Source organism: Aotus nancymaae, unplaced genomic scaffold (assembly GCF_030222135.1).
Source record: "Aotus nancymaae isolate 86718 unplaced genomic scaffold, 86718_ANA_hifiasm-v0.15.2.pri h1tg000011l, whole genome shotgun sequence".
Classification (NCBI taxonomy): domain Eukaryota; kingdom Metazoa; phylum Chordata; class Mammalia; order Primates; family Aotidae; genus Aotus; species Aotus nancymaae.
This window is the reverse complement of record NW_026988422.1, coordinates 30,317,270-30,428,045: the sequence shown is the minus strand read 5'-3', so window position 1 is coordinate 30,428,045 and position 110,776 is coordinate 30,317,270. Positions and strand designations below refer to the sequence as shown.

General features: G+C 49.8%; 7 protein-coding genes and 1 pseudogene across 15 annotated transcripts; 3 read left to right on the top strand and 5 right to left on the bottom strand.

Moving 5' to 3' along the window:
- Positions 1-680: 680 nt before the first annotated feature.
- On the bottom strand, positions 681-7,537 carry PPP1R3E (protein phosphatase 1 regulatory subunit 3E). The gene is made up of 4 exons (XM_064374750.1): positions 7,121-7,537; positions 5,760-6,822; positions 4,155-4,375; positions 681-3,049 (listed from the first exon to the last, which is right to left on the bottom strand). Exons 1-2 carry the CDS (start codon positions 7,535-7,537, stop codon positions 6,400-6,402), a joined length of 840 nt encoding a protein of 279 aa, XP_064230820.1. The 3' UTR covers positions 681-3,049; positions 4,155-4,375; positions 5,760-6,399.
- Positions 7,538-11,107: 3,570 nt separating this feature from the next.
- On the top strand, positions 11,108-30,450 carry LOC105727279 (bcl-2-like protein 2). 7 transcript variants are annotated; one of them, XM_064374749.1, is made up of 8 exons: positions 12,788-13,241; positions 24,000-24,088; positions 26,432-26,546; positions 27,265-27,332; positions 27,647-27,753; positions 28,245-28,332; positions 28,418-28,569; positions 29,536-30,450. In XM_064374749.1, exons 1-8 carry the CDS (start codon positions 12,803-12,805, stop codon positions 29,573-29,575), a joined length of 1,098 nt encoding a protein of 365 aa, XP_064230819.1. In that variant the 5' UTR covers positions 12,788-12,802; the 3' UTR covers positions 29,576-30,450. The 7 variants fall into 7 exon arrangements, with proteins under 7 accessions (XP_012322515.1, XP_012322526.1, XP_012322536.1 ...); XM_012467081.2 differs by lacking the exons at positions 12,788-13,241; positions 24,000-24,088 and adding an exon at positions 25,704-26,069; XM_012467092.3 differs by lacking the exons at positions 24,000-24,088; positions 26,432-26,546; positions 27,265-27,332; ... (2 more) ...; positions 28,418-28,569; positions 29,536-30,450 and adding exons at positions 11,108-11,905; positions 12,202-12,289; positions 13,843-16,775 and having other exon boundaries at positions 12,795-13,234.
- A 10,593-nt stretch (positions 30,451-41,043) lies between these two features.
- Positions 41,044-41,175, bottom strand: LOC135274328 (U4 spliceosomal RNA; annotated as a pseudogene).
- A 7,923-nt stretch (positions 41,176-49,098) lies between these two features.
- SLC22A17 (solute carrier family 22 member 17) lies at positions 49,099-55,588 on the bottom strand. The gene is made up of 10 exons (XM_012467129.3): positions 55,347-55,588; positions 54,649-55,152; positions 54,453-54,556; positions 52,001-52,155; positions 51,238-51,403; positions 50,894-51,039; positions 50,625-50,730; positions 50,255-50,472; positions 49,854-49,965; positions 49,099-49,712 (listed from the first exon to the last, which is right to left on the bottom strand). The coding sequence occupies exons 2-10, from the start codon at positions 54,913-54,915 to the stop codon at positions 49,424-49,426; spliced, it is 1,563 nt and encodes a 520-aa protein (XP_012322552.1). The 5' UTR covers positions 54,916-55,152; positions 55,347-55,588; the 3' UTR covers positions 49,099-49,423.
- A 3,373-nt stretch (positions 55,589-58,961) lies between these two features.
- EFS (embryonal Fyn-associated substrate) lies at positions 58,962-67,366 on the bottom strand. Of its 2 annotated transcripts, XM_012467140.2 has the most exons (6): positions 67,190-67,366; positions 63,159-63,437; positions 62,746-62,886; positions 61,922-62,644; positions 61,473-61,565; positions 58,962-59,959 (listed from the first exon to the last, which is right to left on the bottom strand). In XM_012467140.2, exons 1-6 carry the CDS (start codon positions 67,205-67,207, stop codon positions 59,525-59,527), a joined length of 1,689 nt encoding a protein of 562 aa, XP_012322563.2. In that variant the 5' UTR covers positions 67,208-67,366; the 3' UTR covers positions 58,962-59,524. The 2 variants fall into 2 exon arrangements, with proteins under 2 accessions (XP_012322563.2, XP_012322571.2); XM_012467148.2 differs by lacking the exon at positions 63,159-63,437.
- A 1,553-nt stretch (positions 67,367-68,919) lies between these two features.
- IL25 (interleukin 25) lies at positions 68,920-79,086 on the top strand. 2 transcript variants are annotated; one of them, XM_012467155.2, is made up of 3 exons: positions 68,920-69,141; positions 75,423-75,667; positions 77,988-79,086. In XM_012467155.2, the coding sequence occupies exons 2-3, from the start codon at positions 75,441-75,443 to the stop codon at positions 78,241-78,243; spliced, it is 483 nt and encodes a 160-aa protein (XP_012322578.2). In that variant the 5' UTR covers positions 68,920-69,141; positions 75,423-75,440; the 3' UTR covers positions 78,244-79,086. The 2 variants fall into 2 exon arrangements, with proteins under 2 accessions (XP_012322578.2, XP_064230817.1); XM_064374747.1 differs by lacking the exon at positions 68,920-69,141 and having other exon boundaries at positions 75,383-75,667.
- A 38-nt stretch (positions 79,087-79,124) lies between these two features.
- Positions 79,125-82,222, top strand: CMTM5 (CKLF like MARVEL transmembrane domain containing 5). The gene is made up of 6 exons (XM_064374748.1): positions 79,125-79,424; positions 79,555-79,741; positions 80,721-80,873; positions 81,446-81,538; positions 81,714-81,798; positions 81,887-82,222. Exons 2-6 carry the CDS (start codon positions 79,616-79,618, stop codon positions 81,898-81,900), a joined length of 471 nt encoding a protein of 156 aa, XP_064230818.1. The 5' UTR covers positions 79,125-79,424; positions 79,555-79,615; the 3' UTR covers positions 81,901-82,222.
- Positions 82,223-84,357: 2,135 nt separating this feature from the next.
- LOC105727355 (myosin-6) lies at positions 84,358-109,499 on the bottom strand. The gene is made up of 38 exons (XM_012467169.3): positions 108,961-109,499; positions 108,416-108,628; positions 107,039-107,182; positions 106,647-106,803; positions 106,524-106,551; positions 106,135-106,246; positions 105,742-105,834; positions 105,162-105,225; positions 104,803-104,901; positions 104,172-104,275; positions 103,939-104,077; positions 102,164-102,432; positions 101,711-101,881; positions 100,220-100,529; positions 99,472-99,542; positions 99,100-99,187; positions 98,894-99,011; positions 98,623-98,746; positions 98,205-98,341; positions 96,336-96,591; positions 95,936-96,178; positions 95,612-95,788; positions 95,193-95,338; positions 94,843-94,933; positions 92,321-92,710; positions 91,856-91,982; positions 91,654-91,772; positions 91,127-91,323; positions 90,425-90,608; positions 90,028-90,193; positions 89,797-89,921; positions 88,581-88,889; positions 88,186-88,389; positions 87,215-87,340; positions 86,743-87,018; positions 85,558-85,653; positions 84,797-84,931; positions 84,358-84,439 (listed from the first exon to the last, which is right to left on the bottom strand). The coding sequence occupies exons 2-38, from the start codon at positions 108,614-108,616 to the stop codon at positions 84,416-84,418; spliced, it is 5,820 nt and encodes a 1,939-aa protein (XP_012322592.3). The 5' UTR covers positions 108,617-108,628; positions 108,961-109,499; the 3' UTR covers positions 84,358-84,415.
- Between the last annotated feature and the right edge of the window lie 1,277 nt (positions 109,500-110,776).

Below are 110,776 nucleotides of genomic sequence, written 5' to 3'. Positions count from 1 at the left end.
TTAGACATTATCAGACATCTACTGAACTGATTCGCAAACTTCCCTTCCAGCATCTGGTGTGAGAAATTGCTCAGGACTTTAAAACAGATCTGTTCTTCCAGAGTGCAGCTATTGATGCTTTGCAGGAGGCAAGCAAGGCCTATCTGGTTGGCCTTTTTGAAGACACCAACCTGTGTGTTGTCCATCCCAAACGTAATACCTACGTCAAAAGACGTCCAGCTAACACTCTGCATGCATGGAGAACATGCTTGAGAATCCACTATAAAGGGGGAAACATTCATTCTCAAAAGAGAAAAAAAGTCTCTGCTTCCTGTCATTGGTAGTTCTTTCCCCATGGGGCTCAAAAGACCTAAGTATATGGCTGTGAGCAGAAAAGTAGGAGACAGAAGTCTGGTGTTGTCAGTTTTTCAATTTTCATTTGTGTGTGAATTCTCAATATGAACGTGGGTGGGGATGTAAAGTTCATTACATTAAAAACATCAATGCAAGTCAAAATGTTTCAGTGAATCAGTGGTTCAACTTTATAACAATTATAAGCAAACCTATTAAATTTTTCTGGACACACACACAAAAAAGAAACAAGATGACCAAGAGATTGAGAGTCAAGGAGGGAATCTTGCCTCTGAGTCTCTTGCTACCCTTAGCCCCAAACAAACAATACTTCCAAAGGTCTAATGACATACTTTCTTTTCATATTTCAACTTTATTTAAAATATGAGGTTTTATGTCCAGGAGGGAGGGCAGTTGCCCACGGAAGGTGAAGTGAGGCACAATACTATTGGGTTGAGGGCCAAGTGCACAGGGTTGCACTGGAAGGAACTGGGGAGGTTCTGGGAGGGCCTGGTGACAATGATTTTGGGGAGATTCACATAGGAAATTTTCATTTCCTCCCCAGGTTAGCTATTCAGTGGGCGGATTATTCAGTCTTTCTAGCAAAGTCACTGCTCTATAGTAACATCAACAAAAGTGCCAAAGCTGGGGACACAGAGAATACTGTCATTGCCTTTTGTTTCTCTTTACACCTAGGTGGGGAAAGGAATGGAAACTAACAGCAGAAAATGAAACATTTCTGATGATATCCCTTACCGTGAAAAATCACGGGTTTGTGTAGAGACCTCTTTCTCTCTCTCTCTTTTTTTTGATTGAGAGAGAGCCTGTCACCCAGGCTGGAGTGTAGCGATGCGATCATAGCTCAGTAGCCTCCAACTCCTGGGCTCAAGCGATCCTCCTGCCTCAGCTTCCTGAGTAGCTGGGACTACAGACCCGTGCCACCATGTCCAGCTAATTTTTAAAATTTTTGTAGAGACAAGGTCTCACTGTGTCGCTCAGGCTAGTCTTAAACTCCCAGGCTCAAGCAATGCTCCTGCCTCAGCCAGCCTCTCAAAGTGTTGTGATTACAAGTGTGAACCACCACAGCCAGCAGAGACCCGTTTCTTAGCCTGGGAATGGGATGTGATGAGAAGGCCCAGGTTTAAGCCCCATTTTGAGCTGTACTAACAAATTCTATGACCCTACTAGAGTCATTTCTCACCTTTGGGCCTGTGTTCTCATCTGTAAAGGATCCTGGACCCAATGATCTCTAAAAAGAAGCCTTTTCAGGTCTGATTCTATGACCTGCAAACTGCAAAGATCCAAACAGGTTCCAGAAAAACACAGGAGTTAGAAACAAGGGAATGTGGGTGTTAGATGGAAAATTGAGGAGTTGGGGCTCATAATGAAATGTTTTTCTACATTCACAAAGAAAAACAAAGGAACACAAAGGAGGCTATGGGACAGGTAGGTGTAGGAAGGTATCTGCAGTCTGGATGAGAGGAATGGGCCACAGTATTTCTGCTGGGCTGCCTCAAAGACCCAAGCCTCTAACCATGGTAGTGTTTTCTCTTACAGCACTTCCCAGTCCATGGCTGATACATTCCAAATTGCTCCTGTTCATTAGTCATGAGCTGTCAGAGGAGTTTCTACCACAATGCCTAATGTATAACACACTAATAGGGTGGCTGAAGATTCCACTAAACTCCTAGTGTCCCGGTGTCAGATGAGACTGTACCTGCTGGCAGACAGCAGGGGATGCTGCTGTGTCCAGACACACTCTGCTTTGCTTACTGGGGCTGTGGGAAATACAGATGGAAGTTTTGGAAAGAGTAGTGCAAGATGGAAAGGGCACACCACCTAATCTTGGTTGATTTGCAGATGGTGGGTTTTGTGGTAATGCTGCACTGGCTCAACCCAAGGTGAGGAAAAGTCAGGGGGTTGGGAGAATCTCAGTGCTGAAGTCCTGGGAGAGGAGTACACACCAATGGTGTCAGGGCAGGGAATCTCTCCAGACAGCCTTGAAAGAACCAGGCACTCAGAAGTCACTTAAGAAATACTAGTTTCTTTCCTATTTTACAAGGCTTGGTGGCACCGATAGTTATGTAAGTCAGGTTCCAAGGAGACACCTGTTATTTGTGTGCACAGGAAGGTAGCTCAGCCAGACCCAGCCTTGAGGCAGTTGGGGAAACTAACAGCTTACCCAAGCCCAGGGTCAGCTTGATATGGGAAGAATCAAGACCAAAATGTTGTTCTATAAAGCGAGATTGGGGGAGTGAGCCAGGGTACTTCTGAGAAAGAGCTTAGGGAACAGGATTATCATTAGCTTTCTGCCCACAGTCAGAGCTGGCACATACCCAGTAACATCAGGATTCCCAGAAAAGGCCCAAGCACAGACCATCTAGCAGGTGTTCTAGTCATGGACCCAACCTAGTGGAAACATTAGAGGGGTTTGTCTGTTCAACGCCAGTGGGGGAAGAGGGAGGGAGGTGGCACACCAACAGGTGTGGAGTGTTGGCTCGGGCCAGGAGAGAATTCCAATGTATGGCAAGGCTGGAGTGTAAGCAGGCAGGCGAGGGGCGTCCTGTGCTGATCCTGCAGAGATGGGACACTGGCACAGGAGACAGCAGCAAACTCCTTCGAGCCACAGATGAAGCTTGGGACCCCTGTCTTCTCCAAGCCAGTCCAGGAGACTGGCAGGACGGGAAGGCAGAGCACAATCAGAAACTATGGTCTTTTCCTAATAAGAAATAATATATAGCAAGGTTTTTAATATTGTTTTTAAAGAGGAAAAAATATAACATCATGGTTACAAAGAAGCTCTGGAGATTTCCTGGGTTCACAATCCTACTTCTGCCATTTACTAGCTGTGCAATCTTGAACAAATTACTGAGCTTCTCTGAGCCTGTTTCCTCATCTCTAAATCAGAGATAATGATAATGTTCTACTCATAGGGTGGTTTTGGGCATGCATACAAACAAAACAGATTTTATGATCGAGTCATGGTTCTGGAAAGAAAAAACCCCAGATTTAGGCACACAAGTGTTAAGTAAATGTGAGCTCTCGTTATTAATACAACATGGCAGTGACACACATACATTAGACAAGAGATTATTCCACACTGAGCCTCCACCCAGTCTCCCTCTCTATTATCCTCCTGTGGGCTCCTAATTGATGACTCAACAGTGCATTGCTTGGTGGCTTCCAGTAGTTTCTTCATTTTGCTGCAACTTTGAACTGAAGGTGATTCACATGGTGCATGAAATTCTTCTTGTTTTCGTCACAAGATAAAGATGATGTTTAGATGGGCATTTGTTTGAGGAATGACCTGGGGACTCCTCTCTTTCAGCCACCTTTTCTCAAAGACTAAGGCTGTGGACAGGGGGGGCATGGTAACAAGCCCCATACTCTATTCTTTTTTTTTTTTTTTGAGACAGAGACTCACACTCTGTTACCCAGGCTGGAGTGCGGCGCAATCTTGGCTCATTGCAACCTCAGCCTTCCGGGTTCAAGCGATTCTCCTGCCTCAGCCTCCTGAGTAGCTGGGATTATAGGCATGAGTCACCACACTTGGCTAATTTTTGTATTTTTAGTAAAGACGGGGTCTCACTATGTTGGCCAGGCTGGTCTTGAATCCTGACCTCAAATGATCTGCCTGCCTTGGACTCCCAAAGTGCTGGGATTACAGATGTGAGCCAGCACAGACTGCCCCACACTCTATTCTGAATGCATGTATGGGCACATGAGCATGCCCATCCCCTTTCACTCAGTGATAAGGAAGAGGGGGAACTAGAAATTTCTCTTTGAGAAATCAATAACAGAAATGGGTGTGGGGAGCTGGTTACCTGGGAGATCCTTGTTCATTTTTAACATCAGGAACTGCTTCTTTTCCTTCTTCTCTCTTCTAGAAGACTGTCAAGGAGCCTGAGTGAGGAAAGTAGACCAACCATGGTCTTGGAGAAAAGCAAATAGGGTTTCCATCCCTTCTGGCGGGAGAAGGAATAGCAGAGATGAACAAGAATGAAGACGGAAACAAATGGAAATAGACAAAAGTAAGGTAAATGCCCTATAAGTTAAAAGAAAAAAGTGATGAGAAGGGAGAGAGACAAGGAAAGAAAGAGAAAAGCAAAGAGGTTAGGAATAGGGTAAGAGAAAAGGAAAAACAGCAACCAGGAGAGGAATCACTCCCCTGTTAAGGTTAACCAGGAGGAGAGGCATAAGGCATGAATGTGAGTGGGTATGAGAGTCTAGCTTTCCCACTACACTTGCTCTGGTTATGGAGCAGACCATCTTCTGGTACCATTTACTATTCAAGTTACTTTGATGCTTTTTTGTTTTGAGACAGAGTTTCACTTTTGTTGCCCAGTCTGGAATGCAATGGCACAATCTTGGCTCACCACAACCTCCGCCTCCTGGGTTCAAGCGATTCTCCTGTCTCAGCCTCCCAAGTAGCTGGGATTACAGGCATGTGCCACTGCGCCTGGCTAATTTTTTTGTATTTTTAATAGAGACTGGGTTTCTCCATGTTGATCAGGCTGGTCTGGAACTCCCAACCTCAGGTGATCTGCCTGCCTCAGTCTCCCAAAGTGCTGGGATTACACGTGTGAGCCACTGTGCCTGGCCTTTTTTTTTTTTTTTTAAACAACCAAGTGGATTAATTAAAACGCTTTGATTCTTCATTTGAAATGTTTCTATTCCATATATCCATTATCTTTTATCCCCACAAAAGCCCTGAACATTGTTTCCTTTAATCTTTGGGGTTCTCAAGCATCATTTTCACCAACAGAGATATACCTATATATAGTTGTCTCAGACCATGGAGGCTAGAAGTCTGTGAGGGCAAGAGCAAAATGGAGCAGAGGATGAGCTGTGGTTTAGAAGGGGCTCTGGAATATGCTGGGGTGAGGTGAGGCTGCAGGTTGGTTATGGGATGCTTCCTGGACTCTCGAACATCTGTGCCAAAAACCAGAGGACCCATTCCTCGGCTTCAACCAAACGCTTGGGGTGCTCTGTGTTCTGAACCATAGCACTAGTTTGGAAAATGTGGCTTCTAATCTATACTCTGCCATGTACAGATCACAACATATCATACAAGGGACCTTCAAAGGTCATCTAACCTAAATCCAATTTCCCAAGGAAAAAACTGGGGCAGAAAGAGATGAAGTAACTTGCCCAAAGTTATATAGCTAGTCAGGGACTTCCTCTTCGGAGGCAAAAGAAATCGGAATAATGATTCTCCTGATTCACCGTCCCTCCACAAACAGTCCATAAAGTGCTTGGAGGTTATTAAAAGGCACCCCAGAAAAGTAAGGCTGGCATTTTCCTGGAAGCCCCTGAGTGTACCAACCCCTTAGGCACCTCAGTATTTGGCTATAAGAACAGATCTGGAGTTGCTTTGGCCTCCATTTTAATCCCTAAAGCTGCCTGGAGGCTGGAGCTCTGACGGCTACCTGTCATCACTCTCCAGCCAGTCCACGGACACCGCAGCCAGGAACTGTCAGAGGTGACAAGGGAATCCCGTCATAATGCCAAGGACCAAGGAACAATGGCCAGGTTCCTGGGATTAAGCAAGGCAATTATGGCTGAGTTAAAGCGAGGATGGGCAGGACAAGGGAACCTGAGGTGGAAAAGGCGGGTAAGAAGAGGGAATGCACCAGCAATCTAAATGACTTCAACTGGGTGGTCTACTTTACATCATACCTCCTCCGTTCCCAAAAGGTTCTTAACCTTCTTCAACTGCCTAGGCCTGATGGACCTCCTCCCTTTCTCCCAGTGCCCACTCACTGAGGGGAAAGCCACCATCATCCCCATTCTTTTCCTTTTGCCTAATCCCTTCGGTGCCGTGTAGGGTCTCCTTCCTCCTATACCCTGGGTTCCTTCTGCCCACATTCGACCAACTTTTAACAACCCGATCTCCCTCCCCGAGCTTCGTTGATTCGGCCCACCCCCCCACGCCTCCACGCCCCTGATTTCCCCACCCTCCTCGTCCTCCCCGCCAATGCTGGTCTCTCCTATTCCTCCCCGCCACATCGGTCCCCCCGCCCCCGGGTGCCTTTGGGGTTTTCCGCCGTCGGCCGCAGGTGCCTCGTCTCAGATAAAGTGGATCCAGCCCTGGGGCTCCGGGGCTCCGCCACTGCCTGGGTGCTCGGGCCCTCGTAGAGCATAGTCACGGCCGCCGTTGTTGTCCCAGAACTCGTGACCTGTCACACGGTAGCGCAAGGCGAAGAGCAGAGCGCCCCCAATCGGCGGCGCGGGCAGGCGGAAGGCGAAGCGGTCGGCGCGCGGCGGGGGCGGGGCCGGGCCGGCGTAGGCGGCGCGGGCCTCGCGTTGGCTCCGCCAGCCGTCGGCGCTCCAGCGCACGCTCACGCGCTTCTCGTAGGCCAGGTCCAGCACGCGCGCGCTCCCGGCCACGCCCAGCGGGCCCGCCTCGGCGCGTTCCAGGCAGATGCGCTGCGCCTGCAAGCGGGCGGCGAAGCCGGGCTCGCTGGCCGGCTCCAGGGCGGCGCGCGCCTCCTGGGGGAAAGAAGCGGGAGGAGGGAGCCCGGGGCGAAGAGAGGGGAGAGACAGGGGCGGTGTCAGAGCGAAGCACTGGGCCAATCAGAGGCCGACTCCGGCGTCCGGGCCGGCACAGTGCGGCCCAGCTGCCAGGGTGGCCTAGAGCCACTCGCGTATGGGGAACCCAAAAAGGGATGGGCAGACGCAAGCCCAGGGATGGGATGGAGATGGGTGCTCCTTGGCAAATCCACTCCCACATGCCCACTGCGGCCGACTTGGGGAGGTCCCCAGGAGGGGAGGTGCCCCCGCCGCCTACCTGGAGGCCGCGGGCGCGGGGCTGGCAGGGCGTGAAGTGGCGGAGGGCGTCCCTCTGCAGTTGGATCTGCACGTGGCGGGGCACCCGGGGGAGCTCCCCGGGACGGAAGCGGCGCACGGCGGCCAGCTCCAACCCCAGTGCGTCGGCGAAACGCACTCTCTTGCGGGTGTTTGGGCTGCGGCTGCGGGGCGCCCGAGCCCCGCCGCCTCCGGCTGGTGCAGAGCGGGCCCGGCGGCCCCGACTCAGTGCGTGAGCGCGGGATCGGGCCCCGAACCGGGTCCCTCCCTCGCCTGGCTCCTCCTCCGACTCCTCCTCGAGGCTGGGCCGCTGGCTACGGTAGTAGGCGCGCTCCGTTAGCGCGGCAATAAAGCTCAGGTTGCGGGGGATGTCGGTGCCGGGGGGTCGCTCACGGGACATGGCAGCCCCCTCCCCGACTGCGCCAGCCCGCAGCGCCAGCGCGCTGCCCTCTCCTCCTCTCTCCCGCCCGCCCCGCGTCGGCGCAGAAGTCGCCGGGTCCGCTTCTGCAGCCCCTCGCCGCTGCGTACTCTCCTTGCAGTCACCTCCAGGATCCTCTACCTCCGGTTGCTTTGCCTCTCCTCTGTGACCACCTTTCCCTCCCTCTGGCCGTCAGCTTCCAGGGTCTTAAGACTATCACATCCTGCCTCCTGCGAGCGGTCTGCTCTGAGCGTGCGCTCAACGGCGCTCACCCTCCGGTTCCAAGGCCCTCACGGCCCCGGCCCCCCGCCCACAGCCCTCTGACAGGTGGCTCCGCTTGTCTTCGCTGCTGCACCAGGGGGCGGGGACTTCACCTTTTCGGTCCCAAGTGAGGCCGCTCAGCCTTTTTAAAAAACATCCACGGGCCGGACGCGGTAGCTCATTCCTCGAATCCCAGCACTTTGGGAGGCCGAGGTGGGAGGATCGCTTGAAGCCAGGAGTTAAAGACCAGCCTGCGCGACATAGTGTGATCCCCCATCTCAACAACAACAACAACAATAATAATGTTAAAATTTAAAAAAGTCCTCAACCTTTCCCGGACAGCACAGGAAAGATTAACACCGGGAAGAAAAAATAACCTTTCATTTTCTTGCAGCGAAAGGTTAAAAATGCCCAGCATGTGACTTTGTCTTCAGGGTTCACCGTTTTCTTTTCTGAAACCTAGGCTCCTGGTTTGGGCAGGGGTGGCGGTGGGTGCAAAGAAGGAAAGGTCACGAAAGCTAGGTAGAGTCTTTCAAATAGGAGGTGAGAATGTGGCACCCTAAGAACTGTCCAAGGTCTGGTGCTATTTAGCTGTATAACCTTGAGCAAGCAAGGCATAAATTCTCTGGATTCAGTGTTCCTAATTTCTTTCTCTCTTTCTCTCTCTCCCTCTGTGTGTGTGTGTGTGTGTGTGTGTGTGTGTCAGAGTCTCGCTCTGTCACCAAGGCTGGAGTGCAGTAGCGTGATCTTGGCTCACTGCAACCTCCGCCTCCTGGGTTCAAGTGATTCTCCTTCTTCAACCTCCGGAGTAGCTGGGATTACAGGTGCCCGCCACCATGCCTGGCTAATTTTTGTATTTTTAGTAGACACGGGGTTTCACCATGTTGGCCAGGCTGGTCTCGAACTCCTGATATCAGGTGATATGCCTGCCTCAGCCTCTCAAAGTGCTGGGGTTACAGATGTGAGCCATCATGCCATACTCTGAATTCAGTGTTCTCTTCGGTAAAAAAGTGGTAGAGTTCTGATTTCTAACCCAACGTAAGCCCTTTGAGGGCAGGGGCTTTGTCTGATTAATGGTGAGTTTTAGTATATGGTAGGCACTCAAATTATTGAATGAACGAGCACTCAACAACTCTCTTGGAGTTGAGAATGTGGAGTTCTAGGTCCAGTGGGCGCTTCCAAGAAGGGCAGAGCTGGCTTTTTCCCCTTTCATTTTTTTTTTTTTTTACATTAGTGAAAAAAAAAGTGAAGTGTTTTAGTTTTTTTCTAACTTTCCTACTGATCTTATATAGCACTTAAAATGTGCTAGATACTATTGTAAGGGTTTTACAAATACTAACTCATGTAATACAACCCTCAGAGGAATAAAGACTATTATGCCTAGTTTAAAGATGAGAAAAGTGAGGGAGAGAGAGGAGAGGACTCTTGCCCAGGGTCATAAAGTTAATAACTGGAGAGGTGGGATTAGGACCTAAACAGTTCAGCTCTAGAGTCCACGCTCTTATCCACTTGGTTATATACGATTAAAACATTTAACAATAATAGTTAACATCCTAGGAGTGTTAAAAGGGGGAATCTTAGAGTAGAAATGAAGTCTCTACATTTAAAGCAGCAGGATAGTTTAACTGTAAAACCACAAGTGACTAAGTTGAAAATAAACCATGAGACACATGCTGTCTTGTTATTGTACAATTAATTCCTGTTTGCATGCATTCATACTAGTATTGACTGTAGCAATACTATTTAGCTAGGACTCATTTTTAAAGCAATATTGACTTTTTAAAATTTTATACATATATAGAATGCATGGATGTATTCTTTTCATATTTTAGGGTATAAAATAATCATACATTAATTTATATTACAATCAAGCTGGCTCAGGAGATCGAGATCAGCCTGGGCAACATAGTGAGATCCCCATCTCTATAAAAAATGAAAAATTAGCCAAGCGTGGTGGAGCACATCTCTAGTCCCAGCTACTGGGGAGGCTGAGATGGGAAGATTGCTCGAGCCCAGACAGTGGAAGCGGAAGTGAGCTGTGATTGTACCACTGCACTCCAGTTTAGGCCATAGAGTGAGACCCTTATCTCACAAACAAACCAGCCAACAAATCAGGAGTGCACATGAAGACTTGGACTAGGTTACTCTCTAAAGAAGGGGGCAACCTTGCTGGTGGCAGCCAGAATGATCAGGCTAAGAGCAAAAAAGAAATGAGGATGGTTGAAAGGATACAGCCATAAAGGAGTGTAATAGGCTGTGTGTTTAGAATAGAGGAGAGAATTGAGTGTGGACTTGTAAATGGTGTGGATTCAGACTATGAGAACAATATTGACTATGTGAAGGGAAGAGGTGATCTTGAAGCAATAGTGTCAAAGTTACAGAATGAGATGGGAGTCCTAGCTTCTTTACATATCAGTATATGGCTTTGGGTAAATCACTTAATCTCTCCAAACCTCAATTTTCTCATTCATAGTAGGAGGATAAAACAGCATAAGAATTGGTGAGAAGATAAAGTATAATTGCTTGAGCCCAGACGGTGGAGGTTACCATCCTCAGAGTGTTAAAAGGGGGAATCTCAGAGTAGAAAAAAAGCACTTTGCACCTAATAACTCTTCAAAATATGTTAGTTTTTACCTTTTTTTTTTTTTTTTTTAAAGACAGAGTCTCCTTCTGTCACCCAGTCTGGAGTGCAATGGCATGACCTCAGCCGATTGCCACCTCTGCCTCCTGGGTTCAAGTGATTCTCGTGCCTCAGCCTCCTGAGCAGCTGGGATTACAGGCGTGCACCACCACAGCTGGCTAATTTTTGTATTTTTAGTAGAGACGGGGTTTTGCCATGTTGGTCAGGCTGGTATGGAACTCATGGCCTCAAGTGATCTGCCTGCCTCAGCCTCCCAAAGTGTTGGGATTACAGGAATGAGCCACCAAACCCAGCTAGTTGTTACTATTATTGCTACAGAAAAGACCTTGCTTCTCTAGTGACCATAAGGGCAGTTGGCAATACCAAGGCTTGGATTGGAGGTAGAAGCAAAGGTAACTAGCAGAAAAGGAGAATTGGATTGCCTCTTTCTGGCCTTTGGTTGGGGTGCTGTTTAAATGGAGGAAATGCCAGATCCAAGAGCGCAGGGGGCTGGCTGTGAGTGCCCTCATGTGGATCAGCTGTGGTTAGACTGCTTAACGCCTTGTGATCTGCCCCATATAAATATACTGCCATGTATAAATAATGGCCGCATATATATGTAATCTGGAAAGATAAACATGAAGCTTAACACTGGCAACCTGCAGGGAAGGAAGTGGAATGGGCTGTGTGTGTGTGTGTGTGTGTGTGTGTGTGTATATGTTTGAGAACTTGTATTTTATTACTCCGTACCTCTTTATTTGATTTTTTTCCATGAGAATTAGTTCATGTGTTAGGTAAAATAAATAAATAAAATAAAATAAAATAAATCTATTACAAAAGAATAAGAAGAATTAAAGAAAAGTACCGGCAGAAACTGCTAGTGATCCAAGTCCTGGCTCCCTGATGCCTGGCTGAAGCCCAGCCCACAAACAGAACACTGGGTTAAAGGTCCTGGAGAAAAGAGGATGGGAAAGGTTTGGTGTCTGTGTGCTGTCTGCTAGAAGGGTAAGGCACCTGGCAGACGGTTTTCAGCTTAATGGGAACTGCTCCTGTTTTCCAGGCACACACAATCCTGGACTGGAGAAGTTCAACAAGTGCATGGAACATCGGAAACCTCCTGGAAATGCTGAATTTGCCTCGAGATGTCCTGAAGTCCAGCATACTTCTCTGGGCAGCCTCGAGGCTCAGGAGCCCAGCCCAGCCCAGCCCACCGTGCCCTCTCAGCCAGCCCTTCTTAGCCTTCAGCAGCCCTCCCTCCCTCTTCCTGAGTAGTGGCCCTTCGCAGGCCTGCGTCCCAGCCCCGCCCCTCTCTCTGGACGCATCTCTGGGCCCCATCATCACCCGGCGCCGGGCCCTCCCTCTGCCCCCCCCTTTCTCCTCCCTCCTTCCCTCCCTCCCTCCCTCCCTTTCTCCCTCCCTCCCAGCTCCTGCACCAGGAAACGGCCCGGATCCCGGCAGCGGCCTGACCCGTGAGATCCCTAACCTGGCAGGCGGGCGGGGTTGGAGACTGGCTGAGGTGGGGGTAAGGGAGGAGCTGGGCCTTTGGGCTGCACTAGGGGGAACCGGGAATAGAGATGGTGTCGGCAGGAAGCCCTTGGCCCTGGGTTTCCCGGGAGGACAGTCATTAAACATGGATTCGGCCACACAGCTGGTAGAGCGTTGGGGGCAGGGTCCCAGGCCCAGAGCTGCAACCCCAGCCCTCCCAGGCCAGACCCTGATCCCTGGCCTTCCCCTCCTGGTTCTGATCTCCCCCTCCCCTTTCCAGGGCTCCACGCTGGCCGGGAGGATGAAAGGCCCCAGCTGGGGGCTCCTTGCCACCAGTGCTGTGTCTTAAGAGCTGCCATCCCGGCTGGGTGAGTGTCTCCTTCCTTTCTCTGTCTGGAGTAACCCATTGCGTCTCCCACCTTTCTCTTCAGCCCATCTGCTCCCCTTCATCTTGTGCCTCTGCCAACATCTTTACATCTTGCATTTGGGGAGTCCTAAGCCCCTTCCTCTAGCCAAGAAGGTGTGGACTGAGCAGGGGGAGGTGTGTAGGGGTGTCACAGAGCTGGCGTTGTCCTATTATGAAAAGAATCTAAAGTATTCTAAACATAAAATTTACTTGTTTTGCATTTAATTTTGCATATTAGGATGCAATGGCCAGCCTCTTGAACCCTGGTCCTGCATCATGACTTAATTCCCTTGTTCTTGCCTCTCCCTGTCTAGTGAGCTCTGAGCATTTCTTCCCTCCTCCCCGTCTAGTGAGCTCTGAGCATTTCTTCCCTCCTCCCCATCTCACTGGGTAGGCCAAACCAGAAATGCCCCTTCTGGTTCTCTGTCCATATATTCATGCCAGTCTTTCATCCTTGCCTCTTATAGCCGCCCGGATGGCGACCCCAGCCTCGGCCCCAGACACACGGGCTCTGGTGGCAGACTTTGTAGGTTATAAGCTGAGGCAGAAGGGTTATGTCTGTGGAGCTGGCCCCGGGGAGGGCCCAGCAGCTGACCCGCTGCACCAAGCAATGCGGGCAGCTGGAGATGAGTTCGAGACCCGCTTCCGGCGCACCTTCTCTGATCTGGCGGCTCAGCTGCATGTGACCCCAGGCTCAGCCCAACAACGCTTCACCCAGGTCTCCGATGAACTTTTCCAAGGGGGCCCTAACTGGGGCCGCCTTGTAGCCTTCTTTGTCTTTGGGGCTGCACTGTGTGCTGAGAGTGTCAACAAGGAGATGGAACCACTGGTGGGACAAGTGCAGGAGTGGATGGTGGCCTACCTGGAGACGCGGCTGGCCGACTGGATCCACAGCAGTGGGGGCTGGGTAAGAAGCTTCTCAATTGCCGCTCTGCACATCCCTCCGCAAAGCTGGTCTCCAGGGGGAAGATGGGGGCTCTGATTGGAGGCTGAGGCAGCTATGTTGGGAATGAGGTATGGGGTTGAGGCTTCCCGGCTGGGTGGAATCAGACTGAGAGATGCCTGGACTCTGCACTCCAGGGCTGCCATGCAGTCAACACTGGATGGGCTCATGGTCCCAAGCAGAGGACATAATATGCACCCAAGGAGTGCCTGCAGGGGAATGGTGTCAGGGACTTTTTGCATCTGAGTCATGGCGTGGGAGGTGGGGAGGATCAGGGATGGGTGGTGGTCAGGCAAGCCTTGGCAAAGGATGCTAGTTCTGAGCAGAATTTTTCGCCAAGGAAAGGATGGCGTTCACTGGAGGCAGAGTGGGCAAATGAACCAGTCTCTCAGGGTGGGGGTACACCTGGGGGGATCAGAGGGGCTTGAGTAGAGCTTTGGCCAGAGAGGAGCTGGGAATGGGGTAGTGCTCGCAGTGGTTGGAACTGGAACTCTTCCTCTCCTCTTCTCTCCACTCTTTCCTCTCCTGATATCCCTTTCTCCTTTCTCTCCTACTTCCCTTCTCTCCCACAGGCGGAGTTCACAGCTCTATACGGGGACGGGGCCCTGGAGGAGGCGCGGCGTCTGCGGGAGGGGAACTGGGCATCAGTGAGGACAGTGCTGACAGGGGCCGTGGCACTGGGGGCCCTGGTAACTGTAGGGGCCTTTTTTGCTAGCAAGTGAAAGTCCAGGGCCAGGTGGGGCTAGGTGTGGCTGGGGGTCGGGAGAGCAGGAACAGAACAGAGAAATGCCCTTGGAAGAAGTGGAATTGGTGGATGGGTGGGCATGGAACAGGGATGGGCAGGGGAAGGGTAGTGTGTAAGGGAGTTGAGTAGGCCAGGTAGGCGATTAGAAGAGTGAGCAGGACACATAGGGGAGGGGAATGTTTTGGCAAGTTTAGTGGGGCAGGAGGTGGAGTCGTTCCAGGGCTGGGGGAGGTGGGAGGGATCATGCCTATAGGTGTGGGCACATGAAACGACCTGGAACTTGGTTTGCAGCCCTGAGGAAGGTGGACTTGCATAAGCAGTTGTGTTTCCATTGGATGAATGGGATTTGGGGAACATAGAAGGCACATCCCTTTGGAATGGAAGCTTGAGGGTTCTCGGGTGATAGGGAGAGGTGGCTGTAACCATGGGCTGCTTGGACACACGTGTGCATGTGCACGCATGCTGCTGTGCATGCTGGGCTGCCTGGCAAATCTGGTGGTGGTGGAATTCCCCAAGGAGAAAACATTCCCTCTTGCAATGGCAAGAACTAGGAGCAGTTCTCTGCCCCACCCCCCACAACCCCTCCTTTCCCTTGCCCTTGTCCTGATGCCTCAAGGCTTAGAGAGAAACATTGTATCCAGACATAGGGCTCTGCTGCTTCTCTCCAGAAAGTAATTGGCAAGGCTTTGGCCAGAAGAGCAGTGACCTTGTTCCTTCATCATCCCCCTTCTTTGTGCATCATGCACTTGCTGCTGCCTCCCGGGCTCTGACAGAAGGGCAGGGCTGTTGAGCCTGGATGGGTGGAGGCTTAGGTAGCTGGACCTGCCTGCCACCCTCCTCTCCCACTCAGGCACAATGGTGCCTAAAGTGTTTCCAGTCTCTGGGACCTCTGTACTCAAACTGAAACTCTTAAGTTGGGGCCCTAACTAATTTTCCTTTTGAGGTTGTGGACATAAGTGCTGATGTAGAATACAGTCTGGGTCCCACACGGTGTCTCAGTGAGACTGCTGATGCCTTGAGAGGACCATTTCAGCTCTGAATCCCATGGGTGTGAGGGTGGTGGATACTCCAGGACTGGCCTATGCTGTGTTGTGGGCTTTGGTTCGGCTTTATCAGGGACCACGCATATGGGTTTTAGAGTATCTACCATGACCTAGGAGCATTTATGATTTCTTTGAAGCCACGCTGTTTGCATGGGTGTTACTTGTCTGTACCTCAGAGTCTGAGGATGTTAACTTTGGAACTCGCAGTCCTCTAGAACAGCTTCAGATTATAGCTTTTTCTTTGGAGGAAGAAGTTACTCACTCCAGATGCATGCCCTGAGCCAGACCTCACTGCTGCACTTTCCAAGGTGCTAAGATTGCTGCTCTCCAATGCTGACTTTCTGACACAGTGCTCTAGAACCCTGCCTGTGGTCCTGAGCACTGATCAGCTTAGCTAGACCATGGTTGACTCTTCTTGGAGATTTTCACTTGGTCCTAGAATGTGGCAACGTAGTTGTGCTCGCCAGAATGTGGGACCAAATTGGCCTCAGGTGTTTAGTCCAGACTTCTGCTTTTGAGAGAGGGCTGCACTTTTTAATGGTTTTTCCAGGGGAGGTGGTAGGCTGCATGTGCCACTTGGTCTTGTTGTGAGTGTGCTGATGCCAGAAACTCAGAGCCAGCCTGTGGCAAGCAGTTGGGGTGGGGGGTCTCTGACTTGCTCAGGACAAACTAGGCCAGTGGTTTTCAAACTGCTTGGCAGAGCCCTGAAGTTTCCTAGGGGTTGCCTCAGGAGTCCTTGGGGAGATGAAGGGGGTGGGGAGCTGAGCAGGCTGGGCAATTTGCCCTCTAGCAGAACAGCTCCCCTTGTAGCTGTCTTACATATCGGGGTTCAGGGTAAGATTTTATTTGCATTAAGGGGTTTGCTGCTGAAAAAAAGTTGGAAAACCACTGACTAGACCATCGGCTCCAAATTGGAGCCTGTGCTTCCTTCCCCAGGTTTGGAGCACACTGTTCACCTTACCCTCTGCCACAGGACGCATATCCCTGTTAGCATTCCCAGGGACCTTTAGCCAAGAGGGGCTGCAGGGACCATGGCCAGGTTACTGAAATGCCCTGCTCTGAAGCCTTGACACCTGGGTGGAAAGGAGAGGCTGTTTTCTGACAGGGTGAAGGGCTTGGTCTGGACTCCCAGAAGCATAGCTTAGATGGGACCACAGTGGGCAATTTTGACCTGTCCTGCCCTTCTTAGCTTGAAGGGAAACCCCAGAGACTCTTCTGTCAGGGAAAACTAGGGACTCTCTTCTAGAGCCATATAGTTCCTTGGGATTAGCTCTTGGCCAAGAAGGCTGAGTATGGCTCCCAATTTTAAAATCCATTTCATTTTTTAAAAAGTAAGGGAAATAAATGTAATTGCCATTTTTCAAAGATTAAGTAGGAGGAGAGGGGTTTCTTGCTCTCCAGAGCCCAAAGGGACAAATAGAGACTTTGCTTAGGCCAAGGAAGGAGCGGAGGTAGGGCAACTCGGTCCTGCGATTATTAATCCTACTCCCCACTTATTCTAGGGCACACATACACTATTTTACTTTTTTAAAATCATAAAACGGCAGAAGAGATTTGGTTAGTTTAGAAGAAAAGAAAGCTCTATAAATATAAATCTATATTCCTGTATTTTTATTTAATAATTTATAAATACCAAGTTCATTTGACTTTTATTTTTGTGTAATATGTAATGGTCGTATTAAAAAAAAATAAATAAAGCCCAGAAGTTTAATGAGAAGGACTGAACAGGGTTTGTGACTTCTACACTGTATAGCCTGGGGTCAGGACATTTCATTGATCCAGTTATCTCTTCATGACCTTGTTAAAGGCAAGAATTAGAATAACAGAGATTTGGGAAAGTATTGGGATAATTAAAAAATCAGAGTCATTCCCCCATCCTCCTCACCCCACTCCTACACCAGCCAAATGGCCAAAGCCAAGAATTCCATCTATTCTAAAACCTTGGGAGGGTGTGTGTATATGGTACTTTGGGACTGCCACTAACAATAACCAAATGAAAAACAAAGAAAACCTACCAAAAATCTTTGTGTGATAGTAATCAAGTCCCCAGTTGTGGTTCAGGCTCTAATCAGAAGTGTGTGATAATAATAAACATTTCTCTGTGGTGCCTTGCTGCATACCTCAGACATAAAAATAGGTCTGGGTCTGGTGTGGTGGCTCACGCCTGTAATCCCAGCACTTTGGGAGCCCAAAGCAGGCAGATTATTTGAGGCTTGGCGTTCGAGACCAGCTGGCCAACATGGGGAAACGCTGTCTCTACTAAAAATACAAAAATTAGTCAGGCCTGGTGGCACGTGCCTGTAATCCCACCTTCTCGGGAGGCCACGGCACGAGGATCGCTTGAACCTAGGAGGTGGAGATTGCGGTGAGCCAAGATTGAGCCACTGCACTCCAGCCTGGGTGACACAGGGAGACTCTATCTCAAAAAAAAAAAAAAAAAAAAAAAAAGGTTGAGGTGTCCGGCAAAAATGGAGTCCCTGCTTCCTTTCCTGGTCCTGTAAGACATTTGGTTTCAGCCATTTCAATGCAGACTGATAAACTGGATGGGATCTCCAGGAATACTCAGCCCATCCTTCTCTACCTGTAGTCTTGAACCACATCAAAATCATGTCTCACAGAAATAGTGATCCTAATTTAAAATTTCAGGTGAGAATTTCTAGTCTTTCTGTAATCCAGTGCAATAGATTGGTACTTGGGTTTATGTGTTAAATTGCAAGAAATATAATTGTTTAGAGGAATCCAGCATTCCCTTTCTATTCTCTATACAAAAATCTACAGGGGAAGCCATATTAAAATCAGAGACTGGCTTAGTGAAATGGCACTATGGAAAAGGGAATTAGATGTTCTTAATAGTTAATATCATCAAGTCAAAGTTAAGTAAAACAAAAAATAAGTAGGGGTAATGGGAAAATTGAAATATTACAGTAAGATGTCAGCAAAAAGAAAATTAATACACAGAAAAACATTCTATAAGTAGTATTCCTAAATACTAAAGCTAGGCTGTGAATTCAGCTCTGAGTTTCTTGACAGCTAAAGAAAATTAAAATACAAAGTGAAATTCACATTCCTCTTATAATTTATAAAAACCTATCAGTTAAGAAGGGCAAAAAAAAATTGTTGATTTTTTGAGAAGACTGATAAAGTGGATGCCACCTTCTGTGACATCTAAAAGCAAATATGATGTTGAGTTTTGACCACTGTTTCTTCTAGAAACAATAAATGGAGATTCAGAAGGTCCTAAGTGTTTTCTATTAGGCTCATCACAATTAAGCCCAAATATGCCGTTCCATGATGGTTTGATTTAATATAGGACTAAATTTTGGGCTATCTAAAGGGACAGATGAATTGTATTTCCTCCATACAGTTCTCCACCAGGTTATTTATTCAAATGACACCTTGATAAAGTTGGGCAACCTTATAATTTCTAGCAAATGGATAGATTGTAAATATTCTATGTTGTTACTTAATAGCAGAACCTTTGAAGATTTTAAAAGCTACCTTAAATGTAGATACAGGAGAGATACAGAAATAAATCAACTATTTTGAAACCCAACCAGAAAACACACCATAATGAAATGCTGTGTAGTTTATTCATTCAGTCAACCATTTATGCAGCAAATATTCAAGCATCATCTGTGTGCTAAGCACACTTATGGGCCCTGAGGTAAAGTGAACAGACAGATGCAAATCTCTGTTCTCATGTTGCTTGTGTTCTAGTAAGAGAAACAGAAAAATTTTAAATTGTATAATATATGAGAAGGCGATGAATGCCATAAAGAAAAACAAATCATGAGGGGGAATGTCCGTGTACATATACACATATAGATTTCAATTTTAAATTGAGTGGTCAGAGGAGGCCTCATATCTGAGGTGACTTTTGGGTAAAACCATGACAAACAATGGAAAAATATGTTTATTGACATGGGAAGATGTCTTTTTTTTTTAAATTGGGTAAAAAAATAGATTAGAAAATAATATATACAGTATGACTCTATTTTGCTAAAATATTTATGTCTGTGTGCCTTGATATGTATTTACATATTGAAAGTTTCAGAAGTATATATGCCAAAATATCATTAGTAATTGTCTCTGGATAGTGGGCTTTATGAGTGCTTTTATTTTGTTCTTTTTGCTGTATTTTCTGATTCTTTGATAATGAACATATATTTTCAGTACAGTATATGAAAACAAGTTCTTTAGGCACAAAATTTCTAAAACATTAACCAAGCAGAATGGAAATTAAGCAACCCAACAGAAACTTCTTCACATTTAAATGACTATTCCACTTCCATGAAAAGGCAGACCTAGGGAGTTAAGGTAAGCAGGGCCAGACCACATTAGAAGATTATTGAGGTCTGCTCCAAGATAGAGGTCATTAAAGGAGAAAGGCTCCAAGGTTCTACATCAGCACTGTCCAACAGAAATATAATGCAAGCTATATGTAGTTTTACATTTTCTAGTAACCTCATTTAAAATGCAAAAAGAAATTATCAAACCAATTTTAATAATATTCTATTTAGCTCAGTATATAAAAATATTATTTCAATATGGAATTAATATTAAACAGTTAATGAATTATGTCACATTCTCTTTTTCATACTAATTTTTCAAAATTCAATGTGTATTCAATACTTTCAGCACATCTCAAATTGGAGTCTCATGTTTCAAGTGGTCAGTAGCCATGTGTGACTAGTGGCTATCATATTAAAGTGTAGCTCTAGATCATAGATCAGTATTGTAGTCTGTAAAAATTTCAAAGTAGTTTTAGATCATGGAGCATTATTGTAGTTTGTAAAAATTTCAAGAAAGGAGATAAAAATAGGGATGAAACTACCAAGTCAGCAAATATTTATGTTGTTTGGTGAGAAAACTTTTCTCTTCTGGGAAGAACTATGGAGGCCCTTACCCATTTTTACCACTTAATTCTCCTTTTCTCAACTCCACTCAGCCACTCCTTCCTCTCTTTTCTTTCTTTCTTCCCTTCCCCTTCTTTTTCTCTTTCTCCCTTCCTTCTTTCTTTCTTTCTTTCTCCCTCTCTTTCTTTCTCTTTCCCCCTTCCTTCTTTCCTTCTTTCTCTTTCTTTTCTTTTCTTGTTCTTTCCTTCCTTTCTGTAACAGAGTCTCGCTCTGTTGCCAGGCTGGAGTGCAGTGGTGCCATTTCGCTCACTGCAGCCTCTGCCTCCCAGGTTCAAGTGATTCCCCTGCCTCAGCCTCCTGAGTAGCTGGGACTACAGGTGTGTGCCACCATGCCCGGCTACTTTTTTGTATTTTAGTAGAGATGGGGTTTCACCATGTTTGCCAGGATAGTCTCGATCTCCTGACCTCATGATTTGCCTGCCTTGGCCTCCCAAAGTGCTGGGATTACAGGTGTAAGCCACCACACCTGGCCAATTCCCTTCTATTAATACATCTTCCCCTCTTCTGGGGCACAATATCATTGGAGTTTCACTTTTTCCAAAACTCCATGGTCCTCTGTGTATAGGTTATTACTTAAAGAGAATTATAATGGGCGAATCTCACACCATTACATACTAAATTAAAAAAAATTCATTCTCAGAGGAAAACTTAAATGATATTCTCTATGCTTTAACAACAAGTAAGATATTAAATAAGAGTATTAATTTATTTTATTTATTTTTTACTTTTTTTAAAAAAAGATTATTCATTACTGAAGATCACTTATTCAGTTATTTATTGAGCAGAGTGATAGGCAAAGGGAATACAAATATAAGATGGTTCCCTCTCTTTTACAGTTTATAGACTAATAGGGAAGGAACTTACTTTATAGGTCACCATTCAAAAAGCTTTTTTTTTTTTTTTTTTTTTGAGACAGTTTCACTGTGTCACCCAGACTGGAGTGCAGTGTTACCCAGACTGGAGTGCAGTGGCATGATCTCGGCTCACTGTAACCTCTGCCTCCCAAGTTCAAGTGATTCTCGTGCCTCAGCCTGCTGAGTAGCTAGGATTATAGGAACACACCACCATGCCCAGCTAATTTTTGTATTTTTAGTAGAGACGGGGTTTCTCCATGTTGGCCAGGCTGGTCATGAACTCCTAACCTCAGGTGATCCTCCTGCCTTGGCCTCCCAAAGTGCTGGGATTACAGGCATGAGCCACCACACCTGGCCCTCAAATAGCTTTTCAAATATGTTTGCTTTTTTTCTTTTTGAGACAGGGTCTCACTCTGTAGCTGAGGCTGGAGTACCATGATCATAGCTCACTACAGCCTGAAACTTGTGGGTTCAAGTGATCCTCCTGTCTCAGCCTCTGGATTAGCTGGGACTATAGGTGCATGTCACCATACTCGGCTAAATGTATTTGTTCCTTTCATAAGGTAATCATGCCTATTAGAAAAAGTTTCAAAGTTGCAGTGATTAAAAAAAAAAAAAAAAAGGTAATGGGCTGGGCGTGGTGTCTCATCCCTGTAATCCTAGCACTTTGGGAGGCTGAGTTTGGTGGATCACTTGAGCCCCAGGAGTTTGGGACCAGCCTAAGCAACACAGGGAGACCTTGTCTTTACAAAAAATAGAAAAAATTAGCCAGGCATAGTGGTGCATTCCTGTAGTCTCAGCCATTTTGGAGGCTGAGGAGGAAGGATTACTTGAGCCAGGAGGTTGAGGCTGCAGTCAGCTGTGATCATGCCACCATACTCTAGCCTGGGAGACAGAGACCCTGTCTCAAAATTAAGAGCAGCAAAATAAACAAGTAAATAAATGAATAGTGATTGTGGAAAATTTGTATAAAGAAAATGAATCATAATGCTATCACCCAGAGAGAACTACTATTTTGTCATACTTCTTTTCAGTATTTTTTGTCTGCTTTTATGATCTACAATTTTGTATACTGCAATTCTGCTTACCATTATATTGCAAGCATTTTTCCTTGATGTTAAAATGTTTCAAAATCATAATGACTATATAAAATTACATCTACTTTTGTACAATAATTTTAATGCCCAATTGGTCATTTGTCTGTATTTTTTCACTTTGATAAAAATATTTATTCTGATGGGGCATGATGGCTCACACCTGTAATCCCAGCACTTTGGAAGACCAAGGTGGGAGGATTACCTGAGCTCAGGAGTTCGAGACCACCCTGAGCAACATGGTAAACCCTATCTCTACTAAAATACAAAAAATTAGTTGGACATGGTGGTGGCACACCTGTAGTCCCAGCTGCTCAGGAGGCTGAGGCACAAGAATTGCTTGAGCCTCGGAGGTGGAGGTTGTAGTAAGCCGAGATTACACCTTCTCACTCCAGCTTGGGCTGTGGAGTGAGACTCAGTCTCAAAAAAAACCAAACAAAAAATATTTATTCACAAATTGGATTACATTTTTAGAGGAGATAAGAAAAAGAATCTCAACTTTTTTTTTTTTTTTTTGAGAGAGAGAGTCTCACTCCAATGGCCCAGGCAGGAATGTAGTGGCGTGATCTCTGCTCACTGCAACCTCCACCTCCCAGGTTCAAGCATTTCCCCTGCCTCAGCCTCCCGAGTAGCTGGGATTACAGGCGCTCACCACCACACCTAGCTAATTTTTGTATTTTTAGTAGATATGGGGTTTCACTATTTTGGCCAGGCTGGTCTTGAACTCCTGACCTTGGGTGATCTTCCCGCCTTGGTTTCCCAAAGTGCTGCGATTACAGGCGTGAGCCATCTCTCCCAGCTTTTCTTTTCTTTTTTTCTTTCTTTCTTTTTTTTTTGAGACAGGGTCTCACTCTGTTGCCCAGGCTGGAGTGCAGTGGCATCATTATGGCTCACTGCAGCCTCAGCCTCCCGAGTAGCTGGGAGTAGCAGGGACTGCAGGTGCGCACCACCATGCCCATCTAATTTTTGTATTTTTAGTGGAGAAGGGGTTTTGCCATGTTGCCCAGGTTGGTGTTGAACTCCTGTGCTCAAGCAATCCAGTTCCCAAAGTGTTGGGATTACAGGTGTGAGCCACTGCACCTGGCCTTAAGAATCTCAACAGTTTCAAAGCTTTTGGTACATATTGCCAAAGACTAGAAAGATTGTACTGGTTCTTGCTCCTCTTTTCCTCCCATGCCTAAGTGTTTTTAAAAATCAGATATAGTTGTAATTATATTTTATGTACAATTTTACATTCTACTTCCTTGGCTTAACAAAATTATTTTTGCATGTTTGTCACACTATGTAAACCTTTTCATAGATGCGTAATAATATTTTATTGGATATAATTGTAGTTTGCTTAAACTTTTATCTGTTGTTGGAATTTGTCTTTCCATTTTTCACACATAATTTTTTGTGCATTAAAGCAGGCCTTATCTGAACTTTGAAAGCTGGCTTTGAATTCCCTGCACACTGTTACATATATTATATAATATATATTATGTATAATATATATTTTTATATTTTTTCCTTTGAGACAGTGTCTTGCTGTTGCCCAGGAGATTCTCCTGATTCAGCCTCCCGAGCAGCTGAGTTTACAGGCATGTGCCACCACACCCAGCTAATTTTTGTATTTTTAGTAGAGATGGGATTTTGCCACGTTTGCCAGGCTGGTCTGAAACTCCTGGGCTCAGGTGATCCTCCTGCCTCAGCCCCCAAAGTGCTGGGATAACAGGCATGACCTACCATGCCCAGCCAGCCCTGCACACTTCTAATTAGTCCAATGACTTAGGCCTAAGTTTCTTCACTTCATTAAGCCTTTTTCTTTTTCTCTAAAAAAGGTTATAGATTTGGAAATATTTTCCTCACGGGGTTGTTGTGAGAGTCCAATGAGATAATATAATAAGGAGTGGTGCTTAACAAAAATAGGATTCAAACACATTTTTAAAAATCACATCTCCTTTTGTTGGCTTGATTAAATTGGGCACCAATAAGATAAACAAATCTTAATTAGGTTAAGATCAGTATAAAAGACCTTTCTTCCAGGGCATTCAATCATTTAGAGCTTGTCTTCGGTGCTTAGCATTAGTTATCCCAGATCACACTGAAGCTGAGGTGGCTGATGAAGTAATTTGCAGTGAAATTTTAAGCGACTGTGACTCTGCTCCAAGTTCCCCAGATCTTGAGGTAAGGAATTGTGAGGAAAAAGTGGGGGTGAGCGGAATAGTGGGGTATAATGAGTCACTTTTGATTTTTTTGTTTTGCTAATGAGGATCTTCTCTTGTCCAACTCCCTCCACCAACCATGTTTGTTTAACTTTTTGGTTGGGCTCATATGAATTTTTTGAACTGTAGGTTAGTGTGCCCACAAAAATTTATCTTGCAAACTTAGCACTGCCATTCCTTCCTTTTTAATAAATGTGTAGGATTGCTACCAAAATGTGGCAATCCTGCCTTCCAGAGCTAAGTGTCATTTCTAGTGCAGCGGTGTAGTGGGAACCTGCCAGGAGAAATTCCTCTGGAATCTTGAGGGCTTGAGGGCTGAAATGAAGGGTGGCACCCAGATCTCCAATCAATGCATCTTCAGTCAACAAACATTCAACAGGACATAATGTGGTAGGCATATTGCCAGGCCGTGGAGATGCAAATATAAATAAGATCCAGCCCTTCATCTGCAGGCGCTCACAACCTAGTTAGGCAACAGCACAAAACCATTTAGCGCACCGTGGAGGTAGGCCCACTTGTCCTGGGAAAGGAGCGGAAGCTGGGGTTTGCAGTGGTCTGGTTGAAGAAGGACTACATGTTAGAGGCACAGACTGGGTGCTTGTACACCCAACGGAACGAGAAGGGTGTAAAGTAATCACATGCTGGGGTGTCGAAGGCAGTGCTTTACAGTTTTGAGACTTTACCTCACCAGCAAAAGGGGCCAGTCTGTTAGTGGTGCAGATTGGAGGAGGGGTAACACTGGAAGCTGCCCAGTCAAGAGAAGAAAATGGAACTAGGGAGCAGAAGGCCTATGCTAGAGGCGGGTAAGACAGAACTCGTGACAAGTAGCTCTGGACTGAGCAATTCTCCCTGCTTTCTGGTGTGGGAGAGCTAGTGGATGATGGTGCCAATAACCTGGATGGGGAAAGTAAGCTCCCTCCTGGAATGCTCCATTCACAACCTCCATTTTCAGCAACATCCCATCTACTGATGCTTCCTGGTCAGGATACAAGTTTCCTGAAGCGGCCGCTCTGTTTCAGGCCTCGTCCGCCCAACACCTCACTAGCCGGCCAGCAGTAGTATCAAGATGGCGGCCCCCTGAGGACTGGCTAGTCATGTGACCTCGGGTTTCCCAAGTTTGAAGCCCAGCAGTCCTTTCGGGGGCAAGGTTCGCCTGTCACAAAATGATTGTCAGCCCTTCGAATCTCGCGAGCCAATCGGCATGTAAGACTGGGCCACGGCGGTGAGGCGATCGGAAGACTGGTCCTTTCCAGTCGCCTAGCTAGGGCCAATCACGGAGCGTCCTATACTTCGCGGGCCCCCTCGCAGGCCGGGGAGAAGCAGGAATGTCGTCACAGCGTGGCGGTATTGTTACCTAAGGCCTCGATAGGAGGTGGGACGCGTGTTGATTGACAGGCAGATTTCCCCTACCGGGATTTGAGAATTTGGCGCAGTACCCCCGCCTTAGAGGTGGGGTCTTATTTGATTGCCAAGTAATATTCCCCAATGGAGTACTAGCTCGTGGTGACTGGCAGGCAGCTTGACTAATGAGTCCTCGGCGTGGCCGGCGCAGCTCTCCAATCGCCGGGCGGCGGGCCCCAGTCTGAGCGGCGATGGCGGCGGCGGCGGCGGCGGCAGCAGCAGCGGGGGCTGCGGGCGGTCGGGGCTCCGGGCCGGGGCGGCGGCGCCATCTTGTGCCCGGGGCCGGTGGGGAGGCCGGGGAGGGGGCCCCGGGGGGCGCAGGGGACTACGGGAACGGCCTGGAGTCTGAGGAACTGGAGCCTGAGGAGCTGCTGCTGGAGCCCGAGCCGGAGCCCGAGCCTGAAGAGGAGCCGCCGCGGCCCCGCGCCCCCCCGGGAGCTCCGGGCCCTGGGCCTGGTTCGGGAGCCCCCGGCAGTCAAGAGGAGGAGGAGGAGCCGGGATTGGTCGAGGGTGACCCGGGGGACGGCGCCATTGAGGACCCGGTGAGGGAAGGAGGGCGAGCGATCAGGCCGGCGGCTGACTGGCCGGGTCACGGGAGGCCCAGAGCTCGGGCGAGCGGGAGGCAGGCGGGGGGTGGGGTTGGGCGGGGAATAACGTGGCTGGGGCCCAGTTGGGCCGGGGATGGGTCCGCGATCACTACAAGGGGCCCGACTGGCTTGATTCGGGCGTCACGGGTGCCTAGTGTTCTAGAGAGGGTAGCTTGCTTTTCTTTTCATCACGACCCTCGCGTGGGGCCAGGGAAATGGCCGAGTATGGCTGAGGCCGCGCTCCGGCCGAGACCAGGGCAGAGCCCCTGCGTTGGTTCCTCTTAAGCTCTTCTCCATACCCTTTCCACTTGTATTAGGAGCTGGAAGCTATCAAAGCTCGAGTCAGGGAGATGGAGGAAGAAGCTGAGAAGCTAAAAGAACTACAGAACGAGGTAGAGAAGCAGATGAATATGAGTCCACCTCCAGGCAATGGTGAGTAACTGGCGGTTGCACGCGGAGCCCGGGTTCTCTGGTTGGAAGGGTTGTAGGGAGGATGGGGAACGTGGGGTTAGATACTTGTCATCCTGGAGCTGCTTGTCTGAGCTATTATGGCTGTGCCGGGGTCATAGTCCGTTGTGTCTTCCTCTGACCTTTGTGAGGCAGAACCTATATTTTGGTGGTGGTAGCCTTGTGCCTGCCTCCCTTTGTCCTTGTTATAATTGTGTTGTTCTTTGTTCTTGGTCTACCTCTATCCTTCTTTTTAGAGGTTGCCAGCTCGCGTTTGACCTTCAAATCTAATAGTTTTTCCTCCAATTGGAGACGTTTCAGTTAGGATTCTAAGAGAAAACAAGCTGGAGGGGTTTCCCCTTTAATCTAGAAATGTGGAGTCTCAGCCCACTCAATTTTGTTCACTCTTAAAAGCATTTCAACCTAAACCATTCATTGGGGACTTGATTTGGAGGCAGGAGAGATTCCTATACTGTTTTAAGTGTGTATTAATTTATTCTTTAAATTTGTCGAATATTTAGCAAGTACCTGCTATGGATTAGGCACAATCCTATTCTAGGTTATGGGTACAGCAGGGAACAGAATAGACCAAAATCTTTGCTTTCACTGAGCTTATGGGATAGTGTTGGTGGTAGAAATGCATATATTGGTCAAGTAGAAAACACGTGTATGTTTTTTTAAAAAAATATATTTTTCCTCATAGCTGGCCCAGTGATCATGTCCATTGAGGAGAAGATGGAGGCTGATGCCCGTTCCATCTATGTTGGCAATGTATGTAACTAGGGCTCTCTCTGATTGGAGTTGGGGGCAAGTTATTTTGGGGAGTTATTTAATAGTCCTGAAAGGAACATCTCTGGGATAAGTGGTGGTTTTGGATGGACGGAGTGTGGGAAGGAGGTTAAAGGTAATGGAGTGATCAGTAAACAGCAAAGGCTCTGGGTTTGGAAGGAAAAGGGCCTAGTTCCCCAAATTACCAGATTTCATGTGCCTTGGTGTATGTAGATGGTGCAGACCAAAGGCTAGGCAGGGTGCCTGTTGAGACAGGAATTTGCCTGGTGCCTGTGAAATGTCTCTCCTCTCCTCAGGTGGACTATGGTGCAACAGCAGAAGAGCTGGAAGCTCACTTTCATGGCTGTGGTTCAGTCAACCGTGTTACCATACTCTGTGACAAATTTAGTGGCCATCCCAAAGGGTAAGTAGAGGGAAGTAAGTTGAGATAATTTAAATTATGGCGTAAAAATAGATATATAAATTATGTTTTATATTGAGCAGTAAGTGATTTGCTGTTAACACAGGTAATCTGTGTCGTTTAAGATAATGGCATTAATGTTGATATGTATCAGGAGTTGCACCTAAATGTCTTCTGAGGCCAGACAGAAATGAAGGCTAGATGTGGGTGGGATCACGAACTAGAAGGGGAGTGGGAGGGGCAGCTTTTACTTGGCCTATTATGGCCATATGGAAATTCAGACCCTGTGTGTCCTATTCTTACAAATTTCAAAGAATAGCTGGAAATTTTAAAATTATTAAATGATTTTGAATGATTTAAAATTTCCATTTAGAAGAATTTTGGCCAAAAAAAATGTAGTCACGTTGTACCCCAAAACAAAGCATGCCCGTAAGTTGAAGCTGACCTGTGAGGTATTTGTAACCTCAGAGAGATACAATGATAATTCTTTTCAGGTTTGCATATATAGAGTTCTCAGACAAAGAGTCAGTGAGGACTTCCTTGGCCTTAGATGAGTCCCTATTTAGAGGAAGGCAAATCAAGGTAAGCCTATGTCCATTGCTGTTCTGGTTCTGTATAAACTCTCCAGGTTGACTTTAAGGCTTTCATTTATTCATCTCTGACTCAGGTGATCCCGAAACGAACCAACAGACCAGGCATCAGCACAACAGACCGGGGTTTTCCACGAGCCCGCTACCGCGCACGGACCACCAACTACAACAGTTCCCGCTCTCGATTCTACAGTGGTTTTAACAGCAGGCCCCGGGGTCGCGTCTACAGGTCAGGATAGATGGGCTGCTCCTCTTCCCCGCGCCTCCCATGAGCCCTGTATGCTTCCTTCTCTCCTGGTCTGAGAAATCGCCCTTCCCCACCCCTCCCCCTTGGTCTTCAGGAACTTTGTCTCCTGCCTGTGCTGGGTGAGGAAGGTAGTTGCAGGCCAGGCCAGAAGGCCAGTCTCGTCATGTTTTCTGCAGCAGGAATTGGTGATAAGGGCTGCATCCCTCCCTTGGATGACCTTCCACCCCTAGCCTTTTTTTTCTTGGGAGTTGGTGGCTTTTGAAGGTGTTTATACACAAAGCCCGGAGGAATAGGACCTCCAGGCAGTGAAAGCACTGCTTGGGCATTTGTTACTTTTTTCGGAGTTAGGGAGGGGTTGAAGTCTGAACCTCCCTTGGAAGAATACCAGAGGCAGCTAGTTGATCCTCCCCAACAGGCTTGTGGGAGGATTTTGAGTTATTTACTCTTTACTTGAGCCAGTCTTGCAAGGTTAACATCTCACTGGGCCTAAGTGTGGTGCCCATGTTTTTGCCTTGCTTCCCTTCTGTCTCTTCACATTTAAATAGACAGGTTAGGTATATATATAAAAAAAAAAAAAACTTGGCTTTTTGTAAGCTCTACCTGCTTGCTCCCAGGAATTAGGGAGGATCTATTTGTGAAGGCCTGGGGTTTAAGAGCTGTGGAGGACTGAAAACTAGATAAACAGGGGGTCCTTTTCCTTGCCCCTGTCTTCAGATGCGCTTCTTTTTTGCCACTGTTTGTCAAAATTTTCTGTTAAGCCCCCCTCCCACTGCCCCAGTTCTCTGGGTGTGTTGCTATTTCTGGGATCGTGGGGTCAGTTTTAGGACACTTGAAAACTTCTTTTCCCCCCTTCCCTGCACAGTAACTGGGGCAAGGGCCCACGGGGAGGGGCTTGTACTGAACTATCTAGTGATCGCGTTAACACCTAACTCTCCTTCTTTCTTCCAGGGGCCGGGCTAGAGCGACATCATGGTATTCCCCTTACTAAAAAAAGTGTGTATTAGGAGGAGAGAGAGGAAAAAAAGAGGAAAGAAGGAAAAAAAAAAGAATTAAAAAAAAAAAAAGAAAAACAGAAGATGACCTTGATGGAAAAAAAATATTTTTTAAAAAAAGATATACTGTGGAAGGGGGGAGAATACCATAACTAACTGCTGAGGAGGGACCTGCTTTGGGGAGTAGGGGAAGGCCCAGGGAGTGGGGCAGGGGGCTGCTTACTCACTTTGGGGATTCGCCATGGACACGTCTCAACTGCGCAAGCTGCTCCCCATGTTTCCCTGCCACACTTCACCCCCTTGGGGGCTGCTCAAGGGTAGGTGGGCATGGGTGGTAGGAGGTTTTTTTTTTACCCAGGGCTCTGGAAGGACACCAAACTGTTCTGCTTGTTACCTTCCCTCCGTCTTCTCGCCTTTCACAGTCCCCTCCTGCCTGCTCCTGTCCAGCCAGGTCTACCACCCACCCCACTCCTCTTCTCCGGCTCCCTGCCCCTCCAGGTTGCCTGGTGATCTGTTTTGTTTCCTTTTGTGTTTCTTTTTCTGTTTTGAGTGTCTTTCTTTGCAGGTTTCTGTAGCCGGAAGATCTCCGTTCCGCTCCCAGCGGCTCCAGTGTAAATTCCCCTTCCCCCTGGGGAAATGCACTACCTTGTTTTGGGGGGTTTAGGGGTGTTTTTGTTTTTCAGTTTTTTTTTGTTTTGTTTTGTTTTCCTTTGCCTTTTTTCCCTTTTATTTGGAGGGAATGGGAGGAAGTGGGAACAGGGAGGTGGGAGGTGGATTTTGTTTATTTTTTTAGCTCATTTCCAGGGGTGGGAATTTTTTTTTAATATGTGTCATGAATAAAGTTGTTTTTGAAAATAAAAATTGTTTGGCCTTTTGGGTGTAAGGATTATTTATCTTCCTATTCTCTCTTAGATTGCAGATGGCTATTAATTGTACTTTGTGGAAGTACTGGTGTTATGGAAGGGGGGTTACCACTTGTGAATTAAGGTGTAGGAGTTAAATTACAACTAGCAAGAACGTTGTGTTTAGTTCAGAATGATGGGTTTTCTGGAGAACATGTAACCCTGATTGACATTTGAGAAATAAGCTTGGTAAACTAAAAGAATAGCCGAGTTATAGTGATCTAGTGGTGCTTCTGTGTGCTCCTGATACAACTTTTATGCAAATGAACTATCCATGCCAGCAGCTCTAGAACTTTGGATTGGGGTCTCGGTATGTTGACCAGGTTGGTCTCAAGTGATCCTCTCATCTTAGCCTCCCGAAGTGTTGGGGTTACAGATGTGAGCCACTGTGCCCAGCTACTTTGCCCAGCTACTTTTCTACCTCAAGGCGGGCCCAAGAAGTGCAAAAGACAATACACTTAGCTAAGAGACAACTGCTAAGCTTGTTTTTTCCAGTCATGCAGTAACCACTAAATGTGTTCAGCTAACTTATTGGATTGTTTTATTTTTTTGAGAATAAAACAATCTTGGCTCAATCTTGGCTCACTGCAGCCTCAACCTCCCAGGCTCAAGCGATCCTCCCACCTCGGCCTCCCACATAGCTGGAACTGTTGGCACCTGCTGCCACGCTTGGCTAAGTTTTTGTAGAGACAGAGATTGCAGGCATGAGCCACCATGCCTGGCCCACAGAGCCATTTCTTTTAACATTTTTGAAGAGCATCCAGGTCAGAGGCAATTTTGAACAAAACATCCTGAGAAGTCAATGAAAAAATTGGTTGAAATACTAAGAAATCCTATACGTAATGAAATCTGAAGGCTTGACCTGGGTAGTGATGCAATGTTCAAGTTTTAAAACCAATCTGACACTGGAATGAAAAATGGAGAAATTAAGATGGCCAAGTCAAAATTTAGATATGAAAAGTGAAAGCCAGCTGTGAAGTCCTAATAAAATGATCCTGGCCAGGCCCTGTGGCTCATGCCTATAGGGAGGCCAAGGCAGAAGGACTGCTTGAGCTCAGGAGTTCAAGACCAGCCTAGGCAACACACCAGGCTAATTTTCATATTTTTAGTGGAGACAGGGTTTCGCCATATTGGCCAGGCTGGTCTCGAACTCCTGACCTCAGGTGATCCACCCACCTTGGCATCCCAAAGTGCTGGGATTACAAGCATGAGCCACCGTGCCTAGTGCAACATAAACTTTTTACTGGAAGAATGAAATAGCTTAAGTAACTTGAGGCTGTTAATGCTGTGAAAGTTTCATCTGTCCACCAGGGGGCACTAAATGGCTGGCTCTAAAAGATCCCTATAAATTGTTGGGTCTTGGAGGGTGAATCACGTTTTGACCCTTCTCTGGTTTTAGTTTTCCATGTTCAGTCAATTCTACTCTATCTTGTCCATTCTCTCTATTCCTACTTTCACTGCTTGAGTAACTCCCCATCATCACTGCAGGGGTCCTGGCAGATATATCTGGCTTCAAACTTTTTGAAAAATAATTCTTTTAAAAATTATTTTAAAATAAAAGATGGGGTCTTGCTTTGTTGGCCAAGTTGGTCTTGAACTCTTGACCTCAAGCAATCCTCCTGCCTCGGCCTCCCAAAGTGCTAGGATTATAGGTGTAAGCCACTGTGTCCAGCCTCCAAATTTCTTATTGCCCAAAAAGCTATGATGCCACCAATAAGTACAAATGCAAGCATGGAACTACAACTTTTTCAATCTGATCCTGATCACATTTCCCTTCCACATCCTGCCCTACATCTGAGATACTATGCATTCTAGTTGTTTTACTTATTTCCATGTATCCCTCATGCGGTTTGCTCCAGCCTGCTATGCTCATTCCAACTCTTATATCAAAATCATGCATAACCTTCCAAGTGTAAGCCAGGTACAACAGACATGAAACCTTTATTGATTTCCTAGTTAGAAGTAATTAATCATCCCTGCAGTCAGGACAAACTGTTCCTATTCCTGTTTAATATTTACTTCGTGGTACATTTGTTTCCCCACTAGAAATGCAAGCTCTTTGAGGACATGGATTGTTCCTTTGTGTCTGCCTCACAGAGCCTGCCACTTAGTAGGTGCCCAAAAGATGTTCATTCACCATGGGCTTGCCTTTCCTGTCCTGGACAAAGCAGTAACAACAATAGTGTTCCTTTTATCCTGGCCCTGCTAATTTTATCCTTATAGGAGTCAGACTTCCTATTTTGCTTAAAAGAGACTAGGTTTAGAGGAAAAAGCATAGAAAAAAAAAGTTACTTTTCTTGGGCAAGCTCGGTCATTTTTGGTAGATGAGTTCTGTCCATCACTCCTGGTCAGCTCTCTGTTAACTGAGGGATAGAAACGAGCCCAATCTCACAGGAGTTCTATGGGAAGAAAGTGAGACTGGGAGAGCCTGTGTATAAAATCTCTCTGGGGCGAGGGTCTGTGAGTCAGCGATCCTTAGAGGGCCTTTGGATGATGCAAAATAAACTAAAACAACCCAGTGCTTTTTGAGGTAGGATTTGCCCAATCCAACATTGGCAATGGAGAAAAGAAACAGTTGGTGGGTTTTTACAATAATACTGCTGCTTTCCTTGTTTTTATTTATGGTTACAATGAGAAGCCTTTCTCAAATCATGATCACATTTTATATTTTAGTAGAGATAAGGTCTCTTTATTATATAATTATTAATATAATTGCATTATATTTCATTTTTTGTAAAGAGGGGATCTTGCTATGTTGCCCAAGCTGGCCTCAAACTCCTGGGCTCAAGTGATCCTCCCACCTCAGCCTCCCAAAGTGCTGGGATTACAGGGATGAGCCACTGTACCTGGCCCAGTATTCTTTTCTATGGCTGAGTAGTATTTCACTGGATATAAAATGTTTTGTTTCCATCATCAACTGATGGACATTTGGGTTGTTTTCATGTTTTTTTGGCTATTACAAATAGTCCTGCTACAAACAACTGTATACTTTTTTTTTTTTTTTTTTTTTTTTGAGATGGAGTCTCTGTCACCAGGCTGGAGTGCAATGGCGTGATCTTGGCTCACTGCAACCTCTGACTCCCTGGTTCAAGCGATTCTCCTGCCTCAGCCTCCTGAGTAGCTGGGATTACAGGCAAGTGCCACCACACCTAGATAATTTTTGTATTTTTAGTAGAGATAGAATTTCACCATGTTGGCCAAGATGGTCTTGATCTCCTGACCTCAGGTGATCTGCCTGCCTTAGCCTCCCAAAGTGCTGGGATTACAGGTGTGAGCCCCCACATCTGGCTACAACTGTATAAGTTTTTGTGTGAACATATGTTTTCATTTCTCTTGGGTATGGGTGTATACTTAAGAATGGAGTTGCTGGGTCATATTGTGCTATGATTTGAATGTTTGCACCCCCACCAAAATTCACATGCTGAAATCTTAACCCTCAAGGTTATGGTATTAGGAGTTGGGAAATTTTGGGAGTTAATTAGGTCATGAGGGCCAAGCCCCATGAGCTACCTTGACCTTTTATATCATGTGAGGATACAGCAAGAAAGTATCATCTATGCACCAGGAAATAGGACGTCACCAGACACCAAATCTGCCAGAACCATGATATTGGGCTTCCCAGTCTCCAGAACTGCAACAAGTAAACTTCTGTTGCTTGCAAGCCACCCAGTCTACCCTATTTTGTTATAGCAGTCCAAATGAATGGACTAAGACCCATCATAACTATCTTTAACATTTTGAGGAACTGCCAGACTGTTTTCCAAAGCAGCTGCAGCATTTTATATTTTCACCAGCAACGTATGAGGCTTCTGGTCTCTTTACATCTTTGCCAAACTTGTTATTGTCAATCTCTTTGATTATAGCCATCCTAGAGGGTATGAAGAGGTATTTCATTGTGGTTTTAATTTGCATTTGTCTGATGACTCAAAGATAATTAGCATCTTTTCATATGCTTGCTATTTGTATATATATATACACATATTTTGAATTGTCTATTCAGATTATTTGCCCTTTTTCTTTTTTTGAGACAGGGTCTCACTCTGCACCCCCAGGGTGGAGTGCAGTGGCATGATTATGGCTCACCACAGCCTCAACCTTTACAAGCTCAGGTGATCTTCCTACCTCAGCCGTTGGAGTAGCTGGGACTATAGGTGCATGCCACCATGCCCGACTAGTTTTTAATTTTTCTGGAAATAGGATTTCGCCATGTTGGCCAGGCTGCTCTTGAACTCCTGGGCTCAAGCAATCTGCCCACCTTAGCCTCCCAAAGTGCTGGGGTTACAGGCATGAAAGACCAAGCCTGGCCCCTATTTTTAAATTAGGTTGTCTTCTTGTAAGACTTCTTTTTAATTTTTAAAATTAAATTAATTTTTTTTTTAATTTTTAGAGACCAGGTGTTGCTATGTTGCTCAGGCTAGTGTATACAGGTGAGGTACTCCAGTGCATGCATAGTGCACTCCAGCCTTGAACTCCTGGCATTAAGCAAACCTCCTGCCTCAGCCTCCCCAACAGCTGGGACTACAGGTATGCACCAACATGCCCAGCCTTCCTTTACTGAATCCTGAATACCAAATACTAGACTTATCAGATATGTAATCTGCAAATATTTTCTTCCATTTTGTGGGTTGTTTCTTTGCTTTCTTGATAGCATCTTTTGAAGCACAAAGTCATGAAGATGGGTCTATGTTTTCTTCTGAGAGTTTTTTTTTTTTTTTTCATTTTTTGAGATGGGGTCTCATTCTGTTGCCCAGGCTGGAGTGCAGTCTCCCGGAGATTGTGGTGAGCTGAGATCATGCCACTGCACTCCAGCCTGGACAACAGATTCTCCTGCCTCAGCCTCCTGAGTAGCTGGGACTACAGGTATGCACCACCATGCCTGGCTAATTTTTGTATTTTTAGTAGAGGTGTGGGTCTCACTGTGTTGGCCAGGCTGGTCTCGAACTGCTGACCTTGTGATCTGCACACCTGGGCCTCTCAAAGGTCTGCTGAGAGTTTTATAGTTTTAGCTCTTATGTTTAGGTCTTAAATCCATTTTGAGTTTATTAATTTTTTAAATGTTTATTTATTTTTTGAGACAGAGTCTCACTCTGTCACCCAGGCTAGAGTGTAGTAGTGCAATCTCGGCTCACTGCAACCTCTGCTCGCTGGGTTCAAGCAATTTTCATGCCTCAGCCTCCCGAGAAGCTGGGATTATAGGCATGTGCCACCATGCCCAGCTAATTTTTGTATTTTTAGTAGAGACAAGGTTTCACCAAGTTGGCCAGGCTGGTGTTGAACTCCTGACAAGTGATCTACCTGCCTTGGCCTCCTGAAGTGCTGGATCACAGACGTGAGCCACTGCACCTGCCCTTGAATTTATTTTTGTGTATGGTATAAGCCAGGGGTCCGGTTTTCTTCTTTTGCATGTGGATATCCAGTTTTCCCTGTACCATTTGTTAAAAAGACTTCTTTCCCCATTAAATGGTCTTGGTCCCCTTTTTGTAAATCAATTAACCAGTCTCCAAACTCTCAATTCTATTCCATTGATTTTCGTGTTTGTCCTTATGGCAGTACCACACTGTCTATATTACTGTAGCTTTGTAATAAATTGTGAAATTGTAGAAGTGTGAGTCCTCCAATTTTCCTCTTTTTCAAGATTGTTTGGCTACTCTGGGTCTTTTGAATTTCCATATCAATTTTAGAATCAGCTTATCAATATCTGCAAAAAGACACCTGGGACTTTAATAGTAATTACATTAAATATGTAGATCAATTTAGGGAGTACTGTCATCTTAGTAATATATATATACATGTACATATTTTATTTATTTATTTTTAAGACAGAGTCTTACTCTGTCACCCAGGCTGGAGTGCAATGGCATTGTCTCAGCTCAGTGTAACCTCTGCCTCCTGGATTCAAGTGATTCTCCTGCCTCAGCCTCCAGAGTAGCTGGGATTACGGGCACCTGCCACCAAGCCTGGCTAATTTTTGTATTTTTAGAAGGAGTTTCACCATGTTGGCCATGATGGTCTTGAACTCCTGACCTCAAGTGGCCTGCCTTGGTATCCCAAAGTGCTGGTATTACAGGTGTGTGCCACCACACCTGGCCCATCTTAACAATATTAAGTCTTCCAATCCATGAACGCAGGATGTCTCTTTATTTTTTTAGGTCCTTCATTTCTTTCAATGGCGTTCCATAGTTTTCAGTGTACAAGTCTTGCACTTCTTTTGTTAAATTTATTCCTAAGTATTTTGGGATTTTTTTTTTTTTTTTTTTGCTATTGTAAATGAAATTGTTTTCTTAATTTCATTCTGATTTTTAAAATTGCTATTGTATAGAAGTACAATTGATATTTTATATTGATTTATTTTTTCTTAATTTGTTTTTAGAGACAGAGTCTCTCTCTGTCATGGAGATGGGAGTCTGGTGGTGCATTTATAGCTCACTGCAGCTTCTAACTCCTGGGTTCAGGTAATCCTGCTACCTCAGCATCCTGAGTAGCTGGGACTACAGGTGGTACATCCCCACACCTGGCTAATTTAAGATTTTTTTTTTTTTTTAATAGAGATTCGGTCTTGCCATCTTGCCCAGGCTGGGTTCAAACTCTTGGTCTCAAGTGATCCTCCCACCTCAGTTTCCCAAAGGGTTGTGATTACAGGCGTGAGCCACTTTGCTCAGCTATATTGATTTGTATCTTGCAAGTTCAAATCGGCAAGGTTGTATCTTGTAACCTTGCTGAACATACTTATTTTTAATATTTTTTTGTGAATTCCTTGGCATTTTCTCTACATAAGATCATGTCATCTGCAAAAATAAAAGGCTTTATTTCTTCCTTTCCATTCTGTGTGCCTTTTATTTCATTTTCCTTTTTTTTTAATTTCTTTCTTTTTTTTTTTTTTTTTGAGATGGAGTCTCACTCTGTCACCAGGCTGGAGGGCAGTGGCACAATCTCAGCTGCAACCTCCGCCTCCCGGGTTCAAGTGATTCTCCTGCCTCAGCCTCCCAAGTAGCTGGGATTACAAGTGCACACCACCATGCCCAGCTAATTTTTGTATTTTTAGTAGAGATGGTCTCGATCTATTGACCTCATGATCCGCCTGCCTTGGCCTCCCAGAGTGCTGGGATTACAGGCGTGAGCCACCGTACCTGGACCATTTTCTTTATTTATTTCCCTGGCTAGAACCTCCAGTACAGTGTTGAATAAAAGTGGCAAGAGCAGACATCCCTATCTTGTTCCTGATATTAGGGGAAAAGCTTTCAGTCTTTCACTGAATATGATGTTAGCTGTGGGCTTTTCATAGATGTCCTTTATTCATGGGTGTTTGAAATAAACACTTACTGTTCTCCAAGCACACCGTGTCATGTTATACCTCTAGGCTTTGCAAACATTTGCTGAAAGAATAAACAAACATTACTCAACTTTTGGAATATCTACCATGTGTCACACGTTGGTGTTTCTAAGTTGAATAAGACATAGTTCCTGTCCTCAAGGAGCTGTAAACCAAAAACAAAATTTGAAGACCCCCCCGTCATGTACATCTGAATGGACTTCTTCCTTGGCTAGGGCACTCCAAAATTTAACCTGAAGTACTGTTGCAGGCTGTGATGGGAAGTGGGGGTCCAACATGCCTCATTATACCCCTCTGGCATTAACATCAACACAAATCTTAAGTCTGATAAGAAACATTTACAATTTATTTTCTCTGAAGCCTTCTGGAGGCTTCATCTTCATGATAAAACCTAGGTATCCAAAAGTCTTTATCTTAATTCAAACATTCCTTTCTACTGATACTTTTTCAAGCAATTGCCAATCAGAATATGTTTAAATCTAACTATGGCCTGGGAAGCCCCTGACCCCAACTTTGAATTGTCCTGCCCTTTCAGATCCAACCATTGTAGATCCTACATGAACTTATTGGTGTATTATGTCTCCCTAAAATGTATAAAGCAAGATGTACTCTGACCACCTTAGGCACATGTCCTCAGGACCTCCTGAGGCTGTGTCATGGGTGTTTTCCTTAATCTTGGCAAGAAAAACTTTCTAAATTGATTGAGACTTGTCTCAGATCATTTTTGGTTTACAAATTGGTGACCACAAAGGGAGTCTGAGCCCTGACCTCTGAAAAATCTTTTATCAATGCTTGGTACCAACTTGAGCTATCTTTATGGCTCAAATCAATAGGACAATTTGCTGAGGCTTGGGAACTCCCCTTTCTCCAGAGAATCCCCAATCTCTCAAAATCTGGTTGAGACCTAAAATTTATTTTGCTGTACAACTCCTTTTCTGGAGTTTTACTTGCTTCCAACAAGGAAGGCAAGCTTTTCTGCTTCTATGATGTTGGAAGGCAGGTAACTCCTTTTTAGAGTTTTAGCTAATTTCTTTTTCTTTTTTTTTTTTTTTTTGAGACAGAGTTTTGCTCTTGTTGCCCTAGCTGGAGTGCAATGGTACAATCTCAGCTCACTTCAACCTCCGCCTCCTGGGTTCAAGCAATTCTCCTGCCTCAGCCTCCCGAGTAGCTGGAATTACAGGCACCTGCCACCACGTCCAGCTAATTTTTTTTGTATTTTTTTTTTAGTAGAGATGGGGTTTCACCTGTTGGTCAGGCTGGTCTTAAATTCCTGAGCTCAGGTGATCCACCCACTTCAGCCTCCGAAGCTGCTGGGATTACAGGCGTGAGCCACCGCGCCCAGCAAGTTTTAGCTAATTTCTAACAGAGAAGGCAAGTTTGAGTTTCTTTCTGCTTCTAGGATGGTGGAGAGTAGATTTCGACTTGAGACCCATTTTTAGGTAAGAAGCTGATTTGGTCTTTCTTTTTTTCTTTCTTTGTCTTGAAAATTGCCCGTAATGACGAAAGGTTAAAATTGACAACAGCTGGTTTTAATTTCGCCTTACCGTTACGGCGCTAACTGATCATATTGTTGATTTTCTTTGCTGTCATCCAGTCTTTCTCCCTTTGGATTTGACCAACTCTACCTGTCTTGGTCAAATCCTAATGAGAATTCCTAATTATGGAAACAAGGCCTCTGAATAAGCCAAAATTTCTCACAGCTATAAAAACAAACAAAAAAAACATGGGCTTAGTTTGTATTTGCTGTCTTAATTTTCTTCCACCCTATTCCTTCCCCTTTGCCATCTTCAGTACCAAGAAAAAAATCTAGAGAAGGCCTCTACTGACTGGAATTCCTCAAATAACTCAAAACAAAGGTGCCGCTCACCCTTTTGGAGTGTTCTGTTTTCTTTTTGGAGTTTCAAGAGTCATAGGCAGATTCTTCTTCGGTCTAAAGTTCTGCTTTTTTGTATTGCATTATCTGACCTCTTTGGCTTTCGGGGATACGAAAGATTATCTTGCACTGTGTGAAGATTTGAGCTTGGTGTGTGTAATGGCGGACGAGAACTACGGAGTTAGGGGTGACTGAGAACAGTTTACAGAAAGTGGTCTTAGATTTGTTTTTCCTTCTGGGAAGATGTTATTTAAGATTCGAATTCTAGTTTGGAAGTACACTTTTAAAACTGTCTTCTCCATTGCCTTTCCTCCTGGAATTAATCTTGATTGGCTGCTCTGTGCATATGTAGGAGGAAGTGAACTGTCCTTTTCCTAGATAAATGAGAGACTGAGTTTCCACAGCTTCAAAGAGAAAGGGCATTTTGCTTTTCCCAGTTGAAAGGTGCCCCTGAGTGACAGGGGGCTGAGTGGGAATGTCAGGGGGTTGACCCCCCATGATGTGCAGTGGCCCTACAGGGAACTTCAAACAAAATTAGTTAAAAAAGGCTCATCCAGGAGGTGCATATAGGAGCTGGTCACCCCATACTTTCAGCCCTCCTAGAGGTGCTAGAACTCCAGACAGAGAAACTGAGTCACACTGTGTGTGACACACTGTGGAGTCCCACCCACAGCCAGCACACTTTGCCCCACTCCACCAAACTCTAGACCACAGCTCAGTTCCTTGTTTTTTTTTTAAACTTTTTTCTTTTTTGAGATGGAGTTTCGTTCTTGTTGCCCAAGATGGAGTACAATGGCATGATCTCAGCTTACTGCAACCTCCGCCTCCCAGGTTGAAGCAATTCTCCTGCCTCAGTCTCCCGAGTAACTGGTATTACAGGCACCTGTCACCACACCACACCCAGCTAATTTTTGTATTTTTAGAAGAGACGGGGTTTCACCATATTGGTCTGGCTGGTCTCAAACTCCTGACCTCAGGCAATCCGCCCACCTCGGCCTCCAAAAGTGTTGGGATTATAGGCGTGAGCCATCGCACCCAGCTCAGTTCCTTCTTTTAAGAAAAAATGTGGGCAATTAATCATCTAGGAATCAGGACTAAGAAGGAGAATGATCCCTCTCAGGCACCCTGTTTGGTTTTACGACCCTCTACTCGCAAGTGGTGGTGTAAATAGAATGACACACTAGGTTGTCTAAAACCCCAGCTGGTTACACATTGGGTCTGCTCTTGTGTACATTTTAAATTGATGGGCAAATCACCTCAAGGAGAATTCAGAGCCTGCAGGTCAATCTGCAACTATAAAGTTCTGAAGTTCTCTATTTCTCTGCTTTCTTTCTTTTTACTTTTTCTTTTTTAATTCAGTCCCTGTAGAGACTGCCAAAAATTGCCAATGCCAACTATATTTCAGGTAGTCATGGCAGGGGATTGGAAAAAGTTTTCAATTAGCGCCTTGGATAAACCTCACTGGCTACAATACTTCCACTGCGCAATCTATTTCTCTGCTTTCTTTTCTGCCTGCTTTAAGACTGTTATTTTTCTACTGAGATAAAATCTACTGTTTGTATCCAACCATTTCTTTTTTTTTTTTTTTTTTTTGAGACCGAGTTTCGCTCTTGTTACCCAGGCTGGAGTGCAATGGCACGATCTCGGCTCACCACAACCTCCGCCTCCTGGGTTCAGGCAATTCTCCTGCCTCAGCCTCCTGAGTAGCTGGGATTACAGGCACGCACCACCATGCCCAGCTAATTTTTTGTATTTTTAGTAGAGATGGAGTTTCACCATGTTGACCAGGATGGTCTCGATCTCTTGACCTTGTGATCCACCCGCCTCGGACTCCCAAAGTGCTGGAATTACAGGCGTGAGCCACCGCGCCCGGCTGTTATTGTTTTTGTAAACCAATGGGTTTGTACTAATATCTCATGGCTAATGTTCTGAAGTAAGAGCTATAGGATCTTTGGTTGTATAAGTGTGTATGTGTGTTTCTGTGTACATACATGCATTCTGTTGTGTTTTGGGCCACAGGTAACAAATTGGCCACCAGTTAAAGAGTATCTATAGGCCGGGCACAGTGGCTCATGCCTGTAATCCCAGCACTTTGGGAGGCCAAGGTGGGTGAATCACGAGGTCAGTAGTTGAGACCAGCCTGGCCAACATGGTGAAACCCCATCTCTACTAAAAACACACATCAAAAAAAACAAAAAAAGTAGCCAGGCATGGTGGGCACGCCTGTATTCCCAGATACTTGGGAGGCTGAGGAACCCAGGAGGTGGAGGTTGCAGAGATCTCGAGATTGTGCCACTGCACTCCAGCCTGGGCCACAGAGTAAGACTCTGTCTCCAAAAAAAAAAAAGAAGAATATTTCTAAATAATAAGCCCAAATGCATTTCAAGTTCACGTGACTTAAGTAAAATCTTTAATAAGCTAGCTTTAAAATTGTTGGTAAAGTAATATTATAAATGTTTTAAGAATTGTCAGCATACATTTTTGTTTACATTTATTGATCAAGTGATTTCATACTTTGCTGAATACCATAAGGTGTCAAAATTTGGCATAAGGGTTATAAAACTATAAACCCAACAAAAAACAATAATTTTTGCTTGTGTAGTTTTTAATAAAAAAGACATTAATATTGTTGATTTAATGAAAGCAGCTAAATCTTGAATTATTGGTAAAATAACCATATATTTAATCTTAAGGTACTTACTTAGGTAATCACCTGAAATTCACAGGCTGTAAAAATGGTTGACAGGGAAATAACTTTAAATAATGATTATCACAATTTTCATAAATAATCTAGGTGTAGTAGTCCATTTTCACATTGCTATAAAGAACTATCCAAGACTGGGTAATCTATAAAGGAGAGAGGTCCACAGTTCGACTCACAGTTTAGCACGGCTGGGGAGGCCTCAGGAAACTTACACCTAAGGCAGAAGGCAAAGAGGAAGCAAGGCACCTTCTTCATAAGGCAGCAGAAGGGAGAGTTAATGCAGGAGGAACTACCAAACACATAAAATTATCAAATCTCATGAGAACTCACTCACTATCAGGAGAACAGCATGGGTAAACCACTCTCATGATTCAATTATCTCCACCAGGTCTCTCCCTTGACACATGAGGATTCTGGGGATTATACATCAAGATGAGATTTGGTGGGGACACAAGCCTAACCATATCATTGGTAAACTATTAAAATAATTAGGTAAATGTAATAGAATAAATACTTGTAAACAGACGTCATAAATTAGAATCTAAAGTTAACTATTTAATTAAGTGATTTCTTTAAATGGGTATTTTTCACTTAAATTGTATTGTAGGGAAACATTCTAAAAAATATGTTCTTATTAAAAGGTGGGTAATTTTTTTTTTTTTGAGATGGAGTCTCTCACTCTGTCATCCAGGTTGTAGTGCAGTAGCATGATCTCAGCTCATTGCAACCTCCGCCTCCTGGGTTCAAGCAATTCTCCTGCCTCAGCCTCAAGATTTCACCACTTTAGCCAGAATGGTCTTGACCTCCTGACCTCATGATCCACCTGCCTCCATATCCCAAAGTGCTGGGATTACAGGCATGAGCCACCATGCTCAGCCAAAAAGTGGATAATATTTGCCTAGTCAAAGCTTATTTAATGGTTATGTGTAAAACAAGGTAAAAGGAACCAGGAAATAAGAGAGATGCAAGGAAAGTTATAGAAGTAAAGAGGTATTTTTGGTAAGAAAGCTTAGAAGAATTTTATATGAGAAAGAGTCTTATATGGTGAATTTTTGTTCTAAAATAAAATGACTGGGTTGTTCAAGAAAGAGGAATATTTAGGATGAGCCAAAAGTCCAAGCATGTTGTAAATGATCTAAGTTGTAATAAGGTTAGTAAAAAAGGAATTTATAAAAATGCAATTAATTGGCTGTAATTAAAGGAAATTCTAGTAAATAGTTTTTATAAAAATTGAAATTTGATATTAAAAATATGCTCATACAAACTAAAGAATTGGTTAAAACAAGATTTCATTTAAAATAGTTACTTAATGTGATATGGCTAGGCCTTGTGCCCCTATTTTCATCTTGAATTTTAATTCCCAGATGTTGAAGGAGAAACCTGGTGGGAGACGATTGGGTCATGGGAGCAGTTTCCTGCATGCTGTTCTTGTTTTTTTTGTTTTGTTTTGTTTTTGAGATGAAGTCTCACTCTTGTCCCCCAGCCTGGACAGAGTGAGACTGCAATGGTGCAATCTCGGTTCACTGCAACCTCCACCTCCCAGGTTTAAGTGATTCTCCTGCCTCAGCCTCCCAAGTAGCTGGGATTACAGGCACCTGCCATCACACCTGGCTAATTTTTTGTATTTTTAGTAGAGACTGGGTTTCACCATGTTGGCCATGCTGGTCTCAAACTCCTGACCTCAGGTGATCCGCCCACCTCAGCCTCCCAAAGTGCTGGGATTACAGGCATGAAACACCGTGCCCGGCCCATGCTGTTCTTGTGATAGTGAGGGAGTTCTCAGGAGATCTGATGATTTTATAAATGGCAGTTTCCCCTGGGCTTTTCACGCTCTCTCTCTTGCCAGCTGCCATTTAAGACATGCCTACTTTCCCTTCCATCATGATTATAAGTTTCCTGAGGCCTCTCCAGCCATGCAGAACTGTGAGTTGATTAAACCTCTTTTCTTTAAAATTACCCAGTCTTTGGCAATTCTTTATAGCAGTGTGAAAATGAACTAATACACAATGCAAGAAGTTTTTAATTTTTAAATTCTATAATCTATTTCTTTTTCTTTCTTTATTATTGTTATTATTATTATTAATTTTGGAGATGGAGTTTCACTCTTATTGCCCACACTGGAGTTCAATGGCTTCAATGGCATGATCTCCACTCACTGCAACCTCTGCCTCCTGGGTTCAAGCGATTCTCCTGCCTCAGCCTCCCAAGTAGCTGTGATTACAGGCATGCACCACCACATTTGGCTGATTTTGTATTTTTAGTAGAGACAGGGTTTCACCATGCTGGTCAGGCTGGTCTCAAACTCCTGACCTCATGATCCACCTGCCTCAGCCTCCCAAAGTGCCGGGATTGTAGGAGTGAGCCACAGTGCCTGGCCTTAAATTCTATAATCTATTTCTTTTTGAAATTATTCAGATCGATATCTCAGAAGCCGTACCCTGCTATTTCAGCATCTTCTCTCTTTTGAGAAGGCCTGGGATGGCAACTCTCTCCTGTAACTTTGGTTGTAACTTTTAAAATTAATAGTCTAAAGTAAGGGAGAGAATTTTTGAAAACGTGCAAATGAAAAATCTTTTGGGTCTGCTTTTGTCTGCATGTCTGTTATATCTGTACATTTACATGTGTCATGAGGAAGTGATATTTCACTATTACACTAAACTGTATGAAAGAGTTCTAACCATTTGACTTAAAGAAAACTAACAGTTTATCAGACTGATAGAAACTAGCTCAGATCCCCTTCAATTTATGACTTTGTAATCTTTGGTAAAATTAATTTGTTAAATTTAATCTCAAAAGTCTCTGCAGTCATTTATAATCTTAAAGTCATGTTATGTTAAATTTAGTAACCATAGGTTTTTTTGTTTTTGTTTTTTTTTTCCACTGGGAGTTTGGGTTACTGAGAGTTTAATATAGGACTATAAAAGGTGTTTTTGGTGAAGTTTATAAAACACAAGGGTGGGCCAGGTGCAGTGGCTCGTGTCTGTAACCCTAGCACTTTGGGAGGCCAAGGTGGGCAGATCACGAGGTCAAGAGATAGAGACCATTCTGGCCAACTTGGTGAAACCCCATCTCTACTAAAAATATAAAAATTAGCTGGGCATGGTGGCATGTACCTGTAGTCCCAGCTACTTGGGAGGCTGAGGCTGGAGAATCTCTTGAACCCGGGAGGCAGAGGTGGCAGTGAGCTGAGATCGAGCCACTGCACTCCAGCCTGGGTGACATAGTGAGACTCTGTCTCAGAAAAACAAAAAACAAAAAAAACCACACACACAAGGATGTGGCTCTTGCTAAAGAAAATATTTTTTTCTAGTTAGGAAACCATTTAAGAGTCACTTTAAGATAAAGGAAAAATTACAGAGATAAAACTAAATGGATAAAAGAAAAAAAATTAAGGCAGAGCTATAAAAGTTACCTCTGAGACCTGTGGTTACAGAGAAGATAGTCAATGTGAGGGGAGGGCAAAACCAAGTAACTATTAAACCATAGGGTATAATGTAAAGGAATTGTGCCACTTTGTAGGTTGGTGTCATCAGCTTCTTGAGAAACTTTTATTATAATGGATAGCAAAAATGTTATATAACTACTTTTAGGACAAATCCTTAATTTTAAATCCTACAGAAGGAAAGAGCTTGTTTGGGTTGATGTAAAACCCACAGCTCACTATTAAACAATCACTGATAGGCTGGGCGTGGTGGCTCATGCCTGTAGTCCCAGCACTTTGGGAGGCCAAGGTGAGCAGATCACCTGAGATCGGGAGTTCAAGACCAGTCTGACCAACATGGAGAAACCCTGTCTCTACAAAAAATCAAAATTAGCTGGGCGTGCTGGTGCATGCCTGTAACCCCAGCTACTCAGGAGGCTGAGGCAAGAGAATTGCTTAAACCTGGGAGGCAGAGGTTGCAGTGAGCTGAGATCGTGCCACTGCACTCCAGCCTGAGTGACAGAGCAAGACTCCTTCTCAAAGAAAAAAAAAAGTATATCACCCTTTTTGATGGTTATTCACTATTTGCCCCAGATTGGAAAATTAAAAAAAAAAAAAAATCAAAAGGAAAAGGTTATCATGAGAATGCTGGGGCAAATAAGTATAAAAAATTGGCAGAAGAGCCTGAGTCCCTTGGCTTAACTCCCTGCTCGGAACCCAAGCCTTTTTTCACCAGAAAAGGTAAAAGGATCAGGGGGTAGAAAAGAAAAGTTCTTGGGACCATAACATAAAAATGTACTGGTTGATAGGATTATGAAATTTGAGATGTTCACATAAACAGGCTTTATGTAGGGTAGTTGTAACTCCTTTACCTAAGTGTCTTATGAAAATGGGTGTTGTCTGGGAGGTGGAGGTTGCAAGGTTGCAGTGAACTGAGATCGTGCCATTACTCCAGCCTGGGCAAGGAGTGAAACTATGTCTAAAAAGAGCAGATTTACATGCCTTCAGTTTTATGGTATTGGTAAGGAAAACATCCCCCAGTTAGATACACTGCACTCAGCGCCACTGCACTCCAGCCTGGGCAACAGAGTGAGACTCAGTCTCAGGGGGGAAAAAAAAAAGAATTTCCTGCTTCCTATAGAATTAAAATAAAATAATTATTGAGAGGATAATAGGATAAAGATACCTTGTGACTCACCCAGCCTCTAGGGTATAATACCCCCGTTATAAGTTGTGCAGATAGATATATATTAAAAACATTTTTTTTGAACAATGCTTATGTTTTGTATAGATAATTGCTCTAAGTCTTTAACTAAAACCAAGATTATAGTAGCTCAATGCATAGAAGTTTGAAAATGAGTCGATTTTGTTAGCTCACCTTTGGCTTTTTGTTTGTTCACTTTCTACTTAAAAGAAAAAAATAATTTTAAGGGGCAAAGAATGCCTGTCCATGTCCTTTCCTGTCTGGCCTAGAGCAATTAATTGGCTTTAAGTCTTGTTGACTGTAAGTCCCTCGGCCACATGGAGTCTCACTGAGGGACAGGATGGACGTGGGGCAGGCAGCCATGTCACCTAGGCAATGCTATGGAACAAAATTAAAATTTGGTGGCCATTGATGTTGTCTCTGGCAAATCTTGGCCAGAAGGGGGAGAATGTAAACTAAAAATAAAATTCAAAGGCCTCACCATCCACCCTGCAACCATCTGAATAGACTCCCTCCTCGGCCAGGGCACTCTAAAATTTAACCTGAAAGGCTGGTGGAGGTCATGACGGGAAGCATGCCTCATTATATCCCTCCAGCATTGACATAACACAAACCTTAAGTCTGGTAAGAAACATTTACAATCTATTTTCTCAGAAGCCTTCATCTTCATGATAAAACCTAGATCTCCAAAACCCCTTAGCTTAACCCAAACATTCTTTTCTGCTGATGATTACTCTTTCAACCAATTGCCAATCAGAATATGTTTAAATCTAACTGTGGCCTGGAAGCCCCTGGCCCCGCCTTTGAGTGGTCCCACCCTCCAGATCCAACCATGATAAATCCTACATGTTCTGATTGATGTATTATGTCTCCTTAAAATGTATAAAAGCAAGCTGTACTTTGACCACTTTGGGCACGTGTCCTCAGGACCTCCTGAGACTGTGTCGTGGGTTATGTCCTTAACCTTGGCAAAATAAACTTAGTAAATTGATTGAAACTTGTCCCAGATACTTTCTGGTTTACACAGCTTACACCTAGTGGGGGTAGTTTAAGAGACATTAGGATACATTATCTTGTTTAATCCTCATAGCAACTCTTAAAGGAAGTTGGAAGCTAAGAAATTTGCTCCAAGGGCTAAAGCCAGGTCAGGTGTGGTTTAAGAGGCAGGCTCTGGCATTGAGGTAGAAGTCTCAGTTTTCTGCTGCCACCTTCCAGAGAGCCAAGAGAACCCACTCTTGCCTTCCAAGAACATGCCTGAAAGTTAGAAGAGTCGGGCAGGTGACTACAGCATGCATCCATGAAGAGCTCTAGCTCTGGGATCTATTCATTTCTCAGCTTTGTCACTCATTAACTTCGTAACCTTGGGCAAGTTACTGAATCTCTCTATCCATAGTTTTCTTACCTGTTTAAGAGAGTAATAAGGCTGTATTGAGTTTCCATTTTTTTTTTTTTTTTCTGAGAAATACCCAGTCCCACTTCTGCTAACAGTGACCACATTTTGCTTTCCTTATTCCCAGTTGGGAGAAATAGGGTGTGGGAGGCATGTTATTCAAGCTAGCCAGTGACATGCTCTCTGGAAATGAATCTTCAGTGGGATAACCCAAAGATTAAATCCCACTGGAGCTCATTCATCTAGATGCCCTGACAAAAATCTTGCTAGTTCCTGCACCCTAGACAAGGCGTCTTCTCCATTCCTCATCTTATATGACTACTTCTGCTTCTCCTTCATTCCATGAGCTCCCTCCACAACCTGCCCCACCAAATCTATAATACTTTTTCTGTTTAAGTTCATTAGAGCCAGTTTTTATTGCTTACAACAACAACAATAAAAACCCCTAACTGATCCAAACACCTACCTCGCAATGCTGTAAAAATTAAATGATACCAAGTGTGTCAAGTGCCTAGCTCAGTCCTGGCAGCAGTGCAACCAGTCAATAAGTGGTGATAGCTGTCTGTCAGCCACCACTTGGGGCAGGGCACAGGGAGGGAGAGGGGAGATTGTTACTGGTGTGCATTCCACTGAGAAAAACCTTCCCCCAGGAGATAGGACAAACAGGAGGGAAGGAAGTCCAGGCTATAATATGCTCATTTATTCCAAATGTCTTTATTGAAACAGAATGACACAGCAAGAAAGAATGAGGTCTGGGAGGATGTCTTTGGGCGCAGGATGGAGCCCAGACCCAGTGGTTACAGTGTGGCGCTCTCTCCGTTCCCTGACTCTGGCCAGGGAAGTGAACGGAAAGCAGCAGGGAGGAGGCAGGGTGGGGGCGGCCCTCTGAGCTCTCCATGATGGCTGGCGTGAGGTGCCTCTGAGCCTTCTGGGCAGCCCTCCCTTCCCTACTCAGTCTTCCCAATCTTCTTGCCACCTTTCTGTGTGGGCCAGCCTCCCGTCAGGGTACTCAGAGGCCGCTCAGAGGGCAGGGTTGGGGGTGGCAAGCAGCGGGACGTGGTCACAGCGGTTAGGGGGTGGCTGCCGCAGCAGGGAAGGCCGGCGACACAGCTCCCCATCCCGGAGGACCTCGGGCAGGAGCTTGCGCTTGGTCTCCGGCAGCAGCATAATGCTGAGAATGCAGAGGAGGGCGCAGGCCGCCAGTACCACGTGCTGCAGGAAGGCTCCATGGCCCATGTGGAGGCGCTGGGCCGGGCCGCTCAGCCCCCCAAGTGCCCCCAGTGCCATGATCAGGCCTAGGCCGCGGCCCCTAGGGGTGAGAGAGGGGAGGAGCTCAGCCCACAGCTGTGGCCTTGCCCACCCTTTTCCCGCAGACCCCTCCTCCAGCCCGCAGGCACCATCCTCAGGCAGAAGGACCTGGCTCTGCCCCGAGGGGCACCCCTTATCTCACCGAACAGTGGTGGGGATGACTTCAGCAGCAAGGAGGGTGCTGAGGATGGCAGCAGCTTGGGAGGAGAAGAGCCCAAGGACAGAGAAAGTGGTGACGGCGGCCTCATTCAGATCTGGAGAAGCAAGAGGGATGATATGAATGGAGGTGTGGAGGCCAGGGCTGGCCTAGTCCCCGGTGTCATCCACTTGGCTCTCTGTTCCCATGGCTCTAGCTGGGCAGGCTCTGGGCATTCAGTAATTGACTAGGAGAGCAGACAGGGCATGTGGACAGGTAGAGGCTTGTGGAAGAGCTGGGCAGGGTCTTGGGAGGCCTATGCCAGAAGAAATGGCTGAGCCTGTCTGAAGCACGTCTGTTGGGTTTCCCTTGTTGAGCCCACACTGTGGGGAAGGTAGGATGCTCACAATCCCACAGGCCCAGCAGGACCAGGGAAGCAATGCCAGTCAGGGTCATGGAGAGAAGAAGGATGCCCCGGCGGCCAAATCGGTCCACGGTGACCCCCAGGAAGACACAGGCCAGGGCTGCGGTGCCGCTGGCCAGCAGAGAGCACAGGTAGAAGTCCGATGGGCTCCCTCCTCCTCCCACAGGCTGGTAGCAGTGGCGAATGGCATGGGCAATGAAGCTGTGAGAGGGGGTGGGGAAGCAAAGAACAGAGTCTGAATCCCCTCCTGCAGCCTTCCACCATGCCGATGGTCCTCTGCAGGGGTCCTTCCCACCCAGCCAGCCCCCATTCCAGCTACTGGCCAGGCCCTTAGCCCAGACACCCAGGCTCACTTGGTGAAGCCCAGGATAAGTAGATTTTTCCAGATGTTGCGGTAGTTGAGGAGGGAAGCGAAGGAAAAGGAGGATGTTGCAGGGAGAGGGCAGGTATTCTCCAGGTCTTTGGGAGAGAGAGAGGAGCTGTCAGAAGAAAACCCTGAGAACCCAGGATCCGTCCACATGGGTGGTACAGACTCTGGGGGAAGGTGGCACAGCTACAGCCATTCAGAGGGTACCGTCATGTGTGCAAGTGAGGCAACCCTCGCAGGGACCCCATCTCTTACCCTGCAGGGCCTCCTGGGCCTCCTCTCCCAGCATCTGCCCATGGGGCCGGTTTCGCTCAGCCAGGATCCTCAGCACAGACTGAGCCTCTTCGATCTGCCGCTTCACTATCAGCCACCGCGCGGACTCCAGGAACAGACCAGGCCAGCTGTGGGCAGGGTGGAAGGGGTACGCTGTGAGGCCTCCCCTCTCCTGATCTAGGGGCGGGAAACACCCACCTCTGAGGGACTGGGGCTGGGGTAGGCCTGGACTAGGGGTGGTCGGAGAAGAGGAGGGGTCTTTGGGCTAGGGCTAGCTTGGAGCAGAGATGGGAATTGCCAGATGACAGGTGAAGGGCAATACTGACCCATAAAACAGGAAGAGGATGCAGGGAGCGGTGATCATTCGCTGCAGGAATCGCCAATCCTTAGAGACAAGGGCCAGGCCCAGGAACAGGAAGTGCCCTCCCACCCCCACCAACTCCCCTGCCAGGGCCACCCGAAGCCTCTGGGTTGGGTCGCACAGCTCCAGGCCTGGAGATACAGCAGGGGTGGAGAGAGGAGAGGGAGGCCAGGGAGGAAGAAGGCACGAGAGAGAAGAGGAGAGAGAGAGGGAGGAGGACAGAGAGCGAGGTCAGACCCAGAGTGGAGGCTGCAGCCCTCGCCTCCCTTGCTAACCTCTGGGTGACATGGATTGGAGAGACTGTTCAGTCCTCTCTCCTCTCCTGCTCAAACCTAGGAAGGCTCTAGGGCCAGAGTCCCTGGTGAGTGTTCAGCATTTCCAGTTTATAGGCCCTTTCACATCAGGCCTCTTATTTGAGCTTCACATCAACCCTTGTCCAAGGTCGCACAGCTAGGGACAATCCTTGTCCCTGGACTTACTGCTGCCAGGGAATAGCATCTTATTCCCTGGGAGCAGTAAGTCCGGGGCAAAGACTTTAAAGATTGTGGGGAGGGGGAGACAGGTGTGGAGAGAAGCAAGAGCCCTGGATTCTTCAAGGGCCTGGGCAGAAAGATAGCTCAGATTCTAGGCAGCTGAAATGTGGCCTAGGGGGCAGTGGGGACAGCCTGGGGATGCAGGCAGGTAGGCATGAGACCCAAGGGAGGGAATTCTGAGAGGGCGGCACTTACGCATCAGGTAGACACCCAGGTCAACACCGGCAAGCAGAAAGCCGAGGAGGAATCGGAGTGCCATCACGCCTGTGGAGGAGCCTGCAGCAGCCCCTCCTACTCCACAGGGACCCACCAGCCCCAAGGTCAGCAACACAATCCCACGACGGCCAAACCTAAAAAGTGGGAAGGGCTTCTGGTCACCCAGACTCTCTGGTGGTGGGGAGGTTGCTGGGTGAGACCCAGTTGCATACTTCAGAGCTAGAGGTTTGAGAATGAAGATCTGGGAGCAAGAGCTGGACAGAAGCTTGAGAAGATGGGATGGGATGGGGACCATGGGTGTGGCTGTGGTTCTGTAAGAGGTGGGAACACTGACTCTTGCGGATGAGGGCTATTGTTCAGAGATTAGGGCACTTGTCAATGGATGTGAGATCACTCATCAGAGGGGATAGTATATTGCTTAGGAGATTTGGGACCATTCATCCTTAGGAATAGAGCTAAGGGTCAGTGGGGATGGAGTTTGTCTTGCTCAGACTGTTCAGAGGAGATTTGGGGGAGGGTCATTGATATATGGAGTTGGAACTATTAACCTGTGGAGGGGAGCTATTGGCCACTTATGCATGGGGATACTACTGGTCAGTGAAGGTAAAGTTAATGATATTAGGGGACCGAGTAATTGATTTTTGGAGATGAGACCACTGTTCCATGGAGGTGGGACACTGGTCTATTAATACATTAAGAATGGTGAGTAGGGGCCAAGTGCGGTGGCTCAAGCTTGTAATTCCAGCACTTTGGGAGGCCAAGGAGGGCAGATCACCTAAAGTCAGGAGTTCGAGACCAGCCTGGCCAACATGGTGAAACCTGGTCTCTACTAAAAAATATAAAAATTAGCCGGGTGTGGTGGCACACACCTGTAGTCCCAGCTACTTGGGAGGCTGAGGCAGGAGAATCACTTGAACTCGGGAGGTGGATGTTGCAGTGAGCAGAGACTGCACCACTGCACTCCAGCCTGGGTGACAGAGCGAGACTCCATCTCAAAAAAAAAAAAAAAAAGAAAGAAAAGAAGAAAGGTCAGTGGGCAGTGGGGACGTGGTCATGGGTCTGTTAATCTGTGGGGTAGGACTATTGATCAGTAGGAAGAATCTATTAATCCATGGGAATAATCAGTAAGGATAAGGACACAGACCAGGAGAGATGACACTATTGGTAAGTGATGATGGTCACTAAGAGTTAGTGAAGACATGGTTACTGATCCTTGGAGGCCAGGCTATTGATCTTTGGGGATAAGACCACTGATCTATGGAGATGAAGATAGGGAGCCTGTGGTCATTGGAAATCAGGCACCAATCCCTGGGAGTTAGGCTATTGACCTAATGACGTGGGGCATTTTTCCATTAGGATGGACTTATTGGCTAATGTGCTGAAGACTACTGATTTTAGGAGACCAAATTATTGATCTTTGGGGATAAAACCATTGTTCCATAGGAATGAGGCTACTGGTCTGTGGCAATGAGGCCACTGATGCATAGGGATGGGCTATTGACCTGTGGGTTTAGGATCATTGGCCCACAGAGGTGTGTGACTATTGGGCAGTGAAAATGGGTATTGATTTTAAGGAATGAACTACTGAGTGTTGGGATGCCTTTGATCCATAGATGTTGAGATATTAATCCACTTGGATGGGATTGTGGATCAATGGGGCTGAGTCTAATCCTCCATGAGGATGTTCAGTGGAGTGAGAGCACCTGGTCAGTGGTGATGGTGACCAGAATCAAAGAAGAGATTTTTGATCTGTGGGAAGAATTATTGGTTGCTGGGATTGGGCAGTTGATCTCTGCAGGTGAAGCTACTGACTCATGGAAACGAGGATTTTGTGAGAGAATCTCAAATCCCTGAAGATCCATGAGGGTGGAACTATTATTCACCCACAGAGGGTGAGGTCATTTGGTGGCAGGCATGGGACTGTGGGTTATTGAGTCGGAGGGTATTTTCTTTGGAGATAGTTATTGACTTGTAGGAGAGGGGCCACTGGTCAGAAATGGGGTAATTTGTTTGTGAAGTTGAACTACTGATCAGTGGGAATGGAGCTGTTGGTGTTTAGGAATTAACATATTGATCTTCAGGAATGAGGTCACTGAGATGGAGCTGACAGTCCACGTGGGCTATTAGTGGGGATGAGACTATTCTCTGGGGAGATGAGGCCATTGATTCACGGATCGGGGGCCACTAATCAGTGGGAATGGGGCTAATAGTCCATGGAGGTCGAGTCATTCCCTTGCACGTAAGAGGTAGGGAAGGTGAATTTCTTGATGGGGAGTGAAGTTGAGACAAGGGTAGACCACCGAATAGAAGTCTGGAGAAGACTGTAGAGTTCAGTGGATCGTCTTGGACCTCTTGCAAACGCCCGCTGCTTGGGCTAGCTTCCCTAGCACCCCCTCCTTTCTACCAGCCCTGCCCCCACAATAGCCCTCACCTGTCTGCGGGGTAACCCAGGAACAGGTAGCCGGAGGCAAAGCCCAAGATGAAGAGGATCTGCTCCAGGATCACCTGCCAGCCCAGGTCACACACCAGATCCCACTGGGGATGTGAGAAGGGTGCAGTGGGCGTGAGGCCCCGCCCTCGCCGCTCTCTGCCCGCCCCCAGACCCCTGGCCTGCCTGGCCGCCTCACCTGGCCGATGGCGTTGGTGGTGAGCACCGGCAGGCCATTATAGTCCCAATCCTTGAGGCAATGGTTGAAGTCCGGCGGTGCGAAGCCGCTGCACGAGGGGTCGGTACTGGTGGCGACACGGCTGGCGGTGCTGGCTGCTAGGGCTGCGCTGGCGACGCTGACGCCGCTGGCATTGGGGGGCTGCTCCCAGCCAGAGGCATTGGGGGGGAAGACCCCGTAGTGGCAATGCAGCGGGGGCGCCAGGGTGAAGATGGGGTCCGAGGCCATGCCCAGCGCCACGAAGAGCACCGGCAGGCAGCAGAGGCCGAGCTGCAGCTGCTGGCCGCCGCCCAGCGCCCCCACCTGGGCGAGCAGCGCCTCAAAGCTGAGGGGGCCGGGGGGCACGGCCAGCGACAGGCTGCTGCCCAGTCCGTCGCCGCCCGCGTCGCCCTCCCCCTCCTGCTCGCGCTCCCGCTCACCCTGCAGCTGCTCCGTGGGTACCGCATCTCCGAGGGTCCCGACCTGCTGTTGGGGGGCAGGGGGTGGCAGGAGAAGAGTGAAGCGGAGGAAACCGCAGAGAAAGGGCAGGGGGCGGGCGGGAGCGAGGGCTAGGCAGGCAGTCAGGGGCGCGGGATGCGCAGGAGGAAAATGCCGGGCGCTCGGCTGGGACGGGGGTGCGGGGAGAGGATGGCGTCGCCACCTGGGGCGCGGGCACTTACTCCGTTGGAGGTGGGGGTGATCTCTACAGTGTTGTCGATTTTGCCGCCGCCCCCGCCATTGGGCTCGGGGGTCCCGGTGGCCACCCGGGGAGCCAGCTTGCCGACCGCAGGGGCCCTGCCGGCCTGCCCCGAAAGGATGCGCTGTCCTCTGGCCCAGCTGCGCGCCGGCTGCCCGGACACAGAGAGCCCGAAGAGATCCCGCTCCGCAGCTCTGCAGCCGCGGGCGCCTCCTCGGTCTCTGCGAGCTCTGCGCTGCTTTCCCCGCCCCTTCCTTTAGACTCTCCTCCCCTTCCCACGTCAGCAGAACCTTCGGTCCAGACTCTTCGTCACAGAGAGGAAGGGGGGCCAGGGCCCAGGGGAGGGAGGGGAAGGGGGCTCTGTCGTCTCTTTCCTGGGTCTGCGGGCCATTGCGGTAAAAAGGAAAAAAAGCTGAAGGATAGTAGCTAGTCCAGGCAGATGCCAGACATTCTTCCTGTGCTTCCAATTATTTGCCATCACTCATTCATTCATTCATCCACTCATTCACTAATCAGTAAAATTTAAGTGTTTGCTACGTTTTAGGACTTGCACTTGACTTTAGGGATAATAGGGTGGACAAGGTCCACCTTGGAGACCATTACTCCAGGGAGACAGACATGTAAGCTGGCTACTGCAGTCCAACTTAAGCATATGGAGAACTGGCTTGGCCCCGTATTCAGCCCTAGCTAGCTTCAGTCCTCTACAAGTAGATCACTTCCCTGGGTTTCACCACTCCCATCCTGGTTGAATCTCCATTTCTCAACAGCATTTGGCACTGTTGACCCCCTCTTCCTCTAAACACTGTCTTCCTTGGCTGCTAAGTCCCTTCTGCTCCCCTTTTCTCCACTGCAGAAACCATCTTCTAGGTCATGGCATTGGTGCTGAGCATGGGCAGGCCATTATAGTCCCGGTTCTTGAGGCAGTGGTTGAAGTTCAGCGGGGTGAAGCAACTGCAGGAAGGTTCTGTTACTGGTAGTGACAAGGCCGGTGGTGCTGGCTTCCAGGGCCATTCCTGTCTGTATCATTTAGACACCATTGTTCAATGTCTGGAATCCTCAGAGACTTAGCCCTAGGCCCTTCTCTCATTTCACACTCTCCACCTTGGGATCTCACCCGTGCCCACAGCTTCAGTCACCACCCATACAAACAATACAAACCTGATGCCCAAACTGACAACTCCAGCTTCCACCTCTGTTCTGAGCTCCAGACCCACCTCTTATCTGACCTTCACCTTGGATGACTCACAGGGACCTCCAACTCAGTATGTTTAAGACCAAACTCGTGCTTTCCCCCTATAACTTGGTTGTCTTCCACTGCTTTTTTCTGCAGTGAGTGGCACCCTCAACATCGTATTGCTTCCAGATGCTCAGGCAATAGCTCTTAAAGCTTTTTCTTCCTTACCAATGGTTTTTTTTTTTTTTTTGAGACGGAGTTTCACTCTTGTTACCCAGGCTGGAGTGCAATGGCGCAATCTCGGCTCACCGCAACCTCCGCCTCCCGGGTTCAGGCAATTCTCCTGCCTCAGCCTCCTGAGTAGCTGGGATTACAGGCACGTGCCACCATGTCCAGCTAATTTTTTTTTTAGTAGAGATGGGGTTTCACCATGATGACCAGGATGGTCTCGATCTCTTGACCTCATGATCCACATGCCTCAGCCTCCCAAAGTGCTGGGATTACAGGCGTGAGCCACCACACCCAGCCTTCTTCCTTACCCATGTTGAATCATTTAGAAAATTCTGTCCATTTTACCTCCTATATATTCTCAGATATCCCACATCTCTCCATCTCTACCAGTATTGGTCAAACTACCTGTTGGAAAGATCACTTTGGCCCCCTAATTCCTAACTGACATTCTGCTTCCACTTTGTTTATACCTCCCTGCCACCCATGTCATTTATAGTGCAGGTGGAATGATCTTTTCAAAATGCAGATCTGATCTTGTGCCTTTCCTGCTAACCAGCCTTCAGTGGTGTCTCCTCAGTGTCAAGGTGAATATTAAAACTCTAGATACGTCATACATGGTTCTGCATGCCTGGTCACATGTGCTCTGTAGTTCCTTCTCACTTCTTTCCCCAAACTCTCTGCACTCCAGCCACAGACCTTCCTCTGGTTTTCCCAGTGCCACAAAGCCTTTGAACAAGCTGGTTCCTGCACCTAAAAACCTTCTTAGTCACATTTCCCTCATCCTTCAGCTCTCAGGTCAAGCATCTTTGCTACAGAGAAGTCTTTCCTAACCTCTAGAATTGCTACTTAAAGTGTGGTTCATGGACTAGCAGCATACCTGGGAGCTCATTAGAAATGCAGAATCCCAGACCCTTGAATCCTAATCTGTGTTTTAACCAGGTCCCCAGGTATAGGTATAATACATTAAAGGTAGAGACACACTTCTCTAAGAGATTTGTTACCTGATAGGTGCTTCATTCTCTAATCCTAGGTAAGAGCTGGAAAGGAGTGTTCTATCATAGTCAGCCAGAAAATCATTCCCCCTTCTCTCCACTGAACCACACCTTTAACTTACCTCCTCTGTTCAGAAATTTTCCATATATGGGAAATTCTTTTTTTGAGACAGGGTCTCACTCTCTTGCCCAGGCTGGAGCACAGTGGCTTGATCACAGCTCATTGCAGTCTCCACCTCCCTGGCTCATCACTCCCTGGTAGTGATCCTCCTACCTCAGCCTCCCGAGTAGCTGGGCCTACATGCACATGCCACCACACTTGGCTAATTTTTTGATGTTTTGTTAAGACAGGGTCTCACTGTGTTGCAAAGGCTGGTCTCATACTCTTGAGTTCGAGCAGTGCTCCAGCCTCAGCCTCCCAAAGTGCTGGGATTACAGGTGCGAGCCACTGCGCTGTGCAGATCCTCCAGAAAATGGTTTGTCCAGAAGGATGATGAGTAGGTCATCCTGCGATATCTACCTGGGAAGCTGAGTGAAAGAGCCTAGACCCTCTTGGGGTCACCTAAGGAAGAGGTTGCCCAGACTGGCTAGCAGCAGTCTCTAGTTGGCCAGAGCTATCCTGTGGTACAAAGCTGAAGCTGGGCCTTTAGTTGGGGTGGCCTCTCTAGGATGGCACATTTCAAGGCCCTTGTGTGGCCAGCTTCTCTCTACATTGACACCTCTCTAATGACATCATTTGACAATGAAGTTTTGAAGGAAGACCCTCAGGTCAGTCATCGGGGTCTGCCTTCTGGTGACACTAGTCCTCAGACTCTCCTCCTTTGGGTTTCAGTTCAGATCTCACCTTTCAACCATCCTGTCTAAAGTCTCCTTCACTGGCCTCTCCTCTCATCTACTTAGTTTCTTCATATCACCCTGCTGATTTCCATCACCAGCAAATGTCAAATCTGTGGCAGGTTTGTGTTTTTATTTATATATGTTAACTGACTTATTTGTGTATCCCACTGGAATGATACATTCACAATATGCTTGCAGAACTGTGCCTAGTGCATCATGAGAGCGAAGAACTTGTCCAGTGAATAGTTGTTGAAGAAAGGAGCAAAATCTCTCCCAAACCCCAAAAGGCATCCTGTTCAGTGTGTGTCCAATAGGTATGGCTGCTGAGCACCAGGGTTGCTCACCATGCTCCCAAGAGGCAGAGTCAGGGAGGCAGACAGCAGGGTTTATTGAGGTGCACACCCATGTCTGGGTCCCAGCTCTCTCCTGCCTTCTGTGGGGAGAAGCCCTCTGGTCTCTCCGAGACCTTCAATCTCTGGGCAGTTTATGTCTTGCCCTCTCCGCTAATAGTACAGCACTGATCTTCTAGTGCCAAGAAACAGAAAAAGAGAGAGGTTCTGCATGGCCCCAGGTTTTTGCCACCTGACTCTTCATGGCCAGTCGTCCAGAGGTGGGTGGCAGCACAGTGACCTCCACCCTAGGCTGAGGAGAGAAGGGTCCAGTTCCTCCCTGCCCCAGAGCCTAGTACCTGCTCCTGACAAAGCAGGGAATAATATTAAATATAAATAATTTATACAAAATGGCTCGTACAAAAAGCTGTGGGTTGGGGGAGAAGACACCTCTGTGAGAGGCTGAGATGACAGAAAGGGCAGGAGGGGGGAAAGATACCTCCACCTCTCCTAGTCCTTTAACAAAGTCCTCCAGCCACCTAAGGCCGGAGGGGGGCTTTGGCAGGCAGGGGAGGGGCAGAGCTATGCCAAAGGACCTTCAGGGAGCCAGGCTGGTGAGCAGGGTGGTGAATCGCAGGGCCTGCCCTGCCAGTTCTGTTACACACTGCACCATCTCTTGGATTGCAGGGCTGGATGGGTAGCCCAGGGCAGCTCCCTTGACAGCCAGCACAGTGGCCCGCAATGCCTGGCCCAATGCTGTACCTGCAACCCTGACCTGTGCTCGGAGAGGGGCAGAGGCTGCCAGCCGGCCCAGGGTGTCCCCAACAAACACCAGGCGGTGAGCAGCCACCACCACCCTCTTGCTGTGGGGCACGAAGAGGCGCGGGGGCTGATTAGCCTGGGTATTGGACATCAGGGCTGCCACGGCCGCCTGCAGGGCTGAGTAGTGGCTCTGGCATTGCCCAGCGTAGAAGTGCAGGAGCTGTAGGTCTCCGGTGGACAGAACCAGCGGCTCCCCTGGGGACAGGGACTCCTGAGGGGCAAGAGGAATGGTCAGAGGGAACATTCTCATTAGTGCCATTTCCTCCCTCCCTTCTTTTCTCCTTCCTCCCTTTCTTTCCAAGGGCGATCCTTTTAATTCTTATCTCTGCCCATCAGAAAGTTTAGATTCTAGAGAGAGCGGCAGTGAAGTGCCCACGCTTGCTATCAGATAGATATGGATTCAAATAACCTCAAACTTGATTTCAGACAAGACTTTGAACTTGGTTTCCTTAACTCTAAAACAGGGAATCCAGGATGGTACCATCCAGTATAAACATTATGTGAACTGTATATGAAATTTTAGATGTGTTAGTAGCCACATTAAAAGTAGTAAAAAAAAATCCTGGTATAATATATTTTATCTAACTACAAATATAAAAATGTTATATTTTCAACATATAATCAATATGAAAATTACTGATTTTTTTCCCATACTAAGTCTGCAAAATCCAGGGTGCATTTTATATTCGTAGCATATTTCAATTTGAACTAGCCATATGTTGAGTGCTCAATAGCCATATGTAGCTAGTGGCTACTGTACTAGACAGTGCAGAACTAGTGTGTACCTCATGAGGCTGCAGTGAAGATCAACTGAGATGATATAGAGAAAGGGCTCAGCACAGAGGTGTGCGTTGCACTCCATGAGCACCAGATGTATATTTATTATTATTTTTATTTATTTATTTTTTTAGAGACGGGGTTTCACCATGTTGGTCAGGCTGGTCTTGAACTCCTGACCTCGTGATCCGCCCACCTCGGCCTCCCAAAGTGCTGGGATTACAGGCGTGAGCCACCTCGCCCGGCCTGTATTTTTTTTTTTTTAAAGATGGGGTTTCACCATGTTGTCCAGGCTGGTCTCGAACTCCTGACCTCAAGTGATCTGCCCACCTTGGTCTCCCAAAGTGCTGGGATTACAGGCGTAAGCCACCATGCCTGGCCTCAGATGTGTATTAATTGTGACTATGGTTAATACTAACGCATGCAATGTGCCTAGCACAGGATCTGGTACTTGGTAATTACCTGATAAATGGTAGCTATTGTGTTGCAACCATTCTACACAGGGTTGAAGAAACCACCTCACTTTCTGAGGCCCAGAGAGATTAACTGGTGGCTTCAAAGCCCCTGGCTTCTCAGTAGTGGAGCTGGGATTAGGAGCCAGGTCTCTTAGGAGCCCAGGAATTCACAGTTGGAAGGAAGCTCAGAAGTCCCCAGGCCTAGCTCTGACCCCACAGCTCAGAAACTTTCTGCTCTCCTGGCTGTTTGCTTTTCTGACTCCTCTCCAACACATTCTTTCCCCTCTTTCTGAATTCCTAACATCCTCTTCCAAGTTCCAGTTCCTTCCTGTAGGATTCTAACTCGCCTCCACTCTGTCCCTCCCTGCTTCCTGTGAACTCTCAATCCATCCTAACCTCTTTCCTTCCGTGTTTGATGGCTCAGCTCTTCTCCCAAGTTCCTGTTCCTCCCTTCCCGGCCCCCTTCCCTAGCACCATTCCCACCAGGGTCACCTGTGGCGCCGCTGGCATCCGACTCTCAGGCAGTTCAGGATCCTCTGTGCAGGCCTGATCTGGGGGCCTCGGTCCCTGAGCTTTGTCCATGCCCTGCAGAAGGGGATTGAGTCTCAGTGCTGGGGTGAGAGAGCAGGACAGGGTGGCCTCTGTAGCCTTTCTGCCCCTTCCTAGCCCCTCTTCCTTCCCAAGGACACTTCTGTTATCAGAGGTTGTAGTCCCTTGACTCTAGAGCGCTCTGGTGGCCCCAGGCTGGGTCTAGGGGAAAACTGTGTGGCCCTGGTACAAGTGTTGTGTCCAAGTACTGAGGTTGCAGGGTGGAGGGCCAGGGGAGAGGGAAGGGGGACAGAAGGGAGGCAAGGAGGCTCTGCCTCTGTGCCCTAGGCCTCCACATTCCTCCCCTTGGTTTCCCAAGGGTCCCCCTGGTGGGGCTGTCGAGGGGCACTCACCTTCAGGTGGACGTAGTCATACTCCTCGGCCATCGGAATGCCCTCGTACTCATTGTGGTGTCCTGCTGGGTTGTCCTGCACCTCCCTGCCCTCTGGATCCCACTCAACCTTGGTGCTCCCAAAGCCAGGCAGGCAGGGTGGAGGTGGGGGCAGAGGCCGGTCCTGGATGCTGCCCTTCCGTCCTGGGGCAGGAGAGGGTGCTGGGGAGGGGCTGGGAGCCTCAGGGACAGGCAGGGCAGGCAGAGGGCGACGGGACAGGCTCTCAGCTGAGGGGAGCCGGGGCCTGTGTGGAGGTGGGGGACTTCTGGGCAGAAGCTGGGCCATGGCGTCCAGGTGAAGGGAGGCCGAGGCTCCAGGGGCCTCTGGAGAAGGGGGAGCCTCTGGCCCCAGCAGGGGCACATCGTAGATCCCCTCATCAGTGCCCCTGCCCTCCCTGTCTGCTAGCAGTTCCTCGGGTGCTTCATACAGATTGAGTAAAGCTGACGCTCGTTTCAGGTTGGAGGGAGCAGCATAGATAGGGGGCCCTGGCTCTCGGCCTCCTTCCCACTCCAGATCTGGTTCCAGCTCTGTAGGTGGCTTTGGGGTCAGAGGCACATCATAGGGAGCATCATCCTCTCCAGGGGGCTGCAGGGCAACCCGGGTCAGAGGGTGGGAAAAGGAGGCAGGGCAGTCATAGGGGCCACTGGAGGGCCCCCGGAGGGCAGTGGGGGGCACATCGTAGACCTGTGGAGAGGAGTGGTCAGTCACCTGTCGGCTCAGCAATGAACCCTCCCTTGGGGCCATCTGTCTCCCACCCAACGTACACAGGGACCTCTAACCCTCACCTCCAAGACATCTCTGGGGGCAGCCAGCTGGGTCCCACTGGCTCTGGGGATCTTGTAGATGGGGTCAGGAGAGGGTGGGTGAGGTCCAGCTGGAAGTCCTGAGGCTGGACAGGGCCGAGCTGGGGGTGGCACCACATATACCTGAGGGATCAAACAGATGGGGGGTCAGGAGGAACGGAGGGAGCAGTGATCAGATAATGTCTGAGTTCAAGGAGCTTAGAGACCTTCCAACTCCCCCTATACCGAGAGGGCCACAGCTCAGAAAGTTTGGTAGACAAGTTTTGTCCATGCAGAGCAGTGAAGAGCTGTGGCCTCAGGGTTCTCCCTGCCCACCTGCTGCAGGCCCTGGGTGGGGACAGTGGGAGAGGAATGGGGCTCTTCTGGCTTGGGGTTGGGGAGGCTCCCACTCTTACCTCCTGGTCCCCATTGCTGTGATCTGGGGCTGGATATTGTGAGCCAGGCTGGGCTGGGGGTGCAGGAGAGAGGCTGGGCTTGGGTGCTGGGCCAGCAGGCAGGAGCTTCACCCTGTTGGCGGGCACAATGCCCTGCTGGCCGTGTAGGGAGCAGAGGCACCAGCCGTCCAGTCCACCAGCGCCCTCCCTCTGCAGCACCCGTAGGACGTCCCCTCGGCGGAAGGACAGCTCCTGGGGGGACTCAGCGGTGTTGTCATATAGTGCCCGGGCCAGCTGGGCCTGGTGGGGGAGGTGGGAGTGGGGAGAAGGGTCTTCAGACCCCTTTCAGGTAATGTCACCCCTGCTCCAAACCCTTCGGAGCTCTGCATTTCCCTCAAGCTAAAAACCTGAACTCTGCATACAGCGCTTCCTGCCTGGGCCCTAGCTTCTCTCCAGCTTCAGCAGCTGCATTCTCCCTCTTCTCTTCCGTTCCTTGAACTAGACCAGCTCTCCTCAGAGAGGCTGATTTTTACTCTTCTCCCCACCCTATTCTCTGTCTCCACCTATTGTTTCCATCCTCATAATTTGCTTTTTTTTTTTTTGTATCCATTTCTTCCCTCATATTGTAAACCCTATGAACACAGGACCTGCTATATTTGCTATATTTCTAGTCCTTGCAATAAGGCCTGACCTGGAATTGGTCAATACACATGTTGAATGAATTTCTTCCAAAACTCATTAAGAAGCCCTGCTATGGTCCCTCACAGAATCTCCTTTACCTTCTCTCTATTCCCAAGTCATTATCTCTCACAGCAAAAGAGATTAAGCAGCTGCAGAGATCCCTCATTCTCAGACTGGGAAAGGCCTAGTCCAGACAGTGCGCCTAGGCATAACAAGAAAGAAAACAGAAACGAAGCAATTGTTTTGCTCTCAGTCTGAGGAAATAAGATTCTACCAGAAAAAGCTGAGGTTACCATGGAGAAAAGTGTATATTCTTGTGAGTGTGTGTGTATGAAAGGGGTTGGCAGGGCAACCAAAGCAAACATGTATCATCCTGTCTCCCATCCTGTCTGGTGGGGGCTTATAAGCTTTTTTTCATCAAGGGATTCATGTTCAGGTAATAAGTCACAGGTACCAAGTGCAAATGATGTGTCCAGACACTGTGTAAATCTTTGCATTAATCAACTAATCTTACTTAATTCTCACAACAACCTTACAAGGGAGGAGCCGTCATTACCCCATTTTGGAAAGAAAAGTGGAAGAGCTAGGTTAGTACTTTGCCTGACGCCATATCGCTGGCACAGCTGGTGGGGCATAATCTGAACCCTAAGCTGCTTGATTCCAGAGCCTGTGCTCTCACTCACTGCTCTACTGCTTCTCCACAATTACAAATGTAGGAATCTACTTAAAAGAAAGAGTAGTAACAGCGGCTCTGAGGCTCCCTAACTCAAAAGTGAGTCAAACGCATAGAAGGCCTTCTTGTATCCAATTTTCCTTTGCTATAACCCTTCGCAGTGCTCTTGCTCCATGATGTCCTTTGGTAGAATTAAGCTTAAACCACTTAAATACAATTATGTTCAGCTTCAGTTTTGATTGTTAAATGATGATGACTGCTGGTAGGATCCCAGGCAGTGGTGACTTACATGTAGTGTTGGAGAGCAGCTAGTTAGGTACTACTAGCCAGGTAGCCAAGTGGACTGACTAATTCAGTGAAAAAGTCTCATGTTAAAGATCTCAGGCAGGCTGCCACCAGACCCTGGGGAGAAGGATGCCCTGCTCAGTCAGCAGGAGTGCGTGTCCCTCTTGGCTGATGTTTCCCTCTGGTGGTGAGGTTGTCCGGCCCTTCATGGCTGGGTGATTTTAACAACAAATTGCTTCTTGCCTGATTCCCAAGTCATCAAACCATTTTCTGATTAAATTTTGGTTTCTAAAGGATATTGTCCCACACAAAGAAAACATGCCAACCAGATGACACAAATTCCTGGTTAGCGCTGCACTTTTCTTTTTAGTAGTAAATTATAAATCGGTGTTTTGGATCTAGCCAGGGGGATTAAAAGCACGGTTCCAGAGGCAGACCTGGGGTTGAATCTTGGCTGTGTCCCTTTCTTTTAAAATTTTTATTTAAAATAATTATTTATTTAGAGACCAGCTCGTGCTCCGTGGCCCAGGCTGGAGTGCAGTGGCACAATCATAACTCACTGTAACTTCAAATGCTTTGGTTCAACACTCCTAAGTAGCAGTGTTGCCACCCACTGCTCAGCGCTCTGTCCCTTTCTAGTCCAGAGAAGAAAGGGATAGAGCATTTAACTTTTCTGAGTCTCAGTTTCCTCCTTTGTAGAATTCCCTATCCATGTATCCATTTTCAGATAATAATGGCACTATCTTCACAAGGTGGTTCTGAGAACTGCATAAAGAAACTATGACAAAGCTTAGCACAGGGCCAGGTGCAGTAAATGCTCAATAAATAATAGCTGTTATTAGAAACCTGTGAATTTGATTAGCATAAGTGCCCTTGACCCCAAAAAGAAAAATCCACCTTTTGGAGACTACAAAGCTGACCAGCTGGATCCTGAACCATGCATCTCTATGCCAGAGTACTCCCAGAGGTACTCTATCTCCAGAGGGCCTCCTCTGAGCTAGGGTTTCCTGGCCATTGTTACAGATTGAGGAACTAAAAGGAGTTTGGGGCCAGGTGCATTGGCTCATGCCTGTAATCTCAGCGCCTTGGGAGGCTAAGGAGGGTGGATTGCTTGAGCCCAGGAGTTTGAGACCAGACGGGGCAACATGGCAAAACCCTGCCTCTACAAAAATACGAAACGTTAGCCGATATGGTGGTGTGTGCTTGTAGTCCCAGCTACTCAGGAGGCTGAGGCAGGCAGATCACCTGAGTCCAGGAGGTCGAGGCTGCAGTGAGCCATGAGTGTGCCACTGCACTCCAGCCTGGGTGACAGGGTGAGACCTTGTCTCAAAAACAAACAAAAATTTTAAAAAAGGGAGTTTGGTCTGAGAAAGAACCAGAATTAAACTTGTCCTCAAAGGGTATGGGAGGACATTGGGTGGCTCTGTGCTTCTCTTTTCAGTCTCACAATTCTCTCTCCCAGAGTCCCTACTGAGAAGGGACCAGAAAGCAGGTGACAGTCTCGCTTCCCTGGGAATCTTAGGCAGGACCTGGAAGAGGGTGTTGGAACAAAGCTGCCTGAATTCAGACTGCCTAGACTGCAGAACAGAAAGCAGAGGTGGGGCTGCTGAGCGCTCCTCCCGGTGTTAGGTTTGAGTTTTGTCCAATGGGGTCAAGCCTCTGGGCCCTGCCATTGCAGGACTGAGTTGTTGATGGACTGATTGATGATGGGTGTGGCCACCCCTGCTCTATACCCCGGCAGCGGCCCAGCTGACTAGTGAGGGAACAGCCAGCCTAATGCGGGTTTCAGAGGGCCTCTGAACTGTCTGGGAGGCCGCCTCCCACTGTCCCATCATGCCAGCTGTCTCCTCCCTTTGTCCTGATCCCTGGAAAGTGGCCTGAGGCTGGCTGACATCATCTCCCCTCCTCCCTCTGTCTTCTCTTTCTCCTTGCCTGATCTCCCTCCTTTGCTCTATTTCCCTTTTTTCCTTATCCCTAGAGATGGGCCTCCTTGGGTCCTTCAGCCTCTTGTTTTTCGTGAGCCACTAGGTCTTTTCAACTCCCTCCAAACCTTTCATTTGCCTCCCAGTCACAAGCCCCCGCCAACCACCAGTGGCCATCTGTTCCCGCCCAAAAGGGAGCAGGCAGGACTCGGGATACACTTGCCCCCTCCCCTCCATTCAGGCGCAGCCTCTAGGAAGAAAAAGGAGAATGAGGAGGAGGCGGGGAGGAGGGGCGAGCCGGAGCCAGGAGGAGCAGGGCATGAGGAGTGAGAGGACGAAGGGAAACAAAAGTGAGAGGAGAGGGACACAGCCTCCTGGAGAAGAAAGGGACCAAGGAGAGAGACAAAGAGAGGGCAGAAATAAAGTGACAGGAGCGCAGGACAGGCCGTGGAGGTCTCTCCCCGGCAGCCTCCTCTCCCTGGTGGACTCACCGACGTGGCAATGGCCATGGCTTTGGCCTCCCGTGCAGCCTGCCTCAGGCCAGGCTCGGTTTTGCTGACTTCAGCGGTGGCTGCCCCGCACCATGGTTCGCGGCCTCTAGGCCAGGAGGCCGCCCCCAGCTGTGGCGCTTGAGTCGTGGCCTCCGCCAAAGTTGGAGGAGGAGAAAGAAAACCCACAAAACTTCCCAAAGGAGAGGCAGGCTATCCAGGCAGGAGGAGGAGCGGGGCGGGCCGGGGCGTCGCTGCGGGACGGCATCCAAGGGCGCGCACTCCGTGCTGTCCCTGCGGCCTCCCGGGCGCCACCGTCTCGGCCAGGCCCCAGGAGCTGCCCGCCCTAGACCGCGGGGGCGCCCCGGACCCGCAGGAGCCGAAAGTTCCTTTCTGGGGCCGGGACGGGCGAGCAGGCGCAGGCGGGCGCTGGGCTGCGCTCGACGCCTCTCCAGGCCGCTCAGGAGAGCCTCGAGGGATAGGAGAAGCCGCTGGGGCGGTTCGGCTGGACAAGCGAGTTAAGGGGGCCAACCCTCTCCACCCTCCCGCCGCGCCGCAGAGCAGCGCTCCCAGGGCTGGGGTCTGCGGCGGTCCCGCTGGGAGGGAGGGAGCGCGAGCACTGAGATGTTTGTCCCAAGTTGCTTGGCGCCAAAGGCCCCCGAGAGCGTGGCTGTGGGGCTGGGTCACCGGAGTGGCAGCTTCTGCCCAGACACTCGCACCCCCCGCGGCGCGGCGGTTCTCACGCGCGCGCACTCACTCAGCGCTCCCGGGGTTCTGAGGTCGCCGCCACGGCACCTCACCCGGGGCTGCAGCAACCAGCACGCAGGCACCCCTGGAACAGGCCGGACTGCCTTCCCGACGGCGTCCCGCGCCCGAACGGTGGAGGGCCCCAGCCCCTTTCCAGCCCTCGGCTCCAGGGCTCAGCGCCACGCGCTTCAGCTCCCACCCTCGGCCCCTGGCACCCGGCGCCGGCCCCGCCGGTCCCGCTCACACGCACCCTGGGCAGGGCCCCGTGGCGTGCCCCATAGCTTGGGGGCAGCTCCCAGGTGTCTCTGGGAAGGGAAAGAAAGGCCACAAAGCAAAAGGAGCGAAAAGGCAAAGGAGGAGCAGAGGCCCGGGTCCTGTGGACTCGCCTGGGCTGGGGGTGGGGACACTGAGAGGGCTGCGAAGGCTCCGGGGGGGTCGCGCGTGGCCCCCGGGCTCACCCCTGGCTCGCGGCTGCCCTTCCCTCCCCTTCCGGGGCTCCGGGCCCCTCTCAGTGCAGTTCCTTTCTCTTCCCCTCAGGCCCTCTCCCCTCTCCTCTCCGTCGCGGGGCTCAGTCCTGGGGATTAAGAGAAAGGAGGGAGGGGAAAGGGGAGGAGAAGGGAAGGGGCGGAGGAGAAAGGGGGACGATCCTTCCAAAGGCGGGTGTTGAGTTTCAGCTCAGGACCCTCGGGTCCAATTGCTTGTTCCCACCACCTCCCCCCCCCACCCCCCACCCCCGACTCTCCACGCCTTCGCCCCAGGCCCCAGTCCCCCGCGCCTTCCTCCTCCAGACTCCGCGGCTGGCCTCGATCCCGGTGGTCTGGTCCGGTCGGCTCCCTTCGGGAGCTTTCCTTTCCCTGCCACGCCCCCGTCTCCCCCACCGCCCCGCGCCTCTCGGCCTCCCTTTCATTAGCCCCACATCTGTTTTTCCCATGGGAGGGAGCGCGCGCCTTCCGCCCTGCAGGGCCTTTAGCGGAGCCTCTCGGCTTCTCAGTGCCTCCGCTGCAGGGCGGCAGAGTTCGCTGGGCCATTCTTGCAGGGCACAGGCGGGGAGTCTAGCGCTGGACATGGATTCTCGCCCTGGTGACAGAACAAGAAGCTGGGCGTCTGGCCCCAGAGCTGCAGGCAGGCAGGCTGTGTGGCCTCTTACACTCCTCTGCCAGTCTGGGCCTGCCGGCCTCCACAGCCTGGTTCACTCTTGCTGCTAGGAGGTGAGGACTGGGGACCGCCGGCGCAAAAGTTGGTAGAACTCTTCCAGAGGAGCTGAGATCTAGCCCCCGAGGAGTTTCCATTGAAAGGACGTTGCTCCCAGCCCCTACACCTCCTCTGCACTGGGATAACTCCTTAGTGTGTGCTGCTTCCCTGGACCTTACCTTTGGGACACACACATCAGGGCCTGTCAGGCTTGAGTGAAAGCCTGTCTTCCTCCATTTTTGAGGTTCCTGGTATTTAAAAAGCAAGATGCCAAACAAGACTGAAAGATGTGGCATATTTTGGATGTTTACATTGAGCAAATTAATGCTTCAAACACATACAATAGAGAATGACTCTGTGCATTAGCTTATTTGGAGATGCGATCAGAAATGTAATACAAGGCCCTTGGTGAACTTGAGGCTCTGGTCAGATACCCCTGCCTCAATATTCCATAGGCCCACACATCTAGGCATTTCCTAGGACAGTGTGGCCGGGACACCTGCCCCAGCTCCTTCCCCACTCTATTGCCTGGACACCAGTGAAGAACCCTCTGTGGGAAGGGTTGGGTGGAGCCTATGGGGTGGAACAGGGAGAGATTCTGGGATAAACATGGGGATGGGGATGAACTGTGTTGGCTCTAGACTGGCTCTTGGTGATGGAACAGAATCCTGAGTAGATTCCAACTCCACTAGGATGGTAGAGGAACTTTTAAATTTCTAGGGAGAGCTCCTGCTTCCCAGCTTCAGTTTGGTTGGAGGTGGCCACTAGGGAAGACTTTCCAACCAGGCACACAGACATCAGCTGCTGGGGAGTGACTTGGTGTGATCTCTGTCCAAGGGACTGCCAGGAAAATTGGGGTCCAAGGTGGAGGTGGGCAGGAAACCCTGTCTTCAAAAATGAATGCCTTGACTGGGTTGAGGGGAAATAGATGGAGGCCAGAAAAGGCTAAGCAGGAAGGAAGCTGCTAGGACCAGGCAAGGTGGTGGGAGATGGGCAGGTAGCTTCCCTGCCCGGGGAAGGGTAGAAGAAGGACAGCAGAGGGCAAACGAGTGGGAAATGATAGCTTCTGGAATACCCAGGTGTGGAATGGAGCCAGTCAGAGTCACGAGTGAATCCTGCTTAACTAGCAATGTGACCTTGGTCCAGTTATAGGGCATGTGAGTCTCAGTTCCTCCTCTGTAACAGTGACTTTGTTGAGGAGTAAGCTTATGTAGATTGCCAGGCACAGTGCTTTTCTGTGGCTTTTCCTCTTTACCCTGGCTCCCCCTCTGACTTGTGCTTTCCTGAAAGCTGAAAGTGTTCGTTGTTGAGGGCAGGAGGAGCTCCTGTCCTTATGCCATTATTTCTGCCCTCTCCTTTGCAAACAGGTTCAAGGCGATTCTGACTTGTTCACGGAGAGCTCTAGGTTTCAGGAGAGGTTGGAGAAGACCCAGGCTTGGAAGGGAGCTGAGACCCTGGGTGGGTGGCAGCCTCAGATAGCAGGTCTTCAAGGTTTGCCCTTGCCATATTCAGGGAGAAGAAAGGAAGAAACCCCTCCATCTGGCTTCCTAGGTCCCAGTCTTTTCTCCCATTCTTTCCCCTTCCCTGTAGGTCCAATGAGCTGGTTTCTTCCTCACCTGACCCCTACTTGGATAGCAGGAGGAACTTCTTGGTTGTTCACCAGAACTTCTTGGATGCACACCAATTCTTCAGTCCTTCTCTCTTTGGACCCATAGTGCCCAGATTGCCTGGGTCCTAATCCTGGTTCCAACATTGGCTAGTTACCTCGGCAAGTTCTGTGCCCTCCTGGACCCTCTGGTTCCTTGTCTGTAAAGTGGGAGTATTAATGGAACTTTTAGCATTTATTTGTTGTGAGAATTAAGAGAATACCAAGAACAGTGTCTGGTCCATGATGTGCAAATTTTGAGCAAAGGCAACTACTATTATTGTTATTGGGTGATGGCCCTGTGGGGGCGCTAGAATGTCAAGGACATGGTGTCTGCCCTCAAGAAACATATCATGTGGCTCATGCTTGAATCCAGTCAATACCTTCCCACTGACCCTGGAATAACATTCAAATACTCCATGGTAGCCTGGAAGACCCTATGTGATCTGCTCCCTGCCTACCTCTTTCACCTCACCTCATCTCACTCTCTCCCTTATCTCTTGTTCATCTACACTGTCCTTTCTGTTTCTCAAATATGCCATGCTCTTTTCCACCTCTAGGACTTTGCATGTCCTGCCCCCTCTGCCTAAACCACTTCCCCCAGACCCTGTCCATCATCAGGTCAAATCCTGTATACTCAGAAAGGCCTTTCCTGGCTTTCCAAGTTAAAGTTGCCCCTCCTTCCTTTCCCCCACCCCCAGTAACTCCCTACCTCATAATGCTGTTTCATTTTCTTCATAGCACTTATTATTATTATCAGAGATTATCTTCTTTCCTTGTTTATCATCTGTCTCCTCCTAAAACGTAAGCTTCATGAAGCAGGGACCTTGTCTGGCTTGTCTTCCTCTGCATTTCTAGCAGTTAGAATAGTGGTTGGAATATAGTAGGTGCGCAATAAATATTTGCACGATAAATATTTGGTGACTGGATGAATGAACAAAGGAAGCCATGACTATAGGACAAAGCCAAGTAAGCCAAGGGGCCTCCTGGGGAAGGCTCCAGCCCTGGGCTAAAGGCATGGAGTTGTTGGGGTCTTTGTTCTGCTAACTCTGATTCTCCATGTCTCCCATGGGTCTAGAGATGGGTTCTCCTTGAAAGCTGCTCCTGGGCCTAGGCATTTTTGTAGCTAAACCATTATCCCCTACAATCAGAAAGTGGGAGCACTGTTCTGGGGGCCTCCATCTGTGCCAGGTGTTCACTGTTTAGTTGCTGGATCATAGGCAGGTATGGTAGAGTGGTGTCCCAAGGCTGAGGGAAGCATCTACTTACCAGTAGGTACATAAGTATTTCAACATTTTGACGTTCAGTGCCCTAGCTTCACGTACAGTGAGTGCCAGTTTGCTTAATAGACCCTGCTGAGTCCTGTGGATTCAGCACTATTTCAGGAGCTGAGGTCTGGAGCAGCTAAGCTGGTTGGCACCTTTATGGCCATGCAGGTTAATGTTCCCCCCAACCATCACCCACCCAAATCCACCCACTTCTACCAATGGAGAGGGAGGAGCAGAGAGAAGGTCTAAGGTCCAGAGCTAGTCATTGGCAGGGTCAAGACTTCAAGGCAGCAGGTGGGACTTGCATATCTTCTTGAGAAGTGGCAGGAAAGCCATATTCTCACTTCCTGCAAGCCCCGTGAGCCTTTCCTAGCCAAGATTGGAAAGTATATTCCACCACATCTTCCCTGCCCTTTCCAGGCAGGTGCTTCTCTCTTTCCTCAGGGCTGCAGGAACAGGAATCCCAGGAAACTCTCTTCAGCTGCCAGGTCAGGCCTAGGCAGGTGAAAACATGCTGGGAGGGGACCTTGATGTCACATGCCATGCAGACTTCCCTTTCTTCCTGCCTCCAGCATTCTCCCCATTGCCACCCCCATATCCCCACACCCACAAGGGTTCCCTGGAAGCTGAAGTGACTCAGGGATTCCAAAACTAGTCACCTCAGGGGGAAACCCCTCTGGAAAATATTTCTCATGGCAGAAAGTCACCCTAAGGAGTCCCACAAAGCTGCTACTGAGATAAGGGCAGGGAGTGAGCAAGTGGGGTGGGGTGGGGGCATGTGGCTCAGAGCACAGGTTCTCAGGTAAGTCCTGGTCATCACAGGGGTGAGAAAAGCCAACCCTTCCTGGAGAGGTTCTCCTTCTGCCCTACAGGGATATCCTAAAGGACTCTTCTGAAGGGCAACGTTCCTGGTGACCTAGGCTGGGTCCTCCCTACAGTGTCAGCAAATGAAGCAGGTAGCTGGGATCACTTCTGGCTCCTTTGAACACCCCCTCCTGGGCAGGGGTCAAGATGGGAGATCTGAGCCAACTCCAGTTCTACTACCTTCTTAGCCCTGAGGTTCTGACTGGTGAGAGTGAGACCCATAGGAACCCAGCTCTTATGAAATGGCACTGCCTCCTAAGAGCCTGTTCTGGGATTGAGGTTTTCCCAGGAGCACCAGAAGCCACCCTGAGGCCATGCATGCTAGACCAAAGGCTAGGAAAGGGAGCTAGCGCAGTGAATCCCAGCCAGCAGGCTGGATGCCTAAGGGGCAGAAACGCCCTGTGGCTTTCAGCAGGTTCAGTTGGAACTTGTCCCAACCCAAGCCCAGGTGAGTAGGAAAGCATTTGCTCTGGGGCTCCCCTTCCATTCACAGCCAGCTGGGGGTAGGCACTGAGTGGCACTTCCATGCCAGGAGGTTAGATGTGGAATTGGTCAGAATTGGAATGAGAAACCAGCTCAGCATCTTTCTTTGTGACCTTGAGCAAGTTATTAAATTTCCTTGGACCTCAGTTTCCTCATCTGTAACTTGGGGATAATAGTTTCCATATCATGGTTTCATTGTAAGGATAAAATGAGATGATGCATGTCCAGGGCTTAGCACCATGCCTGGCACATGTAAGTGTGCACAGGAGCTGAGGCCAGCAGAATATGGAAGGGAGAGGACATCTGGGAGTACAGTGGGCAGAGGGTGGGGCAGTGAGAGTGGGGCCATGATACTGGCCTCATAACTTTTCCTGAGTGCCCCTGCTCTCCCAGACACCACCTGTTTCTTCTAAGTGCCCCCATCCCACAGTTCCAGGTGTCCCAAGACTCACCAGAGCAGAGCAGCTTCTCCCAATTTTCCGGATTGCCCTCTGACCTCATCACTCCTCTCTTTTGGGGCTGCTTGGCCCTAAAGCACTGGAAAGGTTCCCCCTCACTCTGCAGTTTAAGTTATTCCTGGTTCCCTTTGTTTATTTCCTGAGTCCTTCGTTACTAGAGGAGTATTTTCTAAGGGAAAGCACATGCAAATCATTCTAGGGGCAATGTCTGTGTATGGGTATGTTGGGTGGGTGTGAGGGATGAGGGGGGCTAATAGGCAAGTATGAAGAGAAGGACCTGCAGGGAAGGATGTGCTGCCCACTCTCAGCACAGTGCCTCCCAAGCAGTCTGGACCCGGCTGACCTGTTATGTCTTTGGGGTGAAGCCCAACTCTGAGCCTTTCTAGGGCACACATACTCCCTCCTGGCTGATAGTGGCCCATATTTCTGGGCCTGCTGAGGCTGAGTGGGCTCACTTCATGGCCTGAGAGCAGTAGCTGACCCTGTCATGGGCTTGGTCCCCAAGACTCCGTGAATGAGAGCAGGTTGGTCTCTGGAACTGAGACCTCCTTCCTGTTGGCTCTTAGGTGAGGCTGTTTCAGTTTCCCTCCTCTTCCTTGCTTCACTTTCTCATTTGTGCAATGGGAACACTCACCCACAGCTTCTTCCATCAGACCTTGCCCATCCAGCCAACAAACTCAGGAAGTCAGGGCCTTCTCTGCAGCCCTGTGAGGATAAGCTTGTATCCCCAATGGGGGACAGTGACTGGTGAGGGCAAGGGGGAGTTACGAAGTGAGTCATGGACAACGGGGGAGAAGTCATAGATGTTGGGGGTCATAGAAGTTTGGGGTCATCGAAAATGCAGAACAGGCCAGAGAACAAAGGGGATGGGAGTCAAAGGATATCTAAGGGAAGGGAAATATTCACAAAAGTGGGTATCAGGAGGACATCTGAGAAGAGAGGAATGGTAACACCAGATCCTGGATGGGGCAGCAGGGATCAGCGAAATGAGGCCTCTTGAAGGGAGGCCACAGGGAAATTCCCATAATGCCAGTTCACAACAGAGTAGCAGACTTACTGCTTTGACCTCATGCCAGGAAAAGTTCAAAGAGCAAAGTTTACCCAGTCAGCTACCAGGCATATAATGATGGTCATCACAACTTCCATGAGTATTGCATTTTAAGCAGCCTTTGGAAATACTTTCAGGGTTTTTTGTTTTGTTTTGTTTTATAATCTCAAGTCACTCCCTAAAAAGATAGTGGAAATAAATTTGAATAAACAAAACAGGTTTGCTGAAAATAAAACCAGGACTCCTAACTTGCTCTAGTTAGCCTGCTTCCACAAGGCCTGTCAGCCAGTGCTCCACCTGTGACTGAGTGAGCAGTGCCCAGCATGTACCAGGCCAGTGCAGAGGGCTGCTGGAGGGCTGTGCTGAGAGGGAGAGGAGCAGAGATGCTGCTGAGGGTGGAGGGAGGCCAGGCTGCCAAGTCTGGGGCTGGGGGCCAGGTGGAGCAAGAAACTGGGATTCCAGGGGAAGGGTGCAGGTGAGGGGGCAACCCAGATTAGGTGAGAACAGTTCTCTCATTAGCCTTTTCCTACAGGTGGTTACATTCTTGGCAATGGTCATGGGAACCCACATCTCCAGTCTTCGGCTCCAGAAGGACTGCAGCCTCTGGCCCAGCTGCTGCTCCAGCAAAGGGCAGGACCTCCGTGAGGAGTGGCTTAAGTGGAACACTGTGCCTGTGCCTCCCTCGGAGCCTGCTAGCCTCCCCCACCACCCAGAATCCTGCAGGGCCAGCAAAGATGGACCCCTCAACAGCAGGGCCATCTCCCCCTGGAGATACGAGTGAGTCTGCCGCCCCTCCCAAATACCTGAATGTGTTTTCCTGTGTGTGCTGGTTAGGGTACATGTGAGGGATGAGGGAAGTTCCAGCTTACTTTCCCATTTTGATCTCAGAGAGGCTGTAAAGGTTTGGGAGTTAGACAAGGTCTGTATTTGAGTCCTAGCTCTGACTCTCACTAGATGCCCTTGAGTCAATTATTCAAGTTTTCAAGACTCAGGGTTTTTTTTTTTTTGGACACCTGTAAAATGATATATTGTCCCATAGGCTAATGTGCAGATCAAATGAAATAATGTATGTAAAAGTCTGTATTTATGTTGGTTTTCTCCTTTTCTTTTTTCTTTTTTATATATTCATTTATTTTAACCACTAAACCACCAGTGATCTCCTTTTCTTTTTAAAAATCCCTATAATGGCCCATGTTTTTCTGAGTAAAATATCGGAATAATGGCATGGTATAGGCCTGAAGCATCCCAATCCAAATGATACTGCTCAGGCCATGAATGGGTTAGTTGTAAGTATTCTAAGGGAGTGAAACCCTCAGTTCTCGGGGACAGCTGACTGGCTGGAGCTCTGGACTGGTTATCTTTAATCATGACCATGGTTACTGTATTCTTTCATTCAGTGTGCCACATAAATATTATAGTTCTCTATTTGTGTCATGATGTGAAAAATACTAGGAAGTGCTGAAATATGGACAATGAAGGAAAATATTAAAAACTAGCGTCTTAGGGATTCCAGATATCGGACTTCACTTCTTCCATCTGGTTCTGTCTTAGCATTGGGTTTGGGGATGGATGGAGAAGTTCAGTGGTGGGGAAGGATCTAGGGTGGATACTACAGGTTGTGATGCTTTGGAGCAGTCTCAGAAGCTAGCTGGGTCCCTGGGCCAAATTGGATGGCACGGGAGCTTCTTAGGGAAGGCTGGGTGCCAGAGGGTCAACTCAGCTGTCTTCCAGACCCCTTGCTGGGAGTCTGTGAATCCCTGAGGACCACTCAGGTGGCTTTCCCCAAGGTGTGTTCTGTATAGCACTCATCCTATGAGCTGCTTTTCAGAAAAAAGTGATGCCAAGTAAACTTGGGAAAGACTGCTCTGTCTCCTACCCCTTGGAGGTTCATACTGTCATCTGTACATTAAAGTCTGCAAGAAGTCTGTAGAAAATAAACCATTAAAGTAGTGTCTCCCAAATTCATCTAAGCACCCAACCTTTTTCTTGCAGAGGATTTATTAGGGAACCCATTTTGGGATGTGCTGTGCTAGCTGAACCCACTGGCCAGGCTGGTCTGTGTGGGGAATGGTCCTACAAGCTGGGGACTGTCTCCTGCCAGACTAACAGAGTCCCAGACCTGTGGGCCATTTACGTTTCAGTGTTTTTCTTCTTCCTTTCTCTCTCTCTTTCCTTCCTTCCTTCCTTTTCTTTCCTTTCTTTCTTTTCTTTTCATTCTCTTTCCCATGAAATCCTTTCAGAATAAGTAAAGAAGTCTTCCCATGCACTCTTATGTGTGCTTATAATATAAGCTTCCACAGTGTCTGGAAAAATGTGAAGGGAACAGTTGAGGATAGCTTCCTCTGGGGAGTGGGACTGGTAGGGAGAGACTATTAGCTTTCACTCTTTATACTCTTTTATACTTGAACGTCAGAGTGGTTTTTACTTTTGCAATCATGCTATAATAATAATAGAAAGAACGCCTAAAGGACAGGTGTGGTGGCTCATGCCTGTAATCTCAGCACTTTGGGAGGTTGAGGTGGGTGGATCACCTAAAGTCAGGAGTTCAAGACCAACCTGGCCAACCATGGCCAACATGGTGAAACCCCATCTCTACTAAAAATACAAAAATTAGCCGGCACGGTGGCAGGCATCAGGAGAACCCAGGAGGCAGAGGTTGCAGTTGAGCCAAGGTTGTACCACTGCATTCCAGCCTGGGTGACCTCGAGACTCCGTCTTAAAAAAAAACACACACAGAAAGAAAGATGACCTAAAGTGTAATCACTACAATTAAGAAACTCATGCTACAGCCCAGAGAGAAGCAGTGCTGGTCGATGGAGGCTAAGGCAGGAGCCTGCTCATCCTCCTTTTCCTCCCTCAGGGTCCCAGGACCAGTTGGAAAGCACTCTGTCACCTGCTAACCTCATTTACAGGGGGAAAATAAATCAAGAGAGGAGGGAGGTGACTTGTTCAAAGTTACACAGCAAGTGGGTGCAGATCTGAGACAAGAGGCCAAGGCCCCAGATGCACCATTTCCTTCCTCTGTTACTCCCACGCCACCCCATCCTTTCTGTTTCTGGCCCATCTCTTCAGGGCCTGACAAGTGCCGCCCCCACAGGTTGGACAGAGACTTGAACCGGCTCCCCCAGGACCTGTACCACGCCCGTTGCCTGTGCCCGCACTGCGTCAGCCTACAGACAGGCTCCCACATGGACCCCCAGGGCAACTCAGAGCTGCTCTACCACAACCAGACTGTCTTCTACCGGCGGCCGTGCCGTGGCGAGCAGGGCACCCACAAGGGCTACTGCCTGGAGCGCAGGCTGTACCGTGTTTCCTTGGCTTGTGTGTGTGTGCGGCCCCGTGTGATGGCCTAGCCGTACCGGTTGGAGGCTGGTCCCTTTTTGGGAAAACTGGAGCCAGGTGTACAACCACTTGCCACGAAGGGCCAGGACACACAGATGCTTGGCCCCTGCAAAGGGCCGTCTGGAGCAGAAGGATCCCGGGACAGGATGGGGGGCTTTGGGGGAAACCTGCACTTTTGCACGTTTTGAAAAGAGCAGCTGCTGCTTAGGGCCTCTGGAAGCTGGTGTCCTGGCATTTTCTCTCAGGAAAGATTTTCAAAGTTCTGCCCATTTCTGGAGGTCACCACTTCTGTCTCTTTCTCTATTCCCATCTCCTGCTACCCTGGCCCAGCACAGGCACTTTCTGGATATTTTCCCCTTGCCGGAGGAGAGCCCCTCGTTTTATTTGCTGGTTTGTTTACTCATCACTTAGTGAGCATCTATTTTGGGTGCATTCTGGTATACTTACTAGTATTTTGACATGGATGATTCTGAGGAGGAAGCTGTTATTGAATGTAGAGATTTATCCAAATAAATATCTATATTTTAAAATAGCCTAATCTGTCTTTGACATCCATGGTTCCTGAACACCTCGCGGTCTCCCAGCCTGTCCCTTCTCCTTCCCACCATTGGCCCTCACCTCTGCCCACCCTGCCAGCTCTCTCTGCTCTCCAGAATTTCTGCTGCACCCTTCCGCCCTCCCCAGTCTCCGTCTCCCTGGCCCACCCCGAACACCAGGGTGGGGGCTAGGCCGCGCTCCCAGCATGCTGGAGAGACAGAGGCCCATTGAGGCATTGCAGCAGGCACACAGCGCCCCCTTGTCCCCCAACAATCCGCCTTTGTCCTCCAGTCCTGGCTGCTGCAGCTTGGTCCTGGGGGTGCTGCCTGGGCTGGGCTCCAGCTCCCATCCTTTCTAAAAGGAAATGGGAGAAAGGACCCGCCAAAGAAGAGGGTTAAGATTAGGGAAGGGGGACACAAATGTCTTCAAGCTTAGGTCCCTGGGTCCTCCCAGTCCTGCCCCTGTTCCTTTACTCACGTCCCAGCTCCTCCCAGTTTCTTTTCAGACCTCCTCCTCTCCCCTTCCTTCTCCTCTGCTCCAGGCTGGGTTGGGCTCTGAGCAAGGGGAGGGATTAGAGCCTCCTCCCTCTCTGCCCCTCCCCATGTGTCTCTAGGGGGCTGGTTCGGGCAGCAGCAGAGGCAGTCTGGGCAGCTGGGTGAGGGCCCATCTGGGCAAGGCCCCCAGCAGCCGCCTTCTCTCCCAGGGCCCTGTGGGCAGGCCTCCTGCTTCACTTGCAGGTTTCTTGAAGTGCCTTCTTGCTCCTGTCTGTTTCTCCATCCTGCCAGATATCTGTTTCTCTTGCTGGGCTGGTGGCAGGAGGGGGCCGTGTTGGTGGGCCCCACAGAGATGCTCAGTGCTCGAGATCGCCGGGACCGGCCCCCTGAGGAGGGGGTAGCTGCAGAGCTCCAGGGCTTCGCGGTGGACAAGAACTTCCTCACCTCCCTCAAAGGCATCCTGCTGGAAACCGAGCTGGTAACAGCTGCCTCCCCAACCTGGTGCCTCCATCTCCCCGACCCCCAGCTCCTGGCCAGCCTTATGCCAATCCCCAGCTTGCCCTTCAGCAGCCTCCCTCCCCAGGCCCTCTGGACACCTCTCCTGCCCCCAGCTGCCCCTTCTTCATCTCCTACTCTGCCATCTTGCTGCCTCCCCACCCGGAGCTATTTACATTGCAGCAGGAAAAACTGCAGTTAAACAGGACAGCTTTTTGGGACATTGAGGGAGCATGAAACATAGGGATGGGACAGAGGCAATGCCAGCCTCTAACATGGCCACTTCTCAGCATGTCCAAGAAGCCTAACTATCAAAAAGGGCAGACTTCCTGCAGCTGCACTTTATCTGTGGCCTGCTGTCCAGGAACATCTCTTCTCAGGAAAGTATCTTCCCCTGGTTACTTAGCAAGACCACAGTGTAAACTTAAGGCCTCTGCATGTATGCCACCCTATGTCACCAGAGCTCAAGGGACCCCCAGAGTCCACTGGGCAGCATCTGCCTTCTAAACCTTCTCTCTTGGCATAGAATCAAAGGCTCTGATCCTTGTCAGAGGGCTTTCAGGCATCTGGGAATGGGGAAAGCATGATAGGGCAGGAGGCGCCTCTTGGCCCCTGTGGGCACAACTCCAGGGACTGGCATTCACACTGTACCTGTGCTCCTGGGGGGACACCACTCAGGTGAATTACTGTGGGATAGTGCTCCTGGGAGCCATGTGGCTTGGCCAGACTGCTGGGGTTGCTGGGTGAGCAGAGTGGGAGGCCGGAGACTGCCCTCGATGGGCAAATGCCCTGCCATGGTGGCTCCTGACACCAGGGGAGAGGGAGATGTACAGGAGTCCTTCCTTCCCTCCAAGGACAGGTGGTGGCTGCCAGCCTAGGGTAGCTCCCACAGAGGGGAAGGCAAAGGCCTAGCCCCTGCCTATGTCTCCTTCCTGGCATGTTCCACGTGCTTGGTCCTGCAGGCCCTGACCTTCATCATCTTCATCTGCTTCACGGCCTCCATCTCCGCCTACATGGCCGCAGCGCTGCTGGAGTTCTTCATCACACTTGCCTTCCTCTTCCTCTATGCCACCCAGTACTACCAGCGCTTCAACCGGCTTAACTGGCCCTGTCTGGTGAGGAACCTTGACCCCGGCCCAGTTTGGGACCCTTCCTTCTCCTCTAAATGCTGCGTTTTCCTTTCCTTTCTAAACTAGGGGGGAGGGATTAGAGCCTCCTTCCTTTCCCAAGCTTCTTTCCATCTCCACACCCCCGATGGGCTTTGCCCCGTGCTGTGTCCTGCACTCAAAGGTGTGGTGTGCTTTGATCCACACCGATTTCACAGCTGCAGGGCCACTGGTAATCAGAAAGACCATGTCCCCTAGATCTGCTCTCCCACTCAGCAAAGGTCCAGCCCCAGCCCTGGCCTGGCCTGACCCCCTTGGCTGGTGGGCTCCAGCTGCTATCCCCTGGGCTCCAGCCCCAGTGCCTGGCTTCTGGCCCTGATTGCTCCGGGTTCATCTGCTTCCACTTGCTGGGGAACAGTGTGAGCGCTCTATCTTTTGAACATGCTTCATATTGTGTGAGGGGGACCCCATGGAGGGGGTTCAGAATCCCTCAGGGTCAGGCTGCTGGCTAGCCTGGAAAAGCTCAGGGTAACACCCCCTGCCTTCTGAGGTCCTGTTAACCCTGCACCCCTGGCCCCCAGGACTTCCTGCGCTGTGTCAGTGCCATCATCATCTTCCTGGTGGTCTCCTTTGCAGCTGTGACCTCCCGGGATGGAGCTGCCATTGCTGCTTTTGTGAGTTCAGCCCTGCAGGACTCCTCAGCCCCTCAGAAGCTCAGGCTGGTGCTTGTACACTTTCTGTGTCAGAAGCCACAGCCAGGGCCTGGGGTTCCGACTTGCACCTCCCCCCATACCTTAACCCAGTGGCCCGATAGCCTCTGTTTTGCCATCCCCACTGCTCCTCCCACAGGTTTTTGGCATCATCCTGGTTTCCGTCTTTGCCTATGATGCCTTTAAGATCTACCGGACTGAGATAGCACCTGGGGCCAGCCAGGGTGAGTGCCTGTTCTCTGAGAAGAGATGCCCTCCCCGACCCTAGCTACCCATCCTGATGTGGGTCCCTACCTGGCTCCATCTTCACAGGGGACCGGCAGTGACTCTGGGGCTACCTGGCTCCCAGGCCCAGCCAGCCAGAGGGGACAATGGAGCCCAGACACATCTCCTTGGGATTCACTGGCCCCCAAGCCCACCAAACCCCACCCCAGCCTTACAGAGATGTCTGGCCCGAGACGCCACTGGGGACTTATCCATGGAGCCTGGTGCTCTGGGATCTGGCTCCTGATGAAGCTCTGGCCAGAGGAGGGGAACTTCTGGAGAGAGGGAGGAGGGAGGGGAGGAAGCTGGGTCCCTAAGTCATTCCCAAATTAAAATATTCAAATCCTGCTGGTGAGTCTCTTTCTTCCCCAGAGATTAGGCAGGTCAGGAATGCCAAGAAGTATTGATGGAAATGCTGCCAGAGCAGGTCGTGGCCCCTCTCTAGGACCGGGTCTGAGCAGTGAGGATGTGGGGGCTAGCCAGAAGAAGCTGAAGACATCCTCCAACACAAAACTTCTACGCCACACCTCTGGGTGCAAGGCCATTTTGTGGTATGCCTGGTGGCTGGGCATCTGGAGTTCTGTGTCTAGAAGGCACAGCCTTCCTGATGGCGCACAAACCCACCACCACACCTGTTCCCACAGGTTAGCGGGCTGGAGGTGAGGTGCTTGCCTGGGGTGTGTGCAGAGCTCCCCCTCGTGGTGTGGGGAAGACTTGGTCCACAGGACGTGTGGAGAGGGCAGCCTGAGGCATCAGGGAAGGGAGAGATTTCCCAAAATGTGAATGCTGGGTGAGCCCATGGATATCAGCTGGTCCAATGCCCTCACTTCACGTAAGAGAAAACAGGCTCAGCTAGGGGAGGTAAACTCATTTGTGACAGAGCTAGGGCTAGAACACAGCTCTTCTGATACCTAGTGCCTAGTGGGTGTTCCAGATACTGTACTGAGCCTCCTTGTAGTTCAGAAAAGAATGACCAACTCATCCCTCCACTGTGGGTCTACCTTCCCAGCTTGCCAGCTCCTCAGCACACATTTCCTGAGCATTTCCCATGCGCAGACCCTGTGCTGGGCACCAGGGCCTCAGAGGTGACGGGGAGCCAGTCCCTGAGCATTCACAGGCTGGGAAAGAGACAAGCTGGTCAAGGGATCCCCACAGTGAACTACAGGAAGGCTTAGGGGAGTTTGGAGCAGACATTGTCACAGCCATGAGTCAGCCCTGCTGGGCTGAGACAGACCAGTGTAGCCGGGACATTCCTGCCCAGCCTGAGGGGCCCAGCATGGCCTGGCTGAGCAGCTCCGTCCCAGCTGATGGGCTATCTCCTCTCGCTGATGTATGTGTGTTCCTGCCCTGAAATACAATCCTTCTGGAGCGCTCCTTCCAGCTGCAGGCCCCAGCTCCCAAGTCCTGCCTGAAGCCTGGATCTTGAACTCTGGTCACAGTGCTCTGCTTCCTTGGTGGCAACCACTCTTCTCTCTTAGTCTTTTTCCTGCCTCCTGCTTCCTGTTCTCCTATCCTCATGTCCTGGCTCTCCATCAAGGCTGGTAGCCACTCCTGGGCTAGAACCAACAGGATTTTGTGTTTCTCTGGTCAGTGCTCACAGTTCTCAGGGCTTTATGCATAGTCCATTCTCGAAATCTCAGAGGAGGGATAGAAGAGGCTCCACTCAGGGAGTCAGGGAGATGGGGTTTGAGGTGAAGGTTAAGGAGGTGGTCAGCACAGCCTGGCTGCAAAGCCCAGTGGGGAGTTGGGATTTGCTTTGTGCAGAATGGGGTCAGGACTGGCCCTGTCCCCCATGCAGCTGTGTGACCCAGGCCAGACTGTCTCCAGTAAGAGCTCAGAGAGAGCAGAAATGTGACCGCAGTGTTTCCCTGTACAGGCACCTGTGCTGTGTGAGTCTGCATGAGAGCCAACATGAATGAGCAATGCCCAGGTTTGGTCCTCATGGCGTATTGGTTTGGGCTCAGTGTTGGTTGGCCCCAGAGTCTCATGGTGAGGTGCTGAACCACAAGGGGCAGGGGGAGACCCCTGGGGAAGACAGCAAGGGGGCTCCCTGGAGGTTAATTCCTAGGGGTTGACTAGAATGGAATCTCTCCCATCTCCTTTCCCATACCTTAATTCTCAGCCAGATCTGAGCCTTTTCTGGCATTGGTGGAAAATTCATTTCAGAAAGAATGGGTGTCCTAGGACATCTTTAACTATTGCTGCCTCAGGGGTAGGGTAGGTGGAGAGTGGCTTCAGCTTCAGGACCAAAATGCTACCTCCTACCATCTAGGACTGGCTCACCATTTTGATGCCATTGTCTTCACTTTTGAAATTTCTCCCTCTCCACCCTTGTGTGGTTGACTGAGCAGAACTAGGACTCACAGCTGTCCACCTCAGGCAGAGCACCTCACTCCTCTGCACTTCAGTCTCCTTCCTTGTGAATATGGGATGCCTTGGCTCCGGCAGCTCTGATACAGGGGCTGGGGGCCTCCCTCCTTCAGGATGGACAGTTGGCAGGAAGGACAGATGGGCTCAGGCAGAGTTTGGCACTCATATTTATTATAGGTTGGCAAGAGCGAGGTTCCCGAGGCAGCATCACTCCTCGTCATGCATTTTTTGCTGGAAAAAGAATAAGAGGTGTGAAGGGGCAGCTGACAAGAGGGAGAAGGGTGTGGGGACAAATTCCTGGGGCTTTTAGAGGCCTAAGGGAGATGCCCTTGGAGGGACAGGCAGGGCCCCAGGGATCTTGGGGTCCCACGTTAGATGCACTTGTGATTTAGGGGGATAGAACTGGGGCTCTCTGCAGAAGTTCCAGTCAGTGGGGGGCTGTTTGGAGCAGGAGAGTGGATTCTGGGAGGTTATGGGAGCTGTAGGACTGCCTACGTATAGGGCAAGCAGTGCCCACTCTGAGGGGCACCCATGTCAGGGGACATGCTAATGTGGAAGTGACTAGTGAAACCCAGGGGAAGGACCCACCTTGGCGCCGATGTCGCGGCTCTTGGCTCGCAGCTTGTTGACCTGGGACTCAGCGATGTCTGCCCGCTCCTCCGCCTCATCCAGCTCGTGCTGCACCTTTCGGAACTTGGACAGGTTGGTGTTGGCCTGCTCCTCCTGCGGTGGACAATGGGGATGGGTGAATGAGCTGAGCTGAGGTGGGCTTCGGGATTCTCAGCCTCTCAGCCTGAGGTTCCAGCTCCCTGTCCCTGAGACACTCATGCCTCAGGCATATTCCTGCAACACCCTTTCCAAGGGTATCCTGCACCTGCCTTGCACCCTCCTCAAACTTGTCCAGCATTCGGAGTCCTTCACAGCCATCCACTGCCTAAGACAAATCCACTTTTGCTGCACCTGTCCCGGCCCCTGGGTTTCTGAGCAGGCATGCTCATCATCAGCTCACATCCACCCAGACATCTTCCCCCTTGCCCTGTGCCTAGCTGGGTTCCCTTCCAGGCCTAATTCCATTGCCACCTTCCTGCCTTCAGCTTTGACTGCCCCATGTCCCACGCTAGCATCTACACTGCCTTCTGTTGGGTTATGGTGTCTGAAGCTTGTAGGTTGTGCCTTTGTTAATTCAGAACACCTGACACAGCTCTGAGCATACCAGATGTGTAAAATTAATGTTTGAGAGTTAAAGTTTATAGTAAACTCTTTGTCCAGGCCCCTCTGTGGGAAATGCTCATTGGTTCTCACACACAGTAGGTGTGTTGATGAGAAAGGAAAGAAAACCTTGAACTCACCGCCTCCTCAGCCTGGCGCTTGTAGGCCTTGACCTTCAGTTGTAGCTTGTCCACCAGGTCCTGCAGACGCAGCAGGTTCTTTTTGTCTTCCTCTGTCTGGGGGTGGGAGGGTGGGAGAAGCTAGTTTGGAGGAGGAGCAAATGCAATCACCTTTCCCTCCTCCGTCATTTTACTCTTCTCTTGCCTTTACTGCCCCTCCCTACAATGGTCCAGGTCAAAGAGGTGGTGGGGAAGATTCTCCCACTCTATTGTAGGCCAAAGGGGCGATGCAAGGTTGTAGTCAGGGATTCACAAAGCAATGAAGGCTGCAGTCTTAAAGCTAGAAGTTGGGGGAGGGGCTCAGAACCTAATGGAATTCCTTAACGTGGTAATATAAAGGCACCAGGTCTGTTCCAGCTTCAATCTGGTGGATAAAGCTCCAACTTGGACATACACAGGTGCTCTTGGCCAGTAGTTCTTGACCGGAAGAGGAATAATGAAGAATGCAGAAAGAAGGGGGTATTATCATAATCCAGATTATTCTACATTCTAATATATTGTATTGGGCCAGAATTTAGGCCTCAGGATCACTGGCTCCAACGTTACACCATCCTTCCTGTTTATCATTGTATGTGCTAGGATGCCATTTCTACTTCTGCCCACAAATCACTCTGTGGTTCCATATCTGTAATCTTTCTTGTGCCTCTGGTATCCATCTATCAAATGGATTGACACCCTCGTCTCCTCAGCCTTTTCTTCCCAGGGACGCTGAAAATAACAGGCCATGGGCACAGTTCTGAGCTATGCAGATGGAGGTCTTAGAACATTCTGGGGTCCTCTTTCTCTGTGGCCTTCTCTTTGGGTGCTAGAAGTTCCATGGAAGATTTCCAAGTATTTTTCCCTTGCCTGATTCTTATCCCCATAGTCCAAGGTGGATTCTTTAGACTCTTCATGGTAGCACTTAAAGTTATTTTTTTAAAAACCCAGGGAAAGGCTAGTTAGAAGAATTTTCAGGAAGTAGAAGTAGATTCTTCATTTTCTGGAAAAACTCATAAACTCAAATCAAACTGCAGAGCATGGAAAGAAGGTTAGATCTACCTACCCACAGCGTCTTAAGGGGGAGATGACAGGAGCCCTGTGTGGGCCAGGCAGTGGGGCCAGAGAAGCCACTTCCATATCTACTCCTGGCGTCTAGCGCCGCCGCACCTGGTAGGTGAGCTCCTTGATGCGCCGCTCGCTCTTCCTCATGCCCTTCACCGACTCTGCGTTGCGCTTCTGCTCGGCCTCCAGCTCATTCTCCAGCTCGCGTACCCGCGCCTCCAGCTTCTGCAGCTGCTTCTTGCCGCCCTTGAGCGCGATCTGCTCGGCCTCGTCCAGCCTGTGCTGCAGGTCCTTAATGGTCTGCTCCATGTTCTTCTTCATGCGCTCCAGGTGGGCGCTGGTGTCCTGCTCCTTCTTCAGCTCCTCCGCCATCATGGCGGCCTGTGTGCAGGAGAGAGGTGGCAAGGACATGGGCCCAGGGCCGGGGCCTCTTCCCGCCAAGGATCTCCTCTCTCCCATCAGGCCCTCAAACCCACAGAACTGCAGAGTTGACCTGGCGTTACGGCACAGTGGCCTGGCCTGGACCCAGGGCCTTGTTTGTGTCTTTAGGGGAGGCGGAAGGTGGGCGGTCACTCACATCCGTGATGGCCTTCTTGGCCTTCTCCTCCGCGTTCCTGCACTCCTGCACCGCCTCCTCCACCTCCGACTGGAGCTGGGTCAGATCCGACTCCATCTTCTTCTTCTGGTTGATGAGGCTGGTGTTCTAGACATAGAGAGAGAAAAATGATCAAATATATACTGTACTTTGTTACCTGATTTCATACCCTTTCTCCAGAGAGAATTAAAGGTGGTCGTTTAAAAACAAAAAACGAGCCCACTTTTAGAATATTCCTTGTTTTGTACCCGCTTTCCCTTTTCCTATGAAAGTGGTTACATTCTAGACATTATATCCAAGATTACTAAACTCTGAAAAAATATTTCAAATAGCAAAATGTCTGCAGTATTACTCCAGAGCTCTTTAACAAAATGTTTATGTAGGAGCATGACAATACTCCAAAGAAAATGGAAACAACATTTTACCAGGACAATATTCGAGATGTTTATAGCTATAGCAAGAATGTAGTGGGGTAAGGAAGAGGGGATGAGGTCAGCGGATGATGTCATTCCCACACACACTAGATTAAAGAACAAAACTCCACAGGGCACTGCAAAAGGCGGGCACAAAGTCTCACTGCAGAGTATAACTGAAAACAGTGTGGGTGGGATTGCAGAAAAATGGTGTTCTATCCAGCCTGTTTTGCAAGAGATGCAGTTATGCCTCTTTAAACTTCCAAACTCGTCTTTACAGAGCAAACTGGAGGCTGTCTTTTAGATCAAGAATATTAAATAACAGGATACATTCCACTACTCCTAGATCTTTGGCTTTGGCAGGCATCAGCAATCAATCATGACACTTAGCTTCTAAGTAGAGACCCCCTTTTCAAGATAATGGCTCTGCAGCCACCATGGATGAGAGTTGGCCTAAGAGAGGAAATGATTTGTGACCCTGGAAATGTCCTGGGCTCTGCACTCCGCAGGTTTCCACAAGGTGGCTCCTGACCCCCTCACCTGGGAATGCAGCAGCTGCACCCGCTCACTGGTCTCAATCAGCTCCTGCTCAGCCAGCTTCCGAGACCGCTCTGTCTGCTCCACCACTGCACGCAGCTCCTCCAGCTCAGCCTGCAGCAGGTTGTTACGCCGCTCCACGATGGCGATGTTCTCCTTCAGGTCGTCGTTGGCGCGGACCGCGTCATCCAGCTGGATCTGGGTTTCCTGAAGATCAGGATAGTGGGCGTGAGCAGAGGAGCCGGCCTCGGTGCCCTTCACTGAGGGCATCTGTCAGAGGTCCCTGCAGTGACCCAGGGGCAGGAGGGATTGGGTGTCTGTGTCCAGATACCACCCCTTCTCCAGGCCACGTGGAGGCCAGTCCCCTCTGGGTGAGGGGACCTCCTGCCCCCGTGTACCTTCAGCAAGCTCTGGAGGCTCTTGACTTGCTTCTGGGCCTCGGCGGCCATGCGGTTGGCGTGGCTGAGCTGGATCTCCATCTCGTTGAGGTCTCCTTCCATCTTCTTCTTCACTCGCAGGGCCTCGTTGCGGCTGCGTGTCTCTGCATCCAGGGAGGTCTGCAGAGAGTCCACCACCCGCTGGTGGTTGCGCTTGGCTTGTTCCATCTCCTCGTCCTTCTCTGCCAGCTTCCGCTCAATCTCTGCTTTGATCTGGTTGAACTCCAGCTGGGCCCGGAGGATCTTGCCCTCCTCGTGCTCCAGGGAGGCCTGGGAAGGGGTGGGGGAGGGAATGTGGGCAGACAGGGCACAGGACAGGGTGGGAAGGGAGGATGAGAAGATACAGGGTGTTAGCCAGGACTATGGCCCCGAGAAGAAGAGCTGAGAGGAGATGGGGAGGTGGGATCTTCACCCCATGCCCACCATGGTGCTGTTGGAGAGAAAGTGCTGGACTCCCTGGGCTTCCTCTGTCAAGGAAAGGGTTTGGACCTCACAATTGCCAGACCCTCCAGCACTAACATTGCATAAATTCCTGACCTGTCTAAAGTATTATAGAAAAGGGAGGAGTTTTTATAACCACAAATTCAAATTTTTAACTTTGTTTTCCAGGTCTCTCGCCCTTTCCTGAGAAAAGTTAGAAGCCCAGAAAAACTCAGAGCTGTTCCCAGGTGCTTAAAATTGAAGAGTAACAATAGCTAATATAAAGTGCTTAAATGTGTTCCCTCATTTAATCTTTATAATAATCAAGTGTAAAATTGTATGAGATGTGTATAGTTAATTTCATTTTACAGATGAGAAAACGCAGGCAGAGAGAGAGATTAAAGATCTTGCCCAATGACACAATGGAAGTCCTCAAGCTGTGTTCCAGCTCAGGCCTGTGTGACTCTGGAGCCTACGCTCCTACCCATTGTCTAAGTGGTTATTATCATGGCCAGATTCCAACTTTTAAAACCTGGTGGGAAACAAAACCTTTTGGCCTCTAATCAGACTGACGTTTTCCTTTGGACAGACCTCAGCTTTGGATGTAGTCCTGGGTAGTAGATAGTGGGTAGATGACTTTGAACAAAGAATATGGAGCAAACAGATTTTATCTTGGGGCCAGGGTCACCCCCAGGTGAGGGAGAAGTGGGAGGGAGTGGCAGACTGTGGATAGGGTGCCGGAACTCTCAGCCCTCACCTCTGCCTCCTCCAGGGCTGACTGCAGCTCCAGCTTCTCCACCTCCAGCTGTTTGCGGACCTTCTCCAGCTCATGCACATTCTTTCCTCCTTCTCCCAGCTGCTCAGTAAGGTCCGAGATTTCCTCTGGGGAGCAGAGGGCCAGAAAGCTCAAAGCCTGTGTTCCCTCTGCCCCAGCATGGCCCTCCCTCCCACCAGCCCATCATCTGTGGCCTCTTGAGCCCCAGCACACCCTGAAGGTTCTTGTTCTCCCGCTTGAACGTCTCCAGGTGCTCCAGGGACTCCTCGTAGGCATTCTTGAGCTTGAAGAGCTCGGTGCTGAGGGAGCGCGCCTCCTTCTGCGAGGACTCCAGCTCCGACTGCGACTCCTCATACTTCTGCTTCCACTCAGCCAGGATCTGTCCGGGGACGAGGCTCACTCTTCAGCTCCCCAGCCTTAGCCCCCTGGCCCTACTGCTTCCCAGCGCCCCAGCCCCTAGCCTCAGCCCCATGTTGAAGATCTGTCCCTGGCTCCCAGCCTGGACTCAGGCCTCCTCTCCCACCTCCAAGGAGGACAGCTCGGGCCTCGCCCTGAAGCCCTCACGCCCCCTTGCCCTGCGTGCTGGCTGCAGCCCCGACCCACGGCCCACCTTGTCGAAGTTCCTCTGCTTCTTGTCCAGGGCTGCAGCAGCCGCATTGGAGCGCTCCACGTCCACCATCAGGTCCTCAATCTCGTTCTGTAGCCGGTGCTTGGTCTTCTCCAGTGAGGAGCACTTAGCATTAACGGCCTCCACGGCCTCCTCAGCGTCCTGCAGCCGCTGGGCCAGCTTCTTCCTGCCCAGGGGAGGGTGGAGGGTGTGTGTGTGACTCCACTGAGCAACAGTGGAGCTTTGGATGGACCTCCTCCCACCCCCTCCCTGTATCTCCTTAAGATACCATAAGTCCAGCCTAGAGGGAGCTGAGCCTGCTGGTGCCTGGAACAGAGTCCACCAGCATGGGCTGCCTGGGTATCCTCCCTACCTGCAGTGGCATCTGGGTGTCAGTGGCCCTGGCCCTCGCCCCCCACACAGGCTGATCGACGGTAGCTCCTCTGACCAACAAGCTTTTTGCTCGTCTTATACGTGAGCATCAGGTATAACCCGGGCCAAAAGCTCGCCCGTCACAGGAAGTGGGTCAGGGCCAGCCAGGTTCACAGAGCAAAAGGATCCAGGCTTTCTTCCAAGCGCCTCTGTTGCCCTCTGAGTTCCTCCTGTCTCTCCCAGCTCCTTCCCATGATCACTCTGCCTGTCCCCACCCCAGGTCCTCTCGCTCCTTCCTCTCAGAGCCAGGTTAAAGGGGCATCTGGAGCTCACTTGGCCTCCTCGAGCTCCTCAGTCCGCTGGATGGCGTCCGTCTCATACTTGGTCCTCCACTGGGCCACCTCTGAGTTGGCCTTGGACAGGACGCGCTGCAGCTCAGCCTTGGCCTCCGTCTCCTCCTCGTACTGCTCCCGCAGCAGGTCGCAGTCATGCCGGGCCGACTGCAGTGCGTGGGCCAGGGCGTTCTTCGCCTGGGGAAGGGTGGGCACCAGGAGGTAGGAGGGACTCCCTGTGCCCCATTCTCCAGATCCTTCTCTTGTCTAGTACTTCAACCAAGCCCAGCCTTATTCAGCATGTGGGCTGACGTGGAAACTGTCTGAGGAGAGTCCCAGTTTGCCCACCCCATCCTCTTATGAATAAGGAAAGAGACATTAGATGATGCTTAGCTGCAGGACAGAAGCTAGACTGGAGGTTCTTTCCCTTGCAGAGGACTCTCTCCAGCCCCAGGCTCCATTTTTGGTGTTGAGGTGAATGCCCCAGGGCTGCTGTCAGGCCCGCCCACCCTCCTGCCTGGGCCTCACCTTGCCCTCCTCCTCCAGCTGCCTTTTGAGGTCCTCCATTTGCTGGGTATAGGAGAGCTTCCCCCGGGTCAGCTGCGAGATTAGCGCCTCCTTTTCTTCTAGTTGCCGGGCCAACTCTCCTGGAGGTGAAATGAGGGGCTTGTGGGCCATTCCACAAGTCATGTCCTACTCTAGGCAGGCAGGGCTGATTAGGGGCACCCACCATTCTCGGTCTGCAGCTTGGCTCGCTGGGTGGTGAAGTCGTTGAGGGAGCGTTGGGCCTCTTCTAGCTTCACGCGGTACTCATTGGCCTGGTCCTCCAGTGTCCGAGACACTTTCTCCAGGTTTGCCTTCAGGAAGCAAGGGACAGGAAGGGTGAGTGTGGGAGGGGCTGACTCGACCAGAGGAAGGAAGAGAGGGTCAGAGATGGGGAACGCCAGAGGGCAGGAGGGGGACACGGAAGGTGTGGGAGGGTGCAGTCTGAAGAGGGACTTGAATTAAAGATGGGAGGAAGATGGAGATAAAGATGTAGAGGATAGCCAGAGAGGAGGCAGGGAAGAGAGGAAGAGAGACCAAAGGGTGACAAAGGGAATGAAAATGACAAAGGAGATGGCAGACGGAGAGAGAAGGTGTGGGGGAGGCTCCACTGTGCAGGGGAGAGGGCAAGGAGAGGCTGAGCAGAGCCTGCCTTGGCCTTGATGATATGCTCCATGTTGGAGGTGACATCGTCCAGCTCCAGCTTGAACTCGCTCTTTTCCTTCTCCAGCTTCTGCTTCACCCGCTGCAGGTTGTCGATCTGCTCGCCCAGCTCGGCCACGCTGTCCGCGTGCTTCTTGCGCAGGGCCGCGGCAGTGGCCTCGTGCTGCAGCGTGGCCTCCTCCAGGTCCCGCCGCATCTTCTGGAACTCGGCCTCACGCTTCTTGTTCATCTCGATCTGCACGGATGTGGCCCCGCCAGCCTCTTCCAGCCGCTCGCTGATCTCTTCCAGCTCCCGGGACAGGTCTGAGCGCAGCTTCTCCACCTTGGCCCTGGCGGTGCGCTCGGCCTCCAGCTCCTCCTCCAGCTCCTCGATGCGTGCCTGGGCCGGACACAAAGGGCTCAGACCCACCGCCTGGACCCCTCTGCTGGAATCCCCGTGGGCTCTAAAAGGCTACCAGGCACTCAGGTACCTCTTGAGTAGTGGTTCTCAACTAGGGGCAATTTTGTGCCCCAGGGAATTGTTGGCAATGTCTGATTGTCATGATTTGGTGGGGCTTGCTACTGGCATCTAGAGGGTAGAGGCTAGGGATGGTGCTAAACATTCTATAATGCATAGGCCATCAATAGGAATTCAGTTGAAGCCAAATCTTCAAGGCATTTCCTGAGGGCATCTCAGGCCCAGTCTGAGCATCTGCAGCCCTGAATCCTGAGAATCTGTTTTGAGGGGGATCCTGGGATCCTGTTAGATCAAGAGTTTCAGAGTCTCCAGATTCACTAGGCTGTGTTCCACTATCCATAAGACAGGAAAGTGGATACTTGTATTTTACAAATATTTGCGACAATATGCCTCGAAACAATCAAATACCTTTGCAATTCTCCGGGTTAACCACAGTCCCAATTAGCCATATTCCTCACTCTCCAGGACTTCCTGTGTTTATGCCCAGGGCTGGGTTTCAACATGATTGCTCTCTTTCAGACCAGGAAAGTGCTAGCAGGGTGCTCTCCTGTTCACATCATCTCCTCATCCTCTTCAAATGCTTCTGCCTCACTTTTCTGGTCTTAGCCTTGGTCTTGACTAAATTGTAAGAATATCCTATCTACCATTTTGATCTGTTGTCTGGTTAGCCAGGAGCAAAGTGGGGGTTCAGTGGGGATCCCTTCTCCTGGGGTTATGGACAGCTTTAATGGACCGTTCATGGATGGGTCCTAGGAGCAGCAGAGAGACCACCATGCCTCTGCTCCTAGGATGGAGAAGGTGGGACTTCTGAACAAGATCTTGGGCATGAAGGAGGAGCCACAGCCTATTGCCAGTACCTCATGAGATTTACGGGACTGTTATCCTGGGTCCAAGAGGCCAAAGAAGTTGCCCAGACCCAGGGTAGAAGAGCCTGAGGACGGCCCCGTGGTCTATCTAAAATCCAGAAGGGGCATCCAAGAAGATAGCTAGGCAAATTATTACTGAAGGCAGGCCAGTCCCTGTGCAGCCCCAGAGGAGTGGCATTGTGCTCATACATTACTCGCAGCCTGGGCCATGGGCCTCAAGTGCAGAGGGGAGACTACCTCTTTCTACCAACCACAGTCTACCCCAAAATGAGAGGACAAGTTCTTGCCCCAGTAGCTGAGTTCCTGCTGCACTTGGGGTCACTATGTCCAGAACTGGCCATGTAGCTTCTGTAGCTATAAAATGGGGCTGGCAGTCCCTGCCTTGTGGACTTCCAAGGGTCTTCTGACAAACCCAATACTAAAAGCACATTGAAGTCTGAGTTTCATTAAAGCTAAGGGAGACTATAGCTGTTCACTCAATCCTGACTTGCAGAGGAATGAGAAGGCTATGGAGAAGACACAGCAATACCTTCTTAGGCTAGTGGCTGGTTGAATTCTTTAAACTGGGCTCTATTAAAATGACACTTACATATGTTTCCTAGTTGACAAAGTGGTTTCAAATACATTATCTCCTCTGGTCCTGTGTGGTAGGTATTGTCAGTCTCATTTTATAGGAGAGATGAGAATCTGAGGATCAGGGAGGGTAAGCAATTTGCTCAAGGTTGTAGGAATTGGCTCCTATCATGAGTGCCCTATGGGGACTTAGCCTGGGTTAGTGGCTGGGGTTAGTACCAGGAAGAATATGAACAGAACAACTCACAGGAAGGTGCTCCTTGAAGATTTTTTCCCACCACATTCAGAGGGCAGAACTACTAGAGCAAGGGTTAGAGGAGAATAGAGCCCTATCATTTGTCTTAGAGCAGAAACTCCATGAGGCAGAGCAGATCTCAGAAGGAGAAACCCTTTAGTAGGTATGACTCCCCGCTTCTCAAATAGTTTTGCTCACATAATGTATTCTTGCTCTATGGGGGGAGGCTTGTGTTCCTGAGTGCCTGTCAGTCAGGGATGGTTGGGTCTATGAGGCTGCCTGGAGTTCCAGATACTGTGTAGAACCCTAAGCAGATGCTGTAGCCTCAGTCACCTCAGGGCTATTGAGCTTCCACTTTCCTGCACCGGGAAGAATGTTACCTGGTTTTCCTTCAGTTTCTTTTGCAGCTGAAGGGCCAGTGCCTGCTCATCCTCAATCTTACTGTTCAGCTGATTAATGTCAAACTCCTTCCTGCAGGAGAAGGGTGGGGGTGAGGAAGGGACAGGTGGCCTTCCTTCCTCTGGGGCTCATTCTCTTCTTGGCCTTAGCATGCCAGAATCAGCACGTCCCCATCCTCCCACCAGCCCAGAGAGTAGAGGAAGAGGGCTGTGATTGACCTCATTCCCAGTGTGCCCACGGCAACTGTGGGCAGTGGGGGTGCAGCACCCTGCACTCTATCCACCAGGCCAGACACCTCCATCAGCCCCTCCTGGCCACCACAGTCTCCTACTTTTTGAGCTTTTCGTCCAGCTGCAGCTTGTCATTCTCCAGGTCCATGATGCTTTCCTGGGTCAGCTTTAGGTCACCCTCCAGTTTCCGCTTCGCTCGCTCCAGGTCCATGCGCACCTTCTTCTCTTGCTCCAGGGATCCCTCCAGCTGAAAGAGAGAAGAAAAAAAGCAATGTGTGGAATACATGAAATCCATAGAGCGTGCTCTTTTGTCTCCTTCCAAACTTGAAGTCCAGTGGGATTGGAAGTCAAACCAGTAGAGAAATCCTGCAAGCACAAAGGATTCAGAGACCTACACTAGTGCAGAGCAAAAAAGCTCCAAGGGCCACAGAAGTTAATTTAGGGATCAGGACTTTCTGGGCCATTGGTGTTGCCTGCAAAATCTTGCTCTGAGAGAGGAAATGGGGTTCTTACTACTCACATCATCCACCTGCTGTTCCAGTTTGACCTTAGACTTGGACAGGCTGTTGACCTTGTCCTCCTCGGCCTGAAGGTCATCCAGGGCCTGCTGGTGGGCCTCTTGTAGAGCTTTCTTCTCCTTAGTCAGCTTGGCGATGATCTCATCCAGCCCAGCCATCTCCTCTGTTAGGTTCTTCACCTGCCGACCAAGAACCCATCTCCTTTAGGGTCAAAGATCACCAACTTGGAGACATCTGTGGGGAGCTCCATGCCAAGGACCACGACTACATTTTGGTCTGGGAGTCTTGAGGAGACCTGGGCTGGAGCCACAGGGAGCTGCCCTCACCTTGTTCTCTGTTGCGTGCTTCTCCTTCTCCACCTTGGCCAGTGTCAGCTCCAGGTCATCGATGTCTTTCTTGAGCTCTGAGCACTCGTCTTCCAACTTGCGCTTCTTGGCAGTGAGCTCAGCGTTCATCTCCTCCTCGTCTTCCAGCCTCTCATTCATCTCCTTCACTTTGGCTTCCAGCTGAATCTTGTTTTTGATCAGCTGGTCGCAGCGCTCCTCAGCATCATTGAGGTTGTCTTGTTCCTGGGAGAAGAGAACAGGGAGGAAGCTGATGGTTAGAGAGGAGACCTAGTGTCTTAAAAAGAGCTGGTACTCCTCGACTCCCAGCCCCTGGTTGTGAGATGGGCTGTAATCTAGGGGAGGGGAGAGGAGGGCTGAAGAGATAATCACGTGGCCTCACTGCCTGCACTTGGAGCTGCAGATCGTTCTTCTCCTGCAGCAGGGACACCATCTTCTCCTCCAGCTCCTTGCGGCGAGCCTCGGACTTCTCCAGCGTCTCTTTGATGCGCCCGAACTCTTCCTTCATGGTGGCCATCTCCTTCTCTGTCTCTGCGCTCTTCAGCAGTGGCTTGATCTTGAAGTAGAGCTTCATCCAGGGCCAATTCTTGACCCCCATGAAGGCTCGAATGTTCCACTGGATTACCAGCAGGGCATCCCTGATGAGGAGGCAGGGTGGGGCACTATGAAACAGCGCTTCTCAATCATGGGCCCGACTAAGCCAGTTTGTAGGCACATAGCCTTTCTTCCTGTGCACGCCCACCCCCAACATCACTACACTGAACATGGAGTTGCTTGATAAATATTTATTAATCAATTTGATGAAAGGGCAGTCTCTATTCTCCCAGCTGGGATATTAGTGATAATGGACACTACCACTTACAGAGTGTCTACTCTGTTCAGTTTTTTATTCTCATAAGAACTTCAGATATGTTAAAAAGTTATGTAGGAGTTTACATATAAGAATATCTATAATATGTATGTAAGTTACTAAGCATGAAAGCAAAATGACTATCCATGAACCCACCACCCAAACACTTCAGTGTTACCAGCCATTGAGCTACCTGTGACTTCCTTTCTACACCCGTTACCACACCAGCAGCAGCCGCTATTCTGAATCTTATTTTTCCTTTCCTTGCTTTTTCAAAAATGACTTTAATCACATATGTATGTATCTTTATTTTTATTTTATTTATTTATTTTTGAGATGGAGTTTCACTCTTGTTGCCCAGGCTGGAGTGCAATGGCATGATCTCAGCTCACTGCAACCTCCACCTCCCGGGTTCAAGCGATTCTCCTGCCTCAGCCTCCTTGGTAGCTGGAATTCCAGGTGCCCACCACCATGCCCAGCTAATTTTTGTATTTTTAATAGAGACAGGGTTTCACCATGTTGGCCAGGCTGGTCTTCAACTCCTGAACTCAGGTGATCCGCCTGCCTCAGCCTCCCAAAGTGCTGGGGTTACAGGCATGAGCCACCCTGCCCAGCCATATGCATGTATCTTTAAACAATGAATGGCTGGTTTTGATATTCATGAGCTTTATAAAAATTGCATCATACTATATGTATACTTCCAAGATTTGTTTTTGTTTACTAACAATATGCTTTAATGTTCAAACATATTGTACCATATAGTTGGAGTTCACTTCTTTTCACTGTTTTATAATGTTCTACTGAATGACTATAATACTATTTACCCATTCCCTTGTGGATGGAAATTCAAGTTGTTTTAAGATTTTTGCTATTATGACCAGTGCTGCTAAAAAGATTATTTTTCGTGTCACGGTGTACATGTATAAAAGTTTCTCTGTAGGAATATACTCAGGAGTGGAATGGAACAGTATGCAGCTGCTCAACTTTAAGAGATAGTGATGAACTGTTTTCCTAGGAAGTTGCACTAATTTACACATCTGTAAGCAGTGGGTCAAGCGTCTTAATTTTTGTCAGTCTAGTGGTTTAAAATTTTTTTTTAATTATGTTACCTTTTATTTTTGTGTACTTCTTTCATTTTTTAAAATTTGTAGACCATTTGAGCAAGCAAAGTCTAATTTTAAAATGGTACCTCATTGGCATCTTAATTTGCATTTTCCTATATTGAATTTTCTTTAAAAAAAAAAAAAGAGGAAGAATTTGCAATGAGATTCCAAGTGGTAAAGTAAGCTTGCCCAGGCCAGCTTATAGGTCTAAACCCAGGTCTTCTGACCCACACTAATTGACGCTGAGGATCTGCCTCTTAAGTCTCCGGCGCACCCCTCCCTTTTCCTCCTGGCTCACCTGCGCTCCACTATCTTCTTGAACTCAATGCGCATGAGCTGACCTCGGGCTTGGGCCTGCATGCGTGTGAGGATGCGGCTCAGCCTCTCATCCCGCATCTCCTCCAGCAGCCCCAGCAGCCCTGCCTTGAAGAACACCTGCAGGCAAGGGGTAGATGCAAGGGGACGCAGCCTCAGAGGGGGTTGTCCAGGGTGGAAGGAGAGGGTGGAAGACCCTGGATGAGCTCCCAGGCAACCCATCACCCCAGCATTCTAGAAGTGAGAGTAAAGATTTGACAAGACTGGAATAAAGCCTGGGTTTTAGCCCTTGATATGGTTAGTAAGGAAGCCAGAATTAGGGATCTGCCTTCTGAACTCCTCTCTGCTTCACTCAACATGGCCACCTACCCTGCAACCACCCAATAGGGCTCTAGACTCACCTTGGTGTGGCCAAACTTGTACTGGTTGTGGTCGATGTCCAGAGAGCTGAGCAACTTCTCTGACCCCTTCCTGCTGTCAATGAACTGTCCCTCAGGGATGGCCGCTGGGTTCAGGATGCGATACCTGAGGAGGGAAGTGTCCAGAGTCAGTCATGCTCTGCACTGATCTGCTCTACCCACAGAATTCCAGGGCCACCTGCAGACTCCCGTTCCCACCAGGGCAGCCCTGGCTCTCCCTGTTCTCTGAGCTCTGGGGTGCCCTCATACCCACCTCTGCCGGAAGTCCCCATAGAGGATGCGGTTGGGGAAGCCCTTCCTGCAGATGCGGATGCCCTCCAGCACGCCATTGCAGCGCAGCTGGTGCATGACCAGGGGGTTGTCCATCACCCCTGTGCCAGGAGGGAAGGGGAAAGGGTCAGGCTTAGGGTGAGTGGATGCCAGGCATCCTCCCCAGACTAAAGCCTTCTCCTGCCTCACCTGGAGCCTTCCGCTCATTGGGGATGATGCAGCGCACAAAGTGAGGATGGGTGGTCCTCAGGTTGGTCATCAGCTTGTTCAGATTTTCCTGGAGGCAGATGAAGGTAAGGAGTTAGGAGCCACAAGGACCATCCCTTAGGCCCTTAAGCCCTGGTCCCCAGACACTCTCCATCAGAATCTTCAAAGGGACAGGGGCTGACATGTAATTTATGACGTGAGTTCAGGCTTGTGTGGAATCTACACACCAAAAACGACCACTTAGCTCTAGCTTCTTTCCTCATCAAACTCAAGCACCAGAATAGGTGGTGCAGCCAGAAGAATCTGGGCTGGGCTGTTCCACCAGATGTCCTGGCACCCCTGGGCGCTTCTTACCCGGTGGAGAGCTGACACTGTCTGGAAGGATGAGCCCTTTTTCTTGCCTCCTTTGCTTTTACCACTGTCCCCTAAATAACAAGAGGAGGAACAATGAACAGGAGCTGGAAAATAGAGGCACCCTCGGGCAGAGGCAAGGCTCTGCTGATTACTTGGTAGCTCTGAGACTTTGGGTAAGGAGTTCTCCAAGATTCAGTTTACCATGAGGATGACAGTAGCAACCTCCCAAAGCTGTAGAGAGGGTTAGATAAGACCGCGACTATAGGGCAGCTCACTGGTGCTTGCCCATAGTAGGCACTGACATACATCAGTGCTCGTAGCCCTCCCTCTTCTAGCCCCGCCCTTCCTCTTATATCTTTCCACGTTCTACTTTTCTTCTTACACTTTATCCTCTTCCTTTCAAACCACATCCTTTCTCTTCCTTCTCTGAACTGGAGGATCCTTTGTTCAGTGTCCTCTCAACATTTGTTGAGAAATCCCCCATGCATCGCTCCCTGCTGGGCACGGTACAGGGATGCATGCGCCACCCTCACTGACCTCCAGTTACTCCCAATCTTGAGGAAACCTGAGACAGCTACAGCAATACTACAGGTGCTATGAAGAGGCCCAGATGGACTGTGGTGAGGTGAGCCAGGAGGTGGCTTGACTCGCAGGCTCCCCTGTGCCTGTGTCTGGAGTCATGTGCTTTGAAGCAGCAGGACCCTGGCTCCAGAAGGCCCCTGGCCCAGTGCAGGGGCCGCCCACTTACCAGAATCGGCAGATGCATAGGTGGAGAAGAGAGTGGCCATGAGTTTGAGGGAAGACTTCTGGTACAAGGCCACGACAGTCTCGTTGAGAGGATCCTTGTTTTTTTCCAGCCAGCCCAGGATGTTGTAGTCCACGGTGCCGGCGTAGTGGATCAGGGAGAAGTGGGCTTCCGGCTTCCCCTTGATGTTGCGTGGCTTCTGGAAATTGTTGGACTTGCCCAGGTGGTTGTCATACAGCTTGGCCTTGAAGGTCATGTCGGTGGCCTTGGGGAACATGCACTCCTCCTCCAGGATTGACATGATGCCCATGGGCTGAGGGCAGGGTGAAGAGGCAGAGAGAGAGTCACTGAGCACACTCCCGGGCTTCCACAGTCCCGCACCCCGACAGGAAAAGGACTGTAGAGCCAGTAGCACTGGCCCGCTGATGGGGACCTGTGCTGGTCACTCTTGCCCCAAAACAGGGAGCCAGTTCCTCCCTCTTTCTGCCCAGTGGATCCAACAAAGAGCCGTGCACTCCTAATCACCCCTGCAAGGCCCGCAGTGCCTCACAGCACAGCCCCTTCTCCCTGACTGCTCACTGCCCAGAGGCAGCAAGGCAGGGACAGATGTGCATCAGAGGTTCTGGGCCAGACCCTGTCTATATGACACAGGTAGCAATTCTTTAGGGAATGAATGGAAAGATTCAGGTTCTTCACAACCATCTGCACTTCCAAAAATGTGGTGGTTATTGACTTTTCTTGGGGCAGAAATCCTTTTAAGAATTTGTTGAAGCCAAAGACTGTCTCTCCAGAAAAATGCATGTACACACAAACACATGTATACACACACACATGCACACACATGTATGTATGAATGTACACATGCTTTCATACACAGTTTTATGGGATTGTAAGGGCTCTGAAAGATGAGGCTCTGGTTAAGAATATGGGTAATGACCCAAAGTGTGTGGGGAAGCTTCTATTTTCTGAAGGTCATGGCCTGGCTGGGTGTGGGTCAGACACTCCGGGCTCTGGCCTGTGCTGGCAAAGAGCAGAGGCCCCCTGAGAGCAAGTCAGTCCTGGCCCATGGGGCCTCCCGCCTGTGGCCTTGTCTCTTCTGAGGAATGCCCATAGGCAAAAGGGCTAGAGACTGGCTTATTTCTAAACCAACAGGAATGTGGTGGGAGGCCAAACATCTCTCATTTCAGCCTAGGATCTTTCCAGGAATGACACTTCTCATGGGCTGTCACAGGGTCCAGAGGCCTCTCCTTTACTACATCTCACTCTTATGACACTGAGGGGACCACCACACAGGGGCGTACAGTGCAAGGTCCTGGGAAAGGAAGTGGGGGGCTCATCCTGTGCCTGCCCATGACTTCCCAGTGGGGAGAAGCTGAGCCTGGAGAACGGCCTGAGATTCTTGGAACTCTAGGTTCTTGGGTGTAGATGGGACTCGGCCGCCACTTTGTCTGGAGGGCAGAGGAGGGGACATAGGCAGTGAGGCCAAGGAGGCACCTTCTCAATGAGGTCGATGCAGGCCTGCAGGTCCATGCCAAAGTCGATGAACTCCCACTCGATGCCCTCCTTCTTGTACTCCTCCTGCTCCAGCACGAACATGTGGTGGTTGAAGAACTGCTGCAGCTTCTCGTTGGTGAAGTTGATGCAGAGCTGCTCAAAGCTGTTGAACTGCAGGGGGCATGAGGGGTGGGAGCAGTCAGGGAGCGGGTGTGAGTGGCCATTGGGGCTGTGCCCGTGCACTGTGCTCGAGCACAGCAGGGCGTGCCTGGTCCCCTCCATGTCAGGGCAGTGCAGGAGGGCCTCCCCTGAAGACAGGGACAGCGACTGCCTCTGTCACCACACAGTCCCCACTGCCTTCCCATGCCTGGTCCACAGCTGGCTCTCAGCAAATGGCTGTTGAATGTGGGAGCAAGCGAGTGATTGTTCTCCTCCCAGGGGTCCCCGACTCACGTCAAAGATCTCGAAGCCAGCGATGTCCAGGACTCCTATGAAGTACTGGCGTGGCTGCTTGGTCTCCAGGGTGGCGTTGATGCGTGTCACCATCCAGTTGAACATCTTCTCGTACACTGCCTTGGCCAGTGCCCCGATGGAGTAGTACACCTGCTGCACGCTCTGCCCCTTGGTGACGTACTCATTCCCCACTTTCACCCGAGGGTGGCACAGCCCCTTGAGCAGGTCAGCTGAGTTCAGCCCCATGAGGTAGGCGGACTTGTCGGCATCTGGTTGAGAAGGAAAAAAGTGAGTGAGCACTTCGTTTTTTTTTTTTTTTTAAAGACAGTGTTTTGCTTTGTCACCCAGGCTGAAGTGTAGTGGTGCGACCTTGGCTCACTAGAGCCTCCACCTCCTGATTGAAGCGATTCTCCTGCCTCAGCCTCCTGAGTAGCTGGGACTACATATGTGAACCACCAAGCCAGGCTAATTTTTGTATTTTTAGTAGAGACAGGGTTTCAACATATTGCCCAGGCTGGTCTCAAACTCTTGACCTCAAGTGATCCTCCTGCCTTGGCCTCCCAAAGTGTTGGGATTACAGGTGTGAGCCACCACACCTGGCCTGAGTGAGCACTGGCAGCAAGTGAGCCTCCTTCCCTGTTCTGAGGCCAAGGCTTTAGGAAGCATCAGGTCCAATTTCTTCTTCTTAAAGATGAAGGAATCAAGGCCCAGAAGAGCACAGGGCTTGCCATGATTACTCAGCCAGTGTGTGCCTGAGTTAGGCTGTAGCCCAGGCCCCCTTGTCCAGCCCATATCTCTTGCCACAACCGGCTCTTCTTAGCTCTGTCTCTCTCTACATCTGTACCATCACTGGGCCAGGTCTTTCACAAGCACTGCTGTGGGCATACCCCCACCCTCACTGTGCCCCTCACCTCTCTAGGGCAGGGATGCGGCTGAGGGGCTAGATGTCCTCTGCTCCCTGTCTCCTTAGTTCTCTACCCCAGTATCTAGCTCTGGACTGGCCATGCTGTCCTCTCAATCCACATGTTGCCCAGTTTGGCTGGGAGATCAAGGCAAGAGTATATCGAACAGCATCCCACTCCCACCCCCAGCCATCCAAACGTGTCACCCAACATGGGGATTTCTCTATTTAGAAGAGGAGTTATTTGGTATAATTTCAAGAATGTTGTGATAACTGTTGGTGTGCTATCATGAACCCCAGCTTGACATTTTGATCTGGGCAGACTTGGAGAAGGGTCCCTGAAGGTGGGGAGGAATGTTCTTGGGCACCTGTCTAGCACTGTTTGCACCTCCACATTTCCTCAGAGGACCTCACAGTAGCCACCAGAGGAGTGAGGAAAGATTGTCCATCTGTTTCACTGAGGAGGAAACTGATGCACCAGTGCCCTGGGCTGTGTCCTGAGCCCTGGCCCACTGCCTCCCAAATAGAACATGGTTTGAGCCCACGAGGGGCTTACCCAAGGGTTGTGCAGGCAAAGGCCCTGCATCAGTGATGGTGATGTGCAGAGCTGAGGGGTTGTGCTTCCTGGGGCTGGGCAAGTCTTGGCACAGGAGGAAAAATCCCCACCTCAGTTCTGGTGAGTGCAGCTGGGGTTGAGGAGTTGGTGGAATTGTGGCAGACTCCCTGTTTGCCCACATCTCCCATATCCCTGTCCCTCGCCATCCCTCCACACACCCTGCCGCTCCATAAGCCTCAGATCCTCTGGGGTCTGAGTCCCTGGAGAGCCTGGTCAGCACCTCAGGCCTTCCCAGCGCTGTCCGCCTGCCCCTCTCACCTTCGGTGCCGTCTGGCTCCGCCTGCTCCTCCCGCTGCTTCTGCTTGAACTTCATGTTCCCATAGTGCATAATGGCTCCTGTCAGCTTGTAGACGCCAGCTTTCTCCTCTGAAGTGAAGCCCAGCACGTCAAAGGCGCTCTGAGACGGAGTGAGAGACAAAGAGGGGTGTTGGAGCACTGGCCCCAGGAGCTCTTGGGGGCCCTGGAACAGCCACAGCAGCCCCCTCACTCACGTCAGTGGCCATGAGCTCCTCAGAGTCATCGATGGAGGCTACGGACACCTCTCCCTGAGACACGAAGGCGTAGTCATAGGGGTTGTTGGTGACCAGCAGCATGTCTGCACCAGGCAAGGGTTGGGGCATGGGCAAGGGGGCAGGTGGGGGGCAGGGAAGGGACAGGGAGGGTTGAGAAAGGGAGGGAGAGGGAAGGGATAAGGAGAATGGAGGAGGAGAGGACCGGGAGCAGGGAGAGAAGTCAGTAAGGACCAAGCAGTGAACCCAGAGGAAGTGAAAGGGTAGAAGAGGGGTCCAGGCAGGGGCTCCAATGACAAGGAGGAGGGAGGGTGGCAGGGGGGTGACACAGGGGAGATGGGAAGGCAAATAAAGAGGAGAAGGCAGAAGACAAGCCGAGGGAGGAATGGATAGAAGGGCGGAGAAGAACTGAGGTGTGTGACTGTGCACGGGGAGGTGAGAGGAGATGCAGGCGGTCTCAGGTGGGGAAGGGAGACAGAGTGACCGGAGGGAGGAGGGAGGTGACCATCGAGGTGAGGTGCAGTGGGGAGCAGGAGGGCCCTGCCCTGAACACAGATGGCTTTGGGGAGGGCAGTAGGGACAGTGGGGGGTGGGGGGTGGCAGGCAGGTTCACCCAGCAACTCTGGCTTCTTGTTGGACAGAATCTGGTAGAAGATGTGGTAGTTTCTCTCAGCCTTCAGCTGGAAGATCACCCGGGACTTCTCCAGCAGATCTGATGTGGGCAGACGGGAGGAAGGCAGATGAGGAAGGAAAGAGAGTAGAGCCAGAAAAGGGTGACGGTGGGGGCAGGGGTCACCCACAGCATGATGAAGAGAGCCAGGTGAGAAGATGTGGCTTAAAAAAAAGCATCCTAAAGCCCAGAGGCAAATGCAGACAAAGACGGGAGATGGGAGGAATGATGAGACCGGCTGCCCGGCAGGGAGAGAAGGCAGAGGGGACCTGGAGGGCGGCAGCCTCCCTGTTGGCACTCACAGGTCTCTATGTCTGCAGAAGCCAGCTTTCCAGTGGCCCCAAAGTGGATCCTGATGAATTTCCCCTGGGGACGAATGGGACAGAGTGAGGGAACTAGCCAGAAGGACAGAATGAAATCCCCGGCCCTCTATTCAGCCCCAAAGCCCTGGAGGGTTCTGGAAATGTAAATGAGCTCTTTGGTATCTCAGCTGAGTATAAGTGAAGCCGGGCAGAGGATGCCACCCTCACACGCTGTGCAGGGACCTCTGAGTGGAACCTCGGTCCAGAGGGGAATGCACACAGAACGTCCCCTGCTTGTACCCCTCGTATGATCTCACCTAATCCTCCCAGGAATCTGCAGGGTGGATATAAGTCCCCCTGTTTCACAGGTGAAGGGACTGGGCTCAGAGAGGTGTGGGGACTTGCTGAGCAAGTGGAAAATCAGACCCTTGGCTCCAAAGCTATGCTGTCTCCCCACCACCGTGTGCATGTTGATATCCCAAAGCCAGGTACAGTACAATCAACTGGGTGTGGCAAAACAGCACCCCTCTTTTCTTGTCAAGGCTGGGTGGGGCCATTGGGAGTTGTCAAAGGCACTCACGAAGCGGGAGGAGTTGTCATTCCGGACAGTCTTGGCGTTGCCGAAGGCCTCCAGAGCGGGGTTGGCCTGGATGATCTGGTCCTCCAGGGTGCCCTATGAAAGGAGCAGAACCACCCGGGTTCATCATCTGTCCACCTCCAGGCAGTGGTGGGAGGGCAGGAGGCTGCCCTGGCCCTGAGGAATGGGGGTGGGGGCTGGGTGAGCTACTGGTGCACCCAGACCTCAGGGTGGGTGTCTCCTATCAGGAGGGTCTTCCACACACTGGGCTGACCGTCAGGAGCCCAGCTCAGTGTGGCTGTACCCACCATGTCACAGGGAGGGCAGGGTTAGGGGTAACTCAGGTCAGCCTCCCCCTCCACCCCGGTTCTGCCAAGCCTGTGGCCCCCATGGCACCTTGTTTGCATTGGCATTGTCCTTCTTGCCACGGTCACCTATGGCTGCAATGCTGGCAAAGTACTGGATGACACGCTTGGTGTTCACAGTCTTCCCTGCCCCGGATTCTCCCCTGGGGGCCACAGGGACCAATCAGAACTTGGGATTCCTACTGTTCTACATGCAGCGCTCAGCATCACAGGCTCCACTTCCCAGCCCCACCATCAGAGCACAGCACCCAGCAGGATTTGCCTGCTGTGGTTCATTGCTCTGGCACCCCTCTAACGAGAGCTCAGTGCCCCACTCTCCCTGCAATTCCAGCCTTAAACCTCTCCTCCCAGCTACACCGCAGGCCTCAGCCTGCATACCCCCAGCCCAGTCCCCTTCGTGGGAGGTTGGCACTCGCTCACGTGATGAGGATGGATTGGTTCTCCCGATCTGGAATAAAAAAGAGGAGAAGCAATGGGGTCAGGGCTGAGGGTCTGGGTGGGTGTCTCGGGGGAGGGGCAGAGGCCAGGAGTCACCAGGCTCACCTGTCAGCATGTACTGATAGGCATTGTCAGAGATGGAGAAGATGTGAGGTGGGGCCTCACTCCTCTTCTTGCCCCGGTAGGCAGCCACCACCTCAGCATTGTACACCGGCAGCCACTTGTAGGGGTTGACAGTGACACAGAAGAGGCCTGAGTAGGTCTGGAGCGGGAGACAAGACCCAGCATGAGGTTGGTGGGGCGAACCTGGGACAGGTAGTGGTGGCAGCCAGGCGTGTCCCTGTTCACTCCAGCTGGCTTCTCTCCTCCTGCAGCTGACCAGGGGTGGAGGGGGGAAGGGGACTTGGGTCCCTTGGGAGAGTCCCTCCCCCTTTTCTTGGCTTATTTCGGCCTCCACACAGGACAGGAAGTCTCTGCAGTGTGCAGGAGCTGCTCACATAGATCATCCAGGCTGCGTAGCGCTCCTTGAGGTTGAAAAGCACCGCGGGCTCGTGCAGGAAGGTCAGCATGGCCATGTCCTCAATCTTGTCGAACTTGGGTGGGTTCTGCTGCAACACCTGGTCCTCCTTCACAGTCACCGTCTGGAGGGGGCACACAGGCAGGGGGATGGGTAGCCACACCACTCTGGGACCTTGCTGGCATTGCCAACTGACCTCCTCCCAGGACACAGGCCATGACTGGCCTTGCTTCCCTTGCTCTGACCAGTGCTCTGACCCCTACCCCTTATCTCACCCGGGACACTTTTCCCAGATAATTTCCCAGTTTTCCTTCCCACTGTATCTCCCATCCTAGAGACTGTCCTAGGGTACCTTTCCCTTGCCAGGTCCCCAGACCCTGTGCCCATGACCATCACTTCAGTCCCTATGTTTCAGGGGTCTTGGGGCAGACCTGGAGATAGGCAGCTCTCAGATCTGTGCGCACCTTATGCTGACCCTGAGGCTGTCTCCCGTGGGCGGTGCTCTAGGGTATCTGTTGCTCAGGGCAAACCTTCACCCCTTCTGGAAAAGCAGTTCACCCATGTACCCCACACTCCTATCCATCACTATTGGTGTGGTTGGATTGGCAGCAATCAGTCTGCCATGCCCTGATGTCACTGGGTCCTGCCAATAGACATTCCAGTGTTTTTTGTAGTGGAGGAGTCCATGGCTCTAAATGACTAAATGATCTGCCTGCACAGTGACTAGTGGGTGGCAGACCTGGGATCAGAGTCAAAAGCCCCAGGGGATTGTGGCCTGTTATTCTACACTTCAATGAGATGTAACATTCAGTCAAGGAGTCCATGAGACACACAGCTCTGAGCTGCGGCTGGTAACCAGGGGCGATTCTCTTGGCTGGTGTGAGCGAACCAGGGATCAGTGGCTTCTGAGTGCCAGTCAAGGACTGAGTGCTCAGCTCAAAAGTTTCTGATCTTTGTGTTCATCTGGGTCTAAGAATTTACTCTTGATTTGGGTGAACAGAATTTGAGAAAGTGGAGCCATGGAGGAAGCTGAGGCACAGGGAGGAGGGATACAAGTGCAAGAAGCGGGCATCCCTTAATGCTGTGTCTGCCCACTTTATCTGCAAGCCCCCTCTGAGGTGAATACTGAGGCCTTTCTCCCCCAGCATCCTCTCTGGCAAGGGGCACATGTCCCTGGGTGGCACCTGTTGCACCTGCTCAGGTCAATTTGAGAGGGGTCAGATTCTGGGCTTCCTGGCATCCGCACTGGCCTTGGCTTTTCTCCAGCCCTCTCAGCTCCCGCTGCAAGTGGCTCCACCCCTGCATCTTCTTCCCAAAACCTCCTTCCCTTCTGTCCTGGCACCATGGCCCCACTCACCTTGCCATTCTCCGTTTCAGCAGTGACCTTGCCCCCCTCCCGGGACACAATCTTGGCTTTGACAAACTCTTCCTTGTCATCAGGCACAAAGCACTCAGTGCGAATGTCAAAGGGCCGGGTCTGGGCCTCCAGACGCTCCTTCTCTGACTTGCGGAGGTACTGGGCTGCCGCCCCAAAGTCAGCCATCTGGGCGTCGGTCATCTTGGCGCTCCCCTGGGTCAGAGACAGGAGGGCTGTGTTACTCCTGAGGGGGCCCATGCTCCACGAGTGGCCTTGTCCTCTTCCTGACCCCGCTCCTCCCCACCACCCTGCAAGAGGCACCTGGTGTTCCACCCTCCCCCACTCAGGGCTCTGCTTCTCCTGCCCTCTGAGGTGATGCTGAAGGAGAATCTCTGTAAGGGGTTTGCCTGGGGTGACATTGACTGGAGTTTGCTAAGGGGTGGCGCTGAGTGCTTGGAGGAGGGACAGCAGACCCTGGTCCAGCAATCCGGCTCCCAGGAGAAGTGTGCCTGGCTCTCTGCAGAGAAGATGGGGGTGGATCTCACCTGGTTATCCCTTCACAGAGAATCCTGAAGAATCTGGACCGTGGGTGGAGTGAGGAACCACAGAGGTGCAGCCGGGCAGAGAAAAGAACAGACAAGGAGAGTGAAGAACAACAGAGGCAGGCCCCCGTGGATGAAGGCAGCCCCAGAGTGCAGACAGGCAGGACAGACCAGGGAGTCAGAAAGAGACAAGACGCAGAGGCAGAAGAGAAGGGTGCCGAGTCAGTATGAGTGCGAGGGACAGGGTGTGAAAACAGTGTTAGAAGCAGATAGGCAGGGAGGTGAGGACACACGCCAAGAAGGAAGGGCAAGGGAGAGAGACAGACAAAGAAGCATGATTGTGACAAGTGTCGATAAAGACCAAGAGGCAAGATAAAACCAGGATCAAGGGAAGGAAGCCATCCAAAGGAGAAAGGAAGATGGAAAGATGGGACAGCATGTAGGAGACACAGAATGATGCAGATAAAGAAACATAGTTGTAGAAGAAAAGAGGTTTCTGGGTTTCCTATGGGACCTCCTTGTGTCAGTGGCAACTTCCCCGGACCTGGAGATAGACAGAGTTAGCAGAGCCCTTGGGCCTCCAACTGACCTGCACCCCACTCCTGCTGAAGGAGGTCCCTCACGGTGGGGGTTCTGTGGATGGGCTGCAGGGCATCCCACCCCAAACCTCTTACCTGGGCTGGAGGAGTCTCTGTCTGTCCTCAAAGCTCCAGCTCCTTTATATCCCATTTCCCCCACCCCCTACCTAAATTTGGAGTCCTTCCGGAGGGACCCTCCCTCCCACCTCTCTCCCCTCCTGGCTCCTCCTCCCTTGATCCCTTGGCTCTGGAGGTGACAGGAGGACAGCAGGGCCCCCAGATTTGCCCATGAAAGGTCTGCTGCCCCAGCCTCTCTGGCTCCACGGCCTTTTTTTAGTCCTTGGGCACATTCCTCCCCTCCAAAGCGCTGATGAACAGATAGTGGGAAGACAGAACCTTCTCGCACCCCCTCTCCCAGCCAGCCGTGGCCCTTACCTTGGTTATTTTTAACCTGAAGGGTGAATTGAACACATGGGTGAGGGTCACCTTCTGCAAGCCAAATGCCTGTCCTCTGCCTCCCAACCATGGGCTTTCCTCCTCTGTTCCCCAGCCTCTCCTTCCCACTCTGACCTGCCCTCACACAGCCCCACACTGGGAGCATCTTCCTGCTCTCAGAACTAGAGTCCCCCAATGTTGGGGGCTGAAAGCTGGAGTGTGGTGCCCAGGGAAGGGACCTACTGTCCACCTCCGTGGCCCAGTTTCCTTTTGTTGGGAACATCTGTCCTGACCTCAGTCTGCACAAGTGCCATGCCTGGTTTTCTTCTATTCCCCAAGTCCCCAGACAAGTGTCTTCCCAAGGACTTGAGGCCACCCTGGTTTGGGGACACATCTGGAGTCCCCACCCCTTCCCTGATGCTCCTGATACAGTGGCCATCATCCAACCTGCTTACGCAATGGAAGGGATTCTCCCCTGCTACCTCAGGCAGATTTGCACACAGACCACATTTCAGCACGCTCACATACGGACTTGACCATGTCTGTGCCCCTCTTCAGCCACACATGCAAATTTTTCACACTTACCCACTCAAGTTTGCAGAATTCTTTTCTACTTTGTTTTGTGTACACAGATGCACATATTTGCAATCCACATTTGCACACATAGGCTTTTACCCTCCCCTGCCACCCTCTGCTCCTGGGGTGGGGTGGGCAGAAGCAGATGGTGTTAATCCCAGGGCCTGAGGGAGGAAGGGGGTGGGTGGGGGGCTGCCCTCTTCTGCCTCTCCAGGCTGCCAGAGGGTGCA

Coding starts and splice junctions, on each gene's coding strand:
- SLC22A17 (XM_012467129.3), bottom strand. CDS start 54,915: ATGGCCTCGGACCCCATCTTCACCCTGGCGCCCCCGCTGCATTGCCAC. Junction 51,404..52,000: donor CCTGGGTGTCTACCTGATGC/GTAAGTGCCGCC, acceptor CTGTATCTCCAG/GCCTGGAGCTGTGCGACCCA. Junction 50,473..50,624: donor CTTATCCTGGGCTTCACCAA/GTGAGCCTGGGT, acceptor CCCCTCTCACAG/CTTCATTGCCCATGCCATTC.
- IL25 (XM_012467155.2), top strand. CDS start 75,441: ATGGTCATGGGAACCCACATCTCCAGTCTTCGGCTCCAGAAGGACTGC. Junction 75,668..77,987: donor ATCTCCCCCTGGAGATACGA/GTGAGTCTGCCG, acceptor CCGCCCCCACAG/GTTGGACAGAGACTTGAACC.
- LOC105727355 (XM_012467169.3), bottom strand. CDS start 108,616: ATGACCGACGCCCAGATGGCTGACTTTGGGGCGGCAGCCCAGTACCTC. Junction 89,922..90,027: donor GGAGAACAAGAACCTTCAGG/GTGTGCTGGGGC, acceptor TCTGCTCCCCAG/AGGAAATCTCGGACCTTACT. Junction 87,341..88,185: donor TGCAGCTGCTGCATTCCCAG/GTGAGGGGGTCA, acceptor CTCTATGTCTAG/AACACCAGCCTCATCAACCA.
- EFS (XM_012467140.2), bottom strand. Junction 62,887..63,158: donor ACAGCAATGGGGACCAGGAG/GTAAGAGTGGGA, acceptor TTGATCCCTCAG/GTATATGTGGTGCCACCCCC. Junction 59,960..61,472: donor GGATGCCAGCGGCGCCACAG/GTGACCCTGGTG, acceptor CTTGCCCCTCAG/GAGTCCCTGTCCCCAGGGGA.
- CMTM5 (XM_064374748.1), top strand. CDS start 79,616: ATGCTCAGTGCTCGAGATCGCCGGGACCGGCCCCCTGAGGAGGGGGTA. Junction 79,742..80,720: donor TCCTGCTGGAAACCGAGCTG/GTAACAGCTGCC, acceptor TTGGTCCTGCAG/GCCCTGACCTTCATCATCTT. Junction 81,539..81,713: donor GAGCTGCCATTGCTGCTTTT/GTGAGTTCAGCC, acceptor CTCCTCCCACAG/GTTTTTGGCATCATCCTGGT.
- PPP1R3E (XM_064374750.1), bottom strand. CDS start 7,537: ATGTCCCGTGAGCGACCCCCCGGCACCGACATCCCCCGCAACCTGAGC. Junction 6,823..7,120: donor CCCGCGCCCGCGGCCTCCAG/GTAGGCGGCGGG, acceptor TCTTTCCCCCAG/GAGGCGCGCGCCGCCCTGGA.
- LOC105727279 (XM_064374749.1), top strand. CDS start 12,803: ATGGCGACCCCAGCCTCGGCCCCAGACACACGGGCTCTGGTGGCAGAC. Junction 13,242..23,999: donor CAGTGGGGGCTGGGTAAGAA/GCTTCTCAATTG, acceptor TAGTTATCCCAG/ATCACACTGAAGCTGAGGTG. Junction 28,333..28,417: donor TTAGAGGAAGGCAAATCAAG/GTAAGCCTATGT, acceptor TCTCTGACTCAG/GTGATCCCGAAACGAACCAA.